Genomic DNA, 144,179 nt, shown 5'->3' on the forward strand with positions numbered 1-144,179 from the left:
TATAGATATGCAAATTAATTACATCGCCATTTCCACACACCTGTATACAAAATTTAAACAAATCAGTTTGATCTATTTATACCTGTTTTAATACACAGATAATTATCTTTTTTAGTTGTAGCCTCAAAAGCTTCCATTCATGTATTATGTTTTCATTTTTTTAATTATTTGCATCAAGATCTCCGTGTCCTGCTAAATATCTGTATAATTAAAGTCAAGCCCCGTAAACAAAATAGTTGTAATATCTGTACTGTTATCATAAGCATGCGAAAGTATTGATAATAATCTCCCGTTGTTTTCGCTACTTGTTTATTAATGCCTTTTTTCTGAAAAGTGTTTTAAAAATATACAATTAACGAAAAATAAATTCAATACTCACCAATTTAGAAAGATATATATTACATCCATCACATTTATATATTTCTATGTACGGTATATTAGTCTATTAAAGTTAATCCTCGTGCGAATTAATCGTTTTACATGTGAAGGTCAATATATTTTACCAGCTAACAATTCTAAATATAGAAATAGGTTGAAACCTATTAAAATCGGTCAATATGAAATTAAAAGTATGTGTGTACATGTAATTATTCTTAGTCTAGCAACTCACACAGTCAAAGCTAAAACTGTCATTAGAGATGCACATATAATTGTATTTTTGTCTCTTAATTCTGTAAATATTTGTATGTATATTCTGCTTTTTATATTTGAAATATATGTATCAAATACTTTTTTTTAAAACAAAACCAAGATGTCACTTAATCCATCGCATATATGTTCTTTAAATTGTCAGGGGTTAAGAAAATATGAAAAAAGAATTAGACTAAAAGAATGGATAAAACACCAAAAATGCAACATAATAATGTTACAAGAAACGCATTTTTCGAACAATTCAATAGATAAAGAATTTACGGGCGATTTATATCAAAGTTTTGGAAACACACAATCAAGAGGTGTTTCGATTTATATCAACCAAAAAACTAAGCATGAAATCATAGATAAATATGCAGATCAAGACGGAAGAATTGTTTTAATCAACACAGAAATCGATAAAAATATATTTACCTTTGTAAACCTTTATGCCCCAAACACATGTAAAGATAGAAATATATTCTTTAAAAAAGCTTTAAGTGTCATTGAAAAATATAGTCTTGGTATAATTGTCATAGGCGGTGATATAAATGAAACGCTTAATATAAAAGATAGAAAAAGTAATAGAAAAGATCAACAAAAAATAAAAAATAAGACAAATGGGCTAAAAACTCCAATAAAAAAACTAAAAGTTATAGATATATCCAAATAAAACGCAATATACCTGGAAAAGGAAACATAATGAAGTAGCTAGTAGAATTGATTATTTTCTAGTAAGTCAAGATGTGAGACCAAGAGTACTCAACACTGATATACGACCTGCAACAATTCAATATACAGATCACTTAGCGATTTCACTTAAAATTAATCATTGTCAAGGGAACAAAAGAAAGGGATAATTCAAATTGAACAACAGTATTCTTAATGACGAATCATACAAAATAAAAATAAATATTTTGATAGATAAATATGAAAAATTAAGAAATAAAAAAAGTCTAGCAATCGTGTGGGATCTCTTTAAAATAGAAGTAAGAGAGAAAACTATAGAACATTGTAAATTAAAAGCTAAACATAAAAGAAATGAAATTACAAAATTAGAACAAAAACTTAAACTTTTGAATGAAATTCATGATAACAACCTGGATGGAAAAAAATATAATTTGCCAAATATAATAGATTCAATAAATAAAACAGAAGAAACGCTACAAACTCTATACACAGATAAAATAAAAAGGGCACAAATAAGATAACGAGTTAAATGGATAGAAGAGGGCGAAAAAAATACAAAATATTTCTTGGGGTTAGAAAAATCAAGACAAAAAACATTACTGCTATAAGGGACAGTAAAGGAGAAATAACAGAAGATCAAGGCAAAATATTAGAAACGGGGAGAAGTTATTATGCCAATTTATATAAGTCAACTAACCCTGATTTAAGAGAAATTGAAAATTATATTGTAAAAACTAAAATAAATTACAAATTAAATACACAAGAAGGTAATGAAATTGACGGCAACCTGACAATAGAGGAATTTACACAATCTGTTTTTAAAATGAAACTAAATAAAACACCAGGTATCGATGGTCTCTCAATTGAAGTTTATAGAGCTTTCTGGTTCAACTTACAAAATTTTGCTGTAGATGTTTTTAATAATTGCTATGAAAAAAAAAAGAATTGACAAATTCTCAGAAACTAGGATTAATTACCCTTATATGCAAGAAAAACGACCCATTAAATTTAGATGATTATAGACCAATTACCTTACTAAATGTAGATACCAAAATTATAGCATACTCTCTTGCACAAAGACTGAAACCAATATTGCATAAAATCATTCATAGTGATCAAAACGGTTATGTAAAAAACAGATATATTGGATTTAATATTAGACAAATCCAAGATATTATAGATTATTCGGAAAAATTCAATGTAGATGGAGCAATCCTATTTTTAGACTTCACAAAGGCATTTGACTCGTTAGAATGGGAATTTATTTATTGTTCTTTAAAGATATTTGGTTTCCAGGAATCTCTTTTGAGGTGGATAAATACTTTATACACAGATATAAAGGGTTGCATATCAAATGATGGCTGGATTTCAAGACCCTTTAACATTGAGCGCGGAATCCGTCAAGGGTGTCCCGCGAGTTCTATAATTTTCGTCATTGCTGTTGAAATTTTAGCTAGTAGATAAAGACAAAATAAAAAATTTAAAGGTTTTCAAATTAAACTAGATAATAAAACCCATACCTTAAAATTAAGCCAACTTGCAGAGACACCACTTTATTTCTAAATTCAAAACAAGAAGTGTCATTAACTCTGAATATTATAGAAATTTTTGGATTACTTTCAGGCCTAAAGCTTAACCGAAATAAAACAGAAGGAATATGGCTCGGCAATTTAAAGTTCTGCAAAGATAAAGTTGAAAACATTAATTTTACACAAATACCTATAAAAGTTTTGGGAATATACTTTGGACCTAATAAAAATGAGTGTAAAAAATTAAACTTGCAACGACAATACGAAAAATCTGAAAAAATAATTAAAGATTGGAATAAAAGAAATTTAACTATGTTAGGTAAGATAACTCTTGTTAAATCATTAATCTTACCGAATATTACTTATGTTGCATCTGTAACCGAAATTGATAACGAATACCTTGCAAAATTAAAAAAATTAATATACAGTTTAATATGGAATAATAAATCAGAAAAAGTTAAAAGGGATATAATAAGTAAAAATTACCATGCTGGCGGGCTTAAAATGATAAACATAGATAAATATCTAGAGGCGATAAATGTTAGTTGGGTAAAAAAACTCATCGATAACGAAGATCTATCACCCATTTGGAAAGTCTTTAAAAAAAATTATTTTGATAAATTTGGACAAGAATTCCTTATTTTTAAAATGAATTTCAAAAATATTAATTAGGTCTATAAACTGAAAGAACTAATTCCACAATTTAACTTAAGAATGATCATATCATGGATAAATTCAAAATCTGAAAAAGAATCAGATCATCTATCATATAAACAAATTAGCTTATATGGGGCAATAAAACTATCAAATTAAACGGTAAATGTCTCATTTTCAAAAACTGGATAAACAGTAAAATTCTTTTTTTAAATGACATTTAATTTATTGATGATAAAGGAAAATTTAATCAAAACATGATCTTAGATAAACTTTCCTGTCATGCTAACTGGTTTTCGGAATATTCTAAATTAATGAAAGCAATACCCAAACAGTGGTTACAAGAGCTAACTAAAGAAGAATCAACAAAAACAAAAGTTGCCATTGACTCCGAATATAAATTTAAAGATAAAAAAGGAAAAATGGTATCACTTAAAAACATTTCCTCCAAAGACATTTACATCTCCCTATATTAGATATTATGAAAAACCAATAGGATTTCAAAAATGGGACAACATATTCTTCATGGAAAACAACACAAACAAAAGACAACAAATGCTAAATTATATCTTTTATTATATACAAGATGATAAATTTAAAATGTTCAGATGGAAATTTCTGCACTACATTTTACCAACCAAACAATTACTTTTCTTTTGGAAAATAACTAAAATTCCGCTATGTAATATTTGTGATGTCATCGAAGATTATGAGCACTACTTCGATAAAATTAATCTACAGTTTAATATGGAATAATAAATCAGAAAAAGTTAAAAGGGATATAATAAGTAAAAATTATCTAGAAGTTTTTTTTTGTGATACCTGCATATGAAATATACATTTCCCAGCTTATTAGGTATCCAAGAGCTTGCAGCTCCTATTCAGACTTTGTAAAACGTCACCAGTGTCTGAGCAGAAAGTTGTTGAACCAGGGGTATGTCAAAGAATGTCTCGTCCTTTTTCTAAAAAAAGTTCATCGGAAGATACCCAGAACTTGTTGATAAATATTCCGTATCAACTTCAAAAATAATACAAGATGGTCTTGAAGTATAGATTTTGCGTACTGACGTTGGTTATCATCTTAATAACGTGTTATAGTATTCTTTTATTTGTCTTTATTAATATTACTTGTACTGTTAAGTCAGTTTTTTGAGATATTCTTTTGAAGTGACTCTGTGGTTATGTAAAACATCATACTTTGAACGACAAAATTATTTCATTTATCAATATTACTTTTACTTATGGATCTTGACATACTATGAATGACAAAACTATTTTATTCAATATTACTACTTTTCTGTTAAGTCTGTTTTTTATGATATACATTTGACGTGAAACTGTACTTATGTATCCCGTCATTCTTTGAACCACACAATTATTTTATTTATTATTATTACTTTTACTGTTTAATCTGTTTTCTGTTATATCTATTTTACGTGACTCTGCATTTATGTATGCCGTCATACTTTGAACGACAAGATTATTTTTATGTCTACCTGTGCGAATTTCAAACGCGCAATTTAACATCAGTACTGAAAACCTTCTATCCTTTACGGGTAGACTTTACATAGATAAATTAAGTCGTATAAGAAAAACAAAATGAGTATGTTAAATTTGATGTATGCCTTTTTGTGCTTCTTCGTTACATTTGTTGTTTTTATAGTGATATTAAGATGATAAAACAATATTGACTACTGTACCCCTATTTTTGACATTTTTACTCTTTGAGTATGTTTGTTTTGTTCATGCATCGTTGACAATATAATGGAATTTGATGCGACTGTCATACAAGTGAGAGGTTTAGCTAGCTATAAAACCAGGTTCAATCCACCATTTTCTACATTAGAGAATGCCTGTACCAAGTCAGGAATATGACAGTTGTTATCCATTCGTTTTATGTGTTTGGACTTTTGATTTTGCCTTTTGATTTTGGATTTTCCTTCTTGAATTTTCCTCGGAGTTCAGTATTTTTGTGTTTTTACTTTTTAACATGCACATTTCTGAAATCATTTTGGGATCAAATAAAACTATTACTTGATAAACTTAAAATAGGACATCATATCATATCAATTAAATCACTTTTGTACGGATACAAAATAAACGATACAAGTTATTACAGCATTAATGATTTAATGACAATTATTCTTTTTACTGTATACAAAGGATACTATATATCCGAACAAAAAACACAACAAATTAATATGTTTGAAATTTTCAAAAAAGAATTTCTTCAATATCATGAAATATTGATAAATAAAGAAGGCAAAAATGAAAAATTCCATAATCTGGTTGCAGCAAAAATTAAATTAATTTCATAAATTAGAATTTATAATACATCATGTTATCATATTTCTATTCAGTTACATACATGTCATTATCACTATATATATATATTGTGCACTAACAAGTTCTAACTTTATCAATGAAATGCTATATACTAACGTTAACGAGGCCGGGATAAGGTACCGGTATTTCATGTATCTCTAACAAATGTAAAATTAAAATAAAATATCATAAATTATTATAAATTAAGGAATGTATCTCCCTCATGCAAAGCTCTGATTCCTTTCACGGATTTTGGCTATACTTTTTGGACCTTTAGGATTATAGCTCTTCATCTTTTATATAAGCTTTAGATTTCAAATATTTTGGCCACGAGCATCACTGAAGAGACATGTATTGTCGAAATGCGCATCTGGTGCTAGAAAATTGGTACCGTTAATTTTATTACTGCAACAGTTTGTCCTAGCAACTCCTCTGAAACCACACAACAGAATGTCATGAAATTTTGTAGATAAAAAGGACATACTATGTAGATGTGCATATTGACAGAAAATTATTATTCAATATTTTTTTCTTATACAATTTTTTTCTTACACTTATTTAATTTCTCTAATGACAATATGGGGACCTGGGGTATGTTAGCTTGCTCACTAAGGTTCTTTAATCTTATTCATCTTGTAATGTGATTCATTATGTATTATTAATCGTGATATTTGCTACTGGACTTTAACAAAACCACCAATATTCTATTGAAGCTAAAACATACAATCTGAATAGGTTATGGGTGAACTGTTGTGTCAGACTTGCAGTTTTCTGTGTCTAATTTTGGTAAAAATAAATATAGCTTTATATATTTGAAAACTATAATAAAACAAAATAAAATAAACAACGACATCGCACATGATGTTAACAATAACTCCTCTGTCACAGCTATCTTAGTGAAGGATCCCATTTTATCAATACCAACAGTCAAGGGAATCTTCATTTAGATAAACTGAATATTTTTAGTCTTTTATAACAAATATTGATATGACATTATTAAAATATTTTGCTTATATTAATGTATTTATGTCATATGTATTTTTTTTATGTAACAGCAGAGTATCAGAACTTCATCTGAAATCAGATGTGTGTTAAAATTCTGATGTGTAAATAAACTATTATCTTATTTCATGTTTCCGGTGAACATAAATGTTTGTTCAATTTTTTAATGGATTTTATGCTAGCTTCTTCTAGATTATTATTCAGGAAAGTCAATTATAATATGAAGGATTGTAAATAAAAATGTATGTGGTGTGTTCTTGTAATAATACAGGTGTTTTACATGTTGTAAAATTCTCTAAGGGATGCTGATCCATCTCCATTCTTACCATTGTACTATAAACTCCTATTCATCAAGTTGGGGATTGGAACTTAAAAAGCATGTTATTGTGCTGTTGCTTTACAATTCGATTTTTTTTCACTAAAGATACTATTGCCTGATATATTATGCTTACAAATTTAATTTGATATTTGCGTTGTTCTCAGCAAAGCATACATTGTAAAATTGGAGATTATTACAGAATTTTAACACTCAAAGTCTGTCCGGTTTTTAGGCTGTTAAGCTGCCTTATGCGAGCACCCTAGATTTGTGTTGTACCCAATAAATGCTGAAATATGTGCAATTGTTATCATCTAGCTGGATATTATGTTATGTATAACTAATTGGACAGTTTTCATACTTTTAATTCTGGATTACAAAAACATTTACCAGAAAAACCTTAAAAAATCGTCGAATCACCCAAAACATTTGAAGTTGCACATAGGAAGTAGAGCACGTTAGGAATCCTTGTGTAGTTTATTGTCCCCTGCTCTTTTGGCTAAGATGTCACAGAACAAATATATGAAATATTTAATCGCCGAAAATCTATAAAGACGAGTAGTTTAGATTTCCCAAATGACAAAAGTCGTAGGAATATTGTTTGTCATCAATACGTAGTCAACTACGTCAGTAGTCTATTAATTCATGCTTTGGCGGCAATTTTAAATTACAGAAGACTAAATTTTCGTATCCTTTAAATTTAGAACTAAGTCCAGGGGTTCAAATTAGCGGTGGTCCGAGGTCTGCAACCTTCCCCTTTTGCAGTTGGACTTTCGACTTGGTTACTAGCAACGCCCGACATGCATGCCCGATGGACCTTCTATTTCGTACAGAATTTTTCTTTATCAGTGATAAATGTTGGTAATGCATGTTAGATGCTTTCAAAGTGTAAACATATTACTGCCATTCCAATGGGTATTTTTCCCCCAATTTTGATAGGTCAGTTAAAATAGCTGGAAGTTTCTTACTTTATTTTCACAAATAGTGCAACTACATTATACGATATCTGAATGTAAATCAAATCTTTGATATATAGGTGGAGTCTTATGGGCCACTCTACCCCCTCCTGTTTGATAACTTTGAAACGGATGAGATCTCAACCCCTAAACCATATACATTCATGTATGGGACTATATTACTAATAAAATGAAATGTAGGGGAAGTCAATAGGGTCACCACTACTTTCCTGTTTTAGTACTTGGAAACAGTCGAGATCCCTTACCCTAAACCATATGTATTCATGTATGGGAAATATAACTAATCAAATGAAATACAGGCGGAGTTTGTGGGGGTGACCCCACCCCTACTGTCTGAAAACTTGATAACGGTCGATACCCCCACCCCTAAACCATATATATAAATATATATGTATGGGACAATATAAAAAATCAAATGAAATATAGGGATTAGTCCCTCGGGTCACCCCACCCCCTCTTGTGTGTGTTTTGAGAACTTGTAAAAGAGTTGAATGACAAACAAGGTCAATCTCATAGGCGTTACATATGCATATCACTTCCCCTGACCTAACCAATGTGTACTAGACTTTGCCCAATGTCAAGCGACCATGGGAATGAATAATTATGGGAGATTTGTTTGGGAGACTTCGTAACAGCATTATGTTACAATTATTTCTTGTTTATTATGAAATTTTATTTATCGAAAAAAATAATTTACCTTAATTACTAAGTATATTTTGAATTATTTCTGGTCCTATAAAAAATTTCCTTTTAATATGGCTCATTTTAAAGAAAACTTATCTTTCAAGCCCAAGAATGTTTGACCAACTGTTTATTAATTACCTGTCATTTCATTTCAAACTTAGACATCATGGACTTGGGGTGAAGGTGGGGGTCATTTACATTTACTATGGGCAGTTCAATCAGACCTCACCTTTGATCGTTGTAGTAGTAAACATTTGTCTGATATGTGTCTCATAACTTTTGTACTGTAGAAAACAACCTCAGATTTCTTTCCTGGGAAGCAAGTCCATTCATACTTTTACAAGCTTGTACTAAAGTGAACTTGTGTTACTAACAGTCAACTCATACCAACGTTAACTTTCAACTAGAAGAACTTCAATCATTACGAGCTTGTACCTCTGCAGACTCATGACCATGAAAGGATTATACTTGATATATGGATTGCATTTGAAACCATGATAAAATATGAATATTTGCCTTAATGATGAATTCATTAAATGGAAATAAATGTACAATCTATGAATTTTAATGTTTGTTCTTTGCAACTTTGCCACAGTTTTCATGATTATGTATGCCTTGGTTTTTGGTTAACTGCCTACAGCGCTTACAGTGCTTTGATTTAGCTTGGAGCATCCCTTAAGAGGCATTTTAAAGGGCATCAGGTAAATTTGGTACCAGCAGATGTGATTGTTTGTAGCATAAATTATATGCTCTAAAAAGGTGGATTAACTTAAACCCTCCAAGGTACTGACACTCAGTAACATGATGGTCGGTTAGACCTGTTCCCATTTTTGGTCCTTTTTCCAGATTTGTCATAAAATGTTCAGCTTTTCAAAGGGTATAAATTCTTTCGAATTTGTATATTTAATTAGCAAATGCAAACATCCTTGAAAAGCATGATTGAAACAGACACATAATTGCTTATTTTAAGGACCATATCCCATGACCATGGTCTACCCCTTAAGTTTTAATCCAATTGGATATTTTAGTTTAAAGGGTATTTTTATTTTATTGAATCCCTGTTTCTTATTTAAACAATGGTCTGATATATATTTCAATGTTGTTTCAGTTAGATTTATATAATTTAAATATATTTTCACATTTTTAATAAAAAATCACCATCTTTGTATAAGGTTCAATTTCTTGTTTTATGTAACATATCATATAAAAAAATATATGTATATGATATATGCTTATACAGTAACTGTAATTTTAGAACAAAATGTGTTCATTTGTTATTGAAAAATCCTTGACCGCTGACAAAATCATAAAAAGGAATTAATGCAATTAGCAAACTTTGATGAAGGTTAATTACTACAGAATTTATGAACACAATTTATAGTTGCAAATCTGTTGCTTTCTATTCTTTGGCATCAATAAAAACATTTCAATAATTCCTAAAGTTACAGTATACTGTATATTGATCAGAATCTGTTTAATATACCTTTGTTTTTGTTGGTGAGATAGCAATAAATAATGAACCAATTGAAAGTTGTTAATTTATAGGGAGGGGTTTACATCTCAAATTCATCACTATGCGATCCTGATCAGGTAGTGACTGGGACGATATGATCTTAATGTATTCAGAAATGTAGAATACTAGAAATATCGTGTTTTATAGATTTGAAAAGATATAGTATGAGTGCAAATAAGAAAACTCTCCATCCAAGTCACAATTTGTAAAAGTAAACCATTATAGGTCAAATAAAGTCCTGCAATACAAAGCCTTTGTTCACATTTAACTGCAAGCTATAACGGGTCCCAAAATGAGTTAGTGAAATGCCATTTAAACAGAAAAAACAATTTGCATGTATTTATGGATAAAAGGATAGACGTTGAATGTTAGCTTTTAACATATTTATTGGTCATTGACTGCCTGGTGATTATGTGATTAGGTCATTTATAAACCTTTCATTGTAGTATGAGTGCCAATGAGCAGCTCTCCATCCAAATCACAATTTGTCAAAGTAAACCATTATAGCCTTATAAGTCATATTACGGTCTTCAACACAGAGCCTTAGATCACACTGAACGAACTGCAAGTTATAACGGGTCACAGAAATTACTAGTGTAGAACCATTCAAACAGGTAACCAATGTGTAGATATTTATGGATAAAAGGGCAGACGTTGCTAGCTAGGTTTTAGCATATTTATTGGTCAATGTCTGGCTGATGATGGTTAATTTTTGTGATAAGGTCATTTTGAATCCTTTTTTTTTTGGGGGGGGGATGATAGAATATTATATTACGGATTACAAATGTGTCGAGGTTTGTGATTGGATAACAACACAGAGATGTCAGAATATATTCAGGAAACTGCCGGGGTATATACGACGTTTTTATCCCCAATTGGAACCTCAAAAACGTCATCATAACACCGGTTACTATGTGACGTAGTCAAAAGCTATCAGACTGTCAGAGGCTCACAGAGGGAAAATAATGACGTGCTTCAGTCAATAATACATTTTTAATACAAAATCACCCAATTTAAACTTTTAATACTGAAATTTAATGTTATAAGTGGTGTTATAAATTATTACATACACGATAAAATTATGTTCACAGCAAATTAGAAAATCCTTCACGTATGAGGACATATCAGGTTGGGGTTTTCAATATGTGTGTTGTCAACAAATACCTGCACTGGGAAATAAAATTAAGTTAGGGGTAATCCGTAATATATGTGTAATTCAGGTCTCCGACAGGGTATATACTGTGACATTCCCGGCTTAGGGCTTATATCCCCTTCGCCTTCGGCTCAGGGGATATAAACTCTAAGCCGGGAATGTCACAGTATATACCCTGTCTGAGACCTGAATAACATATAGTATTTAGTGTAAACAGTCTATATAAGAAATATATACGAAGATGGGGTATGAGTGTCAATTAACAAATCTCCATCCAAATCACAATTTATTCATGTAAACCATTATATTTCAAAGTACGGTCTTCAACACAATGGGTTATAACTTTAAGAAACAGTTCTTTGAAAAATTATGTCAAATGGCATTTTTGTAGATTTTGTGATCTTAAAAAGTAAAGACAGATGGTCTTTTTCCTACTCCTAAATCAAATATACTTATCGAAAAAGTAACAGATAACCAAGTTGTAAGTAACCGGATCCGGTGGTTTAATCCAGAACTCAAATATTATAGTACAATATCGTATAAAATTTAGTCTTGTCCAGAAATAAACTCGGCAATTTGTCTCGAATGAAAACACAAATACACCGATGATATCAGCAAGTGATGTACAACTTGAAATATAACATCTTTGTTTAGTTTTATAGATCGATATTGTAACACTCTTGTGTGTTCTAATTGTTCGTGTTCGTGAGTGTTTTACTTCAGATGTATAATGTCTCTCGACAATCTTTTTTTTTAGTGAGTGCTTGCATCTCATATGTCCCAGTGAACAAGAGATGATAAAAGCACTACTTAAGCTAAAAGGTCTGCTTTTTATCATAATCTGTTTCCTGATATGATATTATTACATGTACCGATGGACGACTTCAAATCAGAATCTCTGACAAACGCACGTTTTTTTACTTTACAATTGTCAATTTCGTATTTTTCAGTTATGACAAACCGAGTATCCATCTTATGAAAATAGAAAGTCTTCACTAATATGTCATGATCGCGCATTTGCACACCACATAGGCATAATTCCTTGACATAGGTGTGTGTTTAACCGTCAGAATGTTTAAACCGAACGATTTAAACCTACGCTGCATAAACCACACATTGTTTGACTTTTTGCCGGTGTCTCAACTCATTAGCAACATTTAGATACCAAGAGATATGTATGATCTGTAATTTTAACAGCTCCGTGCTATTCTCGGGGGTCACATTTGCCTCCGTTTTGATTCGCATGGTGTTTGATGATCAACAGTTGTTTTTTGTTCGTTTGATGTGTTTGAGCTTTTGATTTGGCCATTTGAATTTCCCCTGATTAGTTTTTTTATTACTTTTTACCTTGTTACTGAACTCTGTGTTGCTCCTTTAATATATCATACCATTTTCTCGGTTATTTCTATTTTGTTACAGTTATTTGTTTATTTTCTATTTATAAGTTAAGAACAGAGGCTAACAACTGTTACATCAGTTTAATGATATTCATTTAGGAATTCTCGGCATCACCCAAACACGCACATAAATATCAAATTGTCCTCTAAAATAGAACCTGAGTAATGTAAAATAGAAAAATGGTCTATGCTCAGTTGTATAAAAGTATTGATAATAAACTAAGTTTCTTACAGAGCTGTTAAATGACCATTATAAAATTCCACACCAAATATTAAATTACTCGTTCCCACAGAAGAGCAGTACATCAGACAAAAGGCAACTTTATAAAACATGTTTTACAACATGTATATTTCTTTTCTTCTCCATCAATTTATTAAGAAAATAATAACAAACTGAGGCTTGAACTCCGTTAGTCAAAGTTGACAAAGACATTCGGCTCTTCTGTTTATATTAGATATTTTTTATATATTGTTTGTTATATAGCTAATAAAGTTGAAGCGTATTTACGAATACCTGGCTTTTAAATATTATGGTTTGAGCGTTCTTGATCAAGATCAATCTACAAAAGTGCTTATGAGGCATAAAATGTATACAATGTGAAATTCAATTACGATCTTATCGGTTACCCATGTTCCCGTGATACAACTGACTATTTCATTTGATGATTTGATATTTTCAAAATTAAAAAAAAAAGGCCAACTATAATTTTAGTCAACTGTACCGAGGCTCAAATCTCATAATTCAACTCAAACCCTATAAATATAAAATAAAAATATCGAACTCCGTGGAAAATTCAAAACGAACAATCCCTTATTAAATGGCAATATCAAAAGCTCACACAAATAAGATGAATGGAAAGTTAAAAAAAAATGAAATACGCCCACAGGGACAAGAACGGGAGACACAACAGAGTAAGTGTCACAAATTTCCAAACTCTTAAACTTGTAGCCACTTTTATAATGTGTTGATGACACATCCTCTCATTTGTTCTATTAATTATAGAATGTGTATATGTTGTGTACAAGATAAAATTGAGAAAGGAAATGGGGAATGTGTCAAAGCGACAACAACCCGACCATAGAGCAGACAACAGCCGAAGGCCACCAATGGGTCTTCAATGTAGCGAGAATTCCCGCACCCGTAGGTGTCCTTTAGCTGGCCCCTAAAAATATGTATACTAGTACAGTGATAATCGACGTCATACTAAACTCCGAATTATACACAAGAAACTAAAATTAAAAATCATACTAGACGAACAAAGGCCAGAGACTCCTGACCTGGGACAGGCACAAAATTGTAGCGGGGTTAAACATGTTATGAGATCTCAACCCTCCCCCTATACCTCTAGCCAATGTAGAAAAGTAAACGCATACCAATACGCACATTAAAATTCAGTTCAAGAGAAGTCCGAGTCCGATGTCAAAAGATGTAACAAAAGAAAATAAATAAAATGACAATAATACATAAATAACAACAGACTACTAGCAGTTAACTGACATGCCAGCTCCAGACCTCAATTAAACTGATTGAAAGATTATGTCTTCATCATATGAATATCAGGCACAATCCCTCCCGTTAGGGGTTTAGTATCATACTATCATAAGATATATGAGAAGAACATAACCCGTGTCATGCCAATAACTGTTTTTAAAAAAAAAAAAGTGTTTAGCTCCGATGCAAAGACCCTATAAGTGAATCAATATTAAAGCCAAAATATGCAATCTTTAATGACCTGACAACAGTATCGTAACTACAAATGTATATCCCTTCTTAATAAGTTTGTTTAAAGATTTTGTAAGCTTTTGAGCTGAATACTGACATTATTGTGCTTTGTAAACAATATTACCATAAAAGATTGGATGTGAAATACCTGAACGTATAAGATATCTGCATGTTGAGTTATATTTACGAATTATTTCCTTATACCGGTGATAAAATTTAGTAAATTTTTTTACCAGTTTGTGATATCGAAAATCCTGGTGTAATAATTTTTCAGTAATACATAAATTTCTCTCGCTAAAATCTAAAACATTGTAACTCACACGAGCGAATCGTACAAATTGAGATATATAAACACCATAAGATGGTGACAAGGGAACGTCACCATCTAAAAATGGATAATTAACGATAGGAAATGAAAAATCATCTCTTTTATCATAAATTTTTGTATTAAGCTTCCCGTTAATGATATAGATATCAAGATCGAGAAAGGGGCAGTGGTCATTGTTAGTATTAGCTTTATTTAAAGTAATTTCAACAGGATAAATTTCTTTAGTAAACATACTGAAGTCGTCATAATTGAGAGCCAATATATCATCCAAATATCTAAAAGTATAGTTAAATTTTTGTATCAAATGTTGTTTCGATGGGTCTTTGTTAATTTTAGTCATAAATTGTAACTCATAGCAATACACAAACAGGTCCCCAATAAGTGGTGCACAGTTAGTCTCCATTGGAATTCCAAGAACTTTACGATATACGGAATCTCCAAAGCGAACAAAAATGTTATCAAGTAAAAATTCAAGCGCATATATAGTATCAAAGCATGTCCAATTGACATAGTTCTTTTGTTTATTGCTACTAAAAAATTACCTAAAAGAGTTTGAACATATATACTCGCATTCTGACTTTTTAAATGCCCAGTTAATATGGAATGTGAACTTTTTCTTAATTAGAATATGAGGCAAAGTGGTATAAAGGGTAGAAAAATCAAAACTTTATACAGATTCAAAATCACCAATATATGCATGCAATTTATCAAGTACTTGCAACGAGTTTTTGACACTATAAAAGTAATTAATTCCACTATTTTCAAAGGCTTTATTTAGATGTATGTTTCTACACATTATAATTTGTGCAAGTAATAAATTGTTTGACACATAATTGCTTGCACAAGGGGATAACAGTTTATCTTATAAATTGTATTAGTTTCACGTCTATAGTAAGAATATATATACTTCAACCTAACATTTTGTGCTGTTCTCTTTGTCCTCAATCTGGAAATGAGGATACCTGAATGGTTTAAAATATGGTTTTGATTTTCTCCTTATGCCACACTCATATCCATGAAAATAAATTTTTGTCTTGTAAAATTTTTTTTTTTATTATCAATGTCCAGTATTAAGACTGCATTGTATAGTTATGGAAATATGACAGAAATATGCTAAAGAAAAGACTGTGTGCTTGCATCTATTTTTGTAAATCGGTTCTTGAAACACTTTGCACAAAATGACAACTTGTACACAATATATACATACTATGGAATACCGTTAATTGAATAGTCGAATTATTTAAAGCCAATATTGTGTATAATTGTAAAAGCTGAAATAAAAGTTTAAATTCGTCCTTGATTTTTTATCTGAACATCAGAAACATATAAATAATTGAAATCCAAAAAATTGTTCGTATTTTACTGAGTTGCAAATTATATGTACGACCTTTAATTGTAGCAAATTACCGATAAACGAAATACGAATTAGTAAGCACATTTTATTTGATCTAGTTTGAAATTGAAATGCACCCAGAGGTTAAGTTAATCTCAATTACACTCTTATCAGTTATTTGGAAAACTAACCATAACCTTCATAATAATCTTACGGGTTGTCGCTTTCTATTATGCTTTTATCACGCGATATTCAAATTTTAAATCTATGTTGTAACTTAAAAAGACTAGATTAAATTAAATGCTATAATAAAATTTTGGATAACATTTAGTTTGTGTTTCTTCTTTCGGTGTTTTCAAAAGAGGCAAAATATACCAAAAGGACACTTAAACGCACAAGTCGAAAATAAACTGACATCGCCTTGGTGAAAAAGGAGAAAAAGACAAACAGACAAACAGACAAACAAACTAAAAACAATATAGAGAACCAAAGACAGAGTAACACGAATCCCATCGAAAACTCGGGTTTTTTTCAGGTACTCAGGAAGAGTAAACAGATCCTGCACAACATGTGGTACTCGATTATCTTTTTGGACTGAAAGGCCTCGTTATTCAAATTGAACAATTTTCTGTCAAACATGTATAATGTTTCGTTTCAACATTATGCCAATTGATGTTTTTTTTTAGTGCTTGCACATCAGGAAATAAAAAATAATTATATTAAATTACAATCAACATCAATATATAAAAAGCAAGAGAATGAAAATATAAGTTATAAATTAATGACACAGACAACTAAATAAGGAGACCTAGTTTTATTTAAATATATCTTCTACGTTACTTCGACACATGATTTTGATATACAATACAATTCATATAATTATGTATTTAAATCGCCAACGTCATTTCGTTTTTTGCAACGAGAGCATTCTTAGTACATATATCCGCATATATAAACATGACTTTAAGACACTTAGCTACAACAAGAATTGAGTTTTAGGAAGAAAGATGTAACAGAAAAAAAAGGACATTTACTATTTTAGGTAAACGTTGTCATTCAACATGAAAATTTTTATTTGTTTTGCGTTTGTATTTTGGAATATTTATTTGATCAAATCGCATAAAATTCCAGCAAAGTATTTCGGTAAGTAGAACATTTATGCTTTATCTTAATAATCATTTGGTTATAAACATTTGCATCATTCTAATGGATTATTATTTTGGTATTATTCATTTATAGAATTCTAATGGATTATCTTTTTATCCTGTCCGTTCGGGTTAATCAAATGAATCAACTTTTGTATTGTGTTAACCTTCACCATTGGCATTCTAATGAATTCTCTTTTGTTTGTATGGATGCGCATTTAGAAAATCTCAAATCCGTCATTCTTCCCTTTTGATGCTAACATAAAAAAGGAAAATTAAATACTCCAGTCTATATACTCGATACCTAAACTTTACAATAACCAAACAATTACAGACCGACATAAAGGCGGTTCACCATAATGTTCGACAAAATATTGTTTACCACTATTTTGTGTACCGTAAAATGTTGCAATCAGAAATAATAGGATTAATACTCAAACAGCGGTTCAAAATCATGTGGATTCTTACACATTGTTAAGATCATCTACACAATCTGGTATCACAGTCCTTACAGCTCTTATACCATCTAAACTGTTGGGTTTTCTTTCGCTAACCATACTGCTAACCATGCTCAATATACAGATTGGTTACATCGTTTCATTATACATAATTTAATTGTAGATTGGTAGAAACACATAACAAATCTACCTTTGTTGAGAAACCTTTTTAACATGTGTGTTACATTTTAATGTTTCCGTTGTGTCGTAGTTCTCCTCTTATATTTGATGCGTTTCCCTCAGTTTTAGTTTGTAACCCGGATTTGTTTGTTTTTCTTTTTTTGTTAATCGATTTATGAATTTCGAACAGCGGTATACTACTGTTGCCTTTATTAAACCTTTTTATTCGATAAACCATTTGTTTAGTTAGGTGAATACATTTTTAAAAAGACAGTATGTACTCCAATGGGTACTAAATGTGCTTCTTTGCTGACCGAATTGTGGTTGAAGCACATAAATTTCAAAAGAACATTGACGACTTCTAATCATTTTCAATATTATTAGATCTTAAAATCGGTGATCGTTCGGAAATGTTTAGTATGAAAGGCTTCCGCCTCAACATTTTATACCTTTTTGGGAGACGGATTTATATAAGTATTTCCGAACTAGTTTCGAAATTCCATATTTGAATTTCATTTAACATTGTAATATTTTATTCTTGTAATTTTTCCTTAATAAATACTGTTTAAACTAACGTAGGGAACACAACCAGTTGATAATACTTTAGTCCACTTAGCACATATGAAAAAAATTATACTCTCTGATAAAATGCTATCATATAATACTGTAAAACTATTAGTCACATATGATTACAATACATGGATGACAATGACGATTTTCGTCCATACAAAAATATTAAATTACACTAACGCAATTGTTTAGTATCATTGTGTGGGGAAAAAATATCAAAAGAAAGGATTATCCACCCAACATATTGTACGTAGAGATTAAATCTTATCCATTTTGTATGTACGATGTACTATGTACAAGTAGTTTCTTTAAATTTCAATAAAGGCACATACCTTTTGGTATCATACAAATCTACTTCGGTTTAAATGATTTATCACATTGATAGAGAGGTGCATGTGTTCAAGAGAACAATTAGTTTTCTGTTATTTTGAGTTATTCTTTATATACAAAAAAAATAAGATTTTATCTTTATCTTGTCCTATTTAACACAATCATCTTTTTACATCATTCTTATATATTTGCAAAGAAAACATAACTTTATCACGACAGTTCTATTATTATAGACATAAAGACCGAAAATTTAATTGTGAATGTCTCATGATGTGTTTTAAGAAGATGGGGTGTCATTCGACATCTCTAATTGTAAAATAGTAGATATCAATCGGTCTATTTTTTTAATGAAATGTACAAATTTTGAGGGAAGAAGGATATTTCATTGTAAGTCAACATTTTTAAAACAAGATTGTTGCTTATTTTTAAATAAAATTTATATAAAATGTTTTTGTTTGATTACATTTTATTTGGATTCGCAACCTATCTTTTTATCACACACCACTTATTTTTGTATGAACAATCGAATTTAAATCTTACAGTTGCATAAGCGTAACCTTAAAAAAAACATAGGCCCATTCTTTTTATTATTTTAATTTTGCACAAAGTAAAGAGCAGTAATTAAACAAAAATATATGAACTGGTACATTGAATTATTTGAAACTGACAAGTATTCATCAAAGGATTAGGTTAATTATTCGGATTAAAATGGTTCTGCATGCGAACGATATTAAACAGAACATGTTCGCATAAAACGCCCTGTTTAAATTCCTTGATATCCATTTACAATATTTTGTTTGAATAACGATTTTTAGTTAAATAGTGAAACCAAATCTTCCTTGAATCGTACGCTTTCACGTTAACGGTTTTTACATGGCATTGTCATTAATACTTTTATATTTTTACTTAAACCTTTTCAAGCATGTTAATTCCTTATTGTTATTGACATGTTACTTTAAACAAACTTGAAATTGAATCCATTAAAATCAGAAAGCTATATACCCGGATATCAATTACAACATTTAAAAATACAATGATTGAAACCTGATACATTGTAAATAGTACGAACAATCCCTTTAAAAGTAATTATTTAAAACTCTCTATAAATCGAATAGAGCATCTCCCAAATTTATCAATTTTGAAAGAATCAACTTGCTTTTCATTCTAGCATTTAAATATGACTAATCTAACCAGCTTATATACCGGTTCGTATGTTGATCAGTTGTAATCATGAGTAAAAGGAACCAACTTTAAAAATCACCTTTTGTGTATTATTATATAGTTTCAAATTAGAAACGAATTTATAATAGTTGTCAGTATGAAAGGGCTGCTTGCATTCCTCATTTCTGCTGCTTGTCTATGCAGATTAATCTTTTTAAATTGCACCATGTGTTTGAATATTTAGAACTTTTTTTTTTACACGATACTTGTAAATACGTCTTTCACCTCAGTAATATTACGATTTTCTGAGATAGAAATCGAGACCAATTTTTAAAGGAAAACTCATTGTAAATAATGCAAAAAATTGTTATTGTTTATTGTATAATATGCCTTAACAATTAAACCGATGATGTTGAAAATTTTTGTGTAAGCACTCATGTTACAATAGTAACACAGGAAAAATTGCAACATATGTTTTTCATATGTTTTCAAAACATATGAAAAACATATGAAAATCATATGTTTTTCATATGTTTAAGACAAACATATGATAAACATATGTTTACAATCATATGTTTACAAATGTTTTGAAACATATGAAAACATGTGTAAGCAAACCTATGTTTTCAAATGTTTAATGACATCTGTAAACATATGTTTGTAAACATATAAAAAACATATGATTTTCATATGTTTTCATATGTTTTAAAAGACATTAAAAAAAATGTTTGAAGGAAATGTCAAAATTAGTATAAAAGCATGTCACTCCCACAGCAGATCCATTTTTATTTTGAATTAAACAGAATGTAAAATTGGTGAATGAGTTATGAATAATAAATAATAATATGAATACATATTCTTCATTTTACTATGATACTAGTTTGTTCTATAAAGTTATCTTTTTTTTTATTTCAGTATAATAACCCCATTATTCTCTACTGTATATGATTCTTTTTATTCTAGATTTCTGCTTTTCTTACTATCTGTTATTTATATTTTATTTTTATTTATTCTGCATTTTTGTCATTTTTTTTATTTTATTATAACCCTAATTTTGATTCCGGACCCTTTTTTTTACGTATTCGGAAAACCCGGGAATATTTTCACCGTTTACGTTTTGTGCACTATGATGCAAATCCATGGACGCTCACGCGATCGTCTGGAGCTGTGTTCTTTTAAGTTTTAAGAATGGACAGAGATATATTGTACCTCTTCTTCTACTTGTACGTCCACTTATAAACAGATTAATTGAAATGGGTGACTTGTCTAATAAAACTAGATGAAAACGGCGAACGAAACATAGAATTGAACGTCTTTTTAGAGTGAAAGTCAACGCAACGAAACGTCGACAGTTTTTTGTTTTCCATGGATTACGTACCTTAATAACAGGGCAACGAAAGGTAAATATAATAATGCCAATTTTATTATTAAAAAAGCAGGAAGATGTGTGTGCTTTATTTTTTTACGAAAAACTATTTGACTGTTGATATGTTATTTGTAATTTGTAAACCCGAGTCTCGAGAACGATATTGTATAAACTCATAAATATAATTGCATTTGCAGTATTTATCCGTTTCATTATCTAACAGGGTATGAAATAAGCGGGGTCCCACAGGCCAAATGGCCCCTAAAATTTGGTGTGGGCTACTTAAATGTTTGGCTCTCTTGTAGAACTATATATATTTTGTGGGAAAATTTAAGCTGTGGGCTACCACTTCAATACTTAATGGATAGGGGCCAGGTTGTCGCTGGGGTTATGTTATCCCACCTTTTTTATTTAATTTAGATCTTGAAAACATGAAAATGTGTCTTTCTTAGTTTCATATCTTTCAGGTGAGGGACGACATCAAAATTTCAATGTAGGATAAAAAAAAATTAATTCATATAGTTTTATCACTGAACCCCTACCCCCTCTTAACTTAATTTGGGAAAAATTGATTGACCAATAAGGATATATATAAAATTGATGTCAATTAAACTAAACTTGCAGAAACTTTGACACCCCCCCCCCCCCTCCAAGCTTTTGGTTAGAAAAGTGAAACATTTTATTTATAAAGGGTAAAATTATGTATGTAATGTTTACATGCGGCTACTAAAATTGACAGGGCTTTATATATACAAGTAATTGGAAATTTATCTTCATGTACATGTACCTTCTTGTATAATTTTGATAGTTTTCCTCACCTATTCCCATATTTTCAAGCTTGAAAAAGTGACCTATTTTAGCAGCACGTCGGTCGTCCTGTCACCTTGTATATTACAGTAAATGTATATACATGATATATAATTTGAATTACACTCAATTAGTCAGATATCCAATTTTACCACTTTGATACACCATTAAATTCAAAGATGGATTAGAAAATTCAAATAATTTAATACTTTTTACTTGTATATATACTACTTAGTACTAGTAAATCCATGGACAAAAAACAAAATCGGGGTAACAAACTCAAACCGAGGGAAACACATAACATATAAGAGGAGAACAACGACACAACACTAAAATGTAACACACACAGAAACGGACGAAGTATCAGACAAAAACAGTCACGGACTAATAACCAATTACTTAAATAAATAACAAAATAATAAAAGATGCAAAAATATCTATCAGTTCACCTTGAATGGATTCGATGTAACAACAAAACATTTGTCATTTCAAGCAAACTAAGAAAGTGTGACTTTGTGTAATGCAAAAAAATTGAACACACAAAAAGATGTAGGACCACAACAACATAAGTATTAATAATGTCATAGATATACATGTTTCTTGAGCTTTCAAAAGCAAAACAGTAATCCTAGATCCTAGATTATGCCGGATCCGTCGTTATTGCTGTTGTCAAAATTTAGGTTCAGTGTGAAGTAACAGTTTTTGTCTCGCCTTGACGGAGTCATAAAGTGAGACATAGATATGCTGTTTCCGGCGGTGGCAGGGACGGCGTCAACAATGTATTAGTTTGTGATTAGGTGTAGTGTATGGTGAATGGCAAGTGGTAGGTCAATCATATTTGATATGCAGTTGTATTTATAAGCATTGGCACATCTTATTTCCATGGAGATTATTTCGCCCTGCCCCCTCAGTCATGGTCTATTGTTTTCCAAGTTATCATTCATTACTACATTATGTATTAGTTTGCAATTATGTCCGTTCAAGGGGAACCATTAGTGGTAGGTCAATGTTAATTGGTATGCAGTTGTATAAGCATTGGCATATCTTGTTTCCATGGAAACAATTTTGCTCCGCCCCTAAGTCATGGTCTATTGACTTTGAATATATCTTAGTAAACATGTATTAGTTTGTGATTAGATCAGTTTAAGATGAGAGATTATACAGCCCCCACCCCCTCTTAACTCATTGACTTTGAAACTTTTACATAGTTTACAAGTTATTGTTTGTATTTAGATTTGGGAACGACTTAAAATAAGTCAATGGTATTTGGTATGCAGTTGTATTATCATTGGCACATTTCATTTACATGGAAATTGTTTAGCCATATAACTCAGTCATGGTTCATTGACTTTGAATATTTGCATATTGCATATAACTTGTGTAAGATGTTAGAGTATTGCTATCTGGATTTCAACATTTGCATAAAAAAAATTACAAAAAGGCGAGACATATCTCTGTGATAACAGTTTATTTTGAATATCAATAACTTTGTCAATCATTCATTCAAATTTCTCTTGATTTGTTATGCCCCTTGAAAATATTAATTTAAAAAAGTGGAATATGGCCTCGTAAGTGCTCTCAACAGTACATTTTTTTTTTATAAAACACAAAATATACTTTAAGTAATGCCCTTGATAGTCTGTTTGAAATATTTAGTATACAAGAAAAAGAACTTTTTTCCAAGCACACTTTTTATTTATATTTTTTTTTAATTTTTTAAATAAAATATGTGCAAATCAGTGGACATTATAACTCTGTTCTTTTATTTTTACTTGCAGGAACTGAAAAGTAAAGAAACAGAATCAAATAACATTCATTTTAGATTAATACAATATTGAACTCAAAATTCAATCTAGTTGTCTTTCTTAATCATAAATATAAGAAGATGTGGTATTAGTGCCAATGAGACAACTCTCCATTCAAGTCACAATTAAAATTTGTAAAACCATCATAGGTCAAAGTACGGTCTTCAAAACAGAACACTTGCTCACACCGAACAACAAGCCATAAAAGCAGCTGCATACACTAACACCTGTAATAGCTAGCAGCGTAGACATTTACATTTCTGTGTATGGTGATATAGCCATAGAAATATCATATGCATCAGAGAGAAATAGAATATATACAATAGAAATATCACATACATCAGAGGAAAAATAGAATATAGAAAATAGAAATGTGATATGTCATAGAGACAAACATAGAAAATATAGTATCAGACAATAGAAATGGGGTATGTCAAAGAGACAAAAAATATGAAAATAGAATATAGACAAAAGAAATGGGATATGTCAAAGAGAACAAAATATGAAAACAAAATATAGACAAAAGAAATGGGATATGTCAAAGAGAGAAACATATGAAAATAGAATAGTAAAATCACAAAAATACTGAACTTAGAGGAAAATCAATTCGGAAAGTCCATAATCACACGGCAAATTAAAATAACAAAACGCATCAAAAACGAATGGACAAGAACTGTTATATTCCTGACTTGGTACAGGCATTTTCGAATGTAGAAAATGGTGGATTAAACCTGGTTCTATAGCGTCAACCCGCCCACTTTAATGACAGTCTCATTAAATTCCGTTATATTTACATCGATGCGTTAAATAAACAGACACAATAAATAAAATAGTCAAAATATGGGTCCATCAGTCATCATCGTATAACAATTTTGAAAGGAACAATTTAACAGAACACAGAAACATCTACTATCTACGAACACATTCATTGATTTGAGTGTCTGACGTCAGAAAATTTTATACGTCACATAAATTTGTCGTTAAATGTGCATACAAACAATTTTGAAATTTACATAGGCAATGTTAGCATACAGGGTTAAAAAATCAAAAGTATGTAAGAATTAATTTAAGAAATAGACCGAGATTTAAACTAGTCCAAAAGTTATATATAGAATTTATAAGAATCCACAAATAGTTAATTTCACTACGCGATTGAATGATTTTGACGTTTGTGGTTCAACGTATATTGTAATTCATAATAGAAATATAATTATTATAATAACATATAATAGAACAATATAATACTGACGGGATGGGATATGTCAAAGAGACACACAGATGCATATAGAATATAGACGATAGAAATGGTGTATGTCAAAGAGAAAAATATGAAAATAGAAGAGACGACTTAATAAAAGAACGGTTCTACTTGATATATAAATTATGGAGCATTGACTGTGATTATTATTTTTCTGCATAAAGGAATGCTAATGTATACAGTTGATTTTTATTTGTTTGAGCCTTTGATTTTGCCATGTGTTTTCTGTGGAGTTATGTAGTTTTTAAAACAAGAACTCATCACATTGTAGTATTTACACTCAAAATGGGTTCCTGACAGAGAAAAAAAAGATAAAGAAGAAAAACATCAAAAATTTACCCTTAAAAACAAATCCAAACAAATATACCTATACATGCGGAAACAAATGCATTTGAACAATTTAAAAAAAACATATAAAAAATATATATATTTAGGACCAATATAAAAACATATGAAAACATATGTTTAGGTCTAGTATGAAAACATATGTTTTTCATATGTTTACATGTATGAAAAACATATGTTTTTCATATGATTTTATAAACATATGTTTTTTATATGTTCAAAAACATGTTTTCATGTCGGGACTAAACATATGTTTACATATGTTTTCAAACATATGCAAAACATATGTTAAACATATGAAAACAAATGTTGCAATTTTTCCTATGAATAAGATTCAAAATTAATATTCAAAAATGACTAATTAAATGATATTTTAAATAGTTGTGATGCCCAAATTTTTAGTTAAAAAACGATTTTCATTATTGCATCATATAGGAGTAAAAAGAAAATTCACAAAAGTACTGAACTCCGAGGAAAATTCAAAACGGAAAGTCCCTATTCAAATGGCAAAATCAAATGATAAATCACATCAAATCGAAACACTGTTATATTCCTAAATTTGGTACAGGCATTTTTAAATGTAGAAAATGGTGGATTGGACCTGGTTTATAGCGCTAAACCTCCTACTTTTATGACAAATCGCATCAAATTCTATTATATTTACAACGATTCATGGACAAAATAGACATAACAGGTTGCATTGTCAAAATAGGGGTACATCAATCGTCACCGTCTCAATTAAAACAAAACCAAACAAATATTAAACAAAGAAAGAAGTACAAAAAAGCATATATCACATTTTACAACCACGTTCATTAGTTACTTATTTTTGTATTTTAAAGTTGAAATATTTGAAGTCCTGAAATTGCAATGGCTTAAAAGTAGATAAATATCGTTAAACTAAATTTATTGCATTATTCAGCAAAATATATACCTTTGCACATGTTGCAGGCCGTTTGTTTTGGGGTTTTTGCTCAACAGTAGATTTATTGTATATTTCTTTTTAATCGGTTGTGTTGTAACTCTGCTTACACAGTTCTGGCGGCTTGATCTAAATTTTTTGAAAATACAATCCATTGACTAGCTAACAAATACGTAGTTGTTTTTATATTTTTAATCAAATATAGTGAAAACTGTGTATAGAGGTTTCTCGTTGGCCACCAGAAAACCGACCTCGTAGAAGTGACCTTATAAATTGATGTATATCTATTAATACAGTGGGACAAAGAGAGTTTTGGCACATAAAGAGGTGTTTTTATAAAAGGAGATTTCTTTCTAGTAGATTTGTCATTATTTTGTACAAATGCTACCGATTGTTGATAGATGAAATATAAAATTCACATGAGTTACATATTTCGTTTCTTTTTCTCCAGAAAATGCAAAAATTAAAAACGATTTGAATGAACTTGAACAGCTACTAAAAGAACGAGAACAGGTAAGTACAATATGTTTAAGATTAGTATTCCATGCAAAAAAAACAGTACATCTGATTAAAAGAATATGTGAATAGTTGATAGTACACTAGTAAAATAATAAGTTTTAATAATGATAAAAAAAATATCAGGTGACAACGATGACGCTGAATACGTCTTTTAAATCATTAGATAAACATTCAACTTTTAACGTGATCCCCTTCCTGTCATGTACATGTACAAAACATCAAAATTGGTTACAAGAATGTTTAGTTACGAGAACAGCTAGTAAAACGATTCATGATAGCATAGCTTAAAATGTAAAAAAAAAACAATTAAAGACAGCCATGCAGTTTACGTACAATGTACTGGAAGCCAGAGGAGCTAATGAGGAGAAAAAAAAGCCATGAATTTTAATTAGTCCAATACTGTTAAACTTGTGATAAGAAAATGTAAGACCAAGACAGGGCTGTACAATGTTAATACTGTTAGACAGAGTAGTTGTTTTTATAAGACCTAGATACTAGTTTCTTTGTTTTGACGTAAGACGATGTTTCAATACTGAGAAATGTACAGGAAATTAAAATGACAAACATATTGAACTCCAATGGCAAAAAATTCTGATAAAGATTTATAAATAGGCAGGTAATGTTGTATTCTTCAAAATATCTTTATTCTTTGTTGTTTAAGATTGAAGTCAGACATTGTGTGATAATAGTTATCAAAAGTTCCAGGATTATAATTTCATACCCCAGACGCGCGTTTCGTCTACATAAGACTCATCAGTGACGCTCAGATCAAAATAGTTAAAAAGCCAAATACATACAAAGTTGAAGAGCATTGAGGAACCAAAATTCCAAAAAGTTGTGCCAAATACGGCTAAGGTAATCTACTCCTGGGGTAAGAAATCCTTAGTTTTTCGAAAAATTCAAAGTTTTGTTAACAGAAAATTTATAAAAATGACCATATAATTGATATTCATGTCAACACCGAAGTGCTGACTACTGGGCTGGTGATACCCTCGGGGACGAAACGTCCACCAGCAGTGGCATCGACCCAGTGGTGTAAATAGTTATCAAAAGTACCAGGATTATAATTTTATACGCCAGACGCGCGTTTCGTCTCTACATAAGACTCATCAGTGACGCTCAGATCAAAATAGTTAAAAAGCCAAATACATACAAAGTTGAAGAGCATTGAGGAACCAAAATTCCAAAAAGTTGTGCCATATACCTTGTCAGTCATGTCAGGTATTTTTTTCTTTTTTTTCTTTTTCTTTTTCTTTTTTCTTTTTATTTTTTATTGAAATCTTTTCATTTGTTAGTAATGAAAACATCGAATACCAGTACCTTATCCAGGCCTCATTAATGTTAGCAATAGAACATGTAAATATGTATCTGTTAGTATGTGTTAGTTTATTTTATAAAACACTATAATGGCTGTAGTTACTTAATATAATACCACATTTTTCATTTGCATTTAAGAGGATGTCCATTGAAAAACAAATGACAGTGGATGACATATTTTGTTTTCAAATTTTTTCATCTATATCATATCACAAATTCTTTCTTTCTCCAAGTTAAATTTTGATTTTTTATTAACTGCAACAAATAAAGAGAAAAAAAATACATAGAAAATTCATTACAAAGGGGAGATAACTCTTCATTTTGTACAAAATTTTGTTGCGTTGTTAGTGAACTTTAAAATCATTTTCTGAGTCATCCACTGTTGATTCCCAGAACCAAAAATTCAGTGGGAAAAAAAATAATGTTGTGCCACCCATATCATAGGATTTGCCTGATATTTATTTGGACAGCCTCTTAAAGAGTAAAAAATAATATAACATAATATAATGTTAAAAATGGAGCACAAATAATGTATGATCAAATTAGAATAATTATTTTTAAGTTTTACAGTTTCATGTCAGGTCTTGATTCTTAAGATGTACTTTAAAGTCTTTTATTGCAATCTTTGTAATTATGGAGTAAATTCAAAACGTTTAAAATCTTCTACTCTCTACGTTACTTTTTCCCATGCTGAGTCTTTGGTTTTTGATGCTATGTTTTGTTAATTGTTGTTACTTCGTTTGATATTTGTTGTTGTTTTGTCATGACATTGTCAGTGTTTTTGCCGATCTTAAACGGACTTCATTATACATGCTATAGGGGTGTGCAAATACTGCTCAAACAGAGGTGTGAGACAAAAGTTGTTCGGTCTTTATGACGACTAATTCAACCAATATAATGATGTCAGTGTCAGTAACAGATCTTTAGGAACGAACATAGTCGTTTTATATATTTATTTTCCAATTTCCCTATTCCCAGTAATGACATTTTCTCTTTGGATGAGTGACACATAACTTTTTTTTTATTATATGTTGTAAGAAAATTTTAATGAATTTTGTTTTAGGGTCAACAAGAAATATTAAGTCAAAAGTCGCCTACAACCGACATACATCTAGACAGACCCGGCATTTCTCATAAAAGCATGCCAACATCTACAGAGGAAGAAATATTGTTGATAGAGAATAAAATCAAAGAATGGAGAAAAACAAACGAAGGGGAAAAAGAAGAAAACACAGAAAAATTATCAATAGACAATCCGGAGGTAGGAAGAATTCTTTGCAACAACTTTGTTGCGTAGTAAATTGCCCGTTTGGAGAATTGGGTTTTCTATGTATGACATCTTAAATAAAAATGATTGCATTTTAAATCAAGTATTTTTTACGGCTGTATGATACGTATGTTGGATGTGTTTAGAGAAAACAATTGACACAAAATGTTTGCGAAATATTATTGTAAATCTCAATGTACAATCTTATTTATTTTAGCCAATACAATGGATTTTTAACTTTCATATTTCGACTTTGACATAAGAAGCATAGGAATCACATGGATATTTATAGTTTCAATTGATAATAATTTCTAAGATAGTGGTTAGCTTTTAACATCATGTTTAATCATCTCATGACGTTAAGGTATTTGGATATCTGAGTTAAGCATCTTTACGCGCTTTTGTCGAAACATGGACAAAATACGTGAAATGAGCTCTTATCCTAATAAAAATATGTGGAAATATGAATAAGGTTTGTATTTGTGTTTTCAAGTAATTATGTTTAGGCATTTAGAGAAAATTGTTGCTTTGCTTTTATAGTTTCCAAAAAGAAAGTATTGTTTCTGTGAATATGGAGTTGTTTGCTAACATGACGAAAGGGATATACTTGAAGTTGTGGTATACATGCTTTCTACCATTATAATATTACGCTGCAAATATTCAGCTTTTTGCAATGTTGGCATATGATAAAATAAAAACATATAACATCTGGCACTTTTTATTCAATAAATGAAATATATGCAACATTTATTGAAATATTTTAATGTACATTTTACGAAAAAGAATCTATCATATTAAAATTTTTTTTACTTCAGAAAATTAACCCAGATGACCCTTTATCCAACCTGCTTGAAGGTATGGAAATTGAGAACAATGGACATCCTCATCTTGTGAGTTTTGTAACAGGATTTAATATTAAGAAAACATAAGAAAGATTATCTCTAGTCTCATATTAGGGAGTTAGAATATGAAAAAAACATAATGATAGCAACCCAACACGATTAAGAAGTTTTATTTTCCATTGTCCCACATCAGAAAATAGTTTCTACAAATAGACCGAAATTCTCATGATAAATGTTGTTTTTCATTCATTTACATTTTTTTTATCAAACGAAAGGAGGTTTCATTAATTTATGAGAAAAGTGTGAAGTTTAATTAACTTGTATCAAGGCAACAACAAAACGCTTTGATGTATTATATTGAAGAAATAAGTACGATGATATTTCAAATGTTGGATAATAATTAGCAAAACACTGCTGCATAATTTAGATTGAATATATTTTGGAAACACGCAAAGTTATTACGGACAAAATGAAGTCATTTTCTTTTTAATAACGTGTTAAGGAGTATTTTTTGCCTGTATTAATTCGGGAAAGTGGAAGCTGTATTTAATTGTTTGATAGCGTTGTAATTTGTATTGACATCCCATTTATGAGTTTGCTTAAGGGTTCAATAGTCTTGTATACTTGTGAAATATCATAGATTCACAAAAACCAAAGATTCTTAGATTAAAACATATTTTCACTCAACCACCAACATTGTAATGCTTGATAGCTGTGCTTAAATCCTTTAAAAGGTAATGAAAAAGGGATATAAGAGTTGACAAGGTAACTGTTAAGGGGTTTGCATTTATTAGAATATATTGCAAGCAGTTATTACGAAAAATCCTGTTTACGAGAAATTATAATTACAGGTTCAAGGACTTCATCCAGAAGATAGTGCTAAGACGTATGGTGATTCCCATGACTCACACAGACTTATGCCAGAACAGATAGAAGAACTTAAATTAAGGACGTTGGTAAGTAGATTCTACCGACCCTTTGATATACCAATGTCAGACATATTCATATCTGTATTAAGGGGTGCATAAGGAATTTAACCCATTACTTTTTCAATCAGTAGTTGCATGCTTAAATCACATAAAATTAGTCAAAAGAAATCAAGGTTTTCAATTATCAAAATAAGACTTTCTATAAATGCTATTTCTCTAATTCTATGGAAATTTATCCCTTTCCGCACCCATTGTATAAACATAATTTAATCTACGTGTGGATGCCGGTGATCTCAGAAGATCATTGGATGATTTTGAGGGTCATGACCTTTTCAGCTAACTGGATGAATAAAAAATGCTATAACAGGTGTTAATGAAATTGACAACTTCTTGCAATGTGAAAGGCACTCGAAGGGGATTTTCGGAAACAAAAAAAAGAAAATGTATTTTTTAATCATTAGAGAAACAGATTCTTACATAGTTACTCGTGGATTATCGGATTTATCCAATCTCGATAGTTAAATTATAACTTTTAAAGTCCTCACCGAGGCTCGGACTTTAAAATTGATAATTTAAGTATCTCGATTGGATAAATCCGATAATCCACTAGTATCAATGTAAGAATCTATATATATCCAATGACACTATTCCTGTAAATTGTGTGCTTTATATTTCTTGAAATTTGTATATTTTTGTCAACCTGTATTTCTATTATTTTGATACATTAAACAACAACACCAAATGTCGCGAAGGCACGCAAAGGTTATCTTCAATTATGTCAACAATTTAATATTTGAAATTGATTTTTTTATCTATATATCGACTGAATCAAATTCCAAATTAAGACAAATCCTTGCCTTTTGTTTTTTATCCGTTATGATTAACTGAACTTCAAACAAACGTACACAGACAAATCGGATTTTTCTAATTATCAGATGACAGTAATAAAAGCAAGCACAACACCAGACTCGGAGTGACATTACATTTGACATTTCTGCCTGATGTGTCAGATACGGTGTCAATCAAATGGATTCTTTTGGCGATTGTCATACAAGTGAGAGGTTAAGCTAGCTTTAACGCTAGCCATGTTTAATTCACCATTTCCTCCTTACGAAAATGCCTGTACCAAGTCAGAAATATGACATTTGTTATTCAGTCGTTTTGATGTGTTAAAGATTTTGACTTTGCCTTTTGATGAGGGAAATTCCCTTTTGAATAAGACTATGAGTTTGGTTTTTTTAATATATATCGTTTTACTCATGTATTTTATCCTTACTACTAATTTGAAATCTTAATATTAACACAATGTCACATATTTGTCCAGGTCAAATCAGATATCAGAAATAGAAATTTTGACGCCTATACTAATTGGCTTTGGAAAGACGGAATTATTCCTTATAGGATATACAACATGTGTAAGTACTGGATTTGTGTTACAAATGTGAATAGCATAACTCATTGATCCCTATGATAAATAAACAATGAACAAAACAAGTATACATTTCATGCCTTCAAAGCGCCTTGATGGGTCTACCTTCGTCAGGAATGCTAAAGGTAAAATATTTGAAAGTCAGAGATGTTGAACAATGTTTAACAACAGAAGCAGTTGAAGACCTATATAATCAAAACGACTAAAATAATAGACCAAAGGCCAACACATGCAACTACTAAACGTTTTACAGGTGTAATTATTACGACTCATAATTGATCAGGACAGCCAGGAAAGGTTTACAATGTATTCCTTTTACATTTATTTACAAATCGGGTAAAAAGCAACTATATTTCTGTAAAACCCTAAAATCTTTTTCAAACACACCATACCATTGCAATATACTATCACAATGAACGCTCAGAGCCAAATATTTACAAGTCACTTTGTACTTCTTTGGGTTTAAGGGGAGAAACTTAAAACTTTGTTTTTTACTTGTTATCCTCTCTAAAGAGATATTTGACCCAATTCAATTTTCTATCTTATTTCTAATAGATTTGTGTAAAAGATATGTAACATGTAGACTCAATGTTTTTTTGTTTCTTTATAATTTTTTTCTTCAAATCTAGCACATTGTTGACATCCTTTTACTTTTACAGCAGCAAGTTCAATTACAGTAATAGACAAGGCCATTAAACAGTTCCATGACAACACATGTATCAAATGGATAACAACAACTGATCCCCTGTACAACCCTTCAGCACTTGGACACCAGAATGTGATAACATTTATAAATGAAGGGTATGTAAAGAAATATTTATTTATATTAAGCTGGAAATAAGTTTCATTTCATGTTGAATAGCATATAAGATAAAAAATTGCGGTACAATTGGCAATTAGACAACTCTTCGCCAGAGACTTGAAAGGTTAGCATTTTCACCATACAAGTTCTGTAGCAGTTATAAACAAATCTATTCAACAGTTTTATGACAACACATGTGTTAAATGGACAACGACTACTGATCCCATTCACAACCCATCAGCACTTGGTCGCCAGAATGTCGTAACATTTATACATGACCAGTAAGTGAGATGGAAGATGAATATGTTAATCAGAGTGTTTTATTCAATGTGGTTAAATTCATTTTAAAAATGTACATTGAGAGTACTTACGGTCTGTTTCTTTATATATTTATTATGGAAAATGAAGGTTCCTTGCAGTTAAATTGTTTTCATTGTACGACCTATTTAAATAAGTGTTGTATAACTCATTGCAACATTTATAATTGAATTGGATTCATAAAAAATTAAATTGCATGACATTTGTGCTATTTACCGGGTTTTTAATACCATGAACATCACGTCGCGTGCCACATGTGGAGCAGGATACACTTTCCCTTTCAGATCATTTGAGATCCCTTAGTTTTGGTGAGATTCGTGTTGCTTAGTATTTAGTTCTTTATGATGTGTCTTGTGTACTTTTGTTTGTCCTTTTTAGTCATGACTTTGTCAGTTTATTTTCGGTCTATCAGTTTGAATGTCTCTCAGATATCTTTTGTCCCTCTCTTATGATAACTACTATTGAACAACTGCATCGTTGACACCATATTACTTGAGTAAAAGAATTAGAAAAGGAAAGTGTCTTTTGTATAATTTTCTATTCAATTTCAAAGATTAGCGAGGTCGAATACATCTGATAAAAAAGAAATAATAGTTCAATTTTATGAACCACTGACATCATCTAATTTTCAAAGAAATGTGCATAAGTAAAAACTTTATTTTTTTTTTCATTTGTTTTTGTTTTTAATTGTACAATATATTATTGCATATTATATAAATTGAGTTTTGTATTCATATGATGAAATCATTATCTTTTAACATGTTTAACCCCGCCGCATTTTTGTGCCTGTCCCAAGTCATGAGCCTGTAGCCTTTGTCAGTCTTGTATTATATTTAATTTTAGTTTCTTGTGTACAATTTGGAGTTTAGTAAGGCGTTATTTATCACTGAACTAGTATATATATTTGTTTAGGAGCCAGCTAAAGGACGCCTCTGGGTGCGGGAATTCTCGCTACATTGAAGACCCATTGGTGGCCTTCGGCTGTTGTCTGCTCTATGGTCGGGTTTCAATTCTCAATTTTATTTAATACCGGTACATATTCCGGGTCTTGTGTTAACGTATAATTAGTTTTTAGACATAAGAACTTCTTTCTACTTGTTGGTTATCAAGAATCTAAAGTATGCTTTTGTTATTTTCATTGATAAAGACCGTACGGTTGCCTTTAATTCCTATCATCCACTTCATTGAAACTTTGTTGAATAGTCGTCATATGATTTTCTCTGAGATCATTTTTTTCAACAAAATATTAATTATTTTCCTCAATTCTTGTGCTATAAATAATAGAAGAATGCCAAGTTATATTTTGAAATATTCTAGTTTTCTTTTATCAATTTTGATTAAAAAAACATCGTTGATGTTTTATGTGTTTGGTTATAAATCAAATCGCAGAGTTGTATCTATAAAAAATAAATGTTGAACTTATGTGCTAATATATTAATTTGATTCATTGTAGAAACTACTTTTATCGCATTGTTTTAGTCTATTCTTTTTTAAATTAATGTATGTTTGCCCACTACGCTGTGTAATATCATATATTATAACCTATGCCTTTTTGAACTTTTATTTGCGAATCGAGAAAATACGCGTCCCAAGCTTTTTAGTAAAACCAAAAGCCACAGTAATACAACCACAACATGATGACCCTTACATAAGCAACACGACGGGTGCCACATGTGGAGCAGGATCTGCTTACCCTTCCGGAGCACCTGAGATCACCCCTAGTTTTTGATGGGGTTCGTGTTGTTTATTCTTTAGTTTTCTATGTTGTGTCATGTGTACTATTGTTTGTCTGTTTGTCTTTCTCATTTTTAGCAATGGCGTTGTCAGTTTGTTTTAGATTTATGTGTTTGACTATCCCTTTGATATCTTTCGTCCCTCTGTTACAATTTTTTTTTTTCAATAAATACTTACCAGTTTTTAGTGTAATATGAAGTGATTACATTATACATATTTGAAGTAGTGTATTATTGAAATTTTCAGAGGTTGTTGGTCCTATGTAGGTAATGTGTTTCCTACTGGAAGCAGAATACAGTACCTGAGCTTAGAAGAACCATATTGTGTTACTGTAAGTTTAAGAGATAACTGTTTTGCGTTTTAAGTTTTGTGAACGTTCATCGGTAGTTTTACTGTTCCAAATTTAGTTTACCTGGCGACGCATAGCCGAATTTAATTTAATAGAATGAAAATATTAAGGTGCATGCGAGCTTTTGGTTTATTATTATAGCAATTACATGTCAATACATTCTGCAAATGAAAATGTTGGCTTCTTTAGTTACAGACAAGGATATAATGAATTTTACGATTTATGTCATCCAATAGGAACCATTGATACAAAATAATTGCATTGGAAATCTCTTTCACTTTATACATTAATGTGTAACTTTTTGTTGCATGGTCGACCAGTTGACCATTTGAATCATTCCAAATTTTCAAGGAATCAACTGTGCCCTTTTCTTATAAAATGATAAGTGTTAGGGTATTTTTTTCTGTTTAACAGTCAACATTATTTGATTTGTCTATTTCGAACAGTTTTTGCTTCGTGTAGATGATATTATGAACAATTTTTCAGTGTATGTAATTTGCTCTACTAGAGGACAAACTTTATCTAAATTTCTTCTTATCTTTTCTAAAGTAACTTTGAATTAGTCGGAATATTCCATTTAATTTCAAAGATTGGAACTATATGAATGTTAAACGAATAATAGATTTAAATATTACTTATTAATAGTTTATCCGTTTATTACTAAATTTAGAAGTTATTTTTTGCTTAATTACCATTCTGTTTCAGTTGAAAGTTATCGTCTTTTAGGCTGAACTTGAAAAATTTTGATACAGCTTAAACCCAGTTTCTTCAATCTTTTAAATATTGTATTTAAAATTGTCGCTTTTAATATTATTTGATTTTTCATATGATATGTATAAGATATCTTAAATTATATGAAGTCCACTTTTCCCAAAATTGCGGTTTTCATTCTTACAAAAATTTACAAACTCAAGTTTGAAGACTATATCATTTATAGGTTAGCACAGCTGTACATGAGATGTTACATGCCATGGGAGGACATCATGAACAATCTAGAAGTGATCGTGATAATTACGTTACAATTGAATGGCCAAACGTACAGCCACAATGGAATGGATACGCGTATGTGAACAATACCAACATGGTGAAGGAAAACACACAAGACAACAATCCCTATGATGCAGAATCATCTATGCAGTACAGTTTATATGTAGGTATTTTGAGCAGCTGTATGTACTGTAATAGTACAGATAAAAACAGAAAACTGTAACAATTGTGTCGATTTAATGAATAGCAACCAAAAATGAAAATAACATTTCAAAGTGGAAATATCAACTTCAACAATTTACAAGGTTCTGATTTGTTCGTTTCTTAAAAGTCTAGCGATTGTGTGATCCCTTTTTACAAAAACTGGCAAAAGTTTTTCATCAGTACCATATTCACGGATAGTCAAAAATCTGAAGAAGTACTATATGAAACTTCAGCTATCTGTTTAACCAATGAAGCTGTTTTCAAGACAGAAAACCCTTTCATAAATTGATAAGCTCGCAACAATCTCCTACACAGAATTCATATCTGTTCCATATTTGTCTCGCAATACTTTCGTATTATAGAACGGAACGGATATGTGATATCTGCGCAGCGAGTAATGTTCGTATTTAACAGTTATCAAAGGTACCAGGATTAGAATTTATTACGCCAGACGCGAGTTTCGTCTTCATCAGTGACGCTCATATCAAAATATTTATAAAGCCAAACTAGTACAAAGTTGAAGAGCATTGATGATCTAAAAAACCAAAAAGTTGCGCCAAATACGGCTAAGGTAATCTATGCCCGAAATAGGAAAATCCTTAGTTTTTTCGAAAAATTCAAAGTTTTGTAAACAGGAAATTTATAAAAATAACCACATTATTGATATTCATGTCAACACCGAAGTGTTGACTACTGGGCTGGTGATACCCTCGGCGATGAAACGTCCACCAGCAGTAGCATCGACCCAGTGGTGTAAATAATTATCAAAGGTACAAGGATTATAATTTAGTACGCCAGATGCGCGTTTCGTCTTCATAAGACTCATCAGTGACGCTCATATCAAAATATTTATAAAGCCAAACTAGTACAAAGTTGGAGAGCATTGAGGATCCAAAATTCCAAAAAGTTGCACCAAATACGGCTTAGGTAATCTATGCCCGGGCTAGGAAAATCCTTAGTTTTTCGAAAAATTCAACGCCAGACGCACCGAAGTGTTGACTACTGGGCTGGTGATACCCTCGGGGATGAAACGTCCACCAGCAGTGGCATCGACCCAGTGGTGTAAATAATTATCAAAGGTACAAGGATTATAATTTAGTACGCCAGACGCGCGTTTCGTCTTCATAAGACTCATCAGTGACGCTCATATCAAAATATTTATAAAGCCAAACTAGTACAAAGTTGGAGAGCATTGAGGATCCAAAATTCCAAAAAGTTGCGCCAAATATGGCTAAGGTAATCTATGCCCGGGAAAAGAAAATCCTTAGTTTTTCGAAAAATTCAAAGTTTTGTAAACAGGAAGTTTATAAAAATGACCACATTATTGATATTAGCTTATAACGAATATATACATCGAAACGAAAGCCTGGTCAAGGAGCCTTTTTGCATACACAGCAATGATTTTCTGAAACATATGACAGATGACATACTGTATACCTGGCATAACCATTCGGAGCATTTGAGATTACTCTTGGCTTTCCGCGTGGTTTATAAGAATCCAACTGTAAATTTTCTTGTAGTGTTGGGTAAAATATTTCCGTATATGTATAGGCATATATTATCAAAAAGCACATGGTGAAGAAAGCATGGTCAAGGAGCCTGTAGCCATACCTGCCAGTTGTTTCCTATATCCATATGAAAGGTGCAACTAGTGTATCAGGGACTGCTGATCCTTCTAAAGAAGTTGAGTGCACTTCTGTTTTTTTGTATAAGTTTGTACGGGGTCAGTCTTTAACTTTCTGTGTAGTTTTATTTGGGGTATTGCTGTATACTGTATACTGATTTTGAATGAAATTTCTGGTACAGGACTATTTAGCTCTCTTTTAATTGTAGGCTTTTTCCACGAATGGCAAACAAACTATCAAGTTTAAAGACCAACGATTAGAGTTTTTGGCCGATTCAGCTGATGGGTTAGAATTCTATGATATACAGGATGTTACTGATGCATATAAATGTACAGGTAAGTGCAGAATTTAAAAAGATCAATATCTCTAATCTTGAGGAAATCTAATCAATAATTAGAACGACACATTCGACTACTTCCTATAATGTCATGTTTTACATATATTCCCTTTTTAACCGAAACGGATTGGAAATGGACGTTACCAAAACAACAAAAAAACATGCTGTAATAATTTATTACATAATATAAAAAATATAACTGAAAAATTAATCCAAAAGATATCAAAGTTTTTTTTGTATTTACACATGGAGAAAACAAAAAAGATTTACAAATTAAATATCTAAATTTCATGTCTGATTTCTCAAAGGGATAAAGGGTTATATCAGAACTCAGTAGTCGTATATGTGTACATGTGTTAATTTTAAAATTAAAATTCAGTTACAATGTATTTTCAAAAATTGGTTAAACTAGCAAACAAACTACTTTAACGTTACGTAATTTCGAAAGATAGATTAGCATACATGCAATTTAAAAATAGGTGTGTTTATTTGTGATTTAATAAACAAAAAAATATGTGTTATAATAAATCATATTTAGATCACTGCACTAACAGACCTAACTGTCAGAATGGAGGCTTCGTCAACTACCAGTGTACATGTACTTGCCCAGAACACTTGAATGGTGTTTCCTGTGAACAAACGGTCTCAAATAGTCGTGAGTACGAATACAAATGTATTCAGTTAACTCCCATTAATAATTAAGGTATGACTGTATTAACATGAAATAACATGAAAAAATTTTGTGCACACTGAATAACGCGCGTAGCGGGTCATTTAACAGTATGCACCACATTTTTTATTATTTCGAATAGGTAGAAAGTTATTACAGTCATTTCTTATAATTTAATTCTAAATTCCATTTTAAACCGTAGAAAAATCATGGATAAACGTTCATGACGTCACGGTCACTTGACTAAATTATGTCTATGGGCTCATAACAAAATAACGTCAGCCAATCAGAAGACTTGTTAGATCCAACATTAAATTATTAATTAAAACGTTAAATGCATTAAATAATGCAATAAATAAGTAATTAGATGAAATCAGAATAGTTTATTTTTTTACCGTTTGTTTTAATTTTAGTAGCTTTAGTAACATACCATTGTTAACGACTGGAGGAAGGGTATCAAAGTTAAACGTCGAATGGTATTTGAATGTGCAATATTATATAAATAACACATAGCTGAGAGAAAACAATGTTAACCGCGGCAATATCACTATAAAAACAAACAAATATGTAACAAAGAAGCTCAAAAAGGCGTATATCAAATCCAGCAACCTCATTTTTTGCTTTTTTATCATCCGTAAAATATATACTAGAAGTTTCCTTTACCTTTCGTGCGGCTTGTGTATGTAAATTTTGCGAATTTGTTATAAAAGGGGTAAATAAACACGGGAAGGCGTATAAAAAAGCATATTAGCAAAAATGAGAGACAAAAATAAAAACATTGTTATAGAAAATTAACATAATGGCGATATGTTTAAGTACAGAGCCACTTATAGAAACACAAAAAGTTATATAGACAAAGCACATTAACAAAGACAATAGATAAGACTACACAAATTTCAGAACAATATTAAATATTCAGAAAGTATTCCGACGTTTTTAGCTCACCTGGCTCAAAGGGCCAAGTGCGCTTTTCTCCTCACTTTGCGTCCGTCGTCCGTCGTCGTCGTCGTCTGTTACCTTTTACAAAAATCGTCTCCTCTGAAAGTACAGGGCCATATTAAACCAAACTTGGCTAGATGTGTCCGGTGACCCGGCCAACGAACCAAGATGGCCGCCATGGCTTAAAATAGAATACAGGGGTAAAATGCAGTTTTTGGCTTGTAACTCAAAAACCAAAGCATTTAGAGCAAATCTGACAAGGGATTTTTTTTTTCATAAGGTCAAGATCAGATGAATCGGACAACATGTTGTTAGGTTGCTGCCCCTGGATTGGTAATTTTAAGGAAATTTTGCCATTTTTGGTTATTACCTTGAATATTATTATAGATAGAGATAAGCTGTAAACAGCAATAGTATACAGCAAAGTAAGACATAAAAATAAAACAACATAACCAAAATAGTCAATTAACTCCTTTAGGAGTTATTGCCCTTCATAGTCTATTTTTAACAATTTTCATAAGATATGTAAATTTTTACTAACTTTATCCACTGTAACTACTTGGCAAAGCTTATAATAAAAAGAGATATTTGTAAGCAGCAAGAATGTTCAGTAAAGTAAGATCTACAAACACATGAATCAATCTGCTTCCTTTGTTTAATATTCACATAGACCAAGGTGAGCGAAACAGGTTCTTTAGAGCCTCTAGTTTATTTTTTCGAAAAATGCGAGAGGTTATAATTTAAAATTGCATTTCTTATATGAAGTATACCGGAGCTTTCACCATACCCTTAAAAATAAAAATAAAATTTGTAATAGTCTATAATGACAATAATTAATGCAAGATGGGAAATGTATATTCTGTATGCAGGTGAAATTGTTGTATTGGTATATTACTTCTTGAGTGGGGGTAATTGATAATTTCAAAAAAACTCATCTCGTTTGTCCTCGATTCTGGTTCTGAGATGACCGTGTATGAAAAATTCGAGGTATAAGTCTATAATGAGGTAGAATAAGCCGTGTCTGTTGTTTATTTGGTTTCTAGTTCTTGGGAATAAATTATTGGAACCCAATGAAAAACGTTCGGATTGTTAATGAAAAAAAATCATCAATATATTTGAAAGTTAAAAAAAAAATAAACTGGCTTCTTTGATCTTCCTGTTGTATAGACACGTGTGGTGGTGTTATCAGTCTTGGTGCAGGAGAGGAACGATTCATTGAATCACCAAACTATCCAGCTAACTACCCAACAGGACTAGAATGTACCTGGTTAATCAAGGTAAGAATTGTCATCTGATGAAATCACTAGGTGTTACTTACAACCAAATATAGAACTGGTGTTCCAATAAGTAGTGTCTAAATACAAAACATCTCATTTTCAATTAAACGTGTATGGACCACATAAACTGAGGAAAAGGAGCCATTTTGCCACTTTTGTCAGTTTTATCTCTGAAAAGATAAATAGTACAATTTATATTGTTTGATTTCAAACAGGTATATGCCTGTACTTCATTTGATATATTTACAACTTAGTTTTATCAAGGAAGTTCCATTAAACCATAATCCGTTAATTTAAAATAACCATGGAAGCTTTCCAGGTTGTGTATATTTTACATTACTTTCAGGGAACTTCCAATAGTATAGTTCGAGCTTCAGTACAGTACATGGATATATCTGCTGATGCTGCTTGCAATCATTGGTTGGAGTATAGATATAATTTATTAGGACAGAAAGGCCCAAAGTGAGTATCATTGGTTTGAGTATAGATATAATTTAATAGGACAGAATGGTCCAAAGTGAGTTTTCAACACTCGTGACACTGTATTCAATTCTTTGAATATTGTTTTTTATTTAGTCAATATTGATTTTGTTGTCAATACATTTGATAACTATTTACAGATATGTACTTTCTCGGTACTACAAACTGTCGATTCTCATAGTTTAGCATCGAACAAGATCATGTTTTTATCTGACTGAAAATGACGTCTTTACACTAAATCCACTTGATACTTTGTGTTGTTTGTACTGATGGATATTTAATTCTTAGATATATGATTTTTTTCATTAATTGGTATCTGCTTTAAACTAGCTGTCAGCAACTTCGAGTACTCTCAGAAATGTGCTCATTGTTTGTTTTTTTTTTTGGTTGGAGTATAGATATATGATTTATTGGGACTGAAAGCTTCAAACTGAGTATTGTTGATTGGTTATCAAAGATACCAGGATTATAATTTAGTACACCAGCACGCGTTTCGTCTACATAAAACTCATCAGTGACGCTCAAATCAAAATACTTTTAAAACCAAACAAGTACAAAATTGAAGAGCATTGAGGATCCGAAATTCCAAAAAGTTGTGCTAAATACGACTACGGTAATCTATGCCTGGGGTAAGAAAATCCTTAGTTTTTCGAAAAATTGTAAACAGGAAATTTATAAAAATGACCACATTATGGATATTCATGTCAACACCGAAGTGTTGACTACTGGGCTGGTGATACACTCGGGGACGAAACGTCCACTAGCAGTGGCATCGACCCAGTGGTATTAATAGTTATCAAAGGTACCAGGATTATAATTTAGCATTTTGATATAATTCATAAGGACAAACAGGCCCAAAGTTTTGTTGGATGTAGTGTAAATATGTTTATTTGAAGAGAATGATCCGAAGTGGGTATTGCTAGTTGGAGTTTAAATTTATTTTATTAGGATAGAAAGCCCCAAAATGAGTACATAATGTATTGGGAATTGGATTATAGGCGTTTTTGATTTGGACAGAATGGCCAAAAAGTGTCTATTGTTAGTTGGAATAAATACATCATTCATTAGGACAGAAAAAACCCTAAGTGATTTTATTAAATTGTTTCTAATCTGAGTTTATTATTTTGTACAACATTTCGATCTCTTCGATTTGTTTGAATAAATGTCTCTGTTATTGTCAAAATATGTCAATTATATTCTATGTCTGTAGAGTGGGCTTGTCATGTTTAACCCCGCCAGATTATGTATGTATGTGCCTGTCCAAAGTCATGAGCCTGTAATTCAGTGGTTGTCGTTTGTTTATGCGTTACATATTTGTTTTTCCTTCATTTTTTTTTTATATAAATAGAGCCGTTAGTTTTCTCGTTTGATTTGTTTTACATTGTCTTATCGGGGCCTTTTATAGCTGACTATGCGGTATGGGCTTTGCTCATTGTTGAAGGCCGTACGGTGACCTAAAGGTGTTAATGTCTGTGTCGTTTTTATCTCTTATGGACAGTTGTCTCATCGGCAAACGCACCACATTTTTTTTATATTGTCAGCTTATATTCATGATTATTTGGTAAACGTTAAGTACTCATCTGTTAAGCCTCAGTCACACCTTAACGGAGAGCTCGAACGGATGCCTAACGGATCACTTTTTTCAATCCGTTCTGTCCGTTGGACAATTTTTAGTATTTTCGAAAATTTCAACGGACGTCTAACGGATGAAATGTCAGTTGAACTTCCGGTAGGCGTCCGTTTTGTACGGTATTCGTCCGTTTCGTTTCCGTTTCGTATCCGTAACGTGTCCGTTAATAATCTGTTATAGGTCTGGCAGATAAATTCACTGACGGACTTCTAACGGACGTCTTACGAATAAAACGGATGTTGAACGAATGTGAAACGGACTTCTAACGGACGTCTTACGAATAAAACGGATGTTGAACGAATGTGAAACGGACTTCTACTGGACCTACAACGGATAAAACGGATGATGAACGGATCTGAAACAGATAAATGCCAATTGAAAATTTCGCGTCAGAAATTGCCAATTAGATATTATAAGGTTCATGAACTCGTATTATTCATAATCGATCTTAGAGTAAGGGCACGTCTTCACAATCAAGCAGCTCTTATTCAGGTCAGACACTGCCCTTTGGTGGCATTTTGAAGAACAAACCAAAACCAGTTGAAACATTTTGAATATTTAAGAGATTTACATGTATTAATGTTGTCGCCTTTGATTTTTCCGTATATATTGTTCATCCGTTTTATCCGGTACGCTTCCGTTAGGTATCCGTTGGATGTACGTTCGACATCCGTTCTGTCTGGTACGTTTGCGTTTCTCGGACGTTGCATATCCAGTGTGTGTGTCCGTTATGCATTCGTTACGCGTCCATTTAAGTTGGTCAGTACATCAACGGGGTCACAACGGATAACACTTTTGTCAACGGACAACTTTTATTTTCATCCGTTAGTCGTCCGTTCGTGCTATCCGGTAAGGTGTGACTGAGGCTTTCGCAGTGACAGACCATCTATCATGGTTTCTCTTACATTGATCATTATCTATAAATTGGGAAAAGCAAAAGTGTTTACTAGAAATTTGAGGATTATAAATGCGGTACTTTTTTTCTGTAAAGAACACTTAGAAATATTTCATAACTTTAAATTTTTCGAAGATCTGAGGATTTTCTTATCCCATGAATAGATAACCTAAGCCGTATTTGGCTTTTTAAAATTTTGGATCCTCAATGCTCTTCAACTTCATACTTGTTCAGCTTTAAAACTGTTTTAATCTGCATGAGCTTCACTGATGAGTCCTCTGTAGACGAAACACGCGTCTGGCGTATTTAATCATAATTCTGGTACCTTTGATAACTATCATAAATAAAGGCAACAATAGTATACCACTGTTCAAAACTCAGAAATCGATAGAAAAATCCGGGTTACTAAAACTGGAAGAAACGCATAAAATATAAGAGGAGAATAACGACACAACATCAATATTAGCGTCAAGTCACAGCTAATGGAAATCATAGAAGCTAAGGGAGATTTACCAAGAGAAGAACCTCAGACAGACATGGTAAGTGTTGATGGTGCGGCTTTGGTCAATTCAAGACCACCGCGTGGAACATACACTTTTGATGAATACGCAAAAGATGTGATTTAGCCGTACATTATCCATCTTACTTTAAAACATGCAAGAGTAGATGTTATTTATGATATTAACATAGAAAACAGTCTAAAAGCACAAACACGTAAAGCGAGTGGTGCTGGATCAAGGAGGAAAATTTTGATGATGACCATGATTATCTCAGTCCGTGTAATCACGAAGAAGCAGACACAAGAATATTTGTTCATTTCAAAAGTGCAGCTGAAAAAGGGTGTAAGTCTTCACTAATAATCAACTCAGACACTGATGTAGTGGTTTTTGTGGTGTCTCTTTTCAAAACACTTCAATTAGAAAAAATGTGGGTTTTCTTTGGAAAGGGAAAAGACCTGAGATGGCTTCCGATTAACGAAATTAATCATGCTCTTATTCCGAAATCAGAAGCTTTGCCTTTACTGGATGCGACACGGTCTCCGCTTTTCATGGAAAGGGGAAAATATCGGCATGGGAAATATTTAATGATGTAACCTAGGTTTCTGGATGATTCAGTAAGAAACCTGTATTGGTCAGTAACGCTGATATGGAGTTGATAGAGGCATTTGTTGTGGTTATGTACGACAGAACTACAACAACATTTGACATGAACGAATCCAGAATTAAACTGTTTGCACCCAAACAAAGACAGTATGACACCATTCCACCCACTAGAGCTGCACTGATTGAGCATATCAAACGAGCTACATTCCAATGTGGCAATGTATGGCAGGCAGTGACACATGATCAACATCTACCTAGTCCTAGTGTTTGGGGATGGGTTAAGGAGAACGCTGCCTCTTGCCAGGAGTTACACAAATGTGGCTACAAGAAAACTTGTTCTTGTAGATGTAAGTGTTACAAAGCTGGCTTGACCTGTACAACATTGTGCTCATGTAGCTGTTAAAAAGGAATGCATCGGAAAATTTCGTAGATTATTACACTGATCAATCCTCCAGCATGTCTAACATAATTACCGATATATCAAACAGACATTTTCTTATCGTATATATATACCACTATTATTTCACTCGAGTGTAAGAACTTTTTCGACCCAAACCGGAAGTGGTGAATTTTTATTACAATTGTTGTCTGTTTGACATATTTTCATATCATTTTATTGTATTTCAAATAGTTTTCATGACATATATAGCGTTGAAAATTATTAGGACAGTTTTTCAATCTCCACGATTGAGCAAAATGATGTCAATTTTGAATTCAAGATGGCCGCCGTGAAAAAAATCAATTTCATGTTGGCTACCCCTCTAATATGATAGAGTACATCCTAATTAACGTCTATGCAAAATCCCTTGTTTGTATCACCTTTTGCATGATTTTGTCCAATTTAGGTACTAAGCAGCCCCACTACAAAATGTGATACACACATAAACGAGCTAAGCATTAGACAAAATCCGACGAGATTAAAAACATAACATCGTAATTCAATACATGAATTTGATATAGAAAAATATCGTGACACGTCTTATAATAATGTGAATACACACTCAAATATAAAAAAATTACATTAAAATGCCAACACAACATTTCAGGACTACAATACAAATACATAGGAGAACATACTGGACACAGAAACGCAAATAAATCTAAATGCTTATATAACAGATCTGTTATCATCAACGAAGCAATGAGACATTTCTGTAGGCTTGTTACTCCTGGGTGAATTCATAAGCATGCAAAAAAAAGTCAAGTCACAAAAATACTAAACTCCAAGGAAAATTCAAAACTGAAAGTTCTGATCAAATGGTAAAATCAAAAGCTGAAACACACCAAACGAATGGATAATAACTTCATATTTCTGACTGTATACAGGCATTTCCTTAAGCATTTGTTTATGCAGAAAAGGCCCTGTTGGCTTTGTTTGTTATACAAAAAAATTATAAAGGCCAATATGAAAAAGTAGCAGTTTTCAAATCTAGTGTGTTGCAACACATTTTTTTTCATCATTGGTTATTTGTTTAAAAAACAGGAAATGTGGTACAAACTTTGTTGCGGATGAAGAGATATGGGATAGTACACTAGATGAGCTGAGCAATGCTATGATGATAATATTTGACAGTAACACATTTTCAACAAAACCGGCTGCAACAGGATTCTCCATTAAAGTTCAATCGATTGGAACAGGTTTGTAATTACCTTAAAATAATGATTTTTTAAATGTCTCTCCAACTTGCAGAGCCGTTTCGATTTTAGGCTTTGTGCGTCAAAAGTCTCTTTTTTTAAATTTCGATGAAGGTTTACTTAAAGGCTGCACAATAAATTATTTATTAACCACATTTCATTTTTATTGAAAATAGTGTTTTTGAGAATGTTCCTGATTTGGTACAAGCATTTTTTTTTTATGTCGAAAATGTATATTAACTAGTGAGCATTAAAAATGAAACTTAAGGATTTATTTAAGTTTTCTTTTATCGGGAAAACTTTTTTTGTATTGTCCTTCAGCTTCGTCTTTTATTGTCCTTGTATTTTTCCGAATCGACGTTTGAATAGAAATAGTAGGCATATCACTCCCACCGTTTTTCTCAGCATAACAGAGTAGTTTATTTGCATCATAGTTACTTCAATAATTTGAATTGTAGATCAATAAAATACTATATGGCTATTTGGCTCGAAGCAAAGCATAACATGGGTATGTGCTGTTTTATCGCCAAGTACATTGGATTTACATGGAACTATAATAATACGTCAAGGGAAGGGTGATTTGTATATCTGTATATTGTTAAGTTTTTTACTAGTACATCGTAGGTTAAACATATATAATATTGCTCAGTGTTTCTATTAAACTGAGCAGGTACGACCACAGTCACATGTTGTTGTCATTTAAATATTTCGTATATGCATGTCGACGGACATATCAAATATTGAATTGCCTTGAGGGCGAACTTGTCACAATTGCCTATGGAAAATGCTTTACTGATATTTTTTTTATCATATGGAGTTTTTTATCAATTCAGTTTCAATTTAAAAGTTTAACCACATGTTTTTACTAGTTGTTCCATCTAAAAATGTTTTTTTTTTATTTACGAAAAGATGTGTAAAATGATACGTTTTAGTTGTTTCCCTTTATATACATTAAAAGTTTACTATAAATTTTCTTAGGATGTGTCCATAGCCCTTGTGTATATGGAAAGTGCAATAGTCCTCAGGGTACCCATGGCTATACATGTACGTGTAACCAAGGTATATCCGGGACAAACTGTGATGTGCTTACTGGTGAGTATGTTTACAATTAATGTGACTTACACACACATGTGACCAAGGTATATCAGGGGAAAACTGAGATTTTCTAGCTAATAAGTATGTTATATTAAATGAGGATTCATGTTCCAACTCACTTAAAGAGTGGTATACTGCCAAAAACATTGTTCCGGCTTTAATAAGTGATATCGGAAGATGTGGAATGAATCCATTTTGTTTGGTCTATTGTTTTTCAGTATATGATTTGTTTAAAAATTATTGAAAACTGTGTATGGATATTTTAGGGTCGTATTGTATCTACGAAACAAAAGGCGGAAGGCACAAATAAAACTTTTAAATATCATCAGTCGAGGTCAACAGATAACACCAAAAACAAATAAAAAAAGCCAATACACATAACACTAACGACTGAGCAACACGAATCTGGTCTTAAACATACATGCTTTAATAATATGGTCCGAAAATTTGAATTTACCCAAGAATGAATAATAATCTGTGATGTCACATAATGCCAATGTTATTTGTAACAATAACAATTGAAATTGTAGCTTTTTCAGTAATTGAGTGTTCATTTGAATATGGGGAAAGGTGCATTTTTGAGAATCAGGCAAACAACCAGCTGAATTGGGAATATCAAAATGTAAGTAAAGATCACTTACCCAAATCATCCTGTTTGTTCTTTTCTGTTCTCAACAGACCCTCATTGTCAATTTTTATATGTAAGAGAACTGCGAAAAGCATAACTATATTTGCTATTGCCAACTAGATCTGGTAGATGCGTTTAACATGGTTACCTAACTTTGAAAATATTTTCTGAGAGAATATCATCTTTATTTGTAAACGTGGTGTTACAAGTAGACACGAAAAGGAGAACAGCGTTGGTTCCACTGCGATTTGGGATTTTTATGGCCCCGCAACGAAGAAGTCGGTGCCATATAGTTTCACCCTTGTCCGAAATTCCGAAATTCCGTAATTCCGTCATTCCGTCATTCCGTAACAAACCATTATACGAATATATATATTTGCCAAAATTACGGGCTTTGGACTTAAATCATAGTTATACAGACTTTTCTTCTATAGCCTCCAGATTTTTTATATGCGAGACTACCATCATGTTGGTGTCCACATGTGTTATTCAAATTGCAGATTTTTCACATTTTGGGACGGGGCCATTCGTGTCACATCTAGTTTCAAATAATGTATCTTAAACGTAACAAATGTGTTGTCAATGACAGTTAAAGAGAAGAGCTGGTTTGAAGCAGAGTGTAGTATTTACGTAGTGTATATTGTTTAATCTGAAATATGTCCTGGTTTGTATTAGTGTAATGACAAATTTAATAGAATAACAAAAATGTGTCCTCAGTACACGGATGCCCCACTCGCACCATCATTTTCTTTGTCCAGTTGACCGTAGAACATGTGTACTAAGTTTCAAGTTTCGGACCTCAACTTTATCAAAAACTTCCTTGACCAAAAACTTTACACTAAAACGGGACAGACGGAGGACGAACTAACGTTCGAACGAAAGAACGAATGGATGAACGGATTCACGAACAGACTGATGCACAGACCAGAAAACATAATGACCCTCTACTATCGTAAGTGGGGCATACAAAAAAAATGGAATGATAGCTGGAGAGCATCAAACAAGAAATCAATTAGAATGGGTATTTATATCACGAAAACTTCCAGAAATGCAGTGTTTTGGATCCAAATTATAACCTGTTTTGAAATATTTTATAATTGGTTTTGTTAACAGAAACAGACACCGTCAAGCGGTACGGGACCTGATAGTGCTTACAGAGGATACCAGTATGTTTATATTGAGGCGTCAGGATCAAACAGACAGGATGGTGATAAAGCTGTGATGTTAACTAATCTACAATTACCTGGTAAGATTAAACAAAACAGTTCTTTTTATAGTACCAAACATGACTAAAATTAATTTGGTTCATTTAATTTTCATAAAAAGTACTAAATTTAACCCGTCAAGAAAAGTATAAGAAAAAACACTTCCTTCACACACTTTGTATATCGTTGGATATTTAGCAGTTTGACAAACACTTATTTTGATCAATGAGCCGCTGAATAATTCCTTTTCCTTAAAACGTGATTAAACCGTTCCTGTAACTTTTACAGAGTTTCCTCACTATAGTATTATGCACTACACTCCTACAAGAAACCTGCCAGAAGGTCACACTAACTTGTGGCAAACAATTCGAAAATAAAAATAGTGTACATTTCTGGTTTTCTGGAGGGTAATGGATTCGACATCTTCCTGCATTTAGACGCTTCTACTATAAGTATACACAATTATTTAACCTACATATGCGTTTGACCTCCAAATTTTTTTGTTTTTTTTTTGTTTTGTTTTTTTGCATCCGTGTTTTTACATTTTTTTGTTTTCTACGAAGTGTTTGATCGCCTTTGTTTTGTCTGCTAGACCATTTTTGTTGAAAACATCCTAAGGTCGTCGAATGGTCTTCAACGCAGCAACAATATCCTGCACCCGGAAGTGGGCTTTTTCTGCCTTAAATTCATATTTATACTTATTGCTTAAAAACTTTATTAGATTCGTCAATAGGTATGAATATTTGGTTTCTATGTTTTGTTGTACCTGTAGAAAGGTTATTTCAAATGAGATATCACATCCTTGTTTTAACGGAGATTTTGTTCAATGTACACAACTTATTGATCCTTAACATAAAAAAAATGGCTGTGTAACCCTATTGTTTTCCTTTGCTTTCTGTACACGAATAGGCCGTTAGTTTTCTGCTTTGAACTTTTTCACTTTTTGTTTTCGTTGGGGCCCTTGAGAGCTGACTATACGTTTGAACTTTGAACGGAGACCTATACTTAATAATCTTTGTGTTATTTGGTCTTTTGTATACAGTTCTCTCATTTTCAATCATACCACATTTTATTTGTTATCAAACAGCGAAATTAACGCCATACAACAGAACGCACAGTTAATCACAATTTTAAAGACTAGCAAAAAGTAAAATCGCTAAAATACCAAACTACATATAAGAAAATCCTTTATCATATTGTAAAATCAAATGTTCAAACACAACAAACGAATTGAAAGCATTAGTCGTGCTCTTGTTTCGTTAACAGAAGAAACTAAGCACAATGACAATTATAAAAATATATTAAACAATTTACTGGAAGTGACTACGATTTTTATAACTTGCTTTATAATATAGGTGTTACTCATTTTTAAAGATCTTGCGGTGACTAAAACGATCAGCGATAACCATATTCCATAATGGTCAAAAAATGCCATGAAATGACATGTATAAATCCATAGAATAAAACGTGAATAAATTAACAGCCTTGAAATTGTACAAAATAATGTATAGGCACAACCAGAATGTGCCTTGGCTAAACTAGTTGGCACCAAACATCCTTACCCTTACCTGAAAAAGGGTGTAACGAAGCTACTTTATTTTGATAAAAACATCTTACATTTTCATTAATGATAAACAACTCAAATCTAATCTTTTTCATAGTATTCATTTTTCTTTGGCTACTCTGTATGACAAAACAATTCGGTTGACATACGGTACTATTCAGTTCAATTCTCCATCTAAATTAAACACATTATAAACCATTGTCTCCAACCATAGTACAATCAACACATTCTTAACCTTGCAATTATTATCAATTGCTGGAAGGATATATTCGTGGTAATTCAATTGGTCTGATGCACTTGTAATTTGTAGGTGTCGACCACTGTATGACATTCTGGTATCACATGAAGGGAACTAATATGGGTGCATTAAATATATACATTGAGGGACAAAATATAGGAAAGTCTAGAATATGGAGACGATCTGGGCAGCAGGGCAATGATTGGATAAAAGGAGAAGTCGACGTACCGGATACGAATGGTCGTAAGGTCAGCAGTAGTCTTTTGACTTGAGTTATAATTGATATTTTCATAATTATAAATTAACTGTGAGCAAAACTTCATATTTTTTAAATACTCAGGGTTTTTTTACCTAAGGAATAGATTACTCTAGCTTTATTTCGCAAAAAGTTTAGGAGTTTTCGGTCTTCGATGCTCTTCAACAATTCATTCTTTATTTGGCCTTTTAAACATTTTTTATTCGAGCGTCACAAATGAGTCTTTTGTAGACGAAACGCGCGTCTGGCGTATATGTACAATTTGAATCACTGTATCTATGATGAGTTTATTTGTTTTAACTCAAAAATTTCGTTCAACGTTCTAAAATGTATATTTTTTACATTGCTGATTGATGCATACCTTTTTTTAAATTTTTATAACATTGCGAGGCCTTTTAGAAATGTTGCCGCACATGAAGGAGGTATAAAGTATTCTATGTACACATTTGAGAAGGTGCTTGATTTCTCATATGGTATAAACAAACATGAGTACTTTATCTGTTTTATCTCACGTATTCAAAATTGCTGTAAAAAGTACCAAAACAGTTATCAATGGCACCAGGATTATAATTTAGGACGCTAATATTAAAACAGTTGAAAAGCCGAAAAAGGTATAAAGTTGAAGAGCACTAAGGACCCACAATTCCAAAAAAAAGTGTGCCAAATACTCAAATCTTTAGTTTTTTTAATGTTCAAAATTTTGTAAACAGGATTTTTTTTTTTTTAAATGACCATATAATCAATATTCATGTCAACACCGAAGTGCTTACTACTTCAAATATATTTATTTCCCTTAATTTTATGTTTTTATAAATTATTACCCTTGCCAGTGACTCTATTTTTTCTAAAATTATGTCATGATATAAAATTGATTTTCAAATCATAAAACATAAGTATTTGAAGTATTTGTGATTTTAAATAAAATATATGTTAACTTTAAAGTCATAACACAATAATATACTTTTGATTTTCATTGTCCTAAAATGCAATGCACTAACTTTTTTAAGAAATAATTAAAACAAGCAGAGCACTCGTTTTATTGTCGCACTTGTCCCGATATAGATTTTTGTTTTGTATTTGAAAAAAACGTATATTCTTAACTTATATATAAACTTATATATAATTTAACATTATTAATTGGTTTAAGTTGTTAATGAAGTCGAATAGTATCTAGGAAACAAAACTGTCTCAATAAACATCTCACTGTGCATACAAATAAATTAAAGAATTTGAAATGATACAAAGAAAGTTATTTCATGAAAATAAATTTAACTCAATAGTAAATGTAATTAAATGTGTGTAATATCAAAAATTGGAACAAAAATGTACGTTAAACTCTTTAAGTTTTAAAACGAGTCTTGATGAGACTGTCGTACAAAGTGAGAGGTTTATTGCTATAAAACCAAGTTCAATTCGCCATTTCTGCATTTGAAAAGCCTGTACCAAGTCAGTAATATGACAGCTGTCGTACATATGTTTTTGATGTTTTTGGTCATTTGATTTTGCCATGTGATTAGGGGATTTCCGATTTAATTTTCCTCAGAGTTCAGTATTTTTGTGATTTTATTTTTTAAGTTTTGTGCAACAGAAAATGTAGAAAGATTTTATACAAAAAGAAATTTCAAAAAAGAGCACCTCCTTGTCTAGAAAATAGAAGTATTTATAAAATCTCTAGTTCTAAGTTTGTAAACTAACATTGTATCTTCTGCACTAAATGGAAAAAAAACAAAATCAGGCAAATTGATAGTTCGAATATTTAGTGTCTGTAAACCATAATAAATTGAAATTCATTTTAGATTTCCATTGAAGCTGTTCGTGGATCTGACTTTTCAAGCGATATCGCAATCGATGACATTTCACTTACTCCAGGGAATTGTGGTAAGATGTTTACTCTTTACTCTTAAAACAAAAAGTCAAACACGTTCAGAACAAGAATAACTTTAAAAAGTGCACACATTAACCTGAAGTTGAGATGACATTTGCATATTTCTTGATCAGACCTCAAAATTCCTGCAAGTGACGGAATTTGTTGAAATGTATAAAGCATTTAGATAACGTTTCAACAATGTCAATATCTGGTATTCCAAGATAAGTCTGTAACACAAAATAAGGACATGTAAGGATCTATGTCATTACTTTTGAAGAACCTACAGCTGTTTCTGAAGAATTTGAGGCACAGGTTCTCAACTACGCACGACCAGATCTAACTTATTTCATAAATGCTCCTTAGTTAAATTTTGTCACAGTAACGAGCGAGTGGTAGTTTCTATTGCCAATAATATGCAGTCGCCGAAGGACGCATCTCCTACATATTTTACAAACCCTCTGTGGTCCGTAAATAAATCGTATAAGGAATCTTCTGCACGCGGGACTTTTCCTACTAACTTTTGAAGAAAAAAACACCCAATTAAATACTACAACATCATTATAATACGTCACCATTTATAGCAGATGTAACGTTATATTGTTATGTTTTATAATGTAGTTAATTTTTTTTATGAAATCCATACACAGTTGTTCTAACTACAACCAAGCCGACTACAACTTCATCCAAGCCAACAGGTATGTTTGTTGATGTTATTTGACTATATTTGTACAGCTTCTGATGATCTACGTTGAAGTGAGATCTTTGAAGTTCAGAACCTCAAAGATTGAGTCAAGCAAAATCATTACCAATTAAGAAATACTCAACCATTTAGGAATGTTAAATTATGGAATTCATCAAAGGCTTAATCTACATATGGCTTTCTGGACTAAAAAATCTAAGAACAAGCTTAAAATTGAGAAAGGAAATGGGGAATGTGTCAAAAAGACAACAACTCGATCATAGAGCAGACAACAGCCCAAGGCCACCAATGGGTCAACAATGTTACGCAAAACTCTCGCACCCGTAGATGTATATTAGTTCAGTGACAATGGACGTCATACTAAACTCAGAATTATACAAATGAAACTAAAATTATAGATCACACAAGACTAATAAAGGTCAGATGCTCCTGACTTGGGACAGGCCCAAAATTGCGTCGGTGTTAAACATGTTAACTATAATACCAGATTTAGAGTACATTATAAGTGCATTCGATTGTTGACCTAGATTTGAAAATCTAAGAACAGACTTATGTAGCATTTTACGTTTGATTAGACTTGGATTAGTATACACTATTTATCTATTCATAACTGGGAAAGCAATCAAATGTTCAACTTTCACAAATTGTTGTTGGGAGAGAATTGATTAACAGCATACAAAAATGGGTGCCATAGTTAAAAATACAATTTCAAAGTCATGTTGTACGATTTCAGTTCCTTTTGGCAATTTACAATATAAAAAAGTATCCTTTTTTTATATCAAATCTGCTTTTTATCATGTTGATGTTGCATAAATTACTGTTATTTTAAAAAAAAAAATCCAAAAATGTCGAGTACCTGTTTAATTAAAAGTGAATAATTTTTTTTTAGTTTTTATTTCAAATACACAGATAAATATAACACTCATCTTTATGATATACTTAATTTAAACTGATTCAATTTTTAAGGAGAAAATCAGGAAAAACCGTTGTTGTCGTCACAATCACACGACAGAATTGAGCTGATAAACAAAAAAACAAACTCACGGGCAATCATAAGATGTGTTACATCCAAAAAACGATAGTTTTGTTTTACATCAGACGATTATATAGTTTTGATTCACATCAGGCGATTATATAGTTTTTTTTCATTTTTCTCTATCCCCATATGCAGGTGGCAGCAAAACATGTTCATTTGAGATTGGTGCTTCATGCTTTTTGGTTGAAGCTACAAATGACGATTTTGATTGGACTCCTAATTCTGTAAGTAATTTTAATTATTATGAACATGTCATATTTAGCAGTTTCTAAAAGGTAGTATTTCATCTTATCAACCAGTTTGCAAATAGATCATCAATTTGAAACACTTCTTTGAATTGTTATTATAAATAAATTCGATGTTGCATAATTAATCATTTAACCAACACTTTCTATGTATTGTTATGAAGAATGAACATATGCAAAAGGTCATAATTCCAGTTTATAGTTAGAATGCAATCATGTGGTTTTGATGATTTTGTACTTAATAAACCCCTGAATCACCCTTTCTTTCATATTTAAGGAGTTAGAACTTGGTTAAGGGAAATAACTCTTAAAATCATCAGTAGGTTTGTGTCAACCATTTTCAAAAATATATTCTAAGCTTCTAGGTTACATAGATTATTTCCAATCTGTTTCAGGTAAATGCTTAAAAAACATTGATGATACTTGACTTTTACAAACGCATAACTGATTTAAAGAGTTATCTCCCTGAACTAAGGTTTACACCCTTAAGATCGAAACCCGTCATATCCAGTGTAAATAAATCTGATGTTCGAAAGGTGTTCCTCTTATGCAACTGTCACAATATTTTTAAAGCATTTACAAAGTAATATTATTAAAAGATTATTTAAACCATGATAGTTTTATATCATGTGGATTCCTTTATTTTCGTGGGTACCAATTTTCCCGAATTAAGGATAACTTGCATGTTTGTGGATATTAAGTTTCGTGGTTTTGTCTAGGTCTGCATACAAACCTATAGAAAATTCGTCATTTGTTGAACATTACATTTCCTAGTTTACCTGAATCAATGAAATCCACGAATAATGGAATTTAACAGGAATAAATTGAGTCCACTGTGTATGGTTTAATTTAGGGAGGTACTCCGTCTTCTGCAACAGGACCATCATCTGCCTATGAAGGTGCAATGTACAAGTATACAGAAGTATCAGACCCAGTAAGAAACAACTATGTTGCCAGATTGATTTCGTCCTCATCATTAAATGGTATATATCTTGTATCTACTTACTCTTTGCAGAAATAAAAACAGGTACATTATTGATGCAATACAAAAGATGGTAATTGTGCTGTATCAGCTTTCCGTGATGAATTCGATATTAGTCAGGTTGCAAATGATTTATCAATAAATATAAGAAGATGTGGTATGAGTGTCAATGAGACATCTCTCCATTCATAATAATTAATAAAAATAAGACATTAGATGTTGAGGTACGATATTCAACACGGAGCCTTGTCTGATACCCAACAGGAAGCTATAAAGAGCCCAAAATATGTCTAGTGTTAAACCATTCAAGCGGCAAAAACCAACAGTCTAATTTATATAAAAACGGGAAACAAAAAACACTTATAAACCACATAAACAGACGACAACCACGGAACATCTGATGAACCCATTATCTGTATGACATCCAGTATTCGATTTCAGTCACGGCTACACAAGTTTTAACAAACTTCTAAGTATGAAGTCATGTTTCGTAAAAAAAATATTTAAGTAGTGCGTCATTTAAATGTTTATAATAAACGGGAAATGATATGGTTTTTTTTCTTCACGTAAATCTCTCAATATAATAGTGATCTGAAATTCTCTATTGATGTTTTTATGAAATATCAATAAAAAGAGATGTATGAATATAAGCTATTGACACAAACGTAAAAACATAACACGAAAAATAGTCTTCCATTACATCCCAAGTTTTAATTTGTAATCACATAAGCAACAGGACGAGTGCCACGTGTGGAGCAGGACCTGCTAAGCCTTCCGGAGCACCTGATATCACCCCTAGTTTTGGGTGGGGTTCGTGTTGTTTATTCTTTAGTTTCTATGTTGTGTCATGTGTATTATTGTTTGTCTGTTTGTTTTTTTTATTTTTAAGCCATAGCGTTGTCAGTTTTTATCGATTTATGAGTTTGACTGTCCCTCTGTTATCATTCGTCCCTCTTTTATATGTTTTTGAATATTGACTTATCACAAAAGGTCGATGCAAGTTTTTATTGTTGCTAATTTTTGTCCTTCATCTTTTTAACAGTGATAGAATCAGTTAAATATTCCTGATTTTTTTAATTAAAAGTAAGGGTTTACTAGTCATCTGATGAATTACCTTCAAACATTACTGACAAATGTTGTCTTAATATATAAAATTTGACTTCCTCTTACAAAAATATATTTTTGTCAATGCAGATTCGATACCATAAATTGCGTTTAGAAATATTCCTCATTGAATTATTCTGGTAATGTCTTCAATACATTGTTAAAAATATCAATGAAATAGGAAAAGTATACCAAACATTTACAGAAAATCGGGGGACAAATCGTACACAAACCAAATTTCAATTTTGGTAAATTGTTTGTTTATGATCTCAAATTCAGACTTTATCGTTTTACCTAAATAACTCAAGACATGGGATCAAAACTAATTAGAATCGGAATGACAAAGGCATTAACAATCTTTTTCTCTGCAAGTTGTTACCGAACTATATGAAATAATATATTTCCCTATTTTTACCTATAACGACTATTTCTTTTCTTCACACATCGTTGTCAATAAAATGGAATTGTATGCGACTGTCATACAAGTGACAGGTTTAGCTAGCTATAACATTGTATAAACAGGTTTCTACATACGAGTTTTCTACATATAGGAATTGTCCGTTTATAGATATTGAAATTAAAAGTGAGGTTTTAACCCTCCCCTCCCCCAAGATTTACCTAAGACGGATTTGTATGTATATTTTGTCATTTACCTCTTGAACTTTTTCGGTTTTTGAAAATTGTCGGCTTTCAAATATTAAGTTTAAACATTCTGTACACTGCAATAAATCAGTTATTTTTTATATGATATATTTGTATTACACATAAATTGCAAATATCTCTCAAATTTGCAAAATTAGACAAAAAGCTAGACTAATAATGTATTGCTATTGTACAATCCGAGACAGCGGTAAACAGTGAATCTACCTATCTACCTTATTCTAAAAGTTGTAACTATGTTAAAGATGAAGTTTCTTTATTTACAGCTGGTGATCACTGTTTAACTTTTGCATATCACATGTTCGGAGCAGATACAATGGGAGATCTGAAAATTTCAACAGGAGTTTCAGCTCCTGAAAATGAACTTTTTAAACAATCTGGTAATCACGGTGACCAGTGGAACAAAGGAATGGTTGAATTTACATCTCTTGCTCAAATGAAGGTTCTCTCAATTGTTTCATTAGCAACCATACCACATGTTCTTGTTTTCATATCATATAGACATCTGTAAACAGTTATATATTTATGTCATCAATTTACTTTCGTACTTTATTTTGGCCTTTTGAATATTTTTTGATTTGAGCGTACTTGATGAGTCTTTTGTAGACGAAACGCGCGTCTGTCTTTAATATAAAATTTTAATCCTGGTATCTACCTAAGATGAGTTTATTTGGAACTAATAAATAGATTATTAAAATTTATTTATATATGAATTTACATGGTTTCACATATTGAACAATAAAAAAATCGTCATTAACATCAAATCATTGAAAGACCTAATCACATATACAATGTATAATACATTTTAATCTATGAACCAATAGAATAAAAAAAAACGTATTAATCCATGGCACAATATCAGTAAATACACAGCAAAAATCACAAAAATAGCTTATGTTGCTATTATTCATCTCAAAGTCAGATTGTAACCATCAACACTGCACATGAAGATTCGCCTCACTATGAATAACAGACGGTCATGTACGTTCGTTTTTATTTGATGACTAAAATGATTCCTGTCCTCTGAAAGTGCATAGGTAAATGCAATGAAGCATTGCAGGTGTCATTAATTGTTTAACATATATATCGTGAGATAGTCGGACTATTGATATTTTTGACAAGATGAATGATCATTCAAAGTAGAATTCATTTTCTTTCTTTTTGTAACTTTTATGCAAACTTCAATAACTATAAATAAAGCTGCTCAAATTGGTTTCTTTAATTATATGCACGTTTCCTCTTGCAGTTATTTATAGAAGCAAACAAAGCAATTACATTTCGAGGAGATATTGCTGTCGATGATATTGAACTAAAAAGTGGAAAATGTGATGGTAATGTTTGTATATAAAATCTTATTTCTGTGCTTTAATTAAGAAATTACATGCAGAATTTTACCCTGCACAAAACGTCAAAGGGTGAAGAAATATTATGTTCAATTACTCTTTAAGGCACGAACAATTGCTCAAAGAGGACAACATCAGATATTCTATAAATCTAAACCTCAGCAGTTTGCCGATGTACAAATCTCATAATTTGATTAAGTCGAGACGCATAAAGGTTTTAAAATAATAATAGAAAATTGCATGAACCCTACAACATGTCCAATTAAGGAGTTACTCCTATAAACTGAGGAAAAAGCAAGCGACTCAAGAAAAAGTAAATGCGAACGTCGAAATAATATTCTGTGACAATATCTTAATACTGAACTTTCACGCAAAAACACTTATTATTTATTTTTACAGTAGACAGACATGAATGAGATAACTTTTTATTTTTAAGATTTAGATCAATTAATAGAAAAGAAATCATAAAGAGCTGTGAATGTTTCTATTATGATTTCTAGAGTAATATTTTATTTCAGCCAACCCAGTATCAAATGGTCCAACAAACTCACCAACTACAACAATACCAACTACTACTAAACCAACTACTACCAAACCAACTACTACTAAACCAACTACAACTCGACCAACTACAACTAAACTAACTACAACCCAACCAACTACAACTAAACTAACTACAACCCAACCAACTACAACTCAACCAGTTACAACTAAAGCAACTTCATCTCAACCAACGACAACTAAAGCAACTACAACTCAAGTACCTACAACTAAACTAAATATTACTCAGCAAACAGGTAAATTAATGATTAGGATTGCCTGCCCCTATCTCTGCAACTTGAGAATCTGAATTTACCTTTATAAATTGTCATTCTAACGCAATTAATTTGTAACAATTGTTCTGATTGGATGACAGCAATCGTAAAATTATCTATCTCCTTGTCTGTAACTAAGGAAGCCGACATTTTGAATTTCGGAATGTATTGACATGTTATTTCTACAATAATAAACAAAAAACTCACCTGTTGAGCCTAAAAATCTTCTTTTTATCAAATTTTATAACATTCTGAAGCGGCACAGAAGCCAGAAAATACCCGGTGTTTATGTTTCACGCCGGAAGCATACCTATGACGTCAGCTAGTGTAGGGACCAAAGAAAATAACATCTTTTCGCGGAGTTTTCTTTAATAATTTTTTTGCACTGAAATTATGATTGAAATTTAATTATGAACTTGTTTTGCATTAGAATAGAGATAACTGTATTGTATTTAAAGCTTTGCAGACGTCCATCGGTAGTGTTACTGTCGCAAATACCCGTTTACCTGTATCCGCTCCGCGTCGCCAGGTAAACTAAATTTGCGACAGTAAAACTACCGATGGACGTCCTTAAAGCTTCAAATACAATACAGTTATATCTTAATTATTATATATCGAAGAATAATGAATATTTTTAAATTACTAATGGAAACGGGAAATATGTCAAAGAGACAACAGCGCGTTTTGCTTTTAGAAGAAAACAGCTCAAGGCCACCAATGGGTTTCAACACGGGGAGGAAATCCTACACCCAAAAATCCTTATGTCTTAATTTGGTGTTTTTTTTTTGTGAATAGATCTGTTTATGTAGTGTGTTCCATAAAAGATCATGTCTCTAGATATAATCTAAATCTAAATTGGATTGTTTTATTGCCAGTAGTCACTGTTATCTACTCTATGGACGGGTATTGTGTCGCTTTGACACATTCCTCATTTCCATTTTCAATTTTTTTCTTGATCGGGATGACGAATAAGAAACATATGACTTGAAATATTATTTGTTCTTTTTTGTGTTTCAGAATGTAGATCAGAGTTCATATGTGGATTTGAAGGTCAAGAGAAATGCGTATTTGAAAATATAGATCAGGATGATTTTGATTGGGATATTAATTCTGTGAGTGTTGTATGTTTATGACATATGAATATAATTTGTATAAGATATTTGGCATGATTCAAAGAAACACTAACAAAACAGAATAATGCAGAATATGCTTCAATTAAAAAACTTTCAAATATTTAAGGAATAAGACATGTAGTAGAATATTGCTGCTGATATCTATCCAAGTCATCTGCATACACCTAATCGTTTGAGCAGGAGATCATAATTTGTTTTAATGTATTCTTATCGCGTAATAGTGTCTTCTTAGCGGTATTTCAGCATTGTCATTTACGTGAAAGGTATGGCTACCCACAAAACCACGTTCAACCCACCATTTTTTATTGAAATGTCCTGTTCCATGTCAGGAATATGGCAGTTATCAAATAGTCCTTTTCTAAGTAAGTTGGCGTTTGTTTTAATAGCAGTTCAGTGTTTTTGTTGTTCTTTTTTTTCTGGTAGTGTTGATTTGTGTTCCTCAGCATTAGTTTGTGACCCAAATATCGATTTATATCTATTGAACAGCGGTATAGTGCTATTGTCGGTATTTAGATTTTGTATAATATTTACTTTCATATCTATCATATATATTTTTAAGGGGTCAACATCTAGCACTTCAACTGGTCCTGATAATGCCTATGAAGGTTCTGGATATATTTACACTGAGGCATCGTCTCCGCGTTTACAGGGGGACAAAGCTGTGTTATCAACTGCTAAAACAAGACTAGCCGGTGAGTAAGAAACTTATCATCTATACTTTTTTTTGGGAAAAGTAAGTAGTGAATAATGTCTTTACTGGAACACAGACTTCTGAACTGATAATACCATCGGTGACACACAGTCCACAGACAGCAGTACCAACCATGTGCTAGATAATGAATTTGACACCTTATAAATTACGTGACATTTTTTACTTAAACCGTATTTGGTGCGCTTAAGCGTCAAATAAATTATATGTTGACTGCAAATAATGCAAATAAGTTATTTACATTGTAATGACTGCACATGAGTTATACATAAACTGTAATTACTTAAATGATATTTGTTTCGACTGATTGAAATGCAGATAAATATATTTTTCATACTGCAATTACAGTATGTATATTTTAAATATACTGCAAATGAAATGTATACTCCTGATATTGGCAATAAGTTTTGAATATACCGTTTATACTGCTAATGAGTCATTTAAATGTTATAGTTGACATTGCCATTAAAGTGAGAGGTTTGGCATGCCACAAAACCAGGTTCAACCCACCATTTTTTTCACAAAATGCCCTGTACCAAGTCAGGACAATGGCCATTGTAACATTATAGTTCGTTTCTGTGTGTGTTACATTTTGGTGTTGTGTCTCTGTTGTGTCGTTGTTCTCTTATATTTGTTGTTTTAGTTTGTAACCCAGATTTATTTTTTCTCTATCGATTTTTTAACAGCGGTATACTACTTTTGCCATAATTTATATATAGATACGTTATTAACTGTGGATTGGCTATATCTATATTGAATTCTTGTGCTGCAGATAAAGATAATTAATTTTTCAATATTAATACTTAGATAGACTATATCTAAAAGAAATGTGGAGGTATACTAATGATGCAGCAACTGCATAGAGGACATATATAAACTTTGATGATAGCAATGTGTTATATATAGACTGTAAATATTGTCATATTTTCGGTATAGTTCTATCTGGATCAGTGTTAGTCAGGTAAAATCTAAGTATTTGTTACTCATGTAATTGAATATAGTTTTATTCTGATAAAGTGCAAAGTCAGTATCTATCAATTTATTTGCAAACTCTTTTAACATTGTTTATCTATACAATCCGAAACATCAAAATGATGATATATCACTTCAAATACTTTTGACATACTTTCGTATATCCTTTCAGGTAAAAGTACGCATTGCTTACAGTTTTACTTGCATATGTATGGTGAGCCTGGTACCTTAGATGTTAAATATGGTGAAAGTGGTTCTGCTGTTTCTGTTTGGTCAATGTCCGGTGACCAAGGAGATCAATGGGAGTATCATCAAGTGGAATTACCTCCTAGCTTCAGTAATCCAGTGGTAAAACAGATATTCATTTGTCGATTTAATATTCAAAGCAGTCCGGTGTCTTCCACCATAGTTGGGGGTAATCTATCAGCACACGATCGGTCTAGCTATTAAACTGATTATGCACATGCATCTCAAGACATGAATGCAATTCAATTGTAGATAAAAAAAAAAAGAATTACGAGGACAATTTATGTGATCTTTCGTTTAAATACGATTTTACTCAATCTGAATTTTTTTTCTTCATTTTGTTCTAACTTTTAGGTTGAGAAATATATCAATGATCCATACATTTTTATAAACTTAAAAATAATTAACTGCATACTATGTACCTGGTATTAGAATATTGATAAAGTTATCAACGCTTTACTAGTATATGGAAAAGATATGTTTAGTTTTAGTCAAACAATCACATGTTATTAAAGTGGCAGTATCTTCGGTTTTCGCACGAAGTACATTTTGTATATAAAATACAACTGAAAGATATTTTGGTGCAAATCCTGGAGTTAATTTCAAGATATTTACTTTATAATGGAGAGGTTGATTTGTAGCTTGCCCTATATTCATATTTTAATCACATTGACTGCATTTTCAATAGATAAATTCTTGCCAAATTTCCTTTTAGTAGTTCATCTTGCGGGGGAAAAAAAGTAAGAGAGAGAAGATTCAGAAATTATCTTTTCGTTTTAGATCTTATTTGAAGCATCTAGAGGATCATCATATAGATCAGACATAGCACTCGATTCAGTTAAACTAAGCGTTGGAGAATGTAAGTACCGAGAACAGAATATTGTAAGTCCTTTTATCTGCATATACAAAGAATATGTGGTATCATTGCCAATCTGACAACACTCCAAAAATCACACAGAAAATTAACAACTGTAAGTCACCAAACGTCCTTCAACAAAGCTACACAGCATTTCTTTTGTTTTTGACATAATGGTTTAAAATTAGATTGTCAGATTCTTTCAATTGACATCTTCTTAGACTATGGTGTTCGAGATTCATTTGGTATAATTTTCGCTAAATAAGTAACATTAATTCACAATCATCTATTCTAGTTAGACACTAGCAGTATCATGAGTATATGAAAGCAGTTTTCACAAATGATTATTCAGGATGATAATATTTTCTTTGATTATGATTTTCGAGATTTATTTAGTTTCAGTTTAGTTAAAGAAGTTCTATTTATCCTAATTCTGTCATACTTATGATACACTGGCAGGAATTAAAAGTAAATTTCACAAATGTTTATACGACAATATGCATTCATTTGATCTTCCAATTTTTTTTTAATTTGGTATCCTTAACAAACTATTGAAAATCAAACAGATATCCAGACCTTTTTTTGTTGTTGTGACTTCATATACTGATCTGATGTTTGTTACTTCTAAAAAAAAACGTTCATATCAAATTTGCGTTCCGTTTAAATTGATAAAAAACTGAAAACAGCAAGTAATAATTGCATGGGTCTGAAGCAGTTTTCTGATTTATCGTCATCATCAGGAACATTCAAAGCATAATATTTGATTGTCAAAAGATCTATAAGCTATTTGATAAGACAAGGATCTAATATGATAGCTTAATCCTTCCTTAACAAACTTTAACCAGCTGTTGACTAAGTCACAAAAACAAGATATCAAGGAGGCAATTTAAATAATTTCCAATAAAAAATAGTAACAAAATGGTCAAAAAGAAAACGGCAAAAAAAATAGCATTACATAATTACTTATAAACTTAAGACTGAGCAACATGAACTCAACGACAAAAGCGAGTGTTGACTCAGAATACGGATTGCTTTTTCTACTGGCACTTAAGTTGTGTCGTCAAAATTGTTAATGTCCGAACCTTTTTTTTATTCATGGAAACATATTTAATTTCACTTTTGTATTGCAGGTCCAGCTATCAGTGCCTGTTCTCATAACCCATGTATCAATGGTGGTACCTGTAATGAGGATGGCAGCACTGCCGGATATAATTGTAATTGTATGTTAGGCTGGACTGGATTTAATTGTAATGTTCAAGGTAATGAATATCTGTGGTCGGAGCACAAAAATCACTGTGTACTCGATACAGGAAATCATTTCTTATTGTTGATTTTGGAGTATGAGTACAAAAAACTGACTCGAAAGTTCTATGGTTTCAAAAACTTTCTATGTAAGGATACCAGGGGTATGATTCATATCTTTATTATTTCTGTTTTATTTCGAAAGATTGAGAAATATTGCATGAAAGTAGAAAAAGATTGAAATTTGATAAAGTTCTGCTTTTTTGTAATTTTCTTAATAGAGATATTTAACACATTTGTAATTTTACTTTGTAATACAAGTCACCATGAAGACCATGTGAGCTGTGTAGAAATATGTTGTTTCAAGAATCACCTTCAAATTATAGCCAACAAAAGACTCTTCTCGGGTATCCAATCAGCATATATCGTCCAATACTAAGGTCACAATATAGTATGATATTGTTTGTAAAGTATAAGTGTCAATCCAACTGCTGTGAATATTGATGTCTATCGATATCTATGTCTGAGTCTGCCAGTTTAACTTTATTGTCTGTATATAAATATAGTTGTCACGGAAATCTCTAGAACACTGTAGAAAGAAAAGTCCACAGAAGCAGCGAACACCAATTTTAAACATCTATGGTAGGACCTAGACGTAGCTCTATTTCATAATATACTACAAACTCTTCATCATAGTACTGTAAATAAATGATACTGTATTAATTACGCGCGGTCGACGCGCTTTTCTGTTTTTAACTTCATCAGAAACGCATAAACTCAAACACTGGAAACCCAATGCTGTATTTAACATAAAGATATGAAGAGCAATATGATATGTGTACAGATTTATCAGGATATTTAATATGTTTACTATGTAAATATAACGGAATGTGATGAGACTGTCATTAAAGTGAGAGGGTTAGCGCTATAGAACCAGGTTTAATCCACCATTTTCTACATTTGAAAATGCCTGTACCAAGTCAGGAATATGACAGTTCTTGTCCATTCGTTTTTGACGCGTTTTGTTATTTGATTTTGCCATGTGATTATGGACTTTCCAAATTGATTTTCCTCTTAGTTCAGTATTTTTGTGATTTTACTTTTTACAGATATTTTCAGTTGTGGATTTGAGACTGATGCACCATGTATTTTCAAAAATGCATCACAGGATGACTTTGATTGGAGTTTGAATTCTGTAAGTTGTTTACAATCTAGTTAAAGTTTCATTAGAATTGTTTAAGTTTGATCTAAACCAGTTAGAATGTGCCGACTTCAGAGTAAGTGAATTGTTGATTTTCAGATTGATTTTTGATGAATCAAATGTTCCTCTTTGTTGACATTTACATATCATCAGAGGGATTTTTGTTTGGATTTGCTACATTTTATATTTAGTAGTATTTCGGCTCAATATTCACTGTATAAATTTCAGGACAATATTTAAGATGATAAACAATTATTGTACTTATTATTGATAGATGAAAGTAGTTTAGTATTGAAACTAAAATTCAATAGAATATGGTCAAGGTTATAAGGTTGAATGCTTACAACTGCTATTACTTGTTTCACGTCTCTGGTATATGCGGATAAATTGAAAGTTTAATACGTACATTTGAATAAATACATATATTGTGGACTCTTTAGTTATTAGTCTCTTTTCGTATAAGTGGATAAGATGAAAATTAAAAGCAAATATCTCACATAGCATGTTTCGATCTATTAGTTTAAATGTAACATCAGCAGAAAGTTATAATGAAGCTGTGTTCTTTCGGGAATATTAGCTTCTCAATGATCAAAATAAGTGTGTGTCAAACTGCTATATAACCAGTGTAATTTCTCTAATTAAACGGTTGCTTCAAATTTTTTTTATATTTTTGTCAAAGGGTCAAAGTAAATACTTTGTCAAAATGTTAAGAAAACTAAACGTGCCAAATTATTTTTTTTGCAGGTGTTGGGTACCACCTTAAACATATAAGGTACAACTAAGATAATGTGAAAAGTAAAATCGCCAAAACAAAAACATCCCAATAGGTAAAACAGTCACAAAATGGAGGACATACGGCAACACGAACCCCACCTTAAACTTGTTGTGATCTCAGGTGCTCCAGAAGGATAAGCAGATCGTGCTCCACATGCATAACAGCTTCTCTTCATGACGATTTATTCCTTAGTGATAAAATTTATCATTAAGAATAATCTGTTTGAATTGCCTCTTGAATACCTTTTACACACACACGGAGAAACGTCGCCAAAAAAATCGTAGTTTATTTCTTTCTAGGACCCGTTTTCAGAAAATTTCGTTCTCAAAAAACATGATTTTTTCGAGCCAACGTTTTTTTTTATTACTTAGTTGACCACACCAAGTAAAGATACTGGACCCAACAATGCAGCTGTTGGAAATTACTACATGTATACAGAGGTTTCAAACCCGAGAACATTTGGCGATAAAGCTGTTCTCACAACTGAGGAATTTAACTTACAAGGTAATTTCTAAACACATAAAGACAGATGTTCAAGTATGATGAATTTTGATAATGCTGTACTGTAAATTATATACACTAGGTTCTTGTTAGCACTGAAAGTTACTAGAGACAAATCTGTACTCAAAACTGAGATTTTTTATTGCTGACTATGCGGTCTCTTGTGGAGAGTTGTCTCATTGGCAATCATACCACACCTCCTTTTTATATTGCTTATGTAACCAGGTAAGTTTCTTACAAATATGAAGAACACTATCAAAAGTGTCGTATCCAATAACCGTGTCCGTCTCGCTGAAATGTGTCTTCTTTTATCAAATGTGTCCTTAAAATAAAATATCGTTGAAACGTGTCCGATATTTACTTGCTCAAATGTATCTTACAATTTCTTTTGGACAAAACTTGTCCACATTTCGAAACCAAAACCTTTCAAAAGTGTTTGTGCTCATATGTCATCTGTGACTTACATAGATGCAATGTGTAAGATAGTCATAAAGTACTAAAGATTAAATTGTAACGAAAATAAATTCAAACCGCTTTGAAAGAACATCAATGCCGAATTTGATACAGTTCCCAGAAAATAAAGGGTAACTGAGTTACACAAATAAAATCCAAAATGAAAACTTACAAAAGCTGAAGAAACTGACAGAAAGATTAATGATAGGTACATACGGTGGAATTTTTGCAAGGAAAAAGGAAACAGTAGAACCCTTTAAAAATATCAAAAAGGAATGTCAGGAAAATCAAACTAAAGCACATTAAACGAATTGATAACAACTGTCATATTCCTGATTTGGTACATGCATTTTCTTATATAGAAAATTGTGAATTAAACCTGGGTTCAAAGCTAGAAAAATTTGGTACCGTTAATTTTATTACATATTTGTTTTTCGTTCATTTTTTTATATAAATAAGGCCGTTAGTGTTCTCGTTTGAATTGTTTTACATTGTCTTACCGGAGCCTTTTATAGCTGACTATGCGGTATGGGCTTTGCTCATTGTTAAAGGTCGTACGGTGACCTATAGTTGTTAAAGTGTGTCATTTAGGTCTCTTGTTGACAGTTGTCTCATTGGCAATCATACCACATCTTCTTGTTTATATTAAAGATGGATACCTCATTGAAAATTATACCTAGTTACGTTTGATTGAAGATCCTTTATTATTTAAGCTGGAGTTTGGTGTCTGTCCTTCCAGTACCATATGAAAGGGACAGGTATTGGAACATTAGAAGTATTTTATGGCAATAGAGCATCCTCTTTGGCAAATGTTTGGAAAAAGAGTGGAGAGCAACCAGATCCCGAACAATGGAAAACTTGTACTTTAGAACTACCACAGTTAGTTAATCCTATTGTAAGTATTCTGCTACTGTAAAAAACTACTCTTACAGACTAACCACAATTTTAGAATCATGCTGCTTGTTTTCTATAACTTTTGCTTTGAAAAGCCCTTTTATACCCCATGTATAGGCATTGCGTTATTTTGGTCTGTGCGTCCATCCATTCGTCCATTCATTCGTTCGTTCATTCGTCCGTTTGTCCGTCGTTCGTTCGTCTTTCAGTTTGTTCCGCCTCAGGTTAAGTTTTTAGTCGTAGTAGTTGATGTGAAGTTGAAGTCCAATCAACTTGAAACTTAGTATACATGTTCCCTATGACATGATCTTTCTAATGTTAATACCAAATTAAAGATTTTACCCCATTTTCATGTTCAACTGAAAATTATAGTGCAGGTGGGGCAGCCGTGTACTACGGACACATTCTTTTTGATATTTTAAGTTATAAATGTATGTATAGATTCGATTACTGATCCCCTGTGCCGCACCTTTGCAGTTACATTTGCATTTCAATATACTTACTTGTAATAAACCATAAAAAGAAACTTTTAATCCATGGGTGTCAGAACCATAGCCCTGTCTCGTGTAAATATATTTGACCATCCAAGTTCAGTATCGTCATGCGTAAGATACAATTCCTAGTTACATAGTTTAAAATTGGAGTGTAGTTCATTATGATAACATACATTTGCGACAACTATTCGTTATATTTGTGAAGTTAAATAAATTTGGCCATCAAAGGAACGAAAGTTAGCCCAGTAAAATAGTGTTGCCACAAAATTATCTTTTTTGGTAGGGTAGGCTATATCATTCTAACTGACACACTTAATGCCGGGAAGTTAGACACCTAGAAAGGCTCCGACAATAAGGAATACCACTACTTGATTCGTAACAAAAATTTAGAGTCATAACATGGCTACTGTCGTTGTCAGGTCCCGAGTCTTACATCGTAAAACATTAGCGTTGTTGCCCATATTTTTCTTCAGACATATTATTAAAACAATACATTGTTCAACAATTGATGGGGAAATGTGTTTTATGTATTGACAATATTGCGGGGATAGATAACATCTGATTTTCATTGTAAGATAAAAATTATTTTCATTTGTTGTTTCATTTAACCCTTTTATTTGATGCCAAAGTTCTCTACTGTTGCCATTTAACTAAATGTATAGTTTCATAATGTCGTTGTTCTCCTCTTATATTTAATGCATTACCCTCAGTTTTGGTTTGTTACCCCGATTTTGTTTTTTGTTCATAGATTGATGAGTTTTGAACAGCGGTATACTACTGTTGTCTTGATAAAACATATTGTCTAGTCTCTTTAACATGTATACAGTCATGACGCTGTTTTATCTCATTTTTATTCTTGACTTTATTGTTTTAACATAAACATGAAAGTGACCTTGTATCAATAAAGCTGATTTTAAAAGTGATTATTTTACATAGAGTTATTTATTAATATTTTTTCAGATTACAATAGAAGCCGGCAGAGGTTCCTCATACCATGGTGACATTGCTATTGATGATATCTCCCTCAGACCCGGTGGATGTAGTAAGTGCTACTCAGATACATCAGAGCTGACTACTAGTAGATGTTTATTTTGGATCTAAAATCATTTGGGTCGTTATGTATACTAATGTTGGCTTTATTTATGATGCATAAACAAATCCTCCTTTTGATGATGTAAATGGGGAATATGTCAAAGAGACAACACCGCGACCAAAGAGCTGACAAGAACCGAAGGCCACTAATGGGTTTACAATGCAGTGAGAAACTCCCGCACCCGGAGGAGTGCTTCAGCTGGCCCCTTAACAAAACTGATTGTCTTGCTACAAGGATGCGGTAATACAAGCTATCATTTTCAATAAAGCATGTTATATTCTACTTGCACATTTGAATTATAAAAAAGAAGATGTGGTATGACAATTCAAACTACAAAACTAACGATCTGAATTATTTTGATTTTGTATAAAATTATATAGATATAGGAAGATGTTGTGTGAGTGCCAATGAGATAACTCTCCATCCAAATAACAAAATATATAAATAATGAATAGTGGTGAGCATTTATTATGGATTCAAATAAAAAAAATGGAAGGAAAAGAGGCTAAATGTATATTATCCTTGTACTCTATTGATAAAACAAATCGAATAAAATTGTAATGATAAAAGTAAAACAGTAAAAGAATTCCAAAAAACATAAGTTTTTTTTCTCAATTAGGCAAAAAGTAGTATAAAATAGGGGCGAGAGATACCAGAGGTACAGTCAAACGCATATATTGAAAAAGAGACAAATAGACAAATAAAAGTATAAAAGACACAACATAGAAAACTAAAGACTAAGTAAAACGAACCCCACTAAAGCTGTGGGAATCTCAGGTGCTCCGGACGGGTAAGCAGATCCTGCTCCACATATATAGAGTATCTACTATAACATTAGACGCTCCTGGTTCAGTAAACAGATAAACAAATTTAAAAAGAAGAATATAAAACTCAAGGAAGTGGTATGATCATGTATAATGGTTTACAAAAAATACTATTGCCCGTCATATTTTTTAAGGTAATTCATTGTAAAAAAGAAATTCAGCTATCTTGCTTCTGATGCCATTTATCTTATTTTCGGCATCACGGAACTCTTATTTTGTTTATTTGTTTTGTAGTTCCAGGAAATTAACAGAAAAAGAAAGCCTTGATATAATGACCCAATGATCATGAGGTATTAACACAACGAACTTACTCAACACAAATGACTTAATTGTCACGTGATAAAACAGTTACTATTAATTATCTCTGTTAACATTTGTATGATAAATACTAGCAATATATATATTCATTAATTGTGTAAAATAGTTTCTATACATTTTTTATCCGCATTCTATAATTGATGTGGGAATTGCCACAGTTTCATTGTAGATGAATGATCAATGATATCAAGTACTAGGCTTCATACAAGTGGCATCACAGTTAGGGTTGTATATATATTATACTAAAATAATCATTGTATAGTTTTCACGGTCGTGTTCGTCGTTTGTAAATTTGAATAATTACTTTCTTTAAAACAAAGTATACAGTAATATTTGAAAATGATTGAAATTTATTAAGTTTGGCCAATTGTTTTGTATTTACTATGTATTTTATTAACACATATATGATATATATGTTATTGTTTTAAATGTATAATCATGTATTCAGTAACCATTTGTTATTAGAATAAAAATATTCATTCATATTCATTGGTTCGTAAACGAGGGACAGAAGATACCAAAGGGTTAGTTAAATTAATAAGTCGGAAACGACTTGAAAATATCATGGGGGTAAACAAAAGATAACAAAAGACAAAATAACAATCTAACAAATACAACAAAGAAAACTTGACAATAAGTTATCTTCACTCAATGACTTAGAAAATGTAATTTATAATGTTATAACCAACCCGTTTTCAATGCAGATACTGTACAGTCATTTAATTACATTTTATTTTGTTAAATGATAAGGAATGACTCTAATATTTTCTCTGTCTGTTTCTAATAACATAGAAAATTATAAGTTATTCAGTGTGCACCACATTTTTGTGTTATTTGAAATAGACAGAAACAATATTAAAATTATTGAAACCAGGTTCAATCCACCATTTTCTACATTAGAGAATGTCTGTACCAAGTCAGGAATATGACAGTTGTTATCCATTCGTTTGATGTGTTTGGACTTTTGATTTTGCCTTTTGATTTTAGATTTTCCTTTTTGAATTTTCCTCGGAGTTATTTTTGTGGTTTTACTGTTTACAGTCAGTCCTTAAATGTGATTGAAATAAAATACATTATTTATGAAAATCTCTTTATATAAGTTGTGAGCGTCCGAAGCATATATTGTCAGGAACACTCAAAGCTCAACATTAGTCAATTAAGGATGTGTGCCACATTATAAAACCCATCTTTGATTTACATATCTTCTGTGTGAACGAGTTATTTGATATTTAATGTGGAATTTTATAATATTTTGTATTAGAATGTTTTTTCAAAAGAAAAATCGGTTAATAATTAAGGAAGGTATGGCGCGCAGACGGGCAGCTGCCAAATAGTGTCTGCTCGTTAACTCGAAATACAGTGTTGACTGCTGTAACCCAGATTAGATTTTTGTACCGATAATGTCTGTTCTGCTAACAATTTGTTGTCTATCTATTGGTATGCAATGCGACTGTCATACACAGGAGAGGTTTGATAGTTATACCCAGATTTTATTCGCCATGTTCTATATAAGGAAATGACTTTATCTAGTAATAAAATTGTTATTGATTCCTGTAATGGGTTCAAGCATTTAATTTTTCTGTTTGATAGAGAAATTTGCGTTTTGAATCTTCTATTTATTTTTACATTTTCAAAACTGAAAGTACGTTGTCTTGGCTACTTTATGTTTGTGAAAATGGCAATCATTGCGTAAAAGGATAAAACTACATCGGACTGATAATAACCATCCGCAATTCGGGGTTTATAAACATTGTAAGCAACCGGACCTCGATCCTTTTTTATTTTGGAAAAGGTCCAAACACAAAAATACTGAACTCCGAGGAAAATTTAAAAAGGAAAATCAAAAATCAAAAGGCAAAATCAAAAGTCCAAACACATCAAACGAATTGATAACAAAAGTCCAGCATGCAGTTATGTTAATGTAATGAGCTTATTTAATTCCAACTTAAATTGCAGAGTAAAAAAGATATGCATTGGTTATAATGATTTCTGGAAAGAGATTTGTAATTTGATTTTTTATAAACCACTGCTAATTGATGGAAAGGGAGATATTATTGTGTTTTATTACTGTGTGAACAAGAATATTATACGTTTGATCTTACTTATTATCACAGTATGAATCAAATTAGCATCTCACTACTATATTGTGTTGCTTGATACTTTAGTCTTGAAAACATGATTTAATAGACCACTTTCGAGTTCATCCGTCACCGGAAAAAACTCGTCAATTATACGCGCCTTTATCACCGTCATTTGTGCGTTTAGGGGCGTCGTCACTTCCTTCCAATGTTGAGCGAGTGGTTGGAAAACTATAATTCTATATTGTACGAATTATTCGGCAAATTGAATTCTCAAAATTGACAATCAACACTGCTGTCATTAGGAAATTGTCAGTAAGTACCTACAGAGCAACCATTATTTCTAGTTTATCCTGCACAAAGACGATCACCAAGACGCTTGATGAACGTAAATAGTGCAGGGATACAGGCGAGCCCCTCTATCTGGTAAATGACGTCATAAAGGCGTGCATAATTGACGAGTTTTTGCCGGTGACGGATGAACTCGAAAGTGGTCTATTATAAGATGTTACTGGCTTCCAGTAACCATGACTACTCTTACGTATTAATTCTGTGTATCTATTGTTTTATGTCAATTGATTTGGCTGTGCTCAGCGCAAATCTATCAAAAAATAGTAAAATCACAAAAATACTGAGCTCCGAGGAAACGTCAATCGTAAAGTCCCTATTCAAATGGCAAAATCAAATGTCAAAACACATCAAACAAATAGATAACAACTGTCATATTCTTGACTTGGTACAGGCATTTTCAAAGGTAGAAAAAGGTGGATTGAACCTGGTTTTATAAACCTCACATTTTTATATGACATTCGCATCAAATTCCGTTATATCTACAACGTTTCGCGAACAAAACAGACATAATAAATAAAAGTCAAAATTTTGATACAGCAGGCACCACTGTGTTACATAACAAACAATCATTTACAAAAAGCACAAAAGCATCTATCAAATCAAAAAACACATGCATTGCTTCGCGTTTCTGACGTCAGAAAATGTAAACGTCACATATACATTTTGTGGAACAACGCCATTTGTAACTGCTTTTTACAGTGTGTTCTTGTTTTATCTTGTGCTTTAACACCATTAAGTTGTGGGGAGTGGGAGGGTTATACACATTATTCAGTGGTTTTTGTTTGTTCATGTTCGTCATGTTTAGGTTGTTTTCATATATTGTAATGTTTATCGTAGGTAATTTTCTCGTTTCAATTGTTTCAATGTTTTCATGTTGAGGTTTTTTTACATTTTGATTGTGTTAAAACCAAACGTGGTCACACTAGGTAAAAACATCAAATCACTAGGAAAAAAACACGATCCCATCCGGACACTATACCTTCTGTGGTAACACAATTTGAGGGGGGTATGAATATCGAGCTACGTCAAAATGACCTCAACATGTGTTACATGTTTGTTTTTCGTGCTTTTTTTTGTACATAAATTAAGCCTTTAGTTTTCTCGATTGAAGCCTTTGACATCTGACTATGCGATACGGGCTTTGCTCTGTGTCAAAGGCCGTGTGGTGACCTATAATTGTTAATTTTATGTGTCATTTTAGAGTTGGCTCATTGGGAATTATACAAAGTGGTCTTTTTAATATCTTCAATTAAAGGTTAAAACATTAAAAGACAAATAAAACGAACACTTCAACATGTTATTAAGATAAATAATAAAAAAGTATTTGACAACAAGGTTCTGGTACCTTCCGTTTTTAATTAGATGTTCTGGGTTATCAATTTATTGACACTGGTGACGTTTAAAAAGTAGGAGTAGCAGCTGCAAGCTTTTGAATAATGAAGACGTTGGGAAATGTTAATACATTTTTTAACATAATTAACTCACATTTGGATAGGGGAAACACGTTAATGGTGGTGTAAACAGTTATAATTAAAACATAGTAGAACAGAAACTTGTAATCGTTGCCTTGCAAATTAAATCCAAATATGTATGATTAAAATTCCTAACTATATTAAAACACCTAACTTTTTAAGGTACCAGGCTGATAAATTGTTATGATAGTCGCTCATTCGTTTACATATGGCTCATTAGTGACGATCAAATAAAAAAATAGTTAGAAACCCAAACAAGTATAATGTTAAAGAGCATTGAGGATCAAAAATTAAAAACAAATTGTGTCAAATATAATGCACAGCTAGCTTTAGATACATGTAAGTGGTTGGTTATTACATACGAATTATAAATTACATTTCCTAATTTATTGTATAATTATGAATAAAATTGAGAATGGATTGGGGAATGTGTCAAAGAGACAACAACCTGACCAAATAAAAAAAAAACAACAGCAGAAGGTCACCAACAGGTCTTCAATGTAGCGAGAAATTCCCGCACCCGGAGGCGTCCTTCATTATTGAGAACCAAAATATCATCCAAATATCTAAAAGTATTGTTAATTTTTTGTATCAGATGTTGTTTTGAAGGGTCTTTGCTTATTTTTGTCATAAATTATAACTCATAACAATACAAAAAGAGGTCTGCAATAAGTGCTGCACAGTTAGTCCCCATTGGAATTCCGATAATCTGACGATATACGGAATCCCCAAAGCGAACAAAAATGTTATCTAGTAAACAATCAAGGGCATATATAGTATCAAAGCATGTCCAATTAACATAGTTTTTTTTGTTTATTGCTACTAAAAGAGTTTGAACACATTCTGATTTTTTGAATGCCCATTTAATAAGGTGTGTGAATTTTTTCTTAATGAGAATGTGAGGCAATGTGGTATACAGGGTAGAAAAATCAAAACTTTGAACAGATTCAAAATCACCAATATAAGCATGCAATTTAGCAAGTACTTACAACGAGTTGTTGACACTCCATAAGTAATGTATTCCACTATTTTCGAAGGCCTTATTTGAACAATTTACTATAAGGTTTTTAATTGTACCACGTGTGCTGGTAAGAAGAATAGACAATTTAGTAGTTGAACAATGGCTTGAAGACGAAATAAATCTATATTTGTAAGGGGTTTTGTGTAGCTTCGGAAGCCAATACATAGTTGGGACTTTCATTGTATTTGGCTCTGCTTGTAAAGCGGTGGCTAAAAGTTTATGTTTGTTACAGATTTCGTTTTCTGAAAACGGAGTCAGTTAGAATGTTGGTAAATTGGTGATTTCCTTTTTCAAAATCTCAATGTAAAATTTACGTCAAACAATAATAATATTATTAGCAGCTTTATCGGCCGGGACAAAAACAAATTCCTTGGCTAGTTCTTTTAGTTTATGTTTGATACGAGAAATAGGTTTATTGTGGTTATTGTTAATAGTAAAATGTTCTTTAAAATTTTGAATACGTATATCAACTATCTTCATTACTGAATTTAAAAAAGAGTCCAAAGATTTTTTGTCAGCTTTTTCCCGTTTTATCCATTTCATACAGTAAGTATGGAGTGAGTCGTGGATGATATTACGACACTCATTCCAATTAATATTTAACGGGGGACGATATTTAGATCCTTTACTGAGGACTGATTTAAACTCTCGGTCTTGAACGATATATTCGGAATTACTGCAATTACATGAAGTAGGTGTATTTTCACTGATATTAACATCTTTATACAATTGACTATAATTAAACACAAATTTCCGGGTAGATTTCTTGTAAATATAACAAATAAGAGGTAGCTCAGTATTGTTAAAATATCCAGGAATTTGTTTTTTAACAGAATGGTCGTTAAATATACCGGCAATATTTACAAAATCAAAGCCTTTATTGACATACTTAATTTTAATAAAATGTTTTTTTTATGATCTTCAGGGCGATCAATTTTGGTAAATAATTTAGAATAACAATATGCCATAATAATTTGAACAATTTCATACTTAGGACTGCTCTATGAAATTGTGTTGCAATCCTCCAAAATTTTATTTAACTTAATAACCGGTAACGAACAGAGTTTTGTTAACAGATAATGTCTGCCGTTGTTTTTTTAAATAGAAGTTAGGTCCGAAATATTGGTATGATTGGTCCGAAATTTTCTTTGATTGCGATTTGTTCTATGACCGTGAGAACGGTTTTTACGAACAGTTTTAGAAACTATATCCAAAATGTTAACGGAATTGGTTCTCGATATATTACCAATTCCCATTTAGACCGATAGGGTAAATTGTCTGTAATTTTTTAAGGTTCATGTGGACCCTATGGCTAAAATGGCCGTATTTTCACCTCAAAATATACTCTGAGTACAGACAAACCTGCGCATCTGTAAAAAAAAAATCAGGCATAGCATGCCCTAGATAAATGAATTTTAAATATGTTTTATGTTTTAGAAAAATAAAAACTTACCAGGATTTTGGCGTGCACTTTTTTTCATTCCTCCATTAGGTGCCAAAATAAACTAAGTTGGGAAACAGGTTTGAGAACTTCCCCACAGGTAAAAATTAAAGTGAGCATTTATAATTGACATGGACATTAGATAGACAATAGATACCTGACAATAATTGGTTATTTAAACTGTGTACCTGAATGGACCATATCAAGGTAAACTCAACTGTTTGTTAATTTTATTATGTTCTGCAGAGACGACAAAAAGTGTACGGCAAAATCCAGTTAAGTTATGAATTTTCTTAATCATACAATGCATTTGAATTCTATTTATCTAGGGCATGCTATGCCTTAAAACCTTTCCAGATGCACAGGTTTGCCTGTACTCAGAGAAAATTTTGAGGTGAAAATACGGCCATTTTAGCCATAGGGTCCACATGAACCTTAATCCAATTTAATTTAATTATTTTCCGTGATCGTACAAACTTTGAATGCGATTCACCAGGCTGCTTATTTACTACTTCTTAAGGTTTAACTGCGTAATATTTAAAAGGATGGTTGTGCTTCTTAAGGTGTTGGTAAATGATACTTTTGAATTTATTTGGTCTTTTAAAACGATACAGATGTTCTTGAGTGCGTTTAGATTAATATCGTCCAGTTTCTCCTACGTACTGAATACCACACCCCGGTTTGTTTCATGTGAGTAAATAAATAATACTGTTTGTTTTTCAAGTTATATCAGTTTCAAAATTTAAAGAAAATGTGCGACCATAAACGTGGACCGTACCGTATTGTTGGTGGAAAGACGGGGACATGCAGGTCATTTTATGGCATGACAATTATCGATAGAAGGGTAACCACGATTTTTATTGTTAAAAATGTTAGCGATGGTAGTATTTTTAGATAACCGATTTTGAAGATTGAGACGTTGAACAAGTTTAGTATTTAGTATTTTTCCATTTCTAAGCTTCAAAATTGTTTTGTTAGTGAATTACATAATAAAGGAGCAAATATTGGCATACAATAATTAAAGTTATGTAAAATTGATAAATTTGTTCGGCAGAAAATGTCAAATGATAATCAGTATAAATTAGAGCAGTTCTCGCTCGGACACACACTCCATAATCTAGTATATTATAAGAGCATCAACCTGAAGCACGGGGAGGCACTCTACTGCCTCCACGCGAATGAATGTTTTATTATACTAACTAACTGTTACTGCTATTGTCATGTCGTATTGTTTTATTCTATTGTACTGTTAACCTGTATATATCTCTATTATGAATATTTTTTCATGCATTTGTTTGTAGTCGTGTCATGTGATGTAGTCATTTGAGTGTTATTTTTAACATTGTCATCATTGCGGGAGGTTTGGCTTGCCACAAAACTCGGTTCAGCACATCAATTGTTTTTCTTAAAGTGACAGGTACCAACAGTCCGATAATAGTAACCGTTATTTTATCATTTGTTTCTGTTTGAATTACATTTTCGTTTGGTTTTTTGTTGAATTTTCTGATATTTCGTTGTTTTCCTCTTATTTTTGATGTGTTCCTCTCAGTTTTAGTTTGTAACCCGGATTGATTTTTCTCAATCATTTTGCGACTTTCAAAAAGTGGTATACTATTGTTGCTTTTATTTACTAAAAATCAAATAAACAATCATTATGAATGAATATTTAATTATAATAAATATATATAACTGTATACATTGTATACGTCTAAGAACATATTTATATAATAGTTCTTGAAAAACTGGTCATTATCGTGATACATGGACTGCCCACAGGACAGTGGTATTGACTAAGATAGTGATAATGACTGAGCCGAAGGCGAGGTCATTATCGCTGTCGCAGTCAAATACCACTGTCCTACGGGCAGTCCATGTATCACGATAATGACCAGTTTTTCAAGAACTATTATGTTTATTTCATTGAGAAACCATGTTTTGGAAAATTCTCATAAATTCAAAACGCCTAAAGCGAACTCGAGTAGTTGTACGATTTCTATAGCAAAGAGTGAAGATCAGTCGTAGTAATACTGCCATTCTTTTTAGTGCAACTTTTCAGTATATAAATTCTTAATTAAGTTCTCTTTAATTTTACCATTGTAACGAAAAAAATGTAATAAACAATTCAACAACTTAAATGTTATATTAAAAACAGGAACATGTTTTATAAAAGGTACATCTTTCTAAACAGAGAAACCGCGCCCCATCGGTCATTAACAGAGAAACCACGCCCCAACAGTCATTATCAAACGAAAACCACGCCCCAACGGTCAATATCAGACGTAAACCACGCCCCACCGGTCCATATCATGTAAGAGTTCAATAACGACCGGTTTTCTGGTCCATATTGTTCTGTTAATGACCGATGGAATTTATTACTGAAGATTTAATGAATGTCATGTGACCCCTTTTTATCCAATAAGAGAATCTTATTCTCAACCGATATGAAATAAATAAATATATGTAATGCATGTTAATTATTTTGAACAATTTTTATCACTAATTATAGAATAAACATGTTGAATTGTGTTGACAAATACGTTCTGCTTAGTACTAAGATTAACATTTCTAAATGAGTTGTGTTTACTTTCTTGTATCTACAAAAGAGGAAACATGAACTGTTACATATATGAAAACGTTAAGAGCAAATCTACCACTATGGTTTATTTCTATATTTTTTCATTCTAAGCGGGAAATAAAAACAAACATTTTTATCATTACAACCAACATTTATACAAAAACAACTAACTTAAATTTGCAAGAAGAATATCACATGTTGCATTTGAGATGACAACTGTTTCGAACTTATGTATGATATCTGTAGAATTGCAGTAAAGTCATATTTATCCTCGGTAGCATACAGGTTACCTTGAACTCAGTGACATAAACAGATTTTCTAACAATTAAGGGTGCAGTTCTTTCTAACACAAACGATGCAAATGACTTAGCGCGCACATGTTTTGATCATTCGTTACTAATATACGTTTGCAAAGTTTACATAAACTAAACTAAAGATTCGCCTACAGTTTGTCGTTCGTCGTTTGTTATTACAAACGCTGCATTTGTTTCTAAATTGAAGTTGATTAAACGATATTTTTTTTCTACTTGTGTAAAACATTTCTGTACCAACAACATGTGCATGCATAATTAAAAGTTCAAACAGGATCAGTAAGGACTTATTAAACGTTGTATTTGTTTTACTTTGGAAGCGTTTGAAAAAAAAATCATCAAACGCCACATAACGTTACAAAATTTTGGTTAGAAAGAAATGCAGCCTAAGAAAGATATATATTTTCATTTATTTAAGGTCAAGCAAAAAGTAGAATGACAAAAAACGAACTAAATAATAATTAGGTACGTTTATTAAAAGTGTGGTTTTATCTTCATCACTTTGTGTCAACAAAGAAACACAAAAATCGCATATCGACACTCTATAGACAAAAGTACATAGACATAAATGAAAGACAAGAACACAATATCACAAAAACGGGATGTATAAATACCGAGCCATGTCAAAAAGGATGTCAAAAAAGGAGGAAACGGTACATGTTATGAAAAAAACATTCGCAAGATCATCATTAATCGTTTGTGAAGTTGATTCGGAATATTTATTCATAAGATCTTAGTATCTTTCAACCAACGTTTTTAGAATAAGGACGAGACGTCCTTTAACATCACTTAGTGTGTCAACTTTCTGTACATATACTGATGATGTTTTAAACAGTCTGATTGGTTGCTGCAAGCTCTTGAATATCAAATATGTGCAGGTATTAGAGGCATGATTTTTTTACTAGTTGTTAGTGGCTTTGAGCTAGCTGTCAGATAACTGCGAGTACTCTTGTATTTTTTGTTTATCTGATGAGTTAAGCCTTTTTCAACTGATTTTTATAGTTCGTTCTTATGTTGTACTGTGATACCACTGTCCCAGGTTAGAGGAGGGTTGGGATCCCGCTAACATATTTAACCCCGCCACCTTATTTATGTATGTGCCTGTCCCAAATCAGCCTGTATTTCAGTGGTTGTCGTTTGTTTGTGTGTTACATATTTGTGTTTCGTTCAATTTTTTTTTACCTAAATAAGGCCGTTGATTTTCTCGTTTGAGTTGTTTTACATTGTCTTATCGGGGCCTTTTATAGCTGACTACGCGGTATGAACTTTGCTCATTATTGAAGGCCGTGCGGTGACCTATAGTTGTTAATGTTTGTGTAATTTTGGTCTTTTGTGGATAGTTGTCTCATTGGCAATCATGCCACATCTTCTTTGTTATAGGTGAAGTTTAAACTAAGGTGGGGAAAATTTTATTTCAAAATTAAAATCGTTTCGTGTGTCATGGATTATGATTGCATATACAAATTCGAGGTATAAGTCTAAAAAACGACGAGGGAAACAGTTTCTATTGGTTCTTTAGATTCACATATACAAACAAAACAAAATTAGAAATGTTTAATGATCCTGCGTCTTTTAACTTCTATGTGTTGACAGGTGTCAAAAATATAAAAATAAGGATAGGAATGCTAGAAGAAGAACATAGATCATTCCAATGGAAAAGCCGACAATTTTTTATAAAAAGTCTACTTCCTTTTTAAACAAATATGTTGTCAATAAGTAAATACTAGTTAGCATAAAGATCACTTATTCTTTGTTGACGTAAGTTTTTTTGCCGATGGGTAATCAAATATCAAGAAGGGGATAATTGACAAAATGTAGTGTGCTTACTACATCCGCCTGACGTGAGTGTGATCACTAGCCTGTCAACACTGAGGTTGTGAGTTCGAATCCCGCTGCTGTGAGTGCAAATTGACTCCAATCTTAATTGAATAGGTTTGTCATTATTCCTATCGAAGTACGGGGGTTTTTCTCCTGACACTCCGGCTTTCACCACGAATAAAAACTAGCCGCCACGAAATAGCCTTAATGCGATTCTCAAAAGTGGCGATAAAGCACCAAGAAATCAATCAAACTAACAAAGGTCAGCGGTTCCTGAATTGGAATAGTACAATTATGCGACTGGGTTAAACATGTTTTATGATGTCTCAACTCACCTTCTCTACCTCTAGCCAATGCAATTAACATTGAGCAATACGCACAATACGCAAAATACAACTAAATTTAAAAGAAATCCGTATCCGCGTCCAATATCTCGACATTTTCAGATTTAGGTAAATAACCAGACCAACTTTATACTGCGATTGTGCAATCAAAAGCATAATGACCCTACCTTCACGACTCTACAGTTTTACACTGTGGAAGTACTTTCCACCTGTGAGTAAAGAGATAATTTTTAGTAAAACACCTACCATCACAACTGCCACTTTTTAATTGAATATCATCAATAGCAATATCTCCCTGCCATGTATTTCCTTTATTAGCTTCAACAAATAACTGTAACAGATTAAAAAGAAAACATTTTTTTTCTTCATTTTATAGATATTCTTTCAAGACGTTAAACAATATCTAAAATGACATAGTGTGGATTCACTATTATTCGTTGGATACCAATTTTCGTGGGTTTCGTGGGTACAGGTGAACCACGAAATCAAATGTTCAACGAAACACATCTTTGATAGGCATTGTATACAGAGATTGCCAAAACCACGAACCAAATATCCACGAATATGCTAGTTTCAGAAATCCACGAAAATTGATACCCACGAACATAAATGAATTCACAGTAGGCATAATCAATAAAGATGGTGGTAGATTACTGAATTTGAAATCGCGAAAATCGATTAAGAATGGACAAAGCAGGGCAACAAAGAAAAATAAGTACGCAATAAATTCCGAACGGAGCTAGACGGGGTCCGTCGACAGGGTTATAATGTCTTGGTTATTTGATTAAAAGTCAATAACTGATTTTTTTTTTTAATTCGTATTCATACGAATTTAAATTTAAACCTTAACAAAAGTGGGCTTGAAATGGGTTTACCATTCAAAATTATCAAAAACAGCAAAGGCATCAAAAAGTGAAACAAGGATGCACTTCTTTTTTTTCAAATAGAAGTAAAACGATTATTACATATTTTTTAATCTTGAAAATCAAATTGAAATGGGAAAAAAATTAACCAAATGATGACACGTATGGGTATATGTGCATATATTACTAATTATATTTACATCAGGTCATAAAAAGGGGTGTTATCCTGGTTTGCCAACTTTTAATTACATGCATATGTAAACATAGGGGGAATTGTTGTTTTAACAATTATAGTTTATTTCTAAATAAAAGTCATATTTTTTACCTTTTATTTTACCTGTAATTTTTATATAAACTAGAACACACCCGTGATATCGCGGGTCCGTGACTGAATTAAAGTTTATAACTATGCGCAAGCCTTATTTTAGTAAAAGTATTGTCATCTTATAAAGTCATGCCGATTATAAGATACACAGTTTTCTCTGCTTTCAAATCTTTCTGTTTGAACCCGTCGAATTGGAACTTATCAATTATTGGTAATATTAATTATTTGGAAAGAAAAGGTCCTGGAATGGATTATTTTTTAATCAACAGCATTGTCCTATATTAGTTATAAATAAAATTGAATTATTTGATTCGCTGTTTTACGTCATGCCCGCTAACAAATTGAAAACTGTACCTGTACGCCTAATTTTGCTGACCTCCAGATATTTTTTTATTCTTCGTATTGTTATCTTAGAAAGTCTTACTGATTAAAATACTACAAAAGGTAACACCTTGATAATTTAGTAGTGTCAACCCTGTGATTATGACCCGTGTATATAGCATATTAATCCTGAATACACCGTTTAGTGGTGTGCCTGTCAGATGCAGAACATACAGATAAGGTAATAGGTAACAGGTGAATATACTATTGGTATCGGTATCGGAATCGACCCGGAACTTCTCAATTATTGGCAATATTAATTACGTGGAAAACAAAAGGGCTTGTAGTGGTGTAATTTTTAATCTACACCTTTGTACTATATAAATTATATATAAAGTTCAATTCTTTCATTCGTCGTTTTTACGTGATGACGGCTGACAAATTGGACCTCGTAATTTTAGTATTATAGATGATACAATATTCTGCTAATAAATAAATGAAAATCTGCAAAAATATTTTTTATTTTAATATTTTTGAGCAGGAAAATGTGCAGAATTTGACATTATACCTCTTATTTTACCTGTATTTTTTTAAATTAAAGATACTACATTGTATATTCTGCTATTAACTCAAGAAAAATGTGCAAAGATATTTTTGATTTGATATAATTTTGAAGAAAAGTGTATTGAAATTGACAAATATAGAAAAGGCAAAAATGTGTATTACTTTTATAATTTATGAACAAAAAGTTTTAATTGTTGTCACATTCTAAAAAATAATAAATTAAAGAATAATATATATATATTTGTATTATTTAAATAAATACACTTCTCTGAAATTGATATAACAAATGTCCAATTAGTTGTAACAAATAGAATATAAACTGCAGCTTAACAAATGCACAGTTTGAACAGTAAATCTGTCTCTAAGAGCTCTGAAAGGTAGCATTTTCTTATTTTTAAAACAAATCAGAAGCTAAGTAAGGATACATCGCTAAAGAAATTCAGTAACAGCTTCATTTAGAAAACAAATTTGACAGCAACCAACAACACAGATGGTATTCCCAACTTTATTAAGTGTATTTGTTGAAAGGCACAGAAATGTTGACTAAAAACGTATGATAAAGAAAATGAAACATCACTTGATTTAAAAGACAAGCCGCAGTATAACCTCTTTCTATTGCCCTTTAGTATACATACAGTGCCCATGGTACACCTTATTACTTATTTTACCATGATAGTGCTTTATTTATTCCCTATGTAATGCACTTATAAACTTTGATTCTTATATCATGTAAATTATGTTTGCAATATTTGTATTGCAGTATTTATATCATGAAAATCATTCAGAAACTAAAAAAATGTGAAGACACTTTTATTACTGAATGTCATTAAATTGTTTTGTCTTTAGTTGTATGTTATATGATAATATCGAATTGATATCAAATTATTGAGAGAAAAGCTATTTGATTTATTTATTATTTTTCTTTAAAAATCATAATAAAAAATAAGTAAATATAGTTAGAAAACACTGATAAACTATATACCTAAGTTGGAACAGACTATACAATTGTATGCTCATTAAACCTTTTGTCTTTTTTGTCTACTTTGCTATTAGATAATTGATAGGATTAAAAGTGGGCAAACCAGGAGTAAACCATAAAAAGGCTTAGACGGACATCATCTTGATTGTAAATTAGATGGCATTATTTAATAAATACACAGCATGTGTTATAACGAGTTGTATTGTAAACTATTATTAAGGACTTTTTCGGTAATTTGGAAAGACATATAAGTATATTAAAAAATAATAATGATAATTTGACTACATGTTTGATTAATGTAAATGAATTTGACAGCTACTGCATATGACGTTTTTTAAAGTATTTTCTTAATAATGTGTAGTTTTAAATATTTTCCAAAAAATAGTTCAAAGTAGTTCTGAAGTTGTCATGATAGCCTACTGATGTGTAAAACATTACAACAAAATTATGCAAAATGCTTGACAATAAAACAACTAAAATAACCTTCATTCCAGGACTTGTAGTAAACGAAATCATCCCCTTCTTCCATTGATCATCATGGTTACCAGATTCTTTAAATAGTTCATTGTCAGGGGCTGTAACTCCAGTTGATATTTTCAGATCTCCCATTGTATCTGCTCCGAACATGTGATATGCAAACGTCAAGCAGTGGTCACCACCTTTAAATTAATAAAAATATTTGCCTTATGTCAGTTATGATTATGGCCAGCATAAGCAATACAAAAAGCATAATTATGTGTATCCCCTAGTCACAAATGGACATAAACAACGTTACGATTTTTTTTCATTTGGAAGCTCCCTTTTCTTATTTTTAAGTGTAATGTTGTTTGTCAAGTTTAAATCAGTTTGTCAGGAGACATTAAGTGATATTTGAAATAAAACAAATCATTATCGTTTATTGTTTACAATGCGTTCTATTTACAGTTATGACGGTAATCAGTCTATGGAAGGTGCGATACGATAAAAACTTTTCTTATATCAATGAGCGATATTGTCTTATATCAACGAGTTGCATTGTGGGAAATCTCAGACGAATGTTTACATTTTTATGAAGGGACGCATATTTCTCGGTATAAAGTAATGATTCTTTTCTTAAAACAGGCTGACATTTAACAAGACATACGTCTGCTGTATAATTTCCATGAATTATTTTAAGTTATACCAAGCAAGGTGTATTTAAACGAGAAAATTGAATTGTTGAATAAATGAGACATAAATGCACGATTTATCATTTGTAGATATACAAATTCAATTAATGTCATGTAGCAAATTATGTGGAATGCAATTGAGATGAATGCAATTGTAGGATAAGCCAAAATCACCTATAAGTCAAAGAAACTGCTATATTTTAAAATATCAATGCGATGTTTGTCTTATATCATAACGATATTTTTTTAATATCAAAAATGTATGAATGCGATACTTTTTCAATATAACTGCTATAGTTTTCTAATATAAAATTAATACGATGACACGTCACAGTGCATGTCAAAAGAACCGCAAACATAATTCACAAACTTAGTTCATGGCCGGCTTAATGTTTGGGGATCAATATCACTAAAATTTCGAATCTGTAACAAAATTAACGCTTACACGATCTTATCATTTTAAAAATGTTGCTTGACCCTATTGATTTTTTAAAGTGTTAACAACCTGTTCAGTCTATTGTTTTCAATCACATGGTTTAACCGACTTATTCTGTTTGAAGTGATGATGCGATGGTGGAATTTAAATGCGGTTGTAAATAGACTATCAACCTATTAGATTCTAATATAGGTCCAGTGGCCGATCAATGCATTTGAATTGGGACATATGGTTGGACCACACACCCTTATCCTAGGTTTGGAACACCCTTTTGAAAACGGCTGGACCTGCCCTTGAGGTCACACTGCTATAGCCTATCCACATGGGTAATATCGAAACAGACAAAAACTAGATCTGTCAAAGCAACACGAATTGTCCCGTCTTAAAATGTTGAAAAATCTGCAATTTCAATAATAAATGTGGACACAAACATGATGGTTGTCTCACATGTCAAAAATCAGCTCAGAATCTAGAGGCGTATAGAAAACGAGTCAGTATAACTGTGATTTTCAACAATTTTCGAAGTTGTTAACCCTTAATTTTGGCCAAAATGAGCGGAGCAAAACAATTTTAAATTTCATCTGCAAATCATCAAAGTTAGCTCACATACAAAAACAATCAGTCCAATATCTAAAAGCATTTAGAAAAAAAGTCTGTATAACTGAGATTTTCAACAATTTATCAAAGTCCAGAGCCCGTAATTTCGGCAAAAATTAGCCAAGCAGAACAAAACTTATACTTGATCTGTAACTCATTATGGTTAACTCACATAACAAATATTAGCCCAATAAATGAAGGCGTTTAAAAAAAACCTCCGTAAAATGGTTTGTTACGGAATTACGGAATTTCGAAATTACGGAATTTTAGAATGACGGAATTTCAAAATTACGGAATTTCAGAATGACGGAATTTCGAAATTGCGGATTTTCGGAATTACGGAGTTTCGTACAAGGGTAAAGCTATATGGCACCGACAACTTCGATGCGGACCATACATATCATTTCTTAAAAAAAAAACATTCTTTCAAACAGTCCAATCCAATACAGCTCCAAATAACAAAAAATATTCAAATTGTAAAATAAATATTCCAAACAAATTAATATGTACAAATGCTATGTCCCGAACTTTGAAGATACCATCTGAGTAGCCTCAGACAATAATTAAGTTGAACAACTTTAGATACAACGAAAATCAAAAATCTTGAACAGAAAATGCATTTATTATTAACATAGAAAAAATATTGAGAAGGAAAACAGTTCTTTTTTATATCAAAGACTTTCCCCGTTGGTAAATCGATATAACATAATCATCTCGCCGCCTTGACGCTCTTTTACATCGCGATGACCGTGAGGGCGTTCCGTTGCTATGTTACCACAGAGATTTGACTTGCGTTTTTGATTAGTAATCGATCGTATAAATAACAATCCGTATCGCTTGTTATAAATTCATTTCTTCAATGATACTAAAAAAAATATGTTTAGAAAACAAATGAATAAGATGTAAATGTCTGTTGACGTAAGAAATGTGTATATATTTTTTCTATATTTATACATTTAGATCGTTCAGTGCTGTTTATTTGGTATTTCTATTGACGTATTCGTTCTTGTACCATCATAACTGTCGTTACCTTTAACGCTTTAGTAGTGTGTTTGTTCATATTGCACTTAACAAAAGATTCAGCACCCAAATTACGTTTTGAAGGACAGGAAAGCAGTTGTTTATAAGGGGTTTATCTGATATAAGATTTATAGATATATTAAGATGGTGCATGACTTCGAATGAGAGAACTTTCCATCAAAGTAATAGTTCGTTTTAAGTAAACCATTATAGTTCAAAGGAAGGCCTTAAACACGGAGCCTTGACTCTCAGGGAACACCACGCTATATAGGAACCAAAAAAATACTAGTGTTAAACCACTCAAACAGGAAAATTAACAGTCTAATTTGTATAAAAAAGGAGATTCAAAAATGCACAGGCCAAATGTTGTCGAATCAATCTGGACGAGGACAGTATGATTCATCTTTGTCAAAAGTTAGTTTCATTGTTTTCAATAAAGAAAGTCTTCCATGCATGCGTTGCGAGCATATCTGATATATATTATTTCGGTGCGTTCATTATAAATTTGCTAAAAGTTATATATATGTGAACAATGATTTTGATACTTAGCTATTTGATTACGACATTGTTTATTAAACCCCATCGGTACTGGTATTTTCAAATTTTGAAAATGGTGGATTGAACCTGGTTATATTGCGCTAAACCTGTCACGTGTATGACAGTATCATCAAATTCTGTCATATTTACAACGATGCATGAACAAAACAGACATAATAGGTAAAATTGTCAAAATATGGATACAGCAGTCAAATATTAATACAAATAATTACTATTACCGATATTACAAAAACACCGCTATGATATTTTAAAAGTATCGCATTGATATTTTAAAAGTATCGCATTGTTTATTTATGTATATAAGAAAAACACAGCACTTCAAATTTTACACGGGCATAAACTTTAGCTTCTAACTAACTTCTGAATGTATATTTAGACTCAATTGTTGTTTATATTTGAACAATAAGTTTTAAAGTTAGTATTTTCTTAATTTTTCGTTGCCGAAAACAACATTTCCCGCATGGAATGTCTGCATATTTACAATTGATATTAGACAATATCGCTCATTGATATAAGAAAAGTTTTTATCGATACGCTTCTTCCATAGACTGGTAATGATGATTACCTGTTAGTGTGTTCTAATAGTTTCAAACAAGTCTAATATTTGAGAAAAGATGTTTAAATAGCCCCTAGCAATATGAAACATATATAATGTTTATCATGAAGGCAAATTATAATTTTTGATCTCTTCTTTTCATTTCCATTTAACCAAATATACAATTTACCATTTAATGCTGAAGACGACATCAACCTAGCGACAGAGTAACTGATCACAGGGGACGATACTTCTATATATTTGTACATGCTTCCTTCATATGCCGCAGTTGGTCCTGTTCCAGAAGATGGAGTTTCTACCTTGATATATTTTTATGTATAGTATTATAAAAATATTACTAGTAATTTACATTTAAAAGAAGCTATTTTGATAAATTGTTCATTGAAATGTGCGAACGCTGAACATCTTCACGGCAACATCTTAATTGGATTGTGTGAACTTCATATTTATGTCAGAATAATGGAATTCCGAAATGGTATGAATAAGCCTTGGTGTTGACATGATTTTACTATATCATCATCGAATGGACGGAAACAGGTAGCTTCGCCAAATAAAACGTCATATGTATAGGACGAGTAGTCAAATATAACGCTATCAAAGTGACAGGAAGCCTAGTTTGATATAATGGCATCGCAGTGATATACACAGGGGGCTGGCTCAGATAAATATTGTAATGTCATAAAAGCGACGTGGTATAACCTAAGTTAGATATGACCACATCAAATGGACATGAGCAAGAAACTCAGTCGGATATAACGCTCTTAGAGTGACATCTTCAGATTGCTTAGTCATATATTAAATAATTAAATCTTCATTTGACTACAGCATCATGAAAATCACATTAACTGAAAGCTAAGTCGGACATAACGTCATCAACGGGACATGGCATTTTGTGTAAATCAGTTAATACACACGAGGCAATATCACATAAACATTTTCATTTCACAATTTTTTATATCATCACATCGACGTACGCGTCTGAGTCATTAATCAACCATAAGTTATTCAAATTCAAAATCAGATAAAGCATCACTATATTGATGAAATACGATGAAAACATTGCAAAATATACGTTAATAGATTTTCCTTAATACACTTTTCTTAAAAACACAAATCACTTAACTAGTATTTTGGAAACAAAAGGTAATATAAAAATAGAAATATTTTATCCAAAGTTATATCGGGGAAACATATCTTGCGGTTACTAGACCCAATTTCATTGTTGTCAACGCTGGTAAAAGTGGTGCTTTCCGAAACATACGAATAAAAATTGTAACCAAAGGGGGGACAAAAGATACCTAAGGGACAGTCAAACTCATAAATCTAAAACCAACTGACAAACTCAGTTTTGGTTTTTATTTTCACTATATATGTTCAAAAATAACGCAACAGTCTGGTGTTTTAAAAAGAGATGTACTTTATCAATAACAAAATTTGCAAAATGATAACCGAAATTAATAATTAAAAAAAAAAGTTGGCTAACTGTAAAACACGATAAAATAACGAAAAGAGAAACGCCAATTCCAAACAATACATTTAGAACTAAAGTTTTATGTGGTGTTCAAGTGACATAATTTTTTTAATCTTATGAATTATTCAAAACAAATATTCAGGTGAAAACTGATAGATATCATAAACTTAAAAGAATTATCAAATTAGAAACTTAAAACAAATGGAAGAATTAAAACCCGATCTGGACATGTGTCGGTACATAATGTCTAATGGGTCTAATCTGATCATTCACTTTCATTGAATACACCTAAACTTTGAAGAAACTTTTCCTTGAACAATACGTGTTGTAAAATGTCGAACTTTACACAAACAGGACGTAGCTTAAAGGACGGAAGGACGGACAGACTCGGGGGATCACTATAGGTTTTATTTGGCCGACACAAAAATGTTGCTTTCCACAGGTGAGAACAATATGACATATAATTTTGAAAAAAATGAGTTTTATCTACATACTATCAGACCTTGAAATAACGTATAACTATGTTGTTTTCAAAGAATAAAATTGAGAATGGAAATGGGGAATGTGTCAAAGAGACAACAACCCGACAAAAGAAAAAGAAACAGCAGAAGGTCACCGACAGGTCTTCAATGTAGCGAGAAATTCCTGCACCCGGAGGCGTCCTTCAGCTGGCCCTTAAACAAATATATACTATATCCGTTTTCAAAGAGGATGGAACAGATGAATGGGACAATCAGAATGCCTTAATCAACGAAAAACTGATAAATCAATATCATTCTACAAATTCACCGGAATTAATTCTTTCTTTAGAAAAATTTAAAAACCTGCAAGATATGACATATTCAGTATGCTATCTTGATCATAATATCAATCATTATTAATAATACAATGGCTTGTAATGACTTACTGATAGAGGAGTCCAATCAAAATCGTCATTTGTCGCTTCAACCAAAAAACATGAAGCACCAGCTTCAAATGAACATGTTTCTAATTGGCTGCCACCTGTAAATACAGGGGATATGCTATCATAGACAAAAGATATCAGTTTTGATTATTCAAATCCCTTCCGAAAAAATAGATAAACCAATCTCACATCATTGGCATATAAGTAATGAAAGGAATTCATTATAAGTATGATTATGTTTAGATATTTACAGGTTTAATGTGTGCAAATTAATCATCAGTTTAAGTTAAACTTTTTTTTTATTGATAGCACAAATTGCTTTCAAAGCTTAAAGAATGGATGGTTTACTACACACTGCAGATTGCAAGATGATTTGGGATTAGTTACAAGTAAATTGTAGTATGAACATCAACTGGACATTCTAAGTTTCTTGAAATGAAATAACAAACATTATCAGTAAACGCGAATATGAATATGAAAGAATTTTAGTGTTAAATGGCCGCATTGTTGCGCCTATCCCAAGTCAGGAGCCTCTGGTCTTTGTTGGTCTTATTATTATTATTTTAATTTTAGTTTCTTGTGTACAATTTGGAAATTAGTATGGCGTTCATTATTACTGAACTAGTATATATTTGTTTAGAGGCCAGGTGAAGGACGCCTTCAGGTGCGGGAATTTCTCGTTACATTGAAGACCTTCTGCTGTTGTTTTTTTTTATGGTCGGGTTGTTGTCTCTTTGATACATTCCCCATTTCCATTCTCAATTTTAAGACTTAAACATAATATTTCATTATACATTCATGAACACACTTTTTGTTGTTTTTCAAACTTATTCAAAGCGGTTATATACTAAATGTTCTTTCAATTATCATACAGTCATGTTTGTACTGGGTGAGTAGCTTTTCTATACATTTCAGTATGATGTTGATGTGTACAGGTGAATAACAAAAACTGAAAATTTTGATTATAAACTGAACAGGTTTTAATTGACAACTAGTTAATAGTTCAGAATAACCCGAGGTGAATGCAATGATCTGAATAATAAAAATAAGTTATCAATTAATTGTTTGTATTTATCATGTTTATCCAAATGACAGTTTCAGATTAAATCTGGTTTAATGTCATTCACTCCAAATGTTTAGCTAATTGTTTAAACAAGGATAAACCCACCTTTTCCTTCAAGTAAGGATTATGACAGTTGATTTCAACACCCTTCCTTTTTTGTTGAGAACGTTTGATTTCGGCAGTGTTTGTTGATTTGTTTTAAAGTTCTGGATTTTTGTTTTACTGGTGCAATTTGTATATGAGTTAAATTATACCATAGCCATATTTTATAGCAATCTGTTATGTTTGTACTTCAATTGAAATGTTATGATCGATTTCATTCTACTATAAAAGACTAATTCAATTGATGGTTATTTACAAGTGTTGTGCTCTTTAGCAAGTATGGTCTTGAGGTATCAAAATACTCTTAATTTTAAGGCAAACTTTGAATAAATGTTCTTGCAGTTTTGACTCTGATGAAATATTTCAACCATTAAGGATTAACACATGAAAATTCAGAATTTTGTCGAAATTGCCAGACATGTTATGTCTTCTGCGTGTTCTAGACGCTTTCAATTTTGAGATCTCATTGCAATTTTATTTGAATGTGGCAGGATATTTAATAAAAACACATTTGTCAGAGACGAAAGTATATTGAAATGAAAAACAACTACAGGTTTACATACTGTATGCATTCCACATTGAGCGAAAACATTACCGTCACGTTCGTGGTTAGTCATGCACAAATATTTCCCGATGCTGAAGGGAAACGCAACGGTGTAAACCTAGTCCAGAATATTAAACAAAATAATCATGATGGACAGCAACTAACGACAGCACAAGACCTTAAACTGGACCGGATTATGACTAGGGGATCAAAGGAGCCTGTGTCGCTGACATTGATATTTTTATTAACAATTTATGCATGAAATAATGCAACTCTGATACTTTTGCTCTAGTGTCAGAGATACAAGTCAAAAACTGCATTTTCCCCCTATGTTCTATTTTAATTCATGTCTGCCATGTTGGTAAGCAGGCACGTGTAATGGGACACATTTAAAAGAAACTAAGTACCCTAATGTTTATTTGTGGCCAAGTTTGGTTATAATGATATTCAAAATAAGAAACCAAAAACAACAAAATTCCCTTAAAATTACTTATTCAGGGGTAGCAACCTAACAACAGTTTGTCTGAATCGTCTGAAAATTTCAGGACACATATATCTTAACCGGATGAATATTTCTATCTGTATCAAATTTTCAGAGATATCAGGGAAAAACTGAATTCAACCACTTTGTTCTATTTTTAGCTATGTCTGCTATGTTGGTTGGCAGGTGTTTTCGTCGGAATTTTTTTTAAACTAGATACCTAAAAAATGATTGTGACCAAGTTTGGTTAAATATGTCTCAGTTGTTTCAGAGGAGAAGATTTTTGTGAAAGTTAGCGACGACGACAAACGACGGACGCCAAGTAATGAAAAAAGCTCACTTTGGGGCATTTGAGCTATAAAAAAGTATGGAAGTGTTTGAAATGTTTGAGAGCGCTTAACTAACCTTGGAGAGTAGAGTAACAGTGTAGAATACGACAAACTGTAAGGAACAATTTCAAAGAGTTCCACACACAACATATCGGAACTTATAACATTATGGACAAACAAAGACAAAGGATAGAAAATACATATTTATAAGTACTCAAAGTTACTGTCAGCTAGTATACAATAAAGGCTTTACCACTGTTAAATAGTCATAAATCGACTGAGAGAAAACAAATCCGGTTTACAAAATCAAACCAAGGGAAACACATCAACTATTATGAAAAAAATATAATAGAAACGGAATATTTGATTACAAATGCCATATTCTCTATTAGGTACAGGACACGTAACTCAAGAAGCTGGGTTTAACCTGGTTTTTTTTGCTACTGAAACCTCGCGCTTATATGGCAATGTTAAAACTAGATGTGCCAAAGCGACACGAATGAACCCGTCCCAAAGAGTTGAAAAATTTGCAATTTCAATAACACATGTGGACACAAACATAATGGTAGTCTAACATATCAAAAATCATCTATAAATCTGGATGTGTATAGAAACATGCGTATAACTGTGATTTTCAATAATTTTTAGTCCAAAGTCCGTAATTTCAGCAATAATTAGCGGAGCGGAACGAAACTTAAACTTGAGCTGTAACTCATCGTGGTTAACTCACATACCAAAAATCAGCCTAATATCTGAAGGCCTTTAGACAAAAACACGTATAACTGTGATTTTCAACAATTTCTTAAAGTCCAAAGCCTGTAATTTTGGCAAAAATAAATGGAGCGGAACGAAATTTAATCTTGATTTGAAAATAAACTCATCATAGATACCAGGACTAAATTTAGTATATACGCCAGTCGCGCGTTTCGTCTACAAAAGACTCATCAGTGACGCTCGAATCCTAAAAAGTTAAAAAGGCCAAAAAAAGTACGAAGTTGAGGAGCATTGAGGATCAAAATTCCTAAAAGTTTTGCCAAATACAGCTAAGGTAATCTATGCCTGAGGTAGAAAAGCCTTAGTATTTCAAAAAATTCCAAAAATTTGTGAACAGTTTTATAAATATAACCATATCAATGACAATTCATGTCAGCACAAAAAGTGCTGACTACTGGGCTTGTGATACCCCCGGTGAAATAAATCTCCACCAGCAGTGACATCGACCCAGTGGTTGTAAATAAACTCTTCATCATAGATACCAGGACTAAATTTAGTATATACGCCAGACGCGCGTTTCGTCTACAAAAGACTCATCAGTGACGCTCGAATCCAAAAAAGTTAAAAAGGCCAAAAAAACTCATCATGGTGAACTCACAAACTAAAATTCAGCCCAATATCTGAAGGATTTTAGAAAAAAAATCCGTATAATGGTTTGTTGCGGAATGACGGAATAACGGAATTTCGGACAAGGGTAAAACTATATGGCAACGACAACTTCGTTGCGTGGCCATAAAAATAAATCGTTAAAATGACACAACTACGTGACAAGCATACATTACAAACAAACGTACGAACTGTCAGCACAGAGAAACAGATAAATGCATAATAAAATTGTTTAGATTGATATTTAATTGTTTGGCTTTTTAATATTTTGATATGAGCGTTTGGCGTACTCAATTATAATACTGGTAACTTTGATAACTATTCAGATGAAAATATCAATCAATACTTTTAAATACTTTATATTGAGCAGTCTAAACGAAATCATGGTCTTGTTCAATGCAAAAAAAATAATATCCAATTGCCTTTTTCAGTTTTAGTTTATATTCATTTCCATGTATTTATCTTTTGCATACATATGCTCCATATTTTTTGTAATACCGATGCAACTATTTGACGCCTAAAAAGTTGACCGAATTAACTCATAACCGGATTTGTTATAACATAAGCAACACGACGGGTGCCACATGTGGAGCAGGATCTGCTTACTCTTCCGGAGCCCCTGAGATCACCCTTAGTTTTTGATGGGGTTCGCGTTGCTTATTATTTAGTTTTCTATGTTGTGTCATGTGTTCTATTGTTTATATAAAAAAAGAAGATGTGGTATGATTGACAATGAGACAACTATCCACAAAAGACCAAAATGACACAAATTTTTATGTTTGTCATCTGTCATTTTTAGCCAGGCGTTGTCAGGTTTTTTTCGATTTTTGACTTTGACTGTCCCTCTAGTATCTTTCGTCCCTCGTTTATGCTGAAACTCTTACCATCACAACTTCCACTATCTAGTTGAATATCATCTATAGCAATATCTCCTTGCCATGTATATCCTTTATTTGCTTCTACAAATAACTACAAAAGAAAACACATATAAAGAATTTGATTTCATAGTTATTGAGCTTAGCTCAAAAATTATTATAATATATGTATATAATATATGATAGAGGTGAAATACATGTTCTGATTGATATTGTGACACGGTATGGATGGCTCTATCCCTATTTTGACAATTTTACCTACTGTGTCTGTTTTATTCACGCATCGTTATAAAAATAGCGGAATTTGATTTGACAATTATACAAGTTAGGGGTTTAGTGCTTTAAAACTAGGTTCAATCCATCATTTCCTTCATTTTAGAATGCCTTTACCAAGTCTGGAATATGAAAATTATTATCGATTCGTTTGATGTATTCTATCAATTGACTTTTCCATTTGATAAGGGACTTTCAAATTTGAGTTTTCGTCGGAGTTTAGTATTTTTGTTATTTTATCTTTAACAGTGAATTGTGAAGAATCCCTGAAATTGTCAGGGATGATGGAGAATCACTGGTCAGTTTAGGAATTAAATATAATCACTAACATTGTCAGGGATTATGTTTATATAGTACAATTAATGTCAGTGATCATACATAATAACTGAAAAGACAAATTAGTTATCTATATAGAATATTAAAAAAAGTAAAATAACGCTTTCTAAAATTCATATTTTAACATCATTATAAACAGAAATAATAAAATATTATATAAAAATATGGAGACATGATTGACAGCAAAACAACTAAGAGAACCTTCATTCCAGGACTTGTAGTAAACGTAACCATCCCCTTGTTCCATTGATCCCCATGGTTACCAGATTCTTTAAATAGTTCATTGTCAGGGGCCGTAACTCCAGTTGATATTTTCAATTCTCCCATGTAATCAGATCCGAACATGTGATAAGCAAATGTCAAACAGTGGTCACCACCTGTAAAGATTAAGTTCGTATCGAATTCAACCACACAAGTTCAGTGTCATGGATGGTGGTTTTTTTTTGCCTATTATTATTATTAATATAAAAGCATTATATGTGATTAGCTTGATTGTTTTCAACGTGCCAATTATAAATGCCAATGAGACAATTATTCACCTTAGACGAAATAAATTAAAATTATATACCTACATGGAGGTCTTTTCTTTTCAGAACCATTTGCCATTCTTTCTTAAGCCTCGGTCACAACTAACCGGATAGGTCGAACGGACGCCTAACGGATACCGTTTAACATTTTTTCAATCCGTTCATGTCCGTCCGGTGGAAAGTTTTGAGCATGTTCAAAACCTTGAACGGACGTCCAACGGATAAAATGTCCGTTGTACGTCCGTTATGCGTCCGTTTTGTACGGTACTCGTCACCAAAATTCACCAACGGGACTTCTACCGGACGTTCAACAGCCAATGATAAATGCCAATTGAAAATTTCGCGTCAGAAATGCCAATTATTGGTATGTCAGATTTCTTAAGGTTAATGAATTCTTATTATTCATAATCGATCTTAGAGTATAGACACGTCTTCACAATCAAGCAGTTCTTATTCAAGCCAGACACTGCCCTTTGACGGAATTTTGAAGAACAAATCAAAACCAGTTACACATAATCATTTTATTTATTCGATTAACATGTATTATTATTGTCGCCTTTGATTTTTCCGTATATCTTGTTCATCTGTTTTCTCCGGTACGCTTCCGTTCGTTGTCCGTTTTATGCGGTACCCGTCCGTTGGATGTGCGTTCGACATCTGTTCTGTCCGGTAGGTGTCCGTTTCTCGTACGTTGCATATCCGATGTGTGTCCGTTATGCATCCGTTACACGTCCGTTTTATTCGGTCTTTACATCAACGGACTCCCAACGGATACCAATTTTGTGAACGGACAACTTTTATTTTCATCGGTTATGCGTCCGTTCGTGCTATCCGATAAGGTGTGACCGAGGCTTTAGAATCAACCTGGATGATACCTTGTTTTACTGAAATGTGCTTCAAGGCATAAAATAATGACCTGTGTGAGTTCATTATTTTCCTTTATAAAAATGCAATTAATAATTCACTTCAAACTTAAATTCGACTGACTGTTTTTTGTTGCCGATTTGGGAACTTTTTTTTTTTAACTTCTATCTATGAAAGGTGTAAAAGAAATCGTCATTGCCCGTATTTTAATTTTAGAATCAAATAACGTGAAGTTTTATTAATTTATCGCTTAAAACCCAAACATTATCATATAAGTGAGATGAATTTCAATGTAGACTTTCATAAATAAAGCCAAAGTGTGTTCTACGGCAAGAAAAACCTTAAAATATGCATCATCTATAACTTAAGCAACTAATAGTCAATATACAGCCTTCAAATTTTATCATATTTATTATCTCTTAGCAAGCTTTAGCAAGCTTTAAAACGTCCTGAATATAACAAAATATCTTGTTAAAATAAAACAACAGAAAGATTTGCAAATACACTTTTCTTAAGCCTCGGTCACAACTAACCGGATAGCTCGAACGGACGCCTAACGGATACCGTTTAACATTTTTTCATTCCGTTCATGTCCGTTAGACGTCCGTTGTTATCCGTTAGACGTCCGGCCATATCCGTTGCATGTCCATTAAGCGTAAGTTTTATCCGTCGACGTCCGTTCTGTCCGGTGGAAAATTTTGAGCATGTTCAAAACCTTGAACGGACGTCCAACGGATAAAATGTCCGTTCAACGTCCGTTATGCGTCCGTTTTGTACGGTACTCGTCACCAAAATTCACCAACGGGACTTCTACCGGACGTTCAACGGATAAAACGGATGAGAAACGGACTTCTACTGGACGTATAACGGATAAAACGGACGATGAACGGATCTGAAACGGATAAATGCCAATTGAAAATTTCGCGTCAGAAATGCCAATTATTGGTATGTCAGATTTCTTAAGGTTAATGAATTCTTATTATTCATAATCGATCTTAGAGTATAGACACGTCTTCACAATCAAGCAGTTCTTATTCAAGCCAGACACTGCCCTTTGACGGAATTTTGAAGAACAAATCAAAACCAGTTACACATAAACATTTTATTTATTCGATTTACATGTATTATTATTGTCGCCTTTGATTTTTCCGTATATCTTGTTCATCTGTTTTCTCCGGTACGCTTCCGTTCGTTGTCCGTTTTATGCGGTACCCGTCCGTTGGATGTGCGTTCGACATCTGTTCTGTCCGGAAGGTGTCCGTTTCTCGTACGTTGCATATCAGATGTGTGTCCGTTATGCATCCGTTACACGTCCGTTTTATTCGGTCTTTTCATCAACGGACTCCCAACGGATACCAATTTTGTGAACGGACAACTTTTATTTTCATCGGTTATGCGTCCGTTCGTGCTATCCGATGAGGTGTGACCGAGGCTTTAGAATCAACCTGGATGATACCTTGTTTTACTGAAATGTGCTTCAAGGCATAAAATAATGACCTGTGTGAGTTCATTATTTTCCTTTATAAAAATGCAATTTATAATTCACTTCAAACTTAAATTCGACTGACTTATTTTTGTTGCCGATTTGGGAACTTTTTTTTTTAACTTCTATCTATGAAAGGTGTAAAAGAAATCGTCATTGCCCGCATTTTAATTTTAGAATCAAATAACGTGAAGTTTTATTAATTTATCGCTTAAAACCCAAACATTATCATCTAAGTGAGATGAATTTCAATGTAGACTTTCATAAATAAAGCCAGATCTATCATATTCGTATGCAAAATTTTGAAAATCTCGTTGATTCACATTGAATAGGTTGATTAATTTTTGGTTGCTGGCTTAACGTCCAGTGGCAAATATTTCATGCATGTTCAGGACGATACACACAGAATATGAAATCATACTGTGGCCCACATGTATTTATATTCGTTTTCGTGTCAGTTCTTAACTTTTTTCAATATATGTATACATTTTACTCTATCAAATAATAAATTTATAAGATATTCTTATATCTATTTAATAACATTCACGTAACTCACAAAATGGTTTGGATTGGGAGGGTATATAATCATATCCTGGTTATCTATCAAAAAATGTATTGCTATTTAATGGACACTCTTTCTGAATATTTCATTCGTTTTAATTAAAATTGTTGAAAAGATAACCACTTTTCAGCAATCAAAATGTCATAACAAATAAAAAAAAACATATTCCTCCCCTCTTTTCCATAAACTAAGTTGGTACAATAATTAACTTAAAATGTGTCTTGTATTTGTCATACACCATTGTCGGATGGTAACAAATAATTTTGTCTTTCTTCATGCAGTTCAGTGAAATTTTTATTGTGTATGGATAATACTTTTTAAAATGTTTATATCTAGATTAATCAGCGAGTTTTATTTCACATTCTAAATAAGCCGTATGACGTATAAAAACCTGAACGCATTAGAAAGGAAAATCCCACTTCAGTGTGGTCGGTAAAAGAGGACACTTAATTTTGCAAATCTTCATAAAAAATAATATATTTTTGACGGTATTTAAGTCATATAACGCATATGTTAATGTTTTTCTTGTCGTAGAAGACGCCTCGTGGTGTCAGGATTGTTCATTTGATCAATCCTGACACCCCAAAGTGTGTTCTACGTCAAGAAAAACCTTAAAATATGCATCATCTATAACTTAAGCAACTAATAGTCACTATACAGCCTTCAAATTTTATCATATTTATTATCTCTTAGCAAGCTTTAAAACGTCCTGAATATAACAAAATATTTTGTTAAAATAAAACAACAGAAAGATTTGCAAATATACTTTTCCAAATGTACTGCCGATGTATAGGAGAAGATTCCTGAAAAAAATAAAAACAACACGTTATATGCAAAAACTATTTACCATTTAATGAGGAAGAAGACATCAACCTAGCAACTGAGTTGCTGCTCACAGGGGACGATACTTCTATATATTTGTACATGCTTCCTTCATATGCCGCTTTTGGTCCTGTTCCAGAAGATGGTGAACCTCCCTAAATATTCATTTGTGTATAATATTATAATATTACATAACAATTTATAGTAATGTTTAATAGTTTTTTTAAATTTCAAATTATCGGCGCACTGAAAGTGACTGGAAACTATAATAATTAAAAAATTACATTACAATTTATGTTTAATGTGTTATTAAATTTACAATAATCAGCACACTGGAAGTGGCTAGCTGCGAGTATATGTAAATATTTCTTATTAGTTACAACTCAACATTATAACACCATTCCCGTTTAGAGAAGCCAAGAACACTTTGATAAACAAATTATAGTACAATGGGTGTTTCAACTTTCTTACAATGAGCAATTATATAGTGGCTGAACGGACGGATGTACGGACGAACGTAGTCGAGAGGATATTTGGACACCAGCAACAATTTAGATTTTCTTATGTGAAAAAAACCACGTACAATTCCGTAGAAACGTTTTTTTTATTGCATGCCTTCAATAACGTAACAATCGGTGGCCATCATAATTGGCTGAATATATCAGCATGGGACAATCAAAATTCATAAGTCATAGAGAAACTGATAATACAATAGAATAAGAAGGCTAAAATCTAAGACATAGTCATTAAATCATCTAAATCAAAGCATCAATAATACAATGGCTTGTAATGACTTACTGATAGAGGAGTCCAATCAAAATCGTCATTTGTCGCTTCAACCAAAAAACATGAAGCACCAGTTTCAAACGAACATGTTTGCGATTGGCCGCCACCTGTGAAGAAGAAAGAAACATCCTGTGATTGTGAGAGAAAATGTTTTTTATTATTCAAATTACTTATGAATTATATAAATGAGCCCGTCGCATTTGAATGAAAACAATAAACAAGCTTTTAATGAGATGACTGGCATCAGAATGAGCGCAGCCAACATCCAGTGCCTCAAAATCTACAGGCACTCGAACAAGCTCTTCAACAATAAACTTATCATACATACCAAGATTAAAAAATACTCCTCAGTGACCATCGAATAACAAATGTTAAAAAGGGCAAATACAGTATGAAGTTGAAGATCTTTGAGGACAAATAATTCTTAAAGTTTTGCCAAAAACAGCTACGGTAATCTATAATTGACAAAAAAAACTTAGTATTTAAAAGATTTAATGGTTGTTAACAGTTAATCTATAATTATTAACACATCAATGATAAATCAAGACAACACAGAAAAAGACGGAGACTCCTTTAGGACTGAATTCGACGCTTTATTCAGTTCTTGACTCGACGGATCAGTGCCGTTTTAAAGATTTAGGATAAGCATGAACGACATTGATATTAGTGTGACGTTGTCTCAACATTGCTGTGAGAAATGCAATAATTAAAATACATTGTGAATTAGGACAATGAATATGACCAATTTCAAACTAATTTATTCTATATTTCAATTGATTTTGAAGTTTTATGTAGAGTAATACAAATCTTACCGCTTGTTCCAGGGGTAAGTGAAATATCATCTATTGCAATGTCACTTGACCAGTCAGATCCACGAATACCTTCAATTGATAGCTAAAACAAACCGTTTAAGGTAAATTAGCACACAGTACTCTATAGATTATCTTAATAATTGTTCTCTTGTTGACTTTTTTCACTTTTTATGAGAAACATTTTATCTGACAAATCATTATACTTCTTTATTTGTGTGTAAACTAATTTGACATTAGTGATGTATTCACAACTATCTTTGAAAGTCTTTTGGAAATGTTATCAAAGGTATCAGGATTATAATTAAGTACACCAGACGCACATTTGGTCTACATAAGACTCATTAGTGACGCTCATATAAAAATATTTATAAAGCAAACCAAGTACAAAATTGAAGAGCGTTGAGGAGCCAAAATTCCAAAAAGTTGTACCAATAACGACTAAGGTAATCTAAGCCTGGGATAAGAAAATCCTTATTTTTTCGCAAAACGTTTTGTTAACAGGAAATTTACAAAAATGACCACATTGGATTGAAGTGGGTTGAAGACTTAAGAAGGCGCACTACAGGACTTTGAAATCTTAAAACATAAGGTTTAGTGTACCATAAGTGAGGTGACACGAAATAATGACATTCCAAGCTTTTATTTGTCCTTCAGTGGTTTAACAATTAATTTCTGATTAAACTAACAACGCATTATTACCTGTCAATTTCCTCTTGATTTAAATAATGCAGGAAACAGAATGATAAAAGCATAACACTTAGATTTTCAAAAGCCATGAGACACATGGTTACGCAAATAAGTCTTAACTCGCTGTGCAATGTAAAAACACTTCAAAGAAAAAAAAATATTAAAAGGCTACTTACTTTAAGACCATTCATGGCAGTTATGTCAACCTCCCCTTTGACCCAATCATTGCCCTGAGATCCAGATCGAGTCCATATAGCTGATTTCGCTGTGGTCGTTCCTTCTGCGTATATATTTAATGTACCCATAGAACTACCCTTCATGTGATACCAGAATGTCATATGGTAGCCGACATCTACAAAAACAATAAATCATGCAGAATTAGTACGCTGCAAGACTTGTAGCCTGTAATTCAGTGGTTGTCGTTTGTTTATGTGTTACATATTTGTATTTCCTTCATTTTTACTTAAATGAGGCCGTTAGTTCTCTCGTTTGAATTGTTTTACATTGTCTTATCGGGGCCTTTTATAGCTGACTATGCGGTATGGGCTTTGCTCATTGTTGAAGGCCGTACGGTGACCTATAGTTGTTAATGTTTGTGTCATTTTGGTCTTTTGTGGATAATTGTCTCATTCGCAATCATACCAAATCTTCTTTTGTATCCGATTTGTGAGAGCTTCCATCAATTTAAGACTTTTCTAAAATGAACATCTTAATTTATGAGAAGTTGGGCGTTAGCATATGTTACAATTAATGAGTATATCATCAGGTAACAAGTTTTGTTAAATTCATGTTTGTAACACTTGTTTGGAGGTGACTGATTCTTTGAGGAACTAGAGATAAGTTTCTTTTTTTTAAATCTTACTTGACAACTGTATATTTGTTGACATAACTGCTTTATCCCCAGCCTGTCTTGGTCCTGATGCCTCTATATAGACATATTGAAACCCTGTGTGGGCATTATCTGGTCCTGTATTACTAGATGGTGTACCTAGCTGTCAAACAAAGATTTCAATACAGATAAAAGCATTAATTTTATATAGTCAAGACATTCACTTGTTTTATTTTTTATGAAATCGAACTATAAGGCATTTGTACACAGTTAACTAAATCGCAGATAAAATGAAGCAACAGTTGTTGACCGATGTTCACATTTTAAAAAGGGATTAAATTACTTCGCCTTTCTTAATTAGTACAATTTTTTTTGTCATATGATCAAGCTCGCTTTTTCTCATTGATTACTTTAATTCCTCTTTTAATTTCTACCTTTTTCTTACGTGTAACTTTCCTTTTCCTCATTTGTAAATTCCCTTTTCCTAAATTTGTTTTTTTTTATATTTCCTTTTTGTAAGTCTTCAGTTACTTGTTTGCGAATAAAGAATAATTTTTTTCATTCATTCAAGACCATGGATTCATTCTTGACCAGCAAAAACCTCTCAAAAATATCAAAATAGCAGTACTAAAGGAATTTAGATATATAATATTATCAGTAATGTACACTTTAAAAAAAGTTTTGTTACTAAAAAAAAATCACGCATTATAAATATATACGCTGTTGCAATAATTATTTTTTAATTTGTTAAGAAAGCTTGATCGGACTTACGTTAAATGACTCTTTAATCACTTTTCTTATTCGGCTTTTCATTTAGTTTTGAGATTCAATTCATCTCTTAAGTTTAAGTTTGAATACTGACGACATTCACACTCATGTCACCAATGATACACGAAATCATGATATTTAACAAGCTGCTAGTCTGTGTATATTTTATCACCGAACAAAAGATACTAGCATATAAACAAATCAGACTAGTTTAACTTGTGTCCTTCAGTAACAAGTACATTTTGACACTGCTTTCAAAACGTCTGGATTAAGTAAATGATTATCTTGCTGGTAGCTGGACTATAGAAAAAGAAGATGTGGTATGATTGCCAATAAGAAAATTTTCCACAAAAGATTAAAATGACACAAACATTAACAACTATAGGTCACCGTACAGCCTTCAACAATGAGCAAAGCCAATACCGCATAGTTAGCTGTAAAGGCCCCAATATGCAGTTTTTATTGTATTTTTACTTTTACGACACATGGTCCAAATATGGAAAGGTGGAGATTTGACTCTTTTACGATTGGTCTCACCCATCACATCTCGCGAATGCGATGTGTATCATTTTAGATTTTGAAATGGAACATTACTCTCAACTTACACTTTGATAGTCCCAATTAAGCTCATGATTTGCCTCCGTTTCAAAAATGCATCTTTCTCCATACTCAAACGTACATTTGACTATTGCTGAACCTGAAGAAAGTACTGATTGTTAAATAAAAACACATCCAAAATAAATAAAAAATACCAAAACACAAAACAAAACGGCAATACAATGGAAAAAAATAACGAGGATGATTAACATGAGTCCACCAAAACAAAGAAAACTCATTACTCAGCAAAATACTGGGGGTCAGGTTTCCTGCACTTTTTTTTAAGTTATGGTCAGTTCTAATTTTTTGATGAAATTAAGGTACACTGTTGATGGTCTTTTTAACCTATTTCATTTGTATTGTCATGGTGTTGCAAGTACTTGATCTACTTTTAGGATTTTGGTCTCTTCTTCATTTTTTTTTATGATAATTGATAAATGATTTATATAGCCAGGTAAATTTTCACATAGAAAATAAATATGAACGTTGAAATAGTTATCAAAGGTAGACGAACGTTTCGTCTACATAAGAATAATTAGTGACGCTCATATCAAAATATATCTTTTAAACCAAACAAGTACACAGTTGAAGAGCATTGAGGATCCAAAATTCCAAAAAGGTTGTGCCAAATACGACTAAGGTAATCTATGCCTGGGACAAGAAAATCCTTAGTTTTTCAAAAATAAATCGAAGTTTTGTAAATAGGAAATTTAAAAAAATGACCACATCATTGATATTCATGTCAACATCAAAGTAATGACTACCGGGCTGGTGATACCCGCGTGGACGAAACGTCACATAGAAGTGATAGCGACCCAATGATGTAAATAGAAAAAAATTAAGACGAACCAAGCAATTATTAGCTAGCAAAGGTAATGTATATCTTTGAACGGAAATTAAAACTTTTTATTTTAAGATTTCATTTTCTTTAAAGTTAAAATCAGAGATAACTAATAAACAGCAGCAAGGTACAGAAACAAAAACGTCATTACATAACTAAAATTAGTTGCAAGAAAACAATGTTAAAGAAGGCATTTAATAAAAGAACAGTAAAATTACACTGCAGAAAACATGCAGAAGATAATTCTGAGGTGTTTAAAAATAACGTTACGGCAACATATACGATACAAAGGAATTAAATGAACTTTTGTTTAAATTTGAATTATTTCAAGGACTACTGATATGTGTGTATATAAAAAGCGTGTCTGGTATTCTAAACTAAAAGCCATGTATCTTTAATGAGTTTTTTAAACCACTGGGTCCTGTCAGCTGATGCTTGATGCTTCGTCACTGAGAGTATCACCAGTCCAGTGCTGGCATGAAAATCATTGATATAGTTATTGTCTGCAAAGTATTGAAAAATACAGTCCTTCGTTTTTTGTTTTACCTTTCAAATAAAATGACACTCTAAAGTTATCAATTTGTTTTATTCGAAACGCTGTCCTTGATTTGTATTATCGGGAACGCTCAAAGCCAATCAATTGAAAGCTTTGCCTGGGGAAGTTCGACCTTAGTTTATTGATAATTCCTAAATTTATGAACGGATAATGACAAAACAATGCAATATTAGGATATTTAGGTAGAAAGTTTTATTAATTTTAGTTAATGCTATATTATGACCATATACATATTATTTTTTAATGTGTAGGCTCAAAGAAAGTTTAGCAACCAGCACACCAAAAGCATGCACTAGAGGATTATGTTATTTCAGGAGACTCCTGACACCGTGATAGAGGGCATAACAAAGATATGGTAACAATATACTCACTAGTGAGCATATCACAGTTTGTGCCTGATACACCTTGGTTACATGTACATGTATAGTCACTGGTACCCTCAGGGCTGCTGCACTTTCCATACATACAAGGGTTGGTGACACATCCTGAGAATAGTAGCAGTTATTACATTACATGTGATGTCTATATACCAAACAACTCAATCATCTTTACAAATAACACATTTCTTATAAAAAAAAAATAGATCTGTTGTTAGTGCCAATGAGACAACTCTCAATTCAAATAGCAATTTTTAAAAATAAACCATGATAGATCAATGTACGGCCTTTAACACGGATCCTTGGCTCACATCGAACAACAAGCGATAAAGGACCCCAAAATTACTAGTGTAAAACCATTAAAACGGGAAAACCAATGGTCAAATCTATATAAAAAAAACGAGAGACGAGAAACACGTATAAATCTATAAACAAACCTTTATATCTGGTAAAACATAAGGATCAACCTCTATCGTTCTGTATGTGGTAGCTTTTGTCTTTAGAAGTATACATGCACATACATCTTTTTTTTACATGAGATTTAAAAGTCGCGTCCTTTTTCTTATAATAGTTTGAAATGGTTACAGAAACCAAATGCATTATTCACAACTGCAAATTTTATGTATTGTTTTGATATTGGATATTGTGTTTGTGGTTGAACTCTGTGGGACTTTTTTAATGCATTTCACAATTGTCTTGTGTCATTGTATTTTGAAACTATTTTTGAATTTTTATTTCTTGTTCCATATAATTATATTTCAAGATAACAATTAAACCACAAAATACGTCACCGTTATGAGTGCTTATCTGTTCCTTAATGGGAAATGTCCCTTGTCATTCTGCGGTCGACATGTAATAAGGTACTATTATATTATTAATTTATGCATTTGTATGTGCTGAGTGTTCTTGTGTTTGTTTGTACTGTATATTTTTGTACGGAAAATTTATATTTATAACATTTTCAAAAAATAATTTTTGTACAACATTGATAATAAAGACAGCGTATATATTTAAAAAATGTTTCTATCTCAAAAAGAATTATCCTAAAGGTTTCATTTAAACAATCGGCCAGTCCCGTTATTCAAAATATTGCTTAGATAATACGTATTAAATAAATTCAAATGTTCATTATTTTCAGGTAAATACAAACCTTTTCCAATTGATTGAACTTTGATAGAGAATCCTGTGGCCGCTGGCTTCGTTGAGAATGTATTACTGTCAAATCTTATTATCATAGCATTGCTCAGCTCATCTGGTGTACTATCCCATATCTCTTCATCAGCAACAAAGTTTGTGCCACATTTCCTGTATTATAAAAATATAAAATAAAAAGAAGATGGAGTCAGACTGTTCTTATTTCCATGGCATTGCTCAGGTCATCTGGTGTACTGTCCAATAACTCTTCATCAGCAATATATTTCGTACCACATTTCCTGTATCATAAAAATATAGAATAAAATGAAGATGGGGTCAAACTGTTCTTATTTTCATTGAATTGCTCAGGTCATCTGTTGAACTGTCTAATCCCTTTTCACCAGTAATATAATTTGTATCTCATTTTGTATATTAAAGACGAAAATATGGAGCAACTACAGTCCGCAGACTGAAATGTCTTGCCTGCTGTATTTTAGGTCAATAGTCTTTCCGATTCATGTGTCATTACCAGTATGACAAAACTTAAAATCATAAATATTCATGAAAATTAGGTAATACAAAACTCATCAAAGGTTCCAAGCTAAATCGGTAGTAAACTGCAAGTGCATAAAACTCGTCATTGTAGAAAAAAATCATTTAGAAGTTCAAATTAATATCGACGTTTAAAAATATTCAAAACAAAGAGTTGCCAAAAAAAATGCCAAAACTTGTTAAGGTCACCGATGCCTGGGGTTTTAATAACTTAGTATTGCGATTGATTATATTTTATTTACAGCATAGCTGTATCAGTTTTTTTCATGTCAGCACAGAATTTATTATTACCAACAAAGGCACCTACCAAGTGGTTGAAAAAAATCATCAAAAAGTAAAATCACAAAAAATACTGAATTCCGAGGAAAATCAAAACGGAAAGTCCCTTATCAAATGGCAAAATAAAATGATAAAAAAAACATCAAACGAATGGACAACAACTGTCATATTCCTTAATTGGTAAAGACATTTCAAATGTAGAAAATGGTTGATTCAACCTGGTATTAAAGCGCTAAACCTCTCACATGTACGACAGTCGCATCAAATCCCAAAATTTTGACAAAGATGCATAAGCAAAGTGTTACAAATAGGGATACAACAACAACACTAACCCCAACCAAAAACTGGGGTTGAGTTCAGGTTTTCCGGATGAATAAACTACGCTTATACCTATGTCTGACGCTGAAATTTGTTTGATGTTATCACCAGTGATGATTGTAATATTAACGAACCGTGTGTCTGGCGAATCAAATTATAACCCTTGTATCTTGATATATTTTTATTCACAAAAAAAAACGGAAACTTTTGGCAAAAAGGTTTATCTTTTCTATAAATTTCAAATATATATCACTTTTATTGTGTCTGGTAAGAAATATTGTAACAAACTTACTTTGGACCTTTCTGTCCTAATAAATTATATCTGTACTCCAACCAATGATTGCAAGCAGCGTCAGCAGATATATCCATGTACTGTACTGAAGCTCGAACTAAATTATTAACAGTTCCCTGAAAGTGATAAAACAAGTACACAGCACAATTTTCAGTTGTTATCTAAATATAAGGAAGTATATTTCAACAAAACTGGATTGATTTTGGCGAAGATACTAAATGGACGTTGTCACTTTGACACATTCCCCAATTCCATTCTCAATGTTATTGAAACGCAAAAGTCGAAAACGAAGGAGCATCGCCATTGCAAAAAGGACAAGAACAAAACACAAACAACAGTATACAAAGCACAACACAGTTTCTCAGGAAAGATAAGCAAGTATTGCCCTACACCTGGCAATTGTCGGGTTATTTCTCTGTTAAGTTTTAAGAACAAGGGTATTTTTAAGTAAAAATAAAACTATTCATCATTGGATATATGAATGATAGATTTGATCAAAACAGATAACTGTCCTTAAAAACAAAAAAAATAAATCTTCTCTCTTCATGTTCATTTTTTTTTGTCTGGTACGTGTAAATAATTATTATATGATTTGGATATTATGACACATGTTAATATTATTGGACGAGAGGACTTCTGGTAGTTGTTCATGACATTGTTTATTATTCAAAAGACGGCGTTGACCGAATTTCTTTAAGTAAACAATGTTAACAAGATGGCGGTGCGATAATAAAACAAACTGGATCGACGTCATTCGAACGTTAACCGTGTAATTGAATTAATATTTTTTTTAAAGATTATATATTTTATCAGACAGCAATTTTTCATATTTTTGCGTCAACCAATAAATATATTGATACGACTGGTCTATTCAATGACAATAATATACAATTTGCGTGTACTACAGGCCACGAATGTCTAAACATGAATTCCTAATCTCTAATTTTTTTTTAAAATAAAATGATTAAACGAACTTTTAAAATAATTCATTGATGTATAAATTGGACCAATTTACTCACAAACATATCATAAAAGTCCTATGAATCTCACCAAAGAATATGCACTCGAGTTCCATGGGATTATATGCTGATTGCAGCAATCGAAAATCAGGTATTATTTTGCCTAGAATAATTGTTAGAACAGTTTATAGATTTTCTCTTGTGAAAAAAAAACGAATTGGCCCATGCAAGAGTCAGTAAAATCTTGTAAGATAATTTGTTTGATGAATTCATTTCAAAAGATGACAATTCTTACCTTTATCAACCAGGTACATTCTAGTCCTGTTGGGTAGTTAGAGGGGTAATTTGGGGATTGGATCAATCTTTCCTCTCCTGCAGCAAGGTTGATAACACCACCACAGGTTTCTGTAAAATATTTAAATAACCATACGTATCAAATTTTTTTTTTTTATCAAATCCTGAAGAGCAATACGCCTTAATAATGGAAACCCAATCAACAAAAAACCTTAGCAATGTAAACATATTCTGAAAAAATATTGAACAGACCTGTATATAGTTGAAGACGGTATGTTGTCCTTTAGTTTTATTTTATTTAATGTCGTCGGTGGATTACTGTCTATTCGGTGAAAAGCAAAATTGACATTTATTCATATATAGGTAGCATATATTCTTCCAGAATTACAAACAATTTGTGAAACATATTCCATGTACGTACACATTTACAGGCCCATACATTGTTGATAAATATGAAAGTCCACACTTGTATACATTGCCTTTTTCACTATTTCTGATTCAAGCGTTACTGATAAGTCTTTTGTAGACGAAATGCGCATCTGGCGTTAATACAAAATTTAATCCTGATATCTATGATGATTTAATTAGAAGATCAGACAGCATCTAAAATTGTATCATCAATTCATGTTAACGTATTAATGCCGGAATATGTTCACAAACCAGGACACAGGTCAATACCAACCATAACATTGAACACAATGGTAACAACGACCTGATTTTGTCCGCAAATGAGTTGTCAAATATCGATGACACATTGAACATGATGTACCTTTACGGCATTTTAAAAGAAAGAATCATAAACCAAAGCCTTCTGAGATAATAACTTTTCAACACCTGATCATGAATCGACACTAGACCGTCACATGAGTGAAATATTGAATCAAACGGGACTGGTGTGTAAAATAGTGAACGGAACACATAAATATTTAGTTAATCTTTCTTTCACAGAATGCACGTTAGATGGACATTTCTGATTTGACTATTAAAGCAAAACAACTTTTAAAGAAAAGGCTACCGCCTCTAATAGAATATGATCATTATTCCAGACCGGAAATTATTGAATCCGGTTTGAGGTCGGCGCTATTCTGGGTTGTTAGGGTGTAAGGCAGGAACAGTGTTGTGTAGATAGTTGGTGAAAGATGATTTAAGAATAAAGATGTTTTGATAGTCCGCGTCCAAGACAAAATCAGGTTTAACTTTCTGATAAAACTATTCAATTGATTGTTATTTACGAAAATAAAATAAAATTTGTTGTACATGTAAGACTCACATCGATGTTTGTTCCTTTAACAAAATATCGAAGGTTTAAAAACAAAGGTATCGGCCAAGTACTAAAATTAATAATTACTTTCATGCGTCCGTATTATTTATAAGTTGCAATACTTATTATATCTCCTTTTGATTCGTTTTTTATGATTCCCTTTATTTGTATTCTTATTGTTTGTTAAATAAAGGATAATACGGAATATCATCTGAAAAATGCGTCACAAATTGCTACTTACGACTATTAGAGACAGTTCGTTCACAGATAGCACCAGTAAGAACATCTGGACAAGTACATGTACATTGAAAATTAAGAAAGCCACCATTTTGACAGTTAGGTATGTTTGTGCAATGGTCTACAAATAAAATAATTGTAAAAAATCAATATTTACGTGTGACTTCCAAAGATAAATTGTTGTTGTATAGATTAACATTTCATGTGTCAAAACAAGAATACACATTCTCGAATCTTTAATCTGCTGTAAAATTTGAACTAAAATAACATCTTGTTCTGTCATACAAGCATCATTTGATATTGATTATTTTTGTTTAGCAATTGTTGGCATTTAAGCCAATAAAGGCATTCTGTTATATTATATAAACAAATTATTAATTCATACCTGCTCATGATTTCTTATAACTGACGGAACATCTTTTGACATGTTGGGCGTCATGGGGCCGCGGAACAAGACCTTCATTACTGCATCATGATACTTAACAACAATTTATAACTTTTCCTCAGATTTTTTGTATATTATTGTGTCTTCTTTAGTCGATTCAATTAGTTTATGGAAAGGAAATAAATTGATTTGACCATTGAACACGCTCACTTTCCAAGCTATAATATGAAAAAATCTATGAAATGTGCCTTTAAATGTCACTCCTATTTTGGACAAAATCCCTCAAAAAATCAACACAAATGATAATTCTATGATGATTTCAGTAACTTTTCATGAATTAATTATGCTAGTACGTAATGCATGTACATGGTATTCTTATTTATGTAACAGTAGTATTCTACTTGCCATGCAATAATTAGAAGTTTACATTTTATCATTTGTAAAATGCTATATTTAAGGTAATTATATATTCAATTCAATAAAAGTCACATCCTCTTTTGAAGATTCCGTGAGTCTTATTTCTGACTTTTAGGTAAAAAAAAAAATATATCGTCAATATCTTCGACTTATCATCTTTGCGAACTTCTGAAATAAAATGATATTTCATGCATATACGTGGCAATAAGGAAAAGCCTGTAAATTCACTTACCTGTACATGTATAAGCATCAGTAACATCTTGTATATCATAGAACTCTAAACCATCAGCGGAATCGGCCAAAAACTCTAATCGTTGATCTTTAAACTGAATAGTTTTTTTGCCATTCGTTGAAAAAGCCTGAAAATGATAAATTGCTAATAAGTCCAGTACTAAATAATTTCATTGCACATCAAACTATTTAGTAAAAATATATAATATACAATAAACACGCAATGAAATTGAAAATCTGTCATGTAGTGCAAAAGAAATCACAATGGTAGAAATGCTTTAATACGAACTTTGATTGTGTATGTAATGTTTTTGTTTCAACGAACTATTTACCTTGGTCCTCAAATATTTTTTTAATCATTTCTTTTTTCTTAAATTGTATAAATACTCACATACAGACTGTACTGCATGGCTGATTCTGCATCATAGGGGTTGTTGTCTTGTGTGTTTGCCTTCACCATGTTGTTATTGTCCCGCCCATTCTTTACATTTGGCCATTCTATTGTGACGTAGTTATCACGATCAGATCTAGATTGTTCATGTTTTCCTCCCATGGCATGTAACATTTCATGAACAGATGTTCCAACCTGCAAGTAAAGCATTCTTTTAATTTGAATTTGATAATTATTGGACAGAAAAATTGAAAATGTCAGTAAATTGTAGAAATGTTTTTTTTTCGGTTCTTATCTATCTTCGGATTTCAAATATTTGGCTTTGAGCACTTCGGACGCAATGAAATCATTGAACGTGTTGTTTTCAAATTTTAACATCACTGGGTCGATACCTCTGCTGGTGGACTATCAGTCCCCGAGGGTATCAACAGCTCAGTAATCAGTGCTTCGGTAATGATATGATTTTACAAACTTTACTAAAATTGTCCGTTTATAAACTTTGAAATTATTATGACTTAGGTTTCAACTCCCTCATGCAAAGTTGGCTTTAGATGAATTTGGCTATTTACTTTAGATATTTTTAACATATAGCCTTCAACGATTTTCGGTACTTATCTATCTTCGGATTTCAAATGTTTGAATTTGAGCGTTTCTGATTAAGGTAAATCCAGATAAGCTCTTCGGTTTCGTGCTTTATAGTTGCCGTCGTTGCAATTAATCTGTCTTTTTCCATTTGCATTGCAGCTTTTCCTTTGTTTGTCTTCGTGGTGTTTTGTGTATTTTGGTTTTGTGACACTTGACTCGACTCGATCTGTGCTTGGGCATCCCGCTTTTGGGTTATTTTTCTTTGGGAGTTCCTGGAGCGGATGTGTTCTAAGGGGCACTTCACACGTAAGAGGATATGTTTTACCGTGTTGTTTTAATCTGTTTAACTTGTATGTGTGTACGTGGTAAGTTGGATGTATACTATTGGCTACAAAAACTTTATACCGGCCACATTATCAATATGAATCAACTAAAAAAACATTTTACCGGCGACATTGTTAATATACAATCAACTACATTTTTCTTTTGTGTCTTTTCCATACGTACATATGGGATAGTTGTAGAGTTGTCCCGAGCTCGATTCAATCTTAGAGCAGTGTAAATTTCAGTGCATCAGCAGGGCCTTTTTTACACTCCCACACATATCTCTGGTAACTAGATTGGGTACTGTTTGGGCTTCGGTTGGTCAAAGTTGCCCCGAATTTGACCTTGAGATCAATTTACTTATTTCTTTGTAAATTGTTGAACTCGCCAAAAGCTTTCGTCTTTACCAAAAAAGGAACTGTTACCTACAGTATGTTGGGTTTTTGTTTTGAAAATTGGAAATCAAACGATATACTAGTAGTTAGTAAAAGTATACAAACGCGAACAAAACATTGGGATAATTGTTCTCTTAAATGAATGAAAGAAGTCGCGTGCATTTCATTGAACATACTCACACTTATACAACCTGGTTCTGACAAGCCAAGAAACTGTATGTCGTTTCCTTGGGGATTCACATTTCCTACGTAGGACCAACAACCTCTGAAAAGTCAAGAATACGAGATTAAAAATATTTGTTTTGTTTCGTGTTTTTTACTTCTGATTTGTTTGGGGGGAGGTGTTTTTTATTGCTGTTGTGTGGTTTGGTTTTTTTGTTTGTTTCTTGTTGTGTGTTTCTTTTTTTTTTGCAGGGGTGTTACTAAGTGGTCACAGGCAAGAATATGCTGCATTCGAAAATACGGATTTTTTTGTCTTATGAAATTTGCTGTTAGAAAATATTGAAAATTATTATATATCAAGGAATGTCTCTCCCTCATTTAAAGCTCTGATTCCTTTTACGGATTTGGCTATACTTTTTGGAACTTTTGGATTAAACCTCTTTGTCTTTTATATAAGCTTTGCATGAATTTTACATATTTTGGCCACGAGCATCACTGTTCGACATGTATTGTTGAAATCCGCATCTGATGCAGAAAAATTGGTACCGTTAATGTAATTATTCACAAATGTTTTTCGGTTATATTTTTGTAAGTTCAATCATAATATTGTACATATAGAAATCCACCAGTTGTATCTTATTAATAAACACAGTGATGGTAATTGATATGGTTTTGATCAATTCTTCAGCGAATAAGACTGAGTTTGAATTTATATTACAGGTAGTGCATGCATAGCACTGAACACTTTACCTGTAGATGTACCTGATCTTGCTCCGTTCGAAGTTCATACTGTTCTCTGAGTTTAAAGTCATAAGAAACGAGTGACCGGTGAAAAATAATGTTCTTCCACTTCTTGAACTAATGCATACTAACACAATAAACTTAGTCTTCTGTGCACGAATTTATTATTTTTTTCGTGTAAATTTCGTATAATCGTCATTTTTGTTTCAATCGGTCAGTGTTGTTGTGAAAATATGGCAGGTAATTAAAGTTCGTGTTTTGAAGCCGAAGTTTAACGATGGTCACCTGTTTGTCAACAATCGACAAATAATAAACAAAAAAGCATGGAAAGAGAGCACGTGTTTAACATGTAAATTTAGATAATAGTTTATTTTAAGGACATCCATGCGTATTGTGATCACCGGATTTTTACGAGATGGGTCACACTGAGGTCACTTTGCATACGGAAAATATGTCGGGGGAATAGCTTGCTGGAAGGAAGCAATTAAAATGAAGTAAACTTCTACTAAATATGAATAAATGAAAGAATTTCTTCAGAAAAAAGTATATGTCCATAAGTTTTATAATGAAAACTATCCATTAAGTTATAAAAAACATATGCGTTATTTTTTTTTATTTGAGGTTTCTTATGACTTTAAGGAAAAGGGTGAGTCCATTAAAGCCGACAAAATAAAACGATAAACTGTATCTAATATTTTATATACATATCGAACTGTTCAATTACTTACGGTGCATTTATAAATGTTATAACATTCTGGTGTCCAAGTTCTGTTGGGTTGAACAAGGGATCAGAAGTTGTTACCCATTTGATACATGTAAAGTCATAGAACTGTTTGATGGCTTTGTTTATGACTGTTATAGAACTTGTGGCTGCAATTAGAAAAGTAAATTTTAAATACATGTTATGTTTAAGAACAAATCAAAATGTAAATTAAAAGTAAAATCCAGATGTTAATTCTTTCATTTACGTGGAACCAATTTTTGTTAATTGAATCACTGTCATAACTTTGTTCATTCTTGATAGCTTGGTGGTGAAAGAGAGCATGTGTGTATATATAAGAGTCTAAAGGAACAACAAACAAGTAAATTTAATATGAGCCGGATCGTCTAAAACGAACAATACCGCACAAACAGAAATATAATAGTAAAGTATAAGTATTTGTACTACAATCATGAAAAATGTACGCACGAAATGAAATCGTATTTGTTAATATTTTGGCTCAACACTATGCATTTGGCATTGACTATAGCTATGTGTGTTGACGTCTAAAGATCGTTTATTAAAAAGAAGATGTGGTATGAATGCCAATAAGACAACTATTCACAAACGATAAAACGACACAGACATTAACAACTATAGGTCAACGTACGTATGGTTATTTTTGTAAATGGCTACTGTTTCATTGACATGTATTCCATGCATATCTTCAAAAAATTCAAAACGGAAAGTCCGTTATTAAACGACAAAATCATCAGCTCAAACACATCAAGCGAATGTTGGATTAACCCTGGTTTTATAGCTAGCTAAACTTCACTCTCGTATAATTGTCTTTTTGATGATAATCGAGCGAATACAATTTGTAAATCAGCAAATACTACTAGCATAAACTTGCAATTTTAATATTTAATATAGTAAATGTTTGACAGATTTCAATTAATCTAAAAGAAATATCTTCATTTGAATTGTACGACAAATTTTACAGGATATTAAACATTTCAAAAAGATGATTTATCTCACTAAAACAAGTTTTAACACAATTTCAAATGTCATTTATGCCACTCCGTAACTACTTGTTTTTAAATTAGAAAAAAAAGTTACGTATCTCATATTCTCTATAAAGAGCAACAAGTGACACAATGCATACTTGTGTTGTAAAACGAGTTATGTACTTACACATGTTATATATTCTATAAGGGACTATTCTATTTTTCCAAAGATAATTTGTATTTGTGTAAAAATTTCTCTTTCTTGAGCCTGAATCTTCCTGGAAAATATGTATTATGCAATCTGGTATTATGTCAAGAATAACGATTAAACAAACATGAAAGTTATAATAATCGCTATTGTAAAGTGTAAGGTTAAATCATATGTTTGTTTTGACTTTTTTTTTAAAAATCCAGTTTAAAATAAAAAAAAAAATGAAAATCGGGAATTAATGCCCTTTTTGAATTATATTGATTTTTTTTTCAAAATAACGGTTTTGTTGAAAATTCCGAAGATATTTACTGACGTCAAATGTTAACGAAGGATAAGCATATTTTGTAATTGTGATTTTTTTTGTATTTTGTAATGTCGCTGCGAGTTGGATGGAATAGGAGATAGAAATTCCTTAATGATAACTGTTCTCATTTCTATATTCAGTCATTTAAATCACTTTATGCGGCGATATCAAATACTGATGAGTCTTTTGTAGATAAATAAAGGCAACAGTAGTATACCGCTGTTCAAAACTCATAAATACATGGACAAAAAACAAAATCGGGGCAACAAACCAAAACCGAGGGAAACGCATTAAATATAAGAGGAGAACAACGACACAACACCGAAACGCAACAGCACACAGAAACGGACCAAGCAACAGACAATACACCACGAGAATAACAAATATAACATCAAAACCAAATACATAAATATGGGATAGACAAGTACCGTGCCACGTCTTATCTCAAAAATGTAGACGACACGTGCAACTGGCGCATATAAAAAATTTCAATCCTGGTATCTATGATGAGCTTATTGAAAAATATGATAGAAACGATTCGAATAGGTTCATGTTATCAATCTGAAAACAATCCAATCGAATTCCATTTAGCAACAACGCTAGGCATTGAAAAATTATAATAAAAATATCGTACTACAACTTTTAATTTTTAGCTCTGTTAGAATATAATGTCACCCGCAATGTGCAATGTGTTGTGTATCTGACAAGTGTTTTACTCTCAACACCCTTCAATTTTTTTTTGTCATAAATAATAATACTAGGAAGACAAGAAAAAAAATTTTAACCTTAGCATTATTTAAAATTAATTCAATGTATACATCATAATACGGTATAGGCATGCACTTCTCGGCAAATATATACAGCAAAAACTTCCAGATTTTATTTTGGCACAGTTTTTTTTATCACAGAAACATGGACGAATGAAAAAACCAGACGCATTTTTGTCGACACAAATATCTTATTATTGGATTCATTGGGTTTTTAGGGTTTTTTTTTGGTTAACAAATGCGGTAAGCATTTTTCGAAAGTAAACAATTTATATTTGCATTAAAGATATTTTATTCGCTTAAAATACGGATTTTTTCTTAAGATAAAATTTTGAAAGGAAATTTGTGACCGTGTCAAAGAAACAACAACACATTTAAAGAGTAGAGACAGCCCAAGGGTGTTTAACTCAGCGAGAAGAATCTGCAGCCGGAGGCGAGCTTCAGCTGGCCAGAGAACACAACAAACTAGTTCAGTGAAAATAGACTTAACACTTAGAAACATATAAATGCAATACAATTTAAAAACATACAAAACTAACAAAGGCTACTTTATATGCATTGCTGTCAGGGAAAATAATTGTCATTATTTCATGAAGAGGATATATAATAAAACACAATATCTGATTATATAAAATATGTATATTGTAGTAAAGTATATATGTACATCAATTATGAGACAATGATAGACCATTTGTGAACCTTTTCTGTTTAAGAATATATATCTTAGTTTTCATCACAATTGCGAAAAAGCTACGGGCTACGGATCTTAACAAAAAATTGTCAGATGCAATAACGGTTTCCCTTAATTCATAAAGCAGAACGTTATTTCATATGCTACCAAGTTCTTTTTAGGCATTGCAGATTAATATATACTTTTAATAAGTAATTTATAGTATCAAGGTTAGCTTTAAAAGAAGCCATAAAATGGATCGTAAGTGGTCTTTAATCTGATTTTTTCAAGTGATGACAACATCCGGCTTTTTTAGACAGGTTTAAGCCTATAAGATATTAATGAGGCGGATATGAGCTCCTAAGGTACACAATACACTTATAACTATGTTTTTTCGATTGAATAAGTACACAATACACTTATAACTATGTGTTTTCGATTGAATAAAAATAATTGATATGTCTGCCTTACTTTTTTTCCATTTGTATGTTTATAGCAACACTAATGTTACTATAATTTCAATACGGTACTACGGTACGGTACTACGGTACGGTACAGATATCACAATCAACATTTGATTTCAATTGATACCAAAATATTTACTTACCGAATCTAATGCAAGTTCTGCTATCTGTTCTGGTATAAGTTTGTGTGAGTCATGGGAATCACCGTATGTCTTGGCACTTTTTTCAGGATGAAGTCCCTGAACCTGTTATAATTACATTGAATTTCAAATATCGTAACTACAATCATGTCCTCTTTTCCCGAATATGATTTATAACTTGGTTTGTACTAACATGAGCAACACGACATTGTCACATGTTAAGCAAAGTCCGCTTTCACTTTCGGAGCACATGAGATAACCCTAGCTTTTGTTTGTGTACTATTGTTTGTTTGCTAGTTTTTTTTCTTTTTTCAGTCATATAAGGTTTTTTTCCACTTTTGAGAGTTAATGTTCCTTTGGTATCGTTCGCCTCACATTTTCAACTAGTATTTTCTCTTTTTAACTGGTTTCAGTATCTTCTAAAGAGTTCAAACTTCTCACGAGTACCGTTTGCACTTTTCCATGTTATTTTATTAATGTTAAATGGAATAACACAAACTGATTGAACATTGCAAATTTCATGAAAGAATAAAAAAAAAAGTACTTTTGTTATCACATTATGAAGCTTCTATGGTAACAAATTTTTTATGGCTATTCATGTACTTTTCATACATATTTCTAAGCAATTAGAATTGATCTGAAATAAAAATGATTTTTGCTAAGGTTATATGGTCCTGTCTTCCAGCGCCTTGAGTTTAAAGAATACATCTTTCACACATTAAAGTTTACCTTTATCATGTTTATTTGTGCAACGATAAATACAAAGACTGAAGATTACCTAAATGAGATTTTTTTTTAATGTTGCTCATTCATAATTATCAAACTAAACAAAACCTTTTATTCAATAGGAGTCTATTTATTTTTGCAATAATTTCTATGCATTTTTTCCGAAAAAAATCGAAACACTTCTATGCCGATAAGCAATTTATGACATAGAAATGAATAAATAGAAAAACTTTTTTTTCTGTAAAGAAACAAAAGACAAAAGGGCCAAATGTTAAAAGAACAAAGAACAGCATTCAACTAACTGTTTCTTTTGTCTGTTACCAATGAACACAAAACTTTGAGATCATGTTCGATTGCTGTATCTATATTTATTTTCTTATTTCAAGCTTCTAAATAGAGCGTAAAGTTTATCCGAAGTCCATATTATTAAATATTTTCCAATACTTACGAGATGAAGTTTCCCCTTGTTCTCAATTTCCATACCTTCAAGCAGGTTAGATAAAGGGTCATCAGGATCAATATTCTAAAAACAAATTTCAACAAGATAGATTATTTATCTTTCAATTCACATTATTCCCCATTTCATTTCTCAATTTTATTAACATCTGTTATCAAATTGTTAGATCAAAATGTATATTTACATTCCGTAATATGATCGCAAAAAGAAGCTACAAACCTTCGTGGTGGAACATGCAACCAAAGGAAAAATCTGAAAATGAACTTTGCTGTGAAATGATAGAATTGTAATTAATATAGTTAGACTTTTTTCTTCATTTTATAAAAATAGATATCTCAATTATCAAAGTGAAAATACACAAAAGTTGTTAATAGATAATAGTTAATTAATTTATTAAGTTATTAGTTAATAGGGAGATGTGGTATGAATGCCAAAGAGACATCTCTCCATCCAAGTAACAATTTATTAAGGAAAACCATTATAGGTCAATGTAAGGCCTATTCAAAATATATGAAAGCCAATCTAAACATCATTATTAATAGATAATCTAAAAATGTATGTAAATTATTCCTAAAATTTACAAAAACAAATAATGAAAAGCTGAAAAAACAAATCTTATCTATATCTAAATTTAGATATAAAATTTTCATCAATAAGAATTGACTTTATCTATCAAATTGTTTCGACAAAGGGGCGTTTAGTTGCTGAATCCAGGTGTGCAATAACCCCACATTCTTGGAACGAATTTGACAAACATGTGATAACCTCTGTTTTGGCATTATAATCAAACAGCACCTAATGCGTTAATGTCCATGTACTCTCCATGCATTTGTACAAATGTCACTTCCCAAAATATTGACTTTTTCAATCCATTTTATCAACAAAAATTAAATTTAAAAAAAGTATTAAACGTTTTTGAGAATTGCAAAGATTTGAATACGTTTTGATAAGATTGTCAGGCAAAGCAGAATCAATCTCACATTCATGTGATTCCTACAAAACAAAATATAAGATTTTGAAATTATTTTAAATACCTCAGGATGATCTATAGGTAATTTCTCTGCTTCTTCTTTTTCATTTTCATTAGTCGTTCTCAGTTTGTTGATTATTTTCTCTGCCAACAACCTTTCTTCATCTGTAGTCATGCTTTCGTCAGTTTTTCTTGCGTTTACCTTGCCGGATCTGTCAAGATATGTTTGGGAGGTATGCCACTTATGGGCAAGTCTTCCTTGTTGAACCTAACAAAATACACTTTCAATACAATATAAAAAAAAAAAAAACTCAACAAGAAACAGAACGTTAGAAGGATTGGAAATAATAAGTAAATTAGGATTTCTTAGAATCAACACCGATTAACATCACTTGTTGACTCTACTAGATCACAATGTTTATGAAAGCAATCAAGGGAGAAGGTTTGGATCCATTAAAACGTTTAATCCCGCTGCAAATGTTTGCACCTGTCCTAAGTCAGGAATCTGATGTACAGTAGTTGTCGTTTGTTTATGTAATAAATACGTGTTTCTCGTTTCTCGTTTTGTTTATATAGATTAGACCGTTGGTTTTCCCGTTTGAATGGTTTTACACTAGTAATTTTGGGGCCCTTTATAGCTTGTTGTTTGGTGTGATCCAAGGCTCCGTGTTGAAGTCCGTACTTTAATCTATAATGGTTTACTTTTTAAATTGTTATTTGGATGGAGAGTCTCATTGGCACTCACACCACATCTTCCTATATCTAAGGCTTTTTGACGTCAAATACTATAGCCCAGCCTCAATAGTTTTGACTCTTATATATAACCGACGTCCAAAATGTTTAAACCGATGTTGAAACGATCAACCCGAACTTATCAAGACAACTTATTCAACAATAAAATCACTTGTTTCTCTCATACAAAATACACTAATACACACCGATAAATCGATTATCTGGCTGTCTGTATTTTTATATTGTGACATATCTGCTGCTTGGCACAATATGAACCTTTTTGAACTAGAATGCTTCAATAACTTGACCCAAATTCATTACATTGTGACTCGCAGCTGATATCTGACGATATCAATATGCAAACAACCCGATAATATGTGTTACATAGTGTGCTATCGACCTAGTACGGTATTCATTGGGTCGGTAAATTCCATATGAAATTTACTAACCCCGTGTATACCGTATTACGTCACTAGCACACTATGTAACGATTGTATCTTACCGACTATCTTAACGTGTAAAATTTAGACTAGTGACCTATCAAAACGAGAAAGTCTTCAATACAGTTAGCATTACAATGATAAAGAAACTACTTCCTTTGATCCTACAAAAACAGATGCCAACAATGACAACTTGTTAGATTTAAATGTGTGTTATGCATTTATTTCACTTTATCATCACTTTCTTCGTCTGTTGAAACCTTTAAGATTATTTCTCAGTACTGTTTTGTTTTTCTAAAGGGACGTAACATCACTACTAACCGTGTATGAAATAAGCCCCGCCTCCTTATTATCTTGTACGGAATATAAAGGGACGTAACTCCATTACTAGCCGTATATGAAATATTTATACATGTCGCTTTAATACTTCATTACCAACTCTTACAGGTGTCATAGCTATGATTGAAAATTTCTACCGAATAGAAAAAATATCTACCTCCTTTTACAGATCAAGAGAAGCAAGAATGAAATTTGATAGTAGATGGGAATTAATTAAAAACTTAGTTCACATAAGAGGAGAGATCGTTATACTTTGTACTCACTTAAGGCTTTATAATAGTTGATGTAGAATTAATAATATGTTGATGCACATCACAACTGGACAGTGATTTGAGTGCATCTCAAAAGTACTATCTATGTTTATTGATATTGTTTTATATATATATTGATATACTAGTTTTTGTTTGATTGTATTTGAACTATCTCCCCTTGACTTAGGTTGACATTTATTATGTGATTCTGTCCAATATGTTATCTGTTAATGATCTAGTGGCCTCTCCTGGTACCTCTCATGTTCAACATCATTGTATAGGAAGTGATGCATGTTGCTAGAGAAGAAGGCTGATGCCATCATTAACCTTATAAGCTTATTCAGGTATTCTTATCCAGAGTGAAAAAGGATGTGTATGATAGAGTAGAAAGTTTAGAACAATTAGCATAACTAACTTTTTAATTTTAGACTGTTATTGAAAAAATTAATATCAATACATGTATTATGAATTAACTATATAATTATTTTTCACAATTCTTGGTGTATTTTCAGATGAATTAAAAATAAATTACAAAAAAAAATTGTGTATGAAATAAGCCCCGCCTCCCAACTAACCTAATATTAAATAAACACGGTTTTCACGAGGACGCTTTTAACCAAACGTATTCCTAGAAATGTATAAGAAGTAAAATAATGGGTTATTTTACACCTCAGATGCACATTTCGACTTCTTATTTCTCCCAAGTAAAGCTAGACGTCAACAACATAAAATATTCCAAATCTTTTTACAAACGTTAAAGAGCTGATCAAATCGAAATGTACAATAAAATAAATCCAAACTTTTATTTTGTCGTAATCATTCATCTTCCTTTTATCTGTTTCAAGTGAATCTCTTTCTATTTCTTCCTCAATCTCACTATTTTTTTGTTCCTCCTAAAATCAGTGATAAAAAAAAATCAAAACAGTAACAATGAAAACAAATCGATTTCTTTTTTTAATATTTCAAGACTTTTAAAAAAAAATAAAAATTTGTAGGTCAAACTACCACTAAAGTGTTTCATGATCTTAATTAAAAATGCATAGTTAAATCAATTTTTGTCATAAACTGTATCTGCAAAAGGTAATCAAAAACCGTTGAACCTGTGATTTTTTCATCATCTTTACCTTCATTTCTTTTTCTGTCTGTAGAGTAATCTTCCCCTCTTCTCCGGCCTCCTTTTGGTCTTTTCCTTCCTGTACAATATTTTATTAGAAAGATGACTATTTGTATATTGAGAATATCCCTTTCGTAACAATGGGAAATGGTCAAATAAAATAAAGTTGAGATTAAAAAAATCAGTATCAAATCCGGTAAATAAAGAAGTGTTTATTCTAAATGATCTTATCAAATTATTTAGCGCATATCACAGTTTTACACAGATTGGTGTACAGCAAATTGCTTTAACATTTTTATGTTTTTAAATAGAAATCTAGATGTCAAAATTTACTTAAGCTGCGTAGATAAAAACAAAGTATACACAATCAACATGATTCATGACATACAACGTATATTAAGTGGGAATGAATAAATATTTTGTAAATCGTACCATGTGTTGATGACTCTGGTTTCTAAGCCTGCCCTTTAGTCAAATTGGCTAGTTGTCAATATGACCCATGGTGACCAGTAGATGATTACATCCTAACATTTTTTATCATTGTGAATAGATTTCGCATTCACAATCATACTAAATCCTCTTATTTTAATATTGTTATGACGTTATGGTTTACTGGTATAATATATATGTTCTGTAGTCTAGCAATAATTATGTTTGGTTGTTCTGATGTCCTTGCATGTTGTATCATACGTCTGCTGTCTAGCAGTTCTATTGCTGCCTTGAACCTGCATGTCATATTTTTAAGCCTCACAGTTTAGAATTGTTTTTGTATCTCGTACTTACATATCCTTTCATTCAGGTTGTTTGTCTTTTAAATGCATAATATCATATGAAGTTATGTCTAGTACTTACATTCTCGTTTAACAGTGTTATAGTACTTGCTACATATTTTTGAACATATAGTACTTACATTTTTTCGTTCTTTTAGAAGCTGTTCTAGTTGATTCAAATTATGTACATTTTGGGTATTTCCTGAAAAACGAAATTTTAGTGCAATTGATTTTTCAAATTTTTTATCTCTCCCACCAAGTGCATCTTAGCAAACCAAGACAAGTCGAGATCAAACTTTTATATAACTTAAGTCTCAAAACAGGGCCATGCACATAGCCTCTTTAATAAGTTTGACTCTTTCAAAATCACATAAGTCAAATAATTTTGAATCCGATTAAAGGGCCATAAATATTGTTTGCATTGTGGAAGAGGTTTTAAACTTTAAAAAAAAAATATATATATAAAGATATATTCACATGTCAAAAATACCTATATGTCATTGGCGATATGATTGAGGTCTTTGTTGCAAATACATCAATTAAAGAATCGATATCAGCATTTTAAATGTAACACTAAAGCTACTAAATATGTTCGTAATTTAATTTATCCTTAACATTTAACTTTTATTAACATTCGTGTAACCCTATCCTAAATAATAAACACCTTGGTTTATTAAACCAAATACAAATTTCTAACATAATTCCAGCTGAACACGTAATTTATAATATTGAAATGATTACAACGATTGCAAATCATAAATGAGGTCATTGTCAGTTTTAAACTAACAAAAACAGTTGTTCCAAAAGTAAAATAACAAAAATATTGTCAGGAAAATTCAAAACGAGAGGTTCCGAATCAAATGGCAGAAATAAAAAAACAAAACACATCAAACGAATGGACAACAATAGTCATATTCCTGACTTGGTACTGGCATTTTTAGCACTTTTCTCATGTCAAGGATTATTTGATGAAAAGATCTTTTGATCTTTACATGAAAAAGACAAGATACATGCGTCGACGTAGATAAATATTCGCATTATGAAGAATGTGAAGTTTCACAAATAAAATCGTTTCAACTCCTATGTTATAAACACGACTCATTTATTAACATTAGAGACGTATACTTCATGTGAATAAACAAACGAAATTCTAAAAAAGTTTAAAACTTGTTTACCGAGATTTGCCAGACTTCGAAAATGCTTACAACTAGCATACCTTACTGACATTGTCCGATCAAATTATAATAAAAACTCTCTCAGACAAAGTTGACCTTACAAGTAACTTGGGGTCCCTTTTGGGCACATTTACTTTTCACATGTTTCTGTACTTATTTATCTTTTGCTTTTAAATATTTTGCTGTTAGTGTTCCTGATTAAGTCAAATTTAATGTGGTGTGGTTATTAATTTGTAACTAAGACGGTGTCTAGACTTCTGTACTCCTATTTTTGACATTTTTACGTATTATGTCTGTTTGCTTTGATCACATATCGTTGTCATTAAAATAGAATGCTATGCGACTGTCATACAAGTGAGAGGTTTAGCTAGCTATTAAACTAGGTTTAATCCTTTTTTTAACTAATAAAATGGCTGTACCAAGTCACAAATAGGACAATTGTAATTCATTCTTTTAATGCTTTTGAGCTTTTGATTTTGTAACTTAATTAGGTCCCTTCCGTTTTGGTTACATTTTGTTCTACAAGAACTTATTCTTATACAAGTAAATACTATCATTAGCATACTGTTTAACCTATAATATGAAATCAAACAGACCTAGAAAATTCAATTGCACATGAATAGCTATCGATTTATATCTATGTGTATACCGTGTTTTACAAATAAAATTGAGAATGAAATTATGACTGTCAGAAGTCGGAAGGTCACTTTGATGGTTAGTTAGATTTCGTTTATAATCAAATAAACACGAAATTCTGGTACATATTTCGAGTTCAAGAATATTAGATTATTCATTTAAGATGTTTTCTAGTTTTGATATGCGTATTATTATGTTATAAATGAAATATTATAATTTGGGTGAATTCGGTGAACATGAATTTAACAGCAAAAGCCTCTTTCAATAACACAGTGGCATTTATCATTTCATGTGGTCATTTTAATAAATCTCCTGTTTAAAAAACTTTGAGTTATTCGAAAAACTAATTAAGGAATTTTTGGTCCCAGGAATAGATTACCTTAGCCGTATTTGGCACAACTTTTTGGAATTTTGGTCCTCTATGCTCTTCAACTTCGTACTTTTTTTGGCCTTTTTCACTGTTTTGAATTCGAGCGTCACTGATGAGTCTTTTGTAGACGATACTCGCGTCTGGAGTATATACAATTTAGTCCTGGTATCTATGATAAGCTTATTTTGTTATGTTATGAACGAAACATTAAAATATTGGTGAATTCGGTGAACATGAATTTAACAGCAAAAGCCTCTTTTAATAACACATTGGCATTTATCATTTTATGTGGTCATTTTTATAAATTTCCTGTTTACAAAACTTTTTCGAAGAACTAAGGATTTTTCTTGTCCCAGGCATAAACTACCTCAGCCGTATTTGGCACGATTGTTTTGAAATTTTTTATCCTTAATGCTCTACAATTTTTTACTTGTTTGGCTTCATAACTATTTTGATATGAGCGTCACTGATGAGTCGTATGTAGACGAAACGCGCGCCCTGCATACTTAATTATAATCCGGGTACTTTTGATAACATGCAACTGGTACTTATACATTTTTTTTCAATTTTTCAGGAATATAAAACTTTTAAATATTCTCGATTCACCATTTCTTTTCTCAGCTGCCACATGCTTCTAACTATTACATTTATGGTGTAGTAGGTGAACATATAAGGTTATTAGTTCTTTTTAAATTGTAATTGACACATTTTGAGAAACGAGCTATGTTTTGTTAAAAATCGTTTTAATACAGATTCGATTCAATCTAAAGAATTACCGTGTTCCATTCATGTAAATGATACAATTTTAAGACATTGTATGGGTTATCAATATATTGTTGATTATTTATTGCCTTCAATTTTAATCTGTTTTGTTTTGAAACTAAAGAATAGTTCAAAATATTAACAAGATTGTTTTGTAAACAGATGTTAAAATCACTTCGTGTAGATGCATGACGCAAAAATATGCATTATCATTATCAAAAGAAGTATGCACTTATTATAATTATAGAAACAGCATACCTTTTGATGGGACATTTAAATTATATCTTTGGGCATATTATTATGGTAACATAATCCTTTTTTCTCTTGATAAGATTTGTCATATAAGGGTCATCCGATACATCCGTTCATGCAATTTAATATAAAGACAATTTTATTTGTAACAAATACTGGTTATAAATAAAAAAAAATGTTTTATAGTATAACAATAGCATTTTTTCTAAAGATTTTACATTTTCCCATATGTTCTTAGTTGACTAATATAAAAGTATTATCGTCCTTCTTTTTTCCTATATCTCACCAGTATAGCACCATTTAGTACTAATCATTGAAAATTCCGAGCTTATATGTAGTTATTTGTCTGTAAATATATAGTACACAGATAATTTTTTGATAATTACATTACATATACATTTAATTACAACACGTTAGTTTGATGTGCTAACATCAATTTCGTGTCAAAATGAAATGTAATATGCATGATGATTCGAGCATCCACGATAAAGTACACATGAAAATTAAAGAAATTCTTGATAGAAATCTTGTGTTCAGGATCCTACCAACAATAATGTAATTATAAGTATTAAAAGATACTTTTAGTAATTTTCGCGCTTTACACAAATGTACTTCGATCAACGCTTTGACAACCCTATAAATTTACAAAAAGAAGCATTCAGTTCTTAATTTCAATTTTTTATCTTCGAAAAAATATCAGTGAATAAAAATTTTATATTTCAAGTAATATCGACGCAGTTATGGTCCGAGAACACAATTAATTTGTAGTGCATTTCTTTTAGAACATAAATGAAAATTAAAAAAATCCCACCTGCGCTTTCTCGATGAATCTTTTACAGTGTAGTGTACTACTTTTGGAACAAATTATATCAAAAGTATAGAAAACCTCATCGTCTCTAACTCAAAATATGGACAATTTTATCTTTAGGGCCTCTTGAAATCTTTTGACAGCTTCCGAAGTGCTATTTTTCAACCTTTTTCACCTGGACCAAATCACTACTTTCCTTTAAAATTCTGGACCCAAATTTTTTTACAGTGTAATTTCACCCCCCTACTTACAATTTGAGGCATTAAACATGGAGAAATAAATTTGAAAGGGGTATAAAATTCAATGGCAAGTAACCCACTGTTAATACTAGGGACTATATCATTCGATGTTTTATTTTTCATAAATAATATCATAAACAATTTAAAAGCATACATCTGTTCATGAAGTACGTATATTGTGAACGTGCACGGGCGTAACATACCGTTTGAGATTATATGTAAAATCCGTGCGATGGGACCTACGATACGTTACTAATGATTGAATGGGAAGTTGGCGATTGGAAATTTGAAATCTTCAGATGTTTCATATATTCCAGTTTGAAGGCATTCATGGATAACAATATCGATGTAAATATGAAGTAGAACGTTAAGTTTCGGTAGTATTCCTATGTTCACTGGGATTGATGTGATATACGTCCTCACTAGCATGTAAGTTCTGGAGTGACAAGACATTGCAAGCTGTTGTACTTCTACTTTTTTGTCTTTCAGGAGGTGATAGATTATTTAATAAATTGTTTACCAGTTTGACAAGCGGGCTATATATCCTTCTGTTACTAAGAAGTTTAACGAAGGGGATTTTCTTTCCTTTTATTTAAATACAAAAAGGAAGAAGTACGGATTTGTGAATTTCTGGAACCGACGAAGTCATAATACTTAAAGGTTCGGAATAATATGTATTATACGACAAATGGTCAATTTGATGAACGAAGACACAAGTACAAAATGATAATCCATTTTAATGATGTTGATACAGAATTAAAAAAAAATGATGCATTTCAATAACACGGATGCAGTCGCTCAATTCAAAAAGGTATTACAATGAAATGATGTGGATGCATTATTTTTCTTTATTGCAACCACATTGTTTTTACAATATGTGGTATACATCAAACCTCATTTCCAATTTCATTTTGAAATATATTAGTATAAAACTATTATACTTACTAAAATAATGCGATGGAATTTTATGCGATCTGATCAAACATATAGTCCAAAATACAAACACATAAAACAGTAATATTTTCATGTTGAAGTTTATAGAAAAATGATTTTTTTTGTTAACTGTAGTATAAGTCTTTTTTGTGGTTTTCGGTTACAACATTCTCGTTACAACTGTATTCTGACTGTAGACAATATGAAGTTTCTTAAAATCCTGATTATATAGCCGGAACCATCCACCCGTGTACTGGCATTTATTTAAAATGCTTTCATTGCAAACAAACATAAGACGTAGGCTATTTAAACACATGATCCAATGTGCGTTGTATTGATATAGTATTTCAAAACAGTGTGTCAAATAAATGCAGAAAGATATTTTTAAATAGAACTTTACCATCTTATTGTATTACGCTAAGTCATTTGTTTTGAAACCTATGTTTTCATTTTATTTTTGACGATTACTAGTATGATCAAACTTTATCATTTGAATACACTAACAGAACATTTTATTAAAAAGTTTCACACATCTTGTTTTTCTCTCTAGTACACTCTATACGAATTATATGCACAATATTTATGTATAAAATATCAAATTCGACACACACACAAACACACCAACACCCACACACGCACGCACTCACACCCTTCTTAAATCTTAAATTGTCAAACAAACAAAAGACTACAACTCGAACTTTACCAAAAACTGAGATCAATGAATGTGTTAGACCATTTTTTTCTCTAATAAATATGGACAGAACTATGCCTCAGTCTATCCCAAAATACATGACTTCAGTAGCAAGAGTCAGCACTTTTTATCTTGAGTCAAGAGCCTTTTGGAAATACTAGTTATCAAACGCATGGTATATGTATTGCCAGTTTTCCCCGGCGTAAGCTTATGGAATAATATACCACAGTCATCATTTAAGGTAGATAGGATGTCTTCCTCCATCTTAGATTTTGAAAAAAGCAGAAAATTTTGGTCTGGATCTTGAATAAAATGTGCAAATTTCGAGAGAAATATGTAATTCATGTGTAAAACTTTTCATTTATATATAGAAAATTATGTGTTTTATCATACTTATGGTTGTATTTGACAAAAAACAGTGACCAAGTTTTTCCAACTGCACAACATGCTATAGTGTATAATTTGGCTTTTCCATGCATAACATAACCTACACAAAATCTCACAACTTTGCTCAACCCGTAGCGTGAAAAAAGACACGGGGACCCATATTTTTTATCAAATTTTTAAGAAAAAAGCATGATATAAACTTCATTTTGACAAATTATCAAAATATTCTGTGGATTTAAATTAAGACCCCACATACCCCCCCCCCCCCCCCCCCCCCCTTTGTTCATTTAATGAAATGGTAAGGGAAAAATTAACCACAAATTAGGAATCAGTTCAGCCGGATAAACGTGGTTTTAAGTACTCACAAACTATTTTCAAATTTCCTTTTCCTAAACTAAGTAACGTATGTGGAGGCATTTAATCTTACCAAAGTCATCACGATCTTTTTTATATTTTGAGAATTATATATCGCGTGTCAAAGTTAGTTAACAAAACATTATGTACTCTGATGACACATAAGTCAGACCTATTTTACTTTTAATTTTGCAGCGTAAAGCAATCACCAATCGATCAACTTATTTTCTAAATACGAATAATGTGTAATTCAAATTAAGAACACTAATAGATGCATTTAAATTTCAAACTATACCTATTAAAATGTACTAACATTATTTTGTCTATCGTATCTACGATAATTAAAGGCTCTACATATAATTTGCAAGTCACTAAAATACGAATTATTATTATTGATTTTATTCTTTCTTCTTTCAAATGAATAGATTTCTATTGGAACCGTCAATTGTATCGTCGTTAACGATTTTTCAGATCTAAATATCGATTAACTGTTGTCACCTACAATTCGCCGTTTCAGAATATAATGCATTATGGGTAATATATTGAAAAGCGTACACCAAAACATTGTGATTTGGATCCCGCTAACATGTTTAACCCCGCCAAATCATTTAAGTATGTGCCTGTCCCAAGTCAGGAGCCTGTAATTCAGTGGTTGTCGTTTTTTTATGTGTTACATATTTGTTTTTCGTTCATTTTTTATATAAATAATGCCGTTAGTTTTCTCGTTTGAATTGTTTTTCATTGTCATATCGGGGTGGTTTTTTTTTGCTGACTATGCGGTATGGGCTTTGCTCACTACTGAATGTCGTACGGTGACCTATAGTTGTAAATGTCTGTGTCATTTTGATCTTGTGGACAGTTGTCTCATTGGCAATCATACCACATCTAACAATGAGATTACCCTTAGTCCTCTAGTTTCTGAAAAGGCGAATTAGTGTAAACAATATTTTATTGATTGTTACAATTGTAACAAAAATTAGTCAGTATTTAACGAGAAATTACTATTGGTAACAATAATCAAATTTTCAGCATTACAATATGATGAGTTAGTATCAAATTAAGGCTTAATCATATTTTTTGTTACAATAATCAAAGTGTCAACATTACAAAATTATAATAAATAAAAATAAGTCAATATAAAAATTAAACTGAACAATATTATTTGTAGAGAGAGCGAGAAAAAAACGAAACTATATAGTTTTATACAGACTTTATTTTATCCAGATTCATCTTTTTTTTCACATTTTTATACGCCCGTCAAAAATTTTGACGGGACGTATTATGGTAAACACATGTCCGGTGTCCGTCCGTCCGTCTGTCTGTCTGTCTGTCCGTCTGTCTGTCCGGCGTAAACATGTCGCACCGTAACTTGAGAACGACTTATCCAAATTTCATGAAACTTAATATAGTTGTTTCTTATGATGGTCAAATGATCTGTATACTTTTTGGTGAAAATTAAATTTAAACTTTTTGATTAACGGCACTTTGTAACTAAAATAGGGGTGTGTTTTTTTCACATGTCGCACTGTATCTCAAAAACGATTCTTGATTGTGGCTTAAAACTTTAAACATTTCTTAGTTATATTAATCTTAATATCTGTATACTTTTTGGTGATGATTCAAAATTTTTGAGTTATTGAGTATTTTGTAAAAAAGGGGGAGTTTTTTTTACATGTCGCGCCATATCTCAAAATCGATTTATGATTATTGCTACAAACTTTACACATGTCTTTGTTATATTGATCTTAAGATCTGTATACTTTTTGATGATGATTCAAAATTTCGTTTTTGAGTGATTGAGTATTTTGTAAAAAAGGGGGAAGGCTTTTTTTACATGTTGTGTCGTATCTCTATAACAATTTATGATTTTTGCTTAAAACTTTACACACTTCTTTGTTATATTGATTTAAAGATCTGTATACTTTTTGGTGATGATTCAAAATTTTATTTTTGAGTTACTGAGTATTTTGTTAAACAGGGGAGTTTTTTTTTACATGTCGCGCCGTATCTCAAAAATAATTTATGATTATTGCTTAAAACTTTACACACTTCTTTGTTATATTAATTTAAAGATCTGTATACTGATTCAAAATTTTATTTTAGTGATATTTAGTTTTTTGTAAAAAAAAAAAAACCAGGGTGGGGGGTTTCCCGCCGTGTCTCAAAATCTATATATGGTTATTGCTTAAAACTTTCTCAGAAACTATTTATGATTATTGCATATGCCTTCGACATAAGACGTCGGGCGTATCATGCGCTCATGGCGCAGCTGTTTATTGATAAATAATTTGTTTAATAATAGTTATCAAAGGTACCAAGCTTATACGCCAAACGCGTCTACATAAGATCGTTGGTGACGCTCAGATAAAAAAAAAAGTACAAAGTTCTAGAGCATTGTGGACCCAAAATTCAAACAAAACGTGCTAAAAACGGCTACGCTAATATATGCCTGGGATAATAAAATCCTTAGTATTTCGAATAATTCGCACTTTTGTAAAACAGTTCATTTGTAAAATGACAGGTGACTTGACCTATGACATCTGGTTCAATGTTCCACCTCAGGCATAGATTACCTCAGCTGTATTTGGTAAAACTGTTTCGGAATTTTGGTCCAAAATGGTCTTCAAATTCCTACTTTGTTTTTGGCATTTAAACTTTTTTGGATTCGAGCGTCACTGAAGTGCGTCTGGCATATATACAAAATTTAGTCCTGGTATCTATGATGAGTGAATTTCTGAAGAAAGACAACTCATCTAAAACCAGAAAAAAAATATGAAAATTATAAATAACGTTTTTGAAAGGTCGGTAACATATTCTTTTTATGGCTAAATTTGAAGGAATACAAACAGCACTTTCTTTTTTAATGTTTTAAAAAGGCAGGTATAACAAATGATCTTTTTCAACGCTAGACTAAGTACCTTTAAGAGAAAGAAGGAATTTCCCCGAAATTTTATACCGTACTATAGTCCATGTTTTATATAGTTGGATAAAAGTATGAATAATAAAATTAACGGTACCAATTTTCTTGCACCAGATGCGCATTTCGACAATAGATGTCTCTTTCGTGGCCAAAATATTTGAAATCCAAAGCTTATATAAAAGATGAAGAACTATAAACCAAAACGTCCAAAAAGTAAAACCAAATCCATGAAAGGAATCAGAGCTTTGCATGAGGGAGATACATTCCTTAATTTATAATTATTTCTAATGTTTTGTAACAGCAAATTTTAATAACACAAAAAATCCGTATTTCCATGCCAGAACCGAAGTACTGGCTACTGGGCTGGTGATACCCTCGAAGAGAGGACAAAGAAATTATAATATAATTTTAAGACAGCCCCTGCAATGATACATCTGGTATAATGAAATACCATTGTAAAGAAAATGCATCATTATGATCACTATATTATTAGATTATTACATATCCTTTTTTAATTACTAGTAGTAAATATGTAACCCCTCGGCCGAAAACAGTAGTTCCATCGTACTATAATGCGCGTATAAAATCATGCCAATTTGCTCCGTAAGTATTGCATTACGGGTATAATAGAAACGATCAGTGAAAAATGGCATTTCTTATCAGTCACGCGATTTTATCGAGTACGGTGATTATTAAGTACTGTTGGAAATCCTAGTTTATTATTTAAAAAAGCTGGCGCTATATCATATGAACTTCAACATTCAAAAAGAAGTGTAATGATGTACAAAAAAAATCGGACGAGAATTATTTTAACTACAGCAGTTAAACATAGAAAATTGTATCAAATTTTGCGTATGTTTGCTTTTTATGCCCCACCTACGAAAGTAGAGGGGCATTATGTTTTCTGGTCTGTGCGTCCGTTCGTCTGTTCGTTCGTCCGTCCGTTCGGTTGTCCGTCTGTCCCGCTCAGGTTAAAGTTTTTGGTCAAGGTAGTTTTTGATGAAGTTGAAGTCCAACCAACTTGAAACTTAGTATTCATGTTCCCTTTGATAAGATCATTCTAATTTTAATGCCAAATTAGAGAATTTACTCCAATTTCACGGTCCACTAAACATAGAAAATGATAGTATCCGTGTACTGTGGACACATTCTTGTTATCGTTCGTTTTTAAAACTGATCTAAAAGTATTTTTCGCTTGAAAGCGGATCCGGAGTAAAACAGGTTATACCGTTGAAGCGATCAGGTTCAACAAAATAATGCAGACAAATCTAGACATAACTTTTTTTACTGTTGAAATGTGCAAAGTTTATAGAGATTAAAAAAAGGATATTTACTTTCAAGTATTTTAATATTTGAATATTTGATTAGTGTGAATGATTTTATTATTGAAACTGGACAACTAAAATCTGGATGATAATTTCGTAAATATCTATGTTAAAAAAGTGTTTTAATACAGTTGAAAACTAGTATTAATATAACATGAGACAGCAAAAATAAAAACAAACAGACAAAATTAGCTTGACGCTATCTGTCTAACCGCAAATTCATGTTATACGAAATAGTTTAAAGAATAGAAATGTTTGTGGTTCTTTTAATTGACTGGTATACACGCATAACTTGAATTATTCGTATTTAATAATACAAAAAGGGGGGTCCACATATATTGTTTGTACACTCATACTCTTAACTTTTTACGAAATGGCGTCTTAACTGTCTGTAAATATTAAAGTTGAAAACGATCCACCCTTGTTCTCCAATTTCATATGTGCTAGCTGTCGGCTTAAACTATTGAGATCGAAATAAACAGATACAGGAATATTAAACTGAAATCAACATTCAACGAATTACTCTATTTGGCAGCGTTCATCAGCAGAATGTAATGAGTGGACTTTTCGGTGAGAATCAACTACTATTCCATGTTGTAAACTGATTAACGAGTAATCAAAAGAAAGGCGGAAACGCACCTGAAACATTTGAACTGGCGTTGTTGTTATTCCTGCCAATATAATACTTCCATGGTGTAATTAAACTTTATTTCTATAATTAACCATTTCTGTGAGTATTTAGAGTTACTGAAATCAATTTCAAACGCATATCACAATTAGTATTTAAGTACTAGACAAATACACAATCAGTTTTGTATAAAGACGTGATAGACAGCCAGTCTCAAAGCACATACCATCGGATGTTAGATCAAATTCGAACAGACACTCTTACTTTTCGTCTAACATTTTGTTGTTGTGTGTTGGATATTTAACTTGAAAGCATAATCAACCAAAGAATGATCGTTGAATCCTCCTAATTTAACCGAAGCATTCACATAAAGATATAAGATAACGATCCTACGTGTAATCTGGCAGGTTTTAATCTTCGTATATTTTTATTTGACGGAAAATCATTCTTAAAATACTTAGACATAGAAGTTGTAAGTAAATGAAAGGAATGGGTTTTTTTCAAATGTTCCGTGACACTTACAAACAAATAATCTAGAAACAATGGGCTGTACTAATCTTAAAGGTGATAGCGTGGGATTAAAGGAAGTTTATTGTTTCAATTTATCATTATCATTTAATTGTTATTCGTATTCAACAGCATGATTTTGAAATATAATCCAAGAATTTAATCAACATACATTCTGCATACGTGTTTGTTATCTCTTCTATTTTTAATGCACATAGATAAAAGAGGGGCGAAAGATACCAGAGTGATAGTCAAACTAATAGATTGAAAATAAACTGACAACGCCATGGCTAAAAATAAAAAGACAAACAGACAAATAATGGTACAGAAGACACAATATCGAAAACTAAAGACTACGACCAGAACCCTATCAAAAACTGTGGCAGCCGTCGTGTTGCCTATCTTATTAAAAATCCGGTAAATAGTTTAACTCGGTAGGTCACATTTGTGAAAAGGGAAGGGTATTGTAGTTAAGACATGAGGAACATATTCGATAATATCTGTGAAACGGTTGTTCCATAACGGTCAACCTACTCGTGATGGCGTCCGTAAAATTTACGTAGTAAAGATTTCAATTTCACCATTTGGAACTCTTGGTTTAATAGATTCCTTGTGATAACTATTTTGATATAGTTATTACTATTTAAATGTATAAACATAAGTATGGTGTTACACAGCTACTTTTGCGTAGGTACTATTTCTGTACTAAATATTTGTAGTACTGGAAATCTTCTTTTAATACTCAGTATTATTTGGTTACTCTAAAATTATTATATTATTTAGGTACCTATATTTTACAGTACTTTATTTGTACTTGAAATTTAGGTACTACAGAGTTTTGGTTACTACCGTCACATTTTCAGCATTTTGAAAGTTTTTCTATTTCAAATCTCTTAACGTTATGATTTTCAAACATGGAATATTGTATTATTTCTGTACCAAAATATTTAGTACAAATCAAGTACTGTAAATTACAAGTACCTAATTATTACAATAGTTTTAAAGTAAAGAGAGAGTACTCAATATTAAAAGTAAATTTCCAGTACTGCATTTTTTTAGTACAGAAGTATAACCTATGCAAAAGTAGCTGTGTATTGCAAAGTTATAAATATCTGTGTAAGTATGATTTAAATATTCTCATAACGATAATTTATTGAATAGGTACACAATTTGCAAACAAAACCAGATGTTTATTGTAAAACAAAAAATTAACCAAAATGACATAGAAAAAAAATTAACGCTTGAACAAATCTATCTCCGCATTTAATCATCAATACCAAAGTACGTTAGCAAGGTACAGAAAAAATATCTATAGGTATATACAGTGTTATTCAAATTAAATGACAATACCTATCAGATCTTCCAAATGCAGTTCATAAGATCTGCATCATAGCATTGTAGCATAATACGCTTTGAAAAGTGTTTATTTTTATATTAGAAGGAGACATAGTAAACCGACAATCTGTTTATTGTACTTTTCTGGTCTTCCTATTTAACAGCCTAATAAATATATAATTAACTAGAAAATACCCTTGAAAAAATTTAAGTTCATTATTTGAATATATATAGTTTTGGTGTAAGGCGATATTAAGATCTTTTTTTTTTTTTGGAAGCGCGTCACCGACGAAATACTACCACTCAATACGACACCAAAAAGAACGGTTTGCCGGACAGAAACTAGTGACGTATGTGATATAATCATAGGATATGTCATTATTATACCCTAGATACATTGCCTTTAAATGGTGACATATAGAGTGAAAACTGACTGTGATATTTTACAAAAAATATCCTGACCCTGATTTGGTAAAAACAAAATTTGTCTAGCTTTTCTAGCAGTTTTGCCAATCCCCAAAAATATTTTGGCTGACAATTTTATGCATTATCATATGAATGGATCAGCACCTGATTGCAAGTGTTCCACCCTTATATTAGAATGGGCTGAAAATTGTATGTATTAATATGAATGGGGGGTTACTTTCAAACCGCACTTCTGTACCCATTATTAACCGAAACCCGAAGTAATCACTTTCCATTCGCTCTTCGGTGTCCATTTTTAACAAAAAAACGAAATCATCCCCGCCCTCATCCTTCTGGGTATACTTTTTGCTGAGCACCCATAATACCTGCAGACACACCAGAAATGACGGCGCGTAAATTCGAATTCGATGTATTAGATTTAATTTTATGTTTCCTTTTCCGCTTCATTTTTCAAATAAGCATTGATTTCATGTTTCAATATGTTTTATGTGTAGATGGAGACGGCATGGTCTCAAACAGAATGGATGTAAGCTCATGATTGTCTAGTATTGTCTTTACATAATTAAACCAACTATTTGAGGTTTATATTTTAACTAGTATCTGGCGATCACAGATTTCATTTTTATGCCCCACCTACGATAGTAGAGGGGCATTATGTTTTCTGGTCTGTGCGTCTACGTTCGTCTGTCTGTTCGTCCGTCCGTCCGTCCGTCTGTTCGTTCGTCCGTCTGTCCCGCTTCAGGTTTAAGTTTTTGGTCAAGGTAGTTTTTGATGAAGTTGAAATTCAACCAACTTGAAACTTAGTACACATGTTCCCTGTGATATTATCTTTCTAACTTTAATGTCTAATTATATTTTTTTTTATCCAATTTCATGGCCCATTGAACATGGAAAATGATAGTGCGAGTGGGGCATCCGTGTACTTTGGACACATTCTTGTTTTTTATAAATATACAGTCATTGGTCATGATATCGTCAAGTGTGATCAAAATTATTGTGGACTTCACTTGTAACAGATCAGTTAATTTTCCTTACATGGTAGTTTGTA

At 31.8% G+C, this 144,179-nt stretch overlaps 2 protein-coding genes across 2 annotated transcripts; one reads left to right on the forward strand and one right to left on the reverse strand.

Annotated features, from left to right (window-relative positions):
* The first annotated feature begins 17,336 nt into the window (after positions 1-17,336).
* On the forward strand, positions 17,337-73,445 carry LOC134689727 (MAM and LDL-receptor class A domain-containing protein 1-like). The gene is made up of 35 exons (XM_063549693.1): positions 17,337-17,397; positions 27,032-27,093; positions 29,480-29,677; positions 30,499-30,573; positions 31,377-31,481; positions 32,779-32,869; positions 33,543-33,684; positions 35,984-36,068; positions 37,024-37,236; positions 39,111-39,237; positions 39,778-39,894; positions 42,016-42,125; positions 42,472-42,587; positions 47,717-47,871; positions 48,847-48,960; positions 49,494-49,585; positions 50,705-50,837; positions 52,671-52,846; positions 54,651-54,732; positions 55,369-55,416; positions 56,593-56,681; positions 57,556-57,685; positions 59,715-59,890; positions 60,695-60,779; positions 61,310-61,588; positions 62,624-62,718; positions 63,299-63,431; positions 64,593-64,768; positions 65,447-65,525; positions 66,653-66,781; positions 67,874-67,959; positions 69,112-69,244; positions 70,408-70,589; positions 72,043-72,124; positions 73,234-73,445. Exons 3-35 carry the CDS (start codon positions 29,558-29,560, stop codon positions 73,245-73,247), a joined length of 3,969 nt encoding a protein of 1,322 aa, XP_063405763.1. The 5' UTR covers positions 17,337-17,397; positions 27,032-27,093; positions 29,480-29,557; the 3' UTR covers positions 73,248-73,445.
* Positions 73,446-82,132: 8,687 nt separating this feature from the next.
* Positions 82,133-125,901, reverse strand: LOC134689728 (MAM and LDL-receptor class A domain-containing protein 2-like). The gene is made up of 26 exons (XM_063549695.1): positions 125,802-125,901; positions 124,759-124,833; positions 123,588-123,689; positions 121,216-121,306; positions 120,050-120,191; positions 118,599-118,683; positions 117,115-117,309; positions 116,725-116,851; positions 115,695-115,811; positions 114,194-114,303; positions 112,940-113,055; positions 111,515-111,669; positions 110,359-110,472; positions 108,599-108,690; positions 107,259-107,388; positions 106,573-106,748; positions 105,710-105,791; positions 104,910-105,004; positions 104,137-104,266; positions 100,055-100,230; positions 99,254-99,338; positions 94,474-94,568; positions 92,265-92,394; positions 88,264-88,439; positions 84,975-85,059; positions 82,133-82,274 (listed from the first exon to the last, which is right to left on the reverse strand). Exons 2-26 carry the CDS (start codon positions 124,789-124,791, stop codon positions 82,261-82,263), a joined length of 2,853 nt encoding a protein of 950 aa, XP_063405765.1. The 5' UTR covers positions 124,792-124,833; positions 125,802-125,901; the 3' UTR covers positions 82,133-82,260.
* Between the last annotated feature and the right edge of the window lie 18,278 nt (positions 125,902-144,179).

Source organism: Mytilus trossulus, chromosome 11 (assembly GCF_036588685.1).
Source record: "Mytilus trossulus isolate FHL-02 chromosome 11, PNRI_Mtr1.1.1.hap1, whole genome shotgun sequence".
NCBI classification, from domain to species: Eukaryota; Metazoa; Mollusca; class Bivalvia; order Mytilida; family Mytilidae; genus Mytilus; species Mytilus trossulus.

Coding starts and splice junctions, on each gene's coding strand:
- LOC134689728 (XM_063549695.1), bottom strand. CDS start 124,791: ATGGAAATTGAGAACAAGGGGAAACTTCATCTC. Junction 121,307..123,587: donor CAGAACTTGCATTAGATTCG/GTAAGTAAATAT, acceptor CATATTTTCCAG/GAAGATTCAGGCTCAAGAAA. Junction 107,389..108,598: donor TTAATTGGGACTATCAAAGT/GTAAGTTGAGAG, acceptor TTTGTTTGACAG/CTAGGTACACCATCTAGTAA.
- LOC134689727 (XM_063549693.1), top strand. CDS start 29,558: ATGCCAACATCTACAGAGGAAGAAATATTGTTGATAGAGAATAAAATC. Junction 48,961..49,493: donor AAACTGTGATGTGCTTACTG/GTGAGTATGTTT, acceptor TTGAAATTGTAG/CTTTTTCAGTAATTGAGTGT. Junction 52,847..54,650: donor CGGATACGAATGGTCGTAAG/GTCAGCAGTAGT, acceptor AATTCATTTTAG/ATTTCCATTGAAGCTGTTCG.